Raw genomic sequence first — 144,179 nt, 5'->3', positions numbered from 1 at the left:
AGATCTTGACTCTGAGTTTTTGTATGAATATCTAAACAGCTTAAACATATGCATTGATGATGAGAATGGTTTTGGCACACAATTACAGATCATTCATTTGTTTTTGTTTGTTTCTAATAATGGATCTTGAGGACCTTCCAAAGTTAGCTATAATGCGATAGTTAAATTTTTCTGTATGTTTTGTGCGGTGCTAGTTATGTGGCCTTTATGGTGATTAAGCTCAATGCCTTCTAGTTGCTAAAAGGGGGAACTACATACATACAGGTGGGAGATGAGAAAAAAAATTACTAACACATGGGGGCTACAAATATGTCTGTGGGTGGGGGGTGCAAATGAAAGGTTGTGAGAATCCAAGTATCACTTGTACTGCTCCATGCATTGGTAATTTTTTCTCTGAACTCCGACCTGCATGTAGTTTCCCTTGCTAAAATTTGAGCAAATATTTCATTTGTTCTTACTGACATTGTTAATTCTTACATCCACCCATGTGTTTATACCATAATTTTTAAATTTTTATTTTGGTTTTTGTTATATTGGATTGGATCCTTAACACTTTCTAGAACGGAAAAGGTAGCACAATAAGTTCTTTTATATGGAACCACAGTATTGGTTCAATGAAATATTTCCCTCAATTTGGTTTCGTTTTCAAAATCAATTTTTTGAATCTTTTTTTGAAAATAAACATTATCAAAAAAGATATTCTCACCCGGAAAAAAGTGAAAACCATATGCAAATGATGATTTCTTTTATTTTTTTCATTTTTATCTGTTTGAAAAAGGAATGCAGTAACTGAATTGATTTCAATTCCCTTCCCTGCAGATTCGACACAGTTGCTTATCTCCAGCAAATCTGGTGGTTTGAAGTCGATGGAGAGGTGGAGTTCCCATTTCCACCTGGGACCTATAGCCTATTCTTCAGGCTGCATTTGGGCCGGGCCTCAAAGAGGTTTGGCCGTCGGGTCTGCAACTCTGAGCACATCCACGGTTGGGATAAAAAGCCTGTGCGGTTCCAGCTTTCGACTTCAGATGGGCAGGAAGCCATATCTCAGTGCTTCTTGAACGAGCCCGGAAAATGGATGCACTGCCACGTTGGAGATTTTGTTGTTGGGAAGAATCCCAGTGTGCCAACAAAAGTCAAATTCTCGATGACACAGATTGATTGTACTCACACCAAAGGTGGTTTGTGTGTAGACTCTGTAGTAGTATACCCAAGTGAGTTTAGGGAAGGGTTAAAGCGTTTTTGAATTGCTTTCAAACCTTTTCTAGATAGAGTTATGTACTAGTAGTAGATGGGGAGAGAGAGAGAGAGAGAGAGAGAGAGAGGGGGGAGAGAGAGAGAGAGAGAGAGAGGGAGGGGGGAGAGAGAGAGAGAGAGAGGGGGGTGAGTTAATGTCTATTCAGTCGGTATGAGTTATAGGATTTTGATCCTTTGCATTTCATATTTATATATACTAGCGTATGTCCGTACCTAAAGGCACGGTGTAAATAATATTAAGATTAAAATACAGTTATAAAAATATATTTAACAGACTGTATTTTACAATTCCAAACAAATCAAATATAAAAAAAATTAAATATCAAATAATACATACCAGCCAGTGCTCTGCAATTTAAAAAAAAAAATAAAATTAAAATGCACACCACTTAGTGCTACTGTTGCCAATCAAATTATAACTACATAAGAAAATTTATTTTAACTGTTCATAATTTTTTAGTTTGCTAATTGACTGTCAACTGCTTATAATTTTTTGATGATACATTTTCCTTTTTATTCCATTATGATGATACATTTTCCTTTTTATTTTCAACATGTGTACATGTAGAATAACCTTTAAAAAGGAAAATCACTTTATAACTATTATTACATTCTTAGGAATCACCAAGTTGATGGTCCTCCAAAGTGATCATGAGGCCAAATATGATGTTTTCATACTCCTGTTTCACGTGTCATGCTGATTCAACATTACAGTTTCATATATATATACAATCACGAAAAATGCTTGGGAGCACTAATTAGTGCTCCCACTAATTAGGTGACAGTGGGTCCTGTTATTAATGATGTGATATTTTGGTCTTGGAGTTGTATTTTTTTTTTTTTTTTTTTACCTTTTTAATGCATTAGTGCTATTAGTGGTAATGTTTTTAGTGGGATGAATCATTGTTGATACAAACACACACACACACACAAGTCACTGTTGGAAACCTTATTCATATCCAAATGCATGTAATGTGAACCACATAATGATTTAGTCGAAGATTCAAATGACTCTCTCTAAAAGATATGGATGCTAACATCCATCACAACTTCTTGCATAAAAAAATTTATGCAGTAGACAACAACAAAGTAAGATGGGAAGCAAAAATGCAACTCCTCAAAACAACTCCTCTTCATACATTCCTTTTAAATCCATAGTTTCATACATCTTTCTTAATATCATAACTGAAAAGAGACATGTAGTTAAAGTATAAAGCCAAAAATTTCAAAAGAGAAAAAAGAAAGTTCATAGAGATACACATATAAAGCCCAAAAATCATGGCCTTACTAAATATCGTAAAGACCTTTGGTGAGATTTCTGAAAACAAATGCCAAATCTTCCAAACAGGAAAGACCAATTTGAAAATTTTTTAGATGAAAGACCAATTTAAAAGCAGAAAACACAAACAGGAAAGACCCACCTAATTTGGAGCCAAGAGTCTTTACCTTAATGTGAAGAGTCTGTGTGTTAGCAATCAAACATAAGAAATAGAGTGATCTTTACCCTGACCATACATTTCAAGCAGCCAAACTTTATTAATAAATCAAACTCTGCTAATTTGCTGCATAAAACCTTCAACCTTGCTAGCAAAAGAACATTAATCAATTGAAGAGTCCAAGGAGCCTCACTGAAACATAAAATACAAAATGTCATATTAAAGCATTAAATTCGGATGAGATAAATTTGAACATACATATGAATATGTGTATATACATGTGGAAATTGGAAACGTCAAAAAAACAAAGCGCACATTAACTACAATCAGTAATAATACTGAAACAAAACACTCGAGTTGCCTCCACTCCTGTATACTTGATGTAGGCAGCATGAAATCTTTTCCACCCCATTCAACATGCAAAACTATACTCTTCTTAAATCATATCTAACCAAGTTTTTTTCATTACACCTCACTGTATTATCTAAAGCATTTATGTTGGCCTCTTAGCAGCTTCATCTAAAATTAAGTTGACCACCTTGCAATTCCAATACTCAATAAAATGAACAACAATTCCAAACTTCTTCAATTAACACTTGGAATTAAATACAGCATTTGACCATAAATATCCATTCATATTAAAAAGGTTAATACGGTACAAAAATGTAATCACCATTGTCTCATATCATCCATAGCATAAATATCATATAAAAGTTTGTAGTAGTCCAGTTCTAAGAGTAAAGCTAAATCCTAAATAAATGGAACTCACCACAACTTACCAATTACCAATATTGCATAACTAAACAAATTAAAATCACAAATGTAATAAAGAAGCAGTAATAAACACTCTACTCTTATACATCTTCTAACAACACCACACAATGCATCATCAAGATCGTCACGAAACATGATGAACCCAGACATTCTTTCTCACTGGTTTCAACAGACACAGCCACAAACAACATCAATTTAAACCTCTGAGACACAGGATTTGAGAGAGAACTATAACAAAGACATTTTTTTCTCACTGGTTTGAACAAACACAGCCACAAAGAACATCAATTTAAACCTTAGAGACACAGGGTTTGAGAGAGAGAGAGAGAGGTACCGGAGGGGGTTTGAAGCAAAGACGATGACGGTGGCTGTGGTGGTGGTGATATCCAGATAATACCTAATTAACAAATCAATTTTACTCTGTTATATGATGGAGGAGGAGGTAGAAATCAAACATGATAAAATGAAGTCCATAGTCACCACATTTAATCAGAAAGCAAACTACTTAGAATGAAGTCCAAGTGTATGATAACATATTTAAACATTCAATTTAAAAATCTATAAACAAATAAAGAATGTTGATCGGATCCAAACCCACCAATTTTTTTTTTTTTAAAAAAATGGAACCCAGTTTGGTATATAAGCCTACCAAACTTTAAATAATATTAAGATTAAAATGCACGAATCCCATTTTTTTTAATATAAAAAATAAAAAATAAAAATTGAAATAAAAGAAGAAGAAGAATTCCAATAAAAATAAAAACCTTTAAGTAAAGAGATGATAAAAGGTAAAAGGAAATACATAACCTGGAATATGATAAAAACTGCAACCTTATTCCAACATACAAAGATTGTTTGAACAGATAGGAACATCTCAAATGTGGGCGCACGCACGCACACACACACAAATCACATTTTTTACAGTAGAAATTACAACAAACAATCTGGTAATTCCCGATCATGGCATCATCAACTTTTCCATCTTCTCATAAAAAACTACAGGCTAATAATATGAAAAAGGAAAAAGAAGAAAAAAAGAAAAAAGTTCCACAACAATAGAAGCGTGTTTGAACAGATTAGAACATCTCAAATTATTCAATTTTATTTTTTGGGGTAGTGTAGTGTAGCGTAGCATAGCTCTCATGTTGGGAAAATTACAGTGATACTCTGAAAAATATTCGAAACCTTTAGAAAAGTATCCACAATTCTTCACATAATGATATAAATAGGATATGTATCAAATTTCAAAAATTGTGTTTATCATTCACATTTTTTTTAAAAATAAGGAAATTATTCTTCTTTATCTGGCAAAATTCGATTTCTGTGATGGGAACATGGGACAATTTTTTAAATGCAATGCATCAGATTTGAATGTTCATCCATTCTATGTTATTCGTCAACTATTTGTTTTTCATTGCACGCAAATACATGAATTTTTTATGTTAGCTTAGAATATGCCAATTTTAATTCAATAATGTACTAATTTTCCAATCAACGGTAAGAGATTTAATTAGCTAAATTAATCTCCATCATAAAAAATTCTCTCTTACGTCTAGAATTTCCAAATCATTCAAACATGTACAAATTGCAAGTACCTACTTTCCTGTTCTCCCAAGTGATATAAATCAGAATTTTTGCAAATCCATCAGTTTCTCTATGGAATTCTAACTCCTCTCAATAATTTCTCAAATATCTTGCAGATTATAAATTACTGTGATGTCAGATCAACAAACTAAATGATTACTCACCTTCCTAAATTCAATTTTCCACCCATAAATCACAATACCGGCCCCTCATCAATTTAAAAATAAACAAACAAATAAAGAATGCATCTAATTTCGTACCTATCCCAATTTAAAACAAATGAATTAATATGTTTACACTTTAACAGTATAGTAAGGATTTTCAAAGTTGTCCATCTATTAAATGCATTCAAACTAAACAAAATGATGGTAACAGTATTAGTTTCTTGGCTCTTCAAGATGGTACACTATTTTGGGACATCCCTAACAACAATGGAAGGTGGGTGTGCATACTTTGTTAGTAAGTGTAAATATCATCAATATCAATTTCACCAATAATTTCCCAATTTTAATATAATTCTTCTTGTTTTCCAAATCAAACAAACACATAAATATCCCACAAACACATAAGTAACTTGACTTTCAATATATTAAGAATTTTCAACGTTCAATATATTAAGAAGTTTCAACGTTGTCCCTCTGTTAAATGCATTCACACAAACCTAACTATCTTGGCTTTGTTAAGCATTTTAGGACATAAAAATAACAATGGGAAGAGTCTAAATAACATCAGTATCAATACAATCAATAATTTCCGAATTGTAACATAATTCTTCTTGTTACCCAAATAAAAAAATAATAAATAAAAAAAAGCATCCCATATATGTGAAAAAAAACTGTAGAACCTAATCGCTATTAGAAATCAATAATGAACAATATTGTTTTCTCAACCACAAATTAATGCACAAATAAGTTTCAAAACCACAATACAGTCAAAATCAATAAACCCTAATCACCAAGTCCTTAGGCAATCAAAAGGATAAAATCTCAATCATCAATGAGATCAAAAAGGGAGGAGAGCAGAAATAACCTGTTAACAGCGCGTTAGAGAGAATTCTGGAAAACTCAAACCTAACAATATAAAATGAAAATAAATCATGACTAGTGAAACTGGAACCCTTGGTTACATGGCTCCTAAGGTATGCACTTGATTTACCAAGTATTGATCTCTCTCTCTCTCTCTCTCTCTCTCTCTCTCTCTCTCTCTCCTGTTTGTGCCAGCTAATAATTGATTTTGTGGTGCTGAGGGGTTTTGTTGATTAGGCCCTGGAAGGAAGCACATGCTACTGTTGGGTAGTTATTGACTGTGGCATGTATTGGAATTTGGTGTAAAACCAATTGACAATTGCTTTGTGCTCTTAATAGAACTCTAGTAGCTTTACTTTTGACAAACTCCATTTGGTCGATGGAAGTGGTTTTTTACCAAATTGTCTTCGAGTTAGACACATTATTAAACAAATGTTGGATTATGTCAAGTTATACAATAATTTGGAATGGAAGCTTTTCCGTGAAGAAGATTATTTCTGCTTTAACCCTGGGGTAGCTAATGATGTGTAGTTTATATGCAGTTCCCTCTCAACTCTTCCCTACCATTTATCTAATCAATAATCTTGAATCGGAAAATGGTGCAGGTTTGGTTATGTAGATTTAAATCTATGGATCTCATCTTTTAGGATGAAATGATCTATTTGTAAGTTGAAGCAACATTACAATCAATTTGCCCAGTAAACCAAAAACTATGTTATGTACTCCCGAAAACTTAGTATGCAGAATATATGCAAGAAGAATTAGTGAAAATCGAATGAATTGGAAAAGTGAGTGACAATTTTTCTATAATAGCAACCGAAATTTGGCAATTGAATGTTATAACCTTGCATTAACATATATGCACATACAAATTTGATTGCAGTCGACTCGCAAATGCAAATTCAGAAACTCCAGAAGTTTGTTTTTAAACTACCATTAAAATCCAGAGCCAATAAAAAAAAAAATTGAAAAGGGAAAAAAATCTACCTTCTAAATGATCCAAAGAGAGGTTGCAACTCTTTAAAACTGGCAAAGGTTTGTGATTGTCTAGAGGAATCGGAGGCCCTTGTTTGAATATTACAGAAAAATTCTTTTAATTTTATTTGAACTCTTTTGGATTTAATTTTTTTCTTTTCAACAGAGAGAGGGAATAGAGACAGAAATATTACCTTGCACAGATAGAAGCCTCAGGTTTAGTGTAGCTCTGAAGTAGCTCTACTGGAGAGCTCCAATCGGGGTTCGAAGCAGATTCTGCACACCATACCAAACAATACAACAATTTAAAAAATAGTAATCGAAATTTGGCAATTGAATGTTATAACCTTGCATGACAATTGAATGTTATAAACAAAATTAACATATATGCACATACAAATTTGATCGCAGTCGACTCGCAAATGCAAATTCAGAAACACCAGAAGTTTGTTTTTAAACTACCTAGTGTATGCCCGTGCCTAAAGGCACAGTATAAATATTGTTAAGATCAAAATGAGTGTAACATTTATGGAATCTGTAATTTATTTAATAATTTATGGAATCTGTAACATTTTTTGATAAAAATACTGAAAAATATAAAGAATTATTATTCTTCTTATGGATTAAAATATAATTTATTTAATTTGTTGCAAAAAAAAAAAGGGAGCTTTTTTGATAAATCCATTTTCTAAGAGTTTTATTCCATCCAACCCATATTCTTTTTGACTATTCCATTAGGTCCAATTTGAGATAGGAAGACCAAAATACCCTTTTCATCTACTTATGTTCCATTTAGTTCACATTATTTTCTTATATTTCAATAAGTCCTATGGGTGACATAATTACCAAAATACCCTTAATGTGAATGTTCACACCGTCAACGTAAATGTTCATATCGTCAATGTGTAGGGGCCCGGCTCATGTCGATCCTCGTAGGTGCCCGGAAAAATTCGAGTCGGGCCGGGCCGACCCACAGGCCAAAAAAATAGGCCCGGCTCGGCCTGTTGATAATATGAATATTCACATTGACAAGTTAACATTCACATTGATAGAAGTATAAAATTGGCCTGCGGCCCGTGGGCGGCCCGAAACCAGCCCGCCGCCCGGGGCGGGCCCAGACCGGCCCGTTCACAATGTGAATATTCACATTGACATATTAACATTAACAATAACATTGACAAGAGTGTAAAATTGACCCATGACCCGTGGGTAGCCCGAAGCCCGGGCCCGGGTCGGGGCGGGCCCGGCCCGGCCCGTTGACAATGTGAATATTCACATTGATATGTTAACATTCACATTGATAGGAGCGTAAAATTAGCCCGCGGCCTGTGGCCGGCCCGAAACCCGCCCGCGACTCGTGGCCTGCCCTGGGCGGGCCCAGCCCGACCCGTTGATAATGTGAATATTCACATTGACATGTTAACATTCACATTGATAAGAGTATAAAATTAACCCACGCCCCGTGGCTACTCGAAACTAGCCCACGGCCCGTGGGCGGCCCGGGGTGGGCCCGGCCCGGCCTGTTGACAATGTGAATATTCACATTGACATGTTAACATTCACATTGATAAGAGTGTAAAATTGACTCGCGTCCCATGGGCGGCACGAAGCCCGTGGGCGGCGCGGGGCGAGCCCGGTCCGGCCCGTTGACAATGTGAATATTCACATTGACATATTAACATTCACATTGATAAGAGTGTAAAATTGGCCCGTGGCCCGTGGGCGGCCCGAAACCCGCCCGCTGCCCAGGGCGGGCCCGGCCCGGCTCGTTGACAATGTGAATATTCACATTGACATATTAACATTAACATTGATAAGAGTGTAAAATTACCCGTGACCCGTGAGCAGCCCGAAGCCCGGCCCCGGGCCGGGGCGGGCCCAGCCCGTTGACAACGTGAATATTCACATTGACATATTAACATTCACATTGATAAGAGTGTAACATTAGCCCGTGCCCCGTGGCTGCCCGAAATACGCCCACGGCCCGTGGGCGGCCCGAGGCGGGCCCGGCCCGGCCTGTTGACAATGTGAATATTCACATTGACATGTTAACATTCACATTGATAAGAGTGTAAAATTGTCTCGCGTCCCATCGGCAGCCTGAAGCCCGTGGGCGGCCGGGGTTTGGGTCCGGGCCTACCCCGGGCCGCGGGCGAGCTTCAGGCAGCGGGCAAATTTTATACTCCTATCAATGTTAATGTTAACATGTCAATGTGAATATTCACATTGTCACGGGTCGGGCCAAGCCCGCCTCGGGCTGCGATCAGGCTTCGAGCCGCCCACGGACTGCGGGCCAATTTTACACTCCTATCAATGTGAATGTTAACATGTCAATGTAAATATTCACATTGCCAACGAGCCGGGCTCGCCCCGGCCTGAGGTCAGGCTTCGGGCTGCACACGGGTCACGGGCCAATTGTACACACTTATCAATGTGAATGTTAACATGTCAATGTGAATATTCATATTGTCAACAGGTCGGGCCGGGCCCGCCCCAGGCCACCCACGGGTGGGCGGGTTTCGGGCAGCCACGGGGCGCGGGCTAATTTTACACTCCTATCAATGTGCATGTTAACATGTCAATATGAATATTCACATTGTCACGAGTCGGGCTAAGCCCGCCTCAGGCTGTGGTCAGGCTTCGGGCCGCCCACGGGCTGCGGGCCAATTTTACACTCTTATCAATGTGAATGTTAACATGTCAATGTGAATATTCACATTGTCAACAGGCCGGGCCGGGCCCGCTCCGGGCAGCGGGCGGGCTTTTGGCCGTCCATGGGCCGCGGGCCAATTTTATACTCTTATCAATGTGAATGTTAACATGTCAATGTGAATATTCACATTGTCAACGGGCCGGACCGGGCCTGCCCCGGGTCGCCCATGGACCGCGGGCGGGTTTTGCGCCACCACGGGACAGGGGCCAATTTTACACTCCTATTAATGTGAATGTTAACATGTCAATGTGAATATTCACATTGTCAACGGGCTGGGTCGGCCCGCCCTAGACTGCTGTCCAGTTTTATACTCTTATCAATGTGAATGTTAGCATGTCAATGTGAACATTCACATTGTCAACAGGCAGGGCCGGGCCCGCCCACGGCCCGTGGGCGGGTTTCGGGCAGCCATGAGGTGCGGGCTAATTTTACACTCCTATCAATGTGAATGTTAACATGTCAATGTGAATATTTACATTGTCAACGGGCCGGACCGGATCCGCCCCGGGCCGCGGGCTGACTTTTGGCTGCCCATGGGCCGCGGCCCAATTTTATGCTCTAATCAATGTGAATGTTAACATGTCAATGTTAATATTCACATTGTCAATGGGCCGGACCGAGCCCGCCCCAGGCCGCCCATGGGCCGCGGGTGAGTTTCGCGCCGTCACGGGACGGGGGTCAATTTTACACTCCTATTAATATGAATGTTAACATGTCAATGTGAATATTCACATTGTCAACGGGCCGGGCCGGGTCGGGCCCGCCTTGGGCTGCTGTCCAGTTTTATACTCTTATCAATGTGAATGCTAACATGTCAATGTGAACATTCACATTGTCAACAGGCCGGGCCGGGCCCGCCTACGGGCCGTGGGCGGGTTTTGGGCAGCCACGAGGCGCGAGCTAATTTTATACTCCTATCAATGTGAATGTTAACATGTCAATGTGAATGTTAACATGTCAATGTGAATATTCACATTGTTAACGAGCCGGGCCGGGCCTGCCTCGGGCAAACTTTTGGCCGCCCATGGGCCGCGGCCCAATTTATGCTCTTATCAATGTGAATGTTAACATGTCAATATGAATATTCACATTGTCGACGGGCCGGACCGGGACCGCCTCGGGCCGGCCATGGGTCGCAGGCGGGTTTCGCGTCGCCACGGGACGGGGGTCAATTTTACACTTCTATTAATGTGAATGTTAATATGTCAATATGAATATTCACATTGTCAACGGGCCGGGCCCGCCCCAGTTCGCGGCCGGATTTCGGGCCGCCCACGGGCCAATTTTACATTCCTACCAATGTGAATTTTAAAATATGAATGTTCACATCATTAAATTGCTAATCGTTCAAAAAATATTTATAAGGGTATCAAAATTAAACATAAGGGCATAAGTGTCCAAGAAAATAGTGTAAATCAAGAAAATGGACTTTATGGAATAAAACTATACATACGTGAGACTAAATGGGTTAAAAAATTCCTTCATGGACTTCTTGGGTTAAAACACTTCTAAATTGGACTTATCAATAAAAATCCTAAAAAAAAAATTTGAGGTCAAATTATACATGCGCCGAAGAGCCCCACACATAAAATAAAATAAAAAAATAAGCCTAAAACTCTGCACCGCCCACCCACGGTCCTTTCTCGCTCTCTCATTTCTCAAATTTCAAATTTTAAAACACACTCATTCTCTCTCTCTCTCTCTCCTCAAAACACACTTTGCTACTGCAAGAAGAGGAGGGAAAATCTATAAAGACCAACAAAATAAAATAAAATAAAGAATTATTACAGATCGTTCAGTTTAATTTATAACAGAATTTTGGTATTACATTTTGGATGTTAAAACTTACAACATTATAATTTGGATTTATATAGGTAGGTTTTACTTGACTATTATTTAGTCCTTTTTAATTATGCAAGTGGTGGAGATTTTCTTAAGTTCATCTTAATAATATTATGTATTTTAAATTAAATTGATTAAATTATTAAATTGCATTCATTTTAAACTCAAACACCTCTCATATTCACACATGCTTTCCAAGTTCAAAACATGCCTAAGTTTTTGAAGAATTTATGGGGTGAATAAATGTCAATCTACAGAGGCAAACATAAAGGCTAGGCTGGGCGAACATTATGCTCACATGAACTTGTGCAGTTTAATCCATGATTATTTAGATTGGCATGGGACCATTTTGCAGGCTCAGATGCGTTGGCATAGCCTAAAAGGCCTATCAATGCACACCAAGCTATAGATACTTAAATAGATTCCTAACTCGTAACTGTGATCGACAGTAAAAATAAATAAATTGCATGATCACAGAGGTTATTCTCAAAACAAAGTTCTTGCCCCTGAAGCTTAAATTTTGAAATGCATTAACCTACACATGATATTTAATGACTGATAAACCTTGGCCAACCTAAATCCTGTACTACACACACCCTGACCATGATGTAGTTTAAGGGAGTGGGCACCAAAGAAAAAATGAAAATGTAAGTGCCGCCAAAGCTATGTATTCAAGAACAAATGTCCAGCAAACATTCCACACTGTAACAATTATAGCGGATCACATATTTCCACGATAATTTATTAAGGTTGCGTTGCGTTCGCTGGAATGATTTTAGGCAAGAATGGAATGGCTATTCTCCTAAATTGGTGAATGGTGATTTCATTTCCCATGTAAATTCCTTTTTTTTTTACTTAACCAAACATGAGAACGGATATTCCGATGGAATGAACCAAACTAAACAGGTACACAAAAGACCATCCAGAACTTTCATGCCATGTGCCAATTGAACCGTTACATCAATTGAACCATATCCTTATTCAAGCCATAACCAAGAGTTGAATAGGTCAATAAAGTTCAAACCCATCTCCCATAACTCAAAAAATCACAAACTTTAATACACCAAAAAAATAATAATAATAAAAATAAAATCTTGCATCTAACAAATAAGTACGGCATACAATTACATAAAATCATATTCATGCCCTTACCTTTTGTTTGAGTCTCAGATTTCTCTTTGCAAGAACTGAATGCTCCAAAACAACTCATCTCTTTCATTCACAAACACTTCTGATAGGGACTGAAAAAGCTTAGCTTGCAATCACATCTTCTCTTCAATCCAACACCTACCCAATTTTGCAACCACACAAACACTTACCTAATTAGTCACCAAAAAACACATCATTGACAATAACACCAAAACCCACATCGATCAAATCAAATCAAATCAAGACCAAACCTGTGTTTTTCGAAGCGATTTCAATCGAATCGCGTTACGCAAAAGAATTGGGAACGACCCATTGGGTGGCTCATCACCATCTTCTGAACATCCTCCCTCTTAATTGGGTTTCTAACCCACCTCTTGGGCTTGTGGCATGTATGATTTGGTTTAGTTTTTTCTACTGTGCTATTTTTGTATTGACCTCTGTTAAAAAAAAAAAAAATTGACACAGCTTTTTTTTTTTTTAATTTTATCATCTGATATGAAACCAAATAAAGAAAAAAATAACTAAAAACTTGAGCTTTATTGAAGAAAGATTTTCATTTTATGTATGGCAAAGGATCAAAGATTTTCATTTTATATATTTTTTAATTGAATTTTTTTATAGCTATGTTGCAATTATTGGGAGGGAGAATAGGAGAGTTTCAGACAGTTTGAGAGAGGTGGTCAATGATGGATGGGATGGGAGTTTCAGACCCTTGCCCTTGGCTCTTCTGTGAGGGTTGTGTGCAACCACATTCGGTAGGCCATGGTCTAGCAATATGCAAGGTACAGAAAAATATGATGCCTCTCATAACTTAAATAACATTAATAAGATCAATAGGTAACAGATTCATATTGCAACTTCCAAATAAATTGAAATAAAGCTTTAATGGATAGAACATTCTAGCTTATGTGTTAATGACTTTAATAAGGATTTTCTTTTTAACACTAAAGGAGTTAATACTGAATTGAAGAGTTTGAAGTTAATTTCTACTGAAATGAAAATGCCTATGAGAATATAAGTTGAAGAGTTTTCTTTGCAGTTTTCTATGAGAATATAAGTTAATTTCTATCTCACCACATTTGAACACAAATAACAAATAACAATTAGTGATTGTCCTTTCTCAATTTCGCAGTTGAAGTATACCACTCCGGAAACAAAGAAACGACCTTGAAGCCCAACAATTCCAATAATCAAAACATCAATGTACAAAGAAACTCTTCAATCCCAATATAAGGAAATTAAACACAAACAAAAATAAAAGAAAATAGTATGATCCATCAATCTAGATATAAAAACCTAAAATCAACTCAATTTTGCAGTTGAAGTATACCACTCCGGAAACAAAGAAACGACCTTGAAGCCTTAAACACAAACAAAAATAAAATAAAATAGTATGATCCATCGATCCAGATATAAAAACCTAAATCAACCAACAGTGAGAGAGAGAGAGAGAGAGAGAGAGAAATTAAAAGGTAAAGTGAGGCTATTAATTCGAGAGAAGTTTCATGCAATCAAATCAACACAAATTTAAGACATGTATATATGTATATATACAGAAGAGTGACATTTAATTTTTTTATTTTTTATTTTCTGTTGTTTGGTTGGCGTATTTACTAATACTTTGAAAAGGGGTGGGCTTTCCATAAATCCATCAAATGAAGACATGATGTGAATTCAAGGCAAGGGGGGGGGGGATTGATGTAACTTATTGTTAAAATAAAATTTCATTCAAGCATTTCATCATACATTTACAATGCAGAGGGAGAAGAAAGTTCACAAATTCAATTCTAGAACAAACACATTAACACATGAAAACCCAACAAAAAGTATTCTTATCTCAAAATCAAAAGTGAAATAAGCTAAATATTTTACAATTTACAATTACTTATGATGCACAAAGAACAAAGAAAAAAAATTTGAACTCCAAGCATACTTACCTAAACAGAATGAAAAGAACGCTTTAGCTGTGCCCCTCAATGTCCAAAACCAATAAGCCAAAAAAAAATGCAGAAAATGACCTAGATTTTTAGTTTGATGGGGTAGATTTACCTCTTGAATTATATATGCAATGTAAACTTCTGGTTTTTTTTTTTTTTTTTGTAGATCACTGTTCCTAAAAATCTTATTCTTCAACCAAAAAATCTTATTCTTCAACACAAAATGACATGTTTATATAGCAATCAAACATAATAAAATGAAATGTTTACCTTTGGTTTGAGAAGAGTGAGCGAAGTGATCAACTCAAGACAAACTTGAATTGGATGATTTGGGATTTTTGTGCAGTTTCGGGAGCAAGCGAGGAGGGAGGGTAGGGAAGAAGAAGAACAGGGAGGGAGAAGCCATCACATACTGTCAAAGACACACACTCACACACAGCTTCACTATTGATCAAAACTGAATCTAAAACTAAATCACATACAGCCATCACATACTGTCAAAGACACACACTCAGACAGCACTCACACACAGCTATCACATACAGCCATCACATACTGTCATGAATTTTAGTTCCAAAACTGAATCTAAATGTATTTCGAACCTTTTACCTCATGTATTTCGAACCTTCTTGTCGGCGACGGCGGGGTAGGGCGTTGGCGTCGGCGGGGCGGGACGACGATGCCCTCCTCTTTCTCTCCTCTCACTGAATCGAAGAAGGTATGGGTCTGGGTCTCCGGCGAGGGAGAGGGCTCGGGATGGGGAAGGGGGATGAGGGAGCGGGAGATGAAGGGAGGAACATAGGAATAGAGGGGTCGGGTTTGGGTCTCCGGCGAGGGAGAGGAGAGGTGGTCGGCGGTCATCGCAAGAGAAGAGAGAGCAGCGTATGAAAGAGATAGGAGGAAGAGAGAGATGTACCTGTGAAAGAACAGAGAGGGAGAGAGAGATAGAGAGGGAGGCGGGGAGGCAGACGTGGGTAGGTGGAAAAGCTTAGGAGGAGAAGTGATTGGACGGGAGATCTGGACCATTGATATAAACTTGGAATTAATCTCAGCCATTGGATCAAAATATATTTCACATATATTTTTGACATAAATTCAAAAACCTTTGTGACTTATTATATAGATAATAGAAGATTTTTATTATATATTTGATGACTATAAAATAAGAATATAAATTTATAATTATTTTAGATTAAAAACATTATTGTGTTTATTATTGAATGATATAATAAAGCTTTTTTATATAAATATACAATGGAAACGATCAAAATTCTGAACGGTATATAGAATAGAATCATTTGTATTTAAGCTAGGAAATTCTAAAAGCTTTCAAGCCATTTCATACGCAATAATGCTAGGTATTATGAAAAACTTTTCATGAAAATAATCATGAAAGTTTTGTGATTTTTGAATTACACATAGAATAAAGCAGCACACACTAATCAAGATAATCCAAAGATCATAAATTTTTCATGATCATTTTCATAAAAAAAAATTTATGATTCCTAACTTTTCTCTTTCACACGTATACATGTACGTTGTTGTTTGATTAGTGTATTAAATGTGTGTCACTGTTTTGCCGACTCTGTTTGTTTAGGTTTTGTATTTTTGGCCCTCTTTACTTTGGCATGTAAGGATTATGCCCGTATGAGAATTTGACTATTTTAATTCATTTATTTATTATTTTAATTTGGTTAAAAAAATTATGTTTAGTATATTTTTTTTAGTTCATTTGATCGTTGTGAGAGAAAAAGTGAAATGATTATTATTTAGATGTAATGTTTTATTTTTATTGACTATTTTAGTTAAAAAACCAAAAAAATCTACATCCCAAACAAGGCTTATAGGGTTGTTTGACATATAATTTAGTAAGTCACAATTTTTTTTTTCAGTAATCTTTTTTGAGATTGTTTCAATTTTTTTTTTTTAAATCCGTTTAGAGAGATGAATTTAAAATTTTAAAATTTTGAAATCAATAAAAAAAAATAAAAAAAATAAGTCTACTATTTTTGTCCTTAATAGATTTTTGTTAATTTTTTAAAAATTTAGAACTTCAATAACGAAAAAAATAGTTGTTTGGTTCATGAATTTATATAGAAAAAAAAAAAAAAACAAACTGTGTAAAATTTAATTATATCTTATTATTCACATTTTACTTATATATATATATATTTTCTTTTCTTTTTCAAATTTCTACTAAAAATTCATAAATCAAACACAATATAAAAACAAACCAAACCTTATGAAGAGCAAAACTTCTATGGATGAGGTAGTATTTTATATAAGGCCAGGCTTCTCTCGAGTCAGATATTTGAATTGAGCATGCTATTGGTGAATTGAGCATGCTATTGGACCTGTGGAGGTCATCATAGATTTTGTTTTGATAATTCAAACCGTTCAATATGTAAAACTCGTTAAATATTTTATCTTTATAAAAAATCACATTGATCAGATATTGATAACTACTTGATTAAATTAAATTTCTGTCAGCAGTAAATATAATTTTCAAAATAAACTATTGACAAAAATCTGATTTGATCAAGTAACTATCGATATCCGATTAATATAACTTTTTGCAAGAATAAAATACTAGACAAACTCTACACATTGAACAGTTAGGATTATCAAAGTAGGACCTTTGGTGAATTCCACAAGCCTAACAACACCATCTAATCTACAAAGTAGGTGTTTGGAAAGTAGGTTTTTATGTAAATTTTTTTAGTTGTAGGATATTATTGAAGAATTTTTTTTTTGTATTTGGAAAGATAGTTGAGTTTTTTTGTGATTTGATGTGATATTTGTGAGAGAAAAAATGAAATGATTATGGGATTGAACGTAATATTTTGTTTGGATTTATTTTTTTTTTTTGATTTTGTAAAAACTTTGGCTCCATTTGGTAAGACTTTCTAACTATGATTTGAGAATATGAGTTGTATTTTGAGTTTGTGTGTTTTGAAATTATGATTTGAGTGTAAAAAATTTGTTTGGTTATGATTTTTGAATAGAGTGTTGAATTGAGTGTGAAATTGAGTTTTGAAAGTTTGATTTGAGAAAATTTGTTTGGTTATGAGTTTTGGAAAGAATTTTCAAAACTTAATTCAAATTGTTATAACTCATAACAAAGCACACTACTTTCACACTATTGAAAATTATGATCAACACTCATAACCAAATTTTTTTAAAATTCAATTAAAAAAATTTATTATTAACAAAAAATAAATTAATCAATTTTTCAATTGAAAATACTACAAAGGAAATAATTTTTTTTCAAAATAAATATTCAAAAAATTTAAATCATAAATATTTAAATAATTTAAATAATCTAAAAAATTTAATAAGTAAAAAATTAAAATAAATATTCAAAAAATTTAAATAATTTTAAATTTTAATATTTTAAATTTAAAAGCAACTCTACACTCAAATCGTAATTGAACACATAAAACAAAACTCAATTAAAAAATTATTTTTAAAACTCATAACCAAACACATAACTCAAAACTCCATACTACTTTCACTACTCTACACTTAAATCGTAACCAAATACATAACAAAAAAATTAAAATATTTAAAAATATTTTTATAAAATAGAGTTTGAATTTATTGTTATAAAATATTTTAAAATTTTAAAAATTAAAAAGGTAATGTTTAAAAATATTCAAAAAATTCAAAAAATCGTAACATATTTAAATATTAAAATATTTAATTATTTGGCTCACGCGATCCTGATTTTAATTGTTTTCTTGATTTTACACTTAGCTTACGCGATCCACATATTCTCGAAGCATTAACATTAAACATTCAATTACATGGTTCATTCACTGAAATGTTGGAAAAAGTTCATAATATTACTTTAATTTACCGTGTTCATTATAAATGCATGCAAACTAATTTAAATGTCCATGCTTTACACAAAAGCCCCAAAGATAAAACTTTATTAATTCAAAGCAGTAGTAATAATGAATCCAATATTAATGTTCCTCAAATGATTAAATGGAAGAATATAGATTTACCTGATCAATGGGTTACTGTCATGAAAATTACAAACAAAATCAACAACAATCCTCCTGTCACGACCCAAACTCGGCCCTATGGGTTTAGCACCGTAACCGGCCAGTAATCCGAGATTACCGAAGGCCTGCAGGATAGTAGAACAGTAAAACAGAGTACAGGGCCTGGCGGAAGCCAAAACAGTAAATAAACAATGTCCAATGAGCTGTGACGGTCTGTATGCAAAAAGACTTTTCATACGTATATACATAATCAGTACAGAACAGTATGCACAAAATGTACAATCATTCAGACTAGGGACTCAACCCTTTACATCATAGTACAGTAAGCATTCGGTCTATACAAAACAGTAAGACAGTACAGAAAGGGGGAATTGCAAAACACCCCTAAGCCTTAACATGATAGGCTCGGAACCTCGCAGTGAGGCACATAGGCTGGCTTGACAAAACTGGAGTAACCCCGACGCCTCTAGCCGCGGTCTGGTGCCTGTACACCTACATATATATATGAGCAGTGAGCTAAAGCCCAGTGAATAACATAATGCGTAAAGGGGTTAAGAATGAATGTCCATACAGTAATGAAAACAGTTCATTAAATCAGTATTTCAGTCATTCAGTCAGTACAGTCATATGTGGTACATCCATTAGCATAACAGTACAGTAAACAGTAGGTCTTAAAAGACCGAGCAGTAATGATGGACATCAATCAGTAAACAGTAGTGGTTCCAACAAGGGAACCGACAGAGAATTCTGTCACAGTAACAGTAAACAGTAGGTACTAAGGATGCCACAATACAGTTCAGAATATAGGACATACATTCATTCAGTTAACAGTAAATCAGTTCAAAAAATAGTACAGTTCAGTTGTTCAGAAGATAATCATTTGTGAACATATCTTTACACAATCGTTACTCACAGAGTTTGGGCTACGGTATGCTAGAGCGTGCCTCCCCAGTCGCCAACCCTACACAGTTAACAGATTGAACACACTAAGCTACACAGCTGGGAAAGATAGTAACTTAATCCCTAATTTGCCTCGGTGTGTTCTACATCTATATCCTCAACAAGATGTCTTAAACTAGGTCTAAGAATGCCTAGAATGGGATGAGGATGCAAAGATATGACCAGAAAACAGTTTCAGAATTTTCAGAAAAACAGAGTCTCGCTCGAGCGCAGGTTTACCCGCTCGAGCGGACATGCAACAAAGGTACACGCTCGAGCGTCAACTTTCCCGCTCGAGCGTACTGTAAAAGTACTGGATGGGTAAAATCTCCGCTCGACGGACGCTCGACGCCCGCTCGATCGTGAGACACATGCCTCCGTTCGAGCGCCCAATCCTCCGCTCGAGCGGACTGTAAAACAGTGCAGAGAAATACTGGATGCTCGGATTCCACGCTCGAGTGTCACTAGTCCCCGCTCGAGCGGAAGTGCAAAATCTGGAAAACCCAGATTGCACCTCCAAGCCAAAAACCAAGTTTTAACAACTCAAAACTCGACCTCTTGGGCTGAATTTCCAGAAAACATTTGTAAACATATGGAATAACATGGTTCAAAGCTCAATTTGAGAAATCAAAGCCCAAGGGTGTTTAATTCAAACTCAATTTCAAACCATTTTTCAAGAACAAGATGAACATGCAAACATGCATGAGTTCAAATCAATTCAAAGCTTCAATTTCATGCTCTAGTGAGCCAAATCTTTCAAAAACATGATGAGTTCATGGTCTCTTGTAAAAATATGAGCATGCATGTACAATTTGATGATAGATAACTTCAAAACTTCAAAATAAAGGCATGCATGCATGAGCTAGGCTCCAATTCAACATATATGGACCAATTCAAGGCTCAAATCACTAGAGGCTCAAGAACTAAGCATGAACAAGTTCAAATACATTATTAGAAGGTTAAGTTCTCTTACCTAAGTCTTGAATTATAGGCAAGGAAGCTCAATTATGCAAATTTATACTTCAATCCTCTTAATTTCCAAGCAAGACCAAGCAAAGTGAGATGAAATCTAACTCTCTCCCTTATCTCTCTCTCTCTGGTCGGCAAAGGCAAGGAATAAGCTGAGTAAATGTTTTGTAATGCATAAGAATGAGTCCTCAAAGTATTAAGTAAGTGACCCACTAGAATGGCAATTTAGTAATTAAGCCTAACTCTTTAATTGGCTCATTTTAATCTAATTTAATCATACCAGATCAGTTTTCGGATAATTATACCATAAAATCACATAAATTACAATGATCATAAAACATCAATCAATTCCCGGCTCGGCCGCCGATAAGGCCTCCAATTAGCAGTTTGAACATAAAATATGAACAGATCAAGTAAACAATCAAACAGATAGAATACAGATTAACACACATACTCAGTCGATTCAGTTCCAGTTTTCAGTCAGTCAGTTCAGTACTTTATTCAGTTCACTTATCAGTCATAATCAGTTCAGTTATTAGTCATAATCAGTTCAGTTTAACGGTAATCAGTGGTCATTCGGTAAACAGTGACGAGGGTTATTACACCTCCATACAAGATATTCAAGATATTCAACAATACAATGATGGTTCTGTCCGAATTAAATTTAATCGAAGTCAATCCTCTAGACATAGTACATCTAGTGTCCCTACTGAAATTACAAATGAAGATGAAATATTTAACACTCCTTTATTTCGGAAAAATAGTCAAATACATCTTAATCAAACTAACCAAACTTCTCAAAATAAATTAAAAGGAATTGATAATTCTACCACTTCCCAGATTAGTAAACCTGTTTATACTACTCCCACACATTTACCAGAAGAAGACATTGCTTCAAATACTTCTCAAACTGATTTCGAAGAATTTATACCTCCGGTAAATCCTCAACTAATGACAATCAAAAAGGATTTTACTCATGATTTAGATAAATTACTTATTGACTTTAGATCCAAAGAAAATAAGACTAAAAGACATGCTTATCGTGCTAAATATGATTCTGCTCAACAATCCAAAATAACTAGAAAATGGTATCATTTTATGGTTGAATATGGTTTTGAATTACCTTTCTTTGAATATATGGAAACATATTACAAAAAGGTTAACACGATCACTAAACATAAATGGAAAACTTCTCCTAATACTTCTGTTAGTTCTAATCATCCTCCATTAGAAAATATAATTATTGATCATCAAGGTTCTGAAGTTCCAGCCTCTCCTTTTAAATTGCCTGGCACTGACCCTGAAATTAAAAAAGTTATTGAACAAAATAATTACACTAATCAATTTCTAAAAACCATTGGTAAACAATTAGATAAAATAGAAACTAATTTAGATGAACAATCCGCAAAATCCACTAAACCCTTAGACCAACCTTTACTTAATCTCCCTAGTCATCGTTCTAAACGAACTAGCCTCATTACTAATGATCAATCTACTGTCAAAGCTATTGAACACTTATTTACTAAGTTAACCCCCAATGATACTTCTACATCCAAAGATAAAGGTCTTACTGTTTTAAATCAACAACCTATTACCAACACTGTTTTCGATCAATCTGAAACTGACACTACTGATAATGAAATAAATCAATTAACCCAACAATTTCAATCTTCTAATCTTAATAAAATTCATTGGTATTCTCGGCCTACTCCACCTGATCTCCAATTTGAAGAAACTAATCTTAATAATCAATTTTCTGTTTCTGCTAAAAAATTATACGAATGGAATATTGATGGTCTCAGTGAAGATCAGATCCTTAAAAAATTAAATCATTTATCTATGGTTACAAATAGTTATCTCAGTAATTATCTCCAATATTCTCAACTTGAAATTGTTTCCTTAATTACCTCTGGTTTCACTGGTATGCTCAAATCTTGGTGGGAAAAATACCTTACTGAAGAACAATGTGACTCAATCATATATGCCAATCAAACTGATGAAAATGGTCTACCTATCTTTGATGAATCTATAGGATGTTGTCACCTTGACGGAATTAATCAATTAATCTATACGATAGTCCGACATTTCATTGGTACACTGTAACAACCCTCATACTGTTTACTGATTAATGACTGACCGATTACTGTTAAACGAAACTGATAATGACTGATAACTGACCGATAATCGAACTGAATGAAATACTGAACTGACTGACTGAAATTGAAACTGAATTGACTGAGTATATGTTAGTTAATTGCATTCCATCTGTTTGATTGTCTGATTATCTGTTCATGCTTATATGTTTAAACTGCTAATTGAAGGCCTTATCGGCGACCGAATCCGAAACTGATTAGTGTTCTATGACCCTCATAATTTATGCGATTTTATGGTATAATTATCTGAAACTTGATTAGGTATGATTAAATTAGATTAAAATAAGCTAATTAAAGAATTCGACGTAATTACAATTTTGCCATTGTTAGTGGGCCCTTATTATAACATGTTAGAGCCTTGAAATGCTTGAATCAAACATTTTGCTCAGCTCATTCTTGCTTTTGCTGACTAGAGGGAGAGAGTTAAGGGAGAGAGTTAGATTTCACCTCTTTTGGCTCGGTTTTGCTTGGAAATTGAAGAAATTGTTGAGGTTGATTGTTAATTTGAGCTCCCTTCTTGAACTACAAGACTAAAGGTAGCTCCATTGTCTTCTTGTTCATGTTTTAAGTTGACTCTTGCATGGTTCATGTCATATTGATGGAGTGTAGAGCCAAAACATGGTTTAGATGTTGAATTGAAGCTTAATTGTTGCATGCATGTACACATATTGAAGTTTTGAGGTTGTAGTCCATGTTTCCTCACATGCATGTCCATCCTTTGGTTATACTCCATGAGTTCGTCTTGTTTTTGAAGGTTTGAGCTCTTTTGAAACAGCATTAAAGCTTTGAAAATGATTTAAGATCATGCATGTCATGTTTGAGGATTGTTCTTGGAAAATGGTTTGAAATTGGGTTTGAATTAAACACCCTTGGGCTTTGATTTCTCAAATTGAGCTTTGAATCATGTTATTCCATGTGTTTATAAGTGTTTTCCAGAAAATGAGCCCAAGAGGATCGGCTTTGATGCATTTAAACTTGAGTTTGAGCTTGGAGGTGCAATCTGGGTTTTCCAGATTTCGCACTCCCGCTCGAGCGGGGAAAGTTACGCTCGAGCGTGGAATCCGAGCAACCAGCATCTCTCTGCACTGTTTTACAGTCCGCTCGAGCGGAGTATTGGGCGCTCGAGCGGAGTCATGTCTCAAGCTCGAGCGGGCGTCGAGCGGAGATTTTACCCATCCAGTACTTTTACAGTACGCTCGAGCGGAAAAGTTTACGCTCGAGCGTGTACCTTTGTTGCATGACCGCTCGAGCGGGGAAACCTACGCTCGAGCGGAACTCTGTTTTTCTGAAAATGCTTTTAAATGTACATCTTTGCATCCTCATCCCATTCTAGGCATTCTTAGGCCTAGTTTAAGACATCTTGTTGAGGATATAGATGTAGAACACACCGTGGCATTAGGAATTAAGTTATTACCGTTCCCAATTGGGTAGCTTAGTGTGTGTTCAATCTGTTAACTGTGTAGGGTTGGCGACTGGGGAGACACGCTCTAGCATACTGTGGCCCAAACTCTGTGAGTAACAATTGTGTAAAGATATGTTCAACTGATATCTTTTGAATACTGAACTGAACTGTTTACTGAACTGGTATTACTGAATGAATGTATGTCCTTTATTTCTGAACTGTACTGTGGCATCCTTAGTACCTACTGTTTACTGTTACTGTTACTGTTACAGAGATCTCTGTCGGTTCCCTCGTGGAACCACTACTGTTTACTGACTGATGGCCATCATTACTGTTCGGTCTTTTAAGACCTACTGTTACTGTTATGCTAATGGATGTACCACATATGACTGTTTACTGTACTGAACAACTGAAATACTGATTGAATTGAACTGTTTTCATTACTGTAAGGACATTCATTCTAAACCCCTTTACGCTTTATGTTATTCACTGGGCTTTAGCTCACTGCTCATATATATATGTAGGTGTACAGGCACCAGATCGGAGCTAGGAGCGTCAGGGTAACTCCAGTTTTGTCAAGCCAGCCTTTGTGCCTCACTGCGAGGTTCCGAGTTGCCATGCTATGGCTTTGGGGTGTTTGTTTGTTTTCCCCCACCTGTCATCATACTGTCTAACTGTTCTGTATAGACTGAATGTTTACCGTACTGTTATCAAGGGATTAGGTCCCTGTTCTGTGTGACTGTAAATTTTGTATAGACCGTACTGTTTTGTACAGACGGAATGTTTTCTGTACTGTTATCTAGGGTTGAGTCCCTAGTTTGAATGGATGTAAGTATTGTACATACTGTTCTGTACTGTTTATGTATGAATGCATGGAAAACCTTTTGCATACAGACTGTCACAGCTCATTGGACATTGTTTAATTACTGTATTGGCTTTCGCCAGGCCCTGTACTCTGTTTTACTGTATTACTGTTAAGCAGGCCTTCGGTAATCTCGGATTACTGGCCGGTTACGGTGCTAAACCCATAGGGCCAGGTTTGGGTCGTGACAGAGTGGTATCAGAGCGATACTTACCACGAGTTATACCGCACACACGTGTCCAAATGAGCTATAGGGTGTCCTAGAAAAGTTATTAGGGCATCTCATGAGCATGTTAAGTGTGTGGTTATATTATGACTGAATATCTGCTAATGTGTTAAACTGGTAAACAAATGACTGCTTATGTTTAAAACTGTTATAACTGCTTATAGTGAAATGGATAATGCAAATGAACCTGAGTCCTCATCTACTGAGGCAAGAATGGAGAGAATGATGGAACTGATAACTGCTAGACTGGAACAACAACAGAACCAACCGCCCCCACCTCCTCCTCCTCCGGTACAGCCGGAACCTAATGTGAATGTGGATGATGGGGATATTATTGCTCTCACCCATAAATTCAGTAAGATGAAACCGCCATCCTTTCAGGGAGGCCTCGAACCGTTAAAGGCTGAAGCTTGGGTGCTTGAAACAGAAAAATTATTCGAAGTGTTTCCGTGCTCAGAAGCGAACAAAGTACTGTTAGCTACCTTCACCCTACAAGAAGAGGCTAGAAGGTGGTGGATGTTAATCCGTGATACAAATACTGTTATGACTTGGGCTCAGTTCAAGGAGTCCTTCTTTGAAAAATATTTCCCTCAGTGTGTTAGGGATAGGAAAGTGACTGAATTTGAACAGCTGAAGCAGGGCACAATGTCCGTTGCAGAATATGAAACGAAATTCACCGAACTTGCCCGTTATGCACCGCACATGGTGGATACGGAATATAAGAAGGCCAGAAAATTTGAAGGTGGCCTTAATGTTGCGATCCTTGATCGAATAAATGTCTTGAAACTACCGACTTTTGTGGGTGTTCTCGATCGGGCATTGATGGCCGAGTCGAACATTGCAACAGTGAAACAATCTGAAACACCAATAACTGAATGGCATGGAAAAAGGCAGGGTTTCAAATTCAAGAAAGGCAAGCACAACCCAGCCAATAAGAAACAGAATACGGGGACGACAACTAGCCCCAGTCAAGGGAGTGGATTCATACCACCCTGTCCTGAGTGTGGCAAGAAGCACAAGGGAGTCTGTTACAGAATATCTGGAGCATGTTACAGGTGTGGCAAGGTGGGCCACATGGTTAAAGACTGCCCCTCTGCTCCACAAGCCAGTGGTAAGGCTGCACCAAGCGCAGCAGCATCAAATGCTCCACCAAAGCCTAACCCTAAAGCTACCGGGAAAGAGCCTGTGAGGCAAGGCCGAGTGTTCGCACTAGTACCGGGAGATGTGCAGAATACCGAGACCGTTGTGTCAGGTATTCTCTCTATTTGTGCACAAAATGCATATGTATTAATTGATTCGGGGTCTACGCATTCTTATGTATCGCATGCTTTCTCACGGAAATTGAATAGACCCTTAGAACCCATGAACTATCTGCTAGCCGTATCATCACCCGTAGGGGGATCTATGACATGTGCTTATATGTACCCCGCATGTGAAATCATTGTTGGGGATATGCATCTGTTTATTGATTTACTGCCATTGAACATCGATCATTTTGACGTAATATTGGGGATGGATTGGTTACAAAAATATCACGCCACTATTGACTGTGTGACCAAGCAAGTTGTTTTCCGTCCACCTGGTTTGCCTGAATTTGTGTTTAATGGGAGTGGAGTAGTACCTCCTCCGTATTTGATTTCGTCAGTGAAAGCTGTTAAATTAATTAGAAAGGGGTGTAAAGGATATCTGTGTTCTGTACTGACTGTGTCTACTGATGATAGTGTTAAAACTGATGTGAATTGTATTCCTATAGTCAGAGAATTTCCAGATGTTTTTCCAGATAATCTTCCAGGAGATTTGACTGACAGGGAGATTGAATTTACCGTTGATGTGATTCCCGGAACACAACCAGTTTCTAAAGCTCCTTACCGAATGGCTCCAACTGAACTGAAAGAACTGAAAGTGCAATTGCAAGAACTGTTAGACAAAAAGTTCATCAGACCTAGCACTTCGCCATGGGGTGCTCCTGTTTTGTTTGTCAAGAAGAAAGATGGCTCACTGAGACTATGCATTGACTACCGTGAACTGAATAAGGTAACTGTAAAGAACAAATACCCATTACCGCGTATTGATGACCTGTTTGATCAGTTACAGGGTGCTAAAGTATTTTCCAAGATTGATCTCAGATCCGGATACCATCAGTTGAAGGTTAAGCCGGAAGACATTGATAAAACTGCTTTTAGAACAAGGTATGGACATTATGAATTTCTAGTTATGCCTTTTGGAGTCACGAACGCACCAGCTGCTTTTATGGACCTCATGAACAGAATTTTTAAACCATACCTTGATGACTTTATTGTTGTATTTATCGATGACATATTGATTTACTCCAAAAGTATAGAACATCATGAACATCATCTGAGACTTGCCCTGCAAACCTTAAGAGAATAGAAACTGTCTAAATGTGAATTCTGGCTTGACCATGTGATGTTTTTGGGGCATGTTGTTAGCAAAAATGGAATTTCTGTTGATCCGCAGAAAATTGAAGCTGTAGTGAACTGGCCTAGACCAACAAATGTGACTGAAGTCCGAAGCTTTTTGGGATTGGCTGGATATTACAGAAGATTTGTCAGAGATTTCTCCAAAATTGCCCTACCATTGACACAGTTAACACAAAAGGGGACATCATTTGACTGGACTGACCAAAGAGAATCTGCCTTCCAGGAGTTGAAAACTCGATTAGTGACTGCACCAGTTCTTACCTTACCTTCAGGTACGGATGGTTATACTGTATTTAGTGATGCTTCTCATAAGGGTTTGGGATGTGTTTTAATGCAGAATGGGAGAGTTATTGCTTATGCTTCTCGACAGTTGAGACCACATGAAAAGAACTACCCGACCCATGACCTGGAACTTGCTGCAGTGGTGTTTGCACTGAAAATTTGGCGTCACTATCTGTATGGGGTGACATGTGAAGTATACACCGACCACAAGAGTTTAAAGTATTTCTTCACACAGAAAGAACTGAATATGAGACAGCGGAGATGGCTGGAACTGATTAAAGACTATGACCTACAGATATTGTACCATCCGGGAAAAGCCAATACCGTTGCCGATGCATTGAGCCGGAAATCGATTGGAAACTTAGCCTGTTTGCTCACCGGACAGAAAGAGTTGCTTTGTGACCTTGAAAAATCTGAAATTGAAATTGTTTTACGAGAACAAGGTGGAACCTTAGCTGCTATTTCTGCTCAACCGGCACTGATTGAAGAGATTAAAGAGAAACAGCAACTGGATGATTTCTTGAAGAAGATCATCGAAGAAAGAGAATCTAAACCGAGACCGGGATTCAAATTTGAGAATAATGTACTGAAATTTCAAGAAAGACTGTGTGTACCAAATGATACTGAACTGAAAAGAAGAGTTCTGCAAGAAGGCCACAATTCGAAATTGACTATCCATCCGGGGAATACGAAAATGTACCAAGATCTGAAACAGAATTTCTGGTGGCCGGGAATGAAGAAAGAAATTGCTGATTTTGTATCCAAATGTCTTCATTGCCAACAGGTCAAAGCTGAACATCAGCGACCTGCCGGATTATTGCAACCCCTACCCATACCAGAGTGGAAATGGGAGCATATCACGATGGATTTCATTGTGGGATTACCTCGCTCCAGAAAAGGTATGGATTCAATTTGGGTTATTGTTGATAGACTAACCAAATCTGCTCACTTCCTACCTGTCAAGACAATCTATAATGCGGACAAATTGGCTGTTATCTATATTGATCAAATTGTGAGACTGCATGGAGTGCCTGTGTCTATTGTTTCTGACAGGGATTCGAAGTTTACATCGAGGTTTTGGCAAAGCCTACAAACTGCACTGGGTACTGAACTGAGACTGAGTAGTGCCTATCATCCTCAGACAGATGGCCAATCAGAAAGGACCATCCAAACTCTGGAGGATTTACTGAGAATGTGTGTCCTTGATTTTCAGGGAGACTGGGAAAGTCATCTGCCATTAGTTGAATTCGCCTACAACAATAGCTACCATTCGAGTATTGGTATGACGCCTTTCGAGGCATTGTATGGCAGAAAATGTAGATCTCCGATTTGCTGGGCAGAAGTCGGAGATGGGCCTTTGCTTGGGCCCGAGATTGTGTATGAAACAACTGAAAAAGTGAAACTGATACAACAGAGACTGAAAACTGCACAGAGTAGACAGAAAAACTATGCAGATGTTAGAAGACGAGACAGAGAGTATGAAGTGGGTGATCACGTGTTTGTGAAAGTGACACCAATGAAAGGCCAGACTCGTTTTGGAGTCAAAGGCAAGTTAGCACCAAGATACGTCGGACCGTATGAGATTATTGAGAAAATTAATCCGGTGGCGTATCAAGTTGCGCTCCCTCCAGAAATGGAGCATATGCATAACGTCTTTCACATTTCCATGTTGAGAGACTACCTCCGGGATCCCTTCCATGTGATTGAGCCTACTCGGATAGTGTTGAGTGATGACTACACTTACGAGGAACGGCCTATACAGATTGTAAACCGACGGATCAAGAAACTGAGGAACAAAGAGATCCCGCTAGTAAAAGTTGACTGGCAGAACCACGGTGGCGTGTATGCCACTTGGGAAAGGGAAGATGACATGGCCAAAAGATATCCTGAACTGTTTCCACTGAATCCTGTTTTCTTCCAGAATGAAGGTAACTCGAGTTTAGAGGACTAAACTCTTTATAAGGAGGGGAGACTGTAACAACCCTCATACTGTTTACTGATTAATGACTGACCGATTACTGTTAAACGAAACTGATAATGACTGATAACTGACCGATAATCGAACTGAATGAAATACTGAACTGACTGACTGAAATTGAAACTGAATTGACTGAGTATATGTTAGTTAATTGCATTCCATCTGTTTGATTGTCTGATTATCTGTTCATGCTTATATGTTTAAACTGCTAATTGAAGGCCTTATCGGCGGCCGAATCCGAAACTGATTAGTGTTCTATGACCCTCATAATTTATGCGATTTTATGGTATAATTATCTGAAACTTGATTAGGTATGATTAAATTAGATTAAAATAAGCTAATTAAAGAATTCGACGTAATTACAATTTTGCCATTGTTAGTGGGCCCTTATTATAACATGTTAGAGCCTTGAAATGCTTGAATCAAACATTTTGCTCAGCTCATTCTTGCTTTTGCCGGCTAGAGGGAGAGAGTTAAGGGAGAGAGTTAGATTTCACCTCTTTTGGCTCGGTTTTGCTTGGAAATTGAAGAAATTGTTGAGGTTGATTGTTAATTTGAGCTCCCTTCTTGAACTACAAGACTAAAGGTAGCTCCATTGTCTTCTTGTTCATGTTTTAAGTTGACTCTTGCATGGTTCATGTCATATTGATGGAGTGTAGAGCCAAAACATGGTTTAGATGTTGAATTGAAGCTTAATTGTTGCATGCATGTACACATATTGAAGTTTTGAGGTTGTAGTCCATGTTTCCTCACATGCATGTCCATCCTTTGGTTATACTCCATGAGTTCGTCTTGTTTTTGAAGGTTTGAGCTCTTTTGAAACAGCATTAAAGCTTTGAAAATGATTTAAGATCATGCATGTCATGTTTGAGGATTGTTCTTGGAAAATGGTTTGAAATTGGGTTTGAATTAAACACCCTTGGGCTTTGATTTCTCAAATTGAGCTTTGAATCATGTTATTCCATGTGTTTATAAGTGTTTTCCAGAAAATGAGCCCAAGAGGATCGGCTTTGATGCATTTAAACTTGAGTTTGAGCTTGGAGGTGCAATCTGGGTTTTCCAGATTTCGCACTCCCGCTCGAGCGGGGAAAGTTACGCTCGAGCGTGGAATCCGAGCAACCAGCATCTCTCTGCACTGTTTTACAGTCCGCTCGAGCGGAGTATTGGGCGCTCGAGCGGAGTCATGTCTCAAGCTCGAGCGGGCGTCGAGCGGAGATTTTATCCATCCAGTACTTTTACAGTACGCTCGAGCGGAAAAGTTTACGCTCGAGCGTGTACCTTTGTTGCATGACCGCTCGAGCGGGGAAACCTGCGCTCGAGCGGAACTCTGTTTTTCTGAAAATGCTTTTAAATGTACATCTTTGCATCCTCATCCCATTCTAGGCATTCTTAGGCCTAGTTTAAGACATCTTGTTGAGGATATAGATGTAGAACACACCGAGGCATTAGGAATTAAGTTATTACCGTTCCCAATTGGGTAGCTTAGTGTGTGTTCAATCTGTTAACTGTGTAGGGTTGGCGACTGGGGAGACACGCTCTAGCATACTGTGGCCCAAACTCTGTGAGTAACAATTGTGTAAAGATATGTTCAACTGATATCTTTTGAATACTGAACTGAACTGTTTACTGAACTGGTATTACTGAATGAATGTATGTCCTTTATTTCTGAACTGTACTGTGGCATCCTTAGTACCTACTGTTTACTGTTACTGTTACTGTTACAGAGATCTCTGTCGGTTCCCTCGTGGAACCACTACTGTTTACTGACTGATGGCCATCATTACTGTTCGGTCTTTTAAGACCTACTGTTACTGTTATGCTAATGGATGTACCACATATGACTGTTTACTGTACTGAACAACTGAAATACTGATTGAATTGAACTGTTTTCATTACTGTAAGGACATTCATTCTAAACCCCTTTACGCTTTATGTTATTCACTGGGCTTTAGCTCACTGCTCATATATATATGTAGGTGTACAGGCACCAGATCGGAGCTAGGAGCGTCAGGGTAACTCCAGTTTTGTCAAGCCAGCCTTTGTGCCTCACTGCGAGGTTCCGAGTTGCCATGCTATGGCTTTGGGGTGTTTGTTTGTTTTCCCCCACCTGTCATCATACTGTCTAACTGTTCTGTATAGACTGAATGTTTACCGTACTGTTATCAAGGGATTAGGTCCCTGTTCTGTGTGACTGTAAATTTTGTATAGACCGTACTGTTTTGTACAGACGGAATGTTTTCTGTACTGTTATCTAGGGTTGAGTCCCTAGTTTGAATGGATGTAAGTATTGTACATACTGTTCTGTACTGTTTATGTATGAATGCATGGAAAACCTTTTGCATACAGACTGTCACAGCTCATTGGACATTGTTTAATTACTGTATTGGCTTTCGCCAGGCCCTGTACTCTGTTTTACTGTATTACTGTTAAGCAGGCCTTCGGTAATCTCGGATTACTGGCCGGTTACGGTGCTAAACCCATAGGGCCAGGTTTGGGTCGTGACATACACCTACAAATATATATTCTCGCATCCATGATCAACTGAGTAATCTTACCTGTCCAACCTTAAGTGATTTTAGATGGTATAAAGATGTATTTACCTCTCAAGTTATGTTAAGAGAAGACTGTACTAAACCATTTTGGAAAGAAAAATTTATTAATGGCTTACCTAGCTTATTTGCTCACAAAATTAGAGATGTTCTTAGTCAACCTGCTGGCGTTATTGAATATGATAATTTAACATATGGTGATATAATTAGCACTATTCAAAAAGAATGTTTAAAAATGTGTATTGATCTTAAACTTACTCAAAAAGCTAATAAAGATAAACATAAAGCTAAATATGAATTAGGCAATTTTTGTGAACAATATGGTTTATCTCCTGTTGCACCCTCTCGTAGGAAATCCCACAAATATTCCAAAAATAAACATAAATCATCATACAAATATTCTACTAACTACAAAAAGAATTATTCACCTTCCAAATCAAATGATAAATTCTATACTAAACCTAAAAAGAAATATTATAAATCCAAATCACATCCGAAATCTAAATCTACCAAAGATATTACTTGTTATAATTATGGTCAAAAAGGTCATTATTCAAATAAATGTAAAGAAAAACAAAAACTAAAAGATAAAGTTAATCAACTTCAAATTGATGATAACTCCAAAAATCAATTATATGAAATCTTTCAATTAAATGAATCTCGTAGTAGTTCCTCTTCTTCTGATCATCCCGATACTTCGTCCGATTACCAATCACCTAGTGATGATTCTGATAACCCTATTAATATAGGATGTAATGATATTTGTTGTAAACCCGTTAAACAAATTACTGTTCTTACCAAAAACACTCAAGAAGAATCTGTTCTTATTGCCCTAATTAGTAAATTAGATGATCCAAAATTAAAACAAAAATATATTGATAAATTAAAATCTTTGTTAATCCATCCAGACACTAAACCCAAGTTTGATAAACCAATAATTAGTTTATCTAAAACTTTAGACAGATTTAAAAATAAACAAAAAAAAGTTACATTACAAGATTTACAACAAGAAATCAATCAGATTAAACAAACTCTCAAAGAATTACAACTTAAAGATAGAAAATTAGAAGACGACATTATTACTTTAAAACTTAATAAAAGTCAAGATAATTTCCAACATAATGATCAAGAATCCACACATGAATCTGAACATGATTCTGATCCCACTAATCCTGATAACTTGATATTTGATAATCGGTCACACCAATCTCCATCTAACAATCCTGACGAAAAACGGTTAAGTCTAATTAATAAGCTTTATATTCAAAAATGGTATTCTAACATCAAAATAATTATCAATAACTTTGAATTAGAATTAATTGCTTTAATTGATACTGGTGCTGATTTAAATTGTATACAAGAAGGTTTACTTTTTACTACTTATTATGAAAAATGTCAAGAAAAATTAACTTCTGCTAATGGTAGTAAAATGCATATCCAATATAAATTACCTAAAGTTCATGTTTGCCAAGATAATGTATGTTTTAAAATCTCTTTTGTTTTAGTTACAAATATGACTGATAAAATTATTCTAGGTTCCCCATTTATATATTTATTATATCCATTTACTACATCTAGTACGGGAATAACTACACATGTTTTAGGTCAACCTGTTACATTTAAATTTTTATCTCCTCCTGAAATATTAAAATTAAATCAATTAAAAGATTGTTCTATTTCTCATACAATTAATCGTTTAACTCGACATTTAAATTTTCTTAAAGAAGAAATTAATTATAAACACATTGACCAACAATTAACTGATCTAGTCCTTATTTCTCAAATCAATGATTTCAAATTAAAACTTGAATCAACTGTTTGTTCCACCTTACCTATTGCATTTTGGCATAGGAAAAAGCATGTCGTTACTTTACCTTATATTAAGAATTTTGATGAACGACAAATTCCTACTAAATCTCGACCAATTCAAATGAATCATGAATTACTTGAAATGTGTAAAAAAAAATTAATGAATTATTACACAATTGAATAATTAGTCCAAGTAAATCACCATGGTCTTGCCCTGCTTTTTATGTTAATAAAAATGCTGAATTAGAACGAGGTGTCCCTCGCCTAGTCATTAATTACAAACCATTAAATACTGTCTTAGAATGGATCCGCTATCCTATTCCTAATAAAAAAGATTTAATTAAAAGACTTAATCAAGCCGTTATTTTTAGTAAATTTGATTTGAAAAGTGGTTTTTGGCAAATTCAAATTCATCCGAAAGATAGATATAAAACTGCATTTAATACACCCTTTGGCCAATATGAATGGAATGTCATGCCATTTGGTTTAAAAAATGCTCCTAGTGAATTTCAAAATATCATGAATGACATATTCAACCCGTTTAGTCATTTCTCAATTGTTTACATTGATGACATATTAATTTTTTCCAAATCAATTAGTGAACATTGGAAACATTTAACTGCATTCTTTTACACAATTAAAAGTCATGGTCTTGTTATTTCTGCTCCTAAAATTAAATTATTTCAAACTAAAGTTAGATTCTTAGGCTATGATATTCATCATAATACTATTTTACCCATTAGTCGATCCATTGAATTTGCATCCAAATTTCCTGATGAAATTCTTGATAAAACCCAATTACAAAGGTTCTTAGGATCCCTCAATTACATTGCTGAATTTTATAAAGACCTTAGGAAAATTTGTCAACCGCTGTTGATCGGTTAAAGGATCATCCTCCTCATTGGTCTTCTGTTCATACTTCTATTGTTCAACAAGTCAAACAATATGTTAAAACTCTTCCTTGTCTTGGTATCCCCACTGAGAATTCATTCAAAATTATTCAAACTGATGCCTCCGACATTGGTTATGGTGGCATTCTTCTTCAGAAAATCACTCTTCAATCCTCTAAACAAATTGTTCGCTATCATTCTGGTGTCTGGAATAAAGCACAATTAAATTATAGTACTATTAAAAAAGAAATTTTATCCACTGTCTTATGTATTCAAAAATTTCAAGATGATATTTTAAATCTAAAATTTTTACTTCGCGTTGATTGCAAATCTGCTAAATTTATTTTGGAAAAAGATGTTCAAAATCTTGCTAGTAAGCAAATTTTTGCCCCCTGGCAATCCATTTTAAGCATTTTTTATTTTGATATTACTTTTATACCTGGTTGTCAAAATTCCCTGCCTGATTTTCTTACCCGGGAATTTTTACAGGGGGGTAAGGGATGATACCATAAAGGCGGAAGCAGCACATAGAGAATGAAGGAGATGGATTACGAAATCAAAAGGATAATAATTTGATTTGATTATTAAACAACACACAAAACTAGAATGCACATTTCAACAAAACATTTAATTAAAAACATTTAATTAACTTACAATAGCAGAATTACAGCACAAGGTGCTGGTTTTCACTCAGAGCTCTTGGATTTTTTCAGAATTTTCCAAGTCTACATTTTCCAAGTCTACCGAATGAGTTCAACTTGATTACATTATATACAAAAACAAAGAAGAGAAAAGCAGCATTTGACTGATGAAAGCAGCTGGCAGCGCATGGGGCAAAGCAGATGCTGTCGGTTGCTTTCGGCTGATTGATTGAATAGTTGGGCATCTTTAATCAAAAGTTGACTGGGTAAATAGTGACGGTGAACAGTAAAAGTGTGAACAGTAACTTTTACTATTCATCACTTTCGGTGGAACATGTGAATAATGAAATCAATATAAATATAAATTGGCAGTTTTTCTCAAAAGAGTATTGATTGAAGCTAATTTGTATCTATATGGAATCCAATGTTGATTATGCAAACGGATCCTGGGCATCTTGAAACTCGGGTCCTGAACATTGATTAGTTGATTCTTCAGAGAAGTGGGCACGTTCTGAACCTTCTTCTGAACTGTCTGCATCGGTGGATTGAGTTTTAGCTTGATTCAAAAGTTGGTGAGCTAACTGGATCATATCTTCTTTGGATGACTTGGATTTATTCTTGGACTTGACTTTGGGCTGAGCAGGAGGTGAAATGGGCTTTGCCTTTAATTTGGACTTTGATTTGGGCTTTGATTGGGCTACAACAGCTTTAGACTTTGATTTGGATGATTTGGGCTTGGAACCACTGGATGAGGGGCTTCCAAGGTTGACCGGAGGAAGACGGAGCTGACTTCCTTGAGTAATTGCAGCAGTTGGATTCTGCTGGGCTTTAGCAGGAGTTGGAGCACACTGATCAGGTGGGAATTCCTCTTGAACAATCTCAAGAATTCGGGGTACATTGAACTTGACCCACCATTTGACTGTGTGTTGGCGAATGATGATGTTATCATCAATCCAATATTGCCATTTAAATATCCATGAAATTTTGTATTTGGATACAAAAATTAGTAATAAGGGAAATTGTCGTTGATGAGCAGTAAATGGATAAACAGTGGCAAAATAATTAACTATTTCTCGGAGATCATCAGGGAGGATATCTGAAATGGCGCCATAGTGAGTCCACCATCTCAGAAACCAGGTAGGTATTTTAGATTTGAATTTTTGATCAAATGAGATGAACCAAGAATGACTGAAAGTTTCATTTTGGTACAAGAAAATCTTGAACCAAGCATCAACGTAATCATGGTAATTATATTGAATGGGATAACCAAGTAAATCACGAAGCTAGTTAGGATTACCCCATTCAGCCATGGAAACAATGTTGTGAATATAAATTGAATGATACAGGATCTTGTAAGCATAGGTTCGATCCTGGATTGGTTTGATCAAAATTAAATGGTGATGGAGTAGAATGTCTTTGTAATAGGAGAGAGTTTTCTCTGGATGTGAAAGGGTGAAATGGCATCCAGAGCCAAAATGGAATTTAGCAATTTCATTGATGGTTTGGGTTTTTGGGTGACTGGGTTCTTTGTAGAACAAGTTAGTAACATGTGAATTGGTGTACTCAGATCTGGATGGTTTAATGGGGTTAACTGGGAATGGAGTAACTGAAACTGAATGGTTGGATGCAAAGGGATCGGCAGCCAATGTAGATGAGTAATCAGGACGATAGATGTTACCAAGAGTTTGGTAACGGTTAATCATTTCAAGTGAATGAGATTGAGTGGCTGACTCCAAAGGATGAGGGACAATAAGTTGATTAGGTTTACTGGAGGATGAGACCAAAGCCTTGGAGGAAGGCCTTGGACGAGACATTTGTTGAGAAAGAAACAATGGTTAGCAGCCAGAAAGAAGATCTAAATAATCTTGATGGCGATGTAAACAGTTGTAGTTGTGAGCAAGTAAATTGCGACGAGCTTGAATCTGATGGTAATTGATATATTGTGCTCTTTTGGTAGTTGGTCTGGCTATTTTGAGACGGTGAATACGATGGGTAAGTTGTTTAATTTGGGTTTTGAAATAGGTAATTCGGGATTTATGGTAAGAAGTAAATGGTGCAGTCATCCCTTACCCCCCTGTAAAAATTCCCGGGTAAGAAAATCAGGCAGGGAATTTTGACAACCAGGTATAAAAGTAATATCAAAATAAAAAATGCTTAAAATGGATTGCCAACGGGCAAAAATTTGCTTACTAGCAAGATTTTGAACATCTTTTTCCAAAATAAATTTAGCAGATTTGCAATCAACGCGAAGTAAAAATTTTTGATTTAAAATGTCATCTTGAAATTTTTGAATACATAAGACAGTGGATAAAATTTCTTTTTTAATAGTACTATAATTTAATTGTGCTTTATTCCAGACACCAGAATGATAGCGAACAATTTGTTCAGAGGATTGAGGAGTGATTTTCTGAAGAAGAATGCCACCATAACCAATGTCGGAGGGATCAGTTTGAATAATTTTGAATGAATTCTCAGTGGGGATACAAAGACAAGGAAGAGTTTTAACATATTGTTTGACTTGTTGAACAACAGAAGTATGAACAGAAGACCAAGGAGGAGGATGATCCTTTAACCGATCAACAGTGGTTGACAAATTTTCCTAAGGTCTTTATAAAATTCAGCAATGTAATTGAGGGATCCTAAGAACCTTTGTAATTGGGTTTTATCAAGAATTTCATCAGGAAATTTGGATGCAAATTTAATGGATCGACTAATGGGTAAAATAGTATTATGATGAATATCATAGCCTAAGAATCTAACTTTAGTTTGAAATAATTTAATTTTAGGAGCAGAAATGACAAGACCATGACTTTTAATTGTGTAAAAGAATGCAGTTAAATGTTTCCAATGTTCACTAATTGATTTGGAAAAAATTAATATGTCATCAATGTAAACAATTGAGAAATGACTAAACGGGTTGAATATGTCATTCATGATATTTTGAAATTCACTAGGAGTATTTTTTAAACCAAATGGCATGACATTCCATTCATATTGGCCAAAGGGTGTATTAAATGCAGTTTTATATCTATCTTTCGGATGAATTTGAATTTGCCAAAAACCACTTTTCAAATCAAATTTACTAAAAATAACAGCTTGATTAAGTCTTTTAATTAAATCTTTTTTATTAGGAATAGGATAGCGGATCCATTCTAAGACAGCATTTAATGGTTTGCAATTAATGACTAGGCGAGGGACACCTCATTCTAATTCAGTATTTTTATTAACATAAAAAGCAGGGCAAGACCATGGTGATTTACTTGAACTAATTATTCGATTGTGTAATAATTCATTAATTTCTTTTTTACACATTTCAAGTAATTCATGATTCATTTGAATTGGTCGAGATTTAGTAGGAATTTGTCGTTCATCAAAATTCTTAATATAAGGTAAAGTAACGACATGCTTTTTCCTATGCCAAAATGCAGTAGGTAAGGTGGAACAAACAGTTGATTCAAGTTTTAATTTGAAATCATTGATTTGAGAAATAAGGACTGGATCAGTTAATTGTTGGTCAATGTGTTTATAATTAATTTCTTCTTTAAGAAAATTTAAATGTCGAGTTAAACGATTAATTGTATGAGAAATAGAACAATCTTTTAATTGATTTAATTTTAATACTTCAGGAGGAGATAAAAATTTAAATGTAACAGGTTGACCTAAAACATGTGTAGTTATTCCCGTACTAGATGTAGTAAATGGATATAATAAATATATAAATGTGGAACATAGAATAATTTTATCAGTCATATTTGTAACTAAAACAAAAGAGATTTTAAAACATACATTATCTTGGCAAACATGAACTTTAGGTAATTTATATTGGATATGCATTTTACTACCATTAGCAGAAGTTAATTTTTCTTGACATTTTTCATAATAAGTAGTAAAAAGTAAACCTTCTTGTATACAATTTAAATCAGCACCAGTATCAATTAAAGCAATTAATTCTAATTCAAAGTTATTGATAATTATTTTGATTTTAGAATACCATTTTTGAATATAAAGCTTATTAATTAGACTTAACCGTTTTTCGTCAGGATTGTTAGATGGAGATTGGTGTGACCGATTATCAAATATCAAGTTATCAGGATTAGTGGGATCAGAATCATGTTCAGATTCATGTGGGGATTCTTGATCATTATGTTGGAAATTATCTAGACTTTTATTAAGTTTTAAAGCAATAATGTCGTCTTCTAATTTTCTATCTTTAAGTTGTAATTCTTTGAGAGTTTGTTTAATCTGATTGATTTCTTGTTGTAAATCTTGTAATGTAACTTTTTTTTGTTTATTTTTAAATCTGTCTAAAGTTTTAGATAAACTAATTATTGGTTTATCAAACTTGGGTTTAGTGTCTGAATGGATTAACAAAGATTTTAATTTATCAATATATTTTTGTTTTAATTTTGGATCATCTAATTTACTAATTAGGGCAATAAGAGCAGATTCTTCTTGAGTGTTTTTGGTAAGAACAGTAATTTGTTTAACGGGTTTACAACAAACATCATTACATCCTATATTAATAGGGTTATCATAATCATCACTAGGTGATTGGTAATCGGACGAAGTATCGGGATGATCAGAAGAAGAGGAACTACTAAGAGATTGATTTAATTGAAAGATTTCATATAATTGATTTTTGGAGTTATCATCAATTTGAAGTTGATTAACTTTATCTTTTAGTTTTTGTTTTTCTTTACATTTATTTGAATAATGACCTTTTTAACCACAATTATAACAAGTAATATCTTTGGTAGATTTAGATTTCAGATGTGATTTGGATCTATAATATTTCTTTTTAGGTTTAGTATAGAATTTATCATTTGATTTGGAAGGTGAATAATTCTTTTTGTAGTTAGTAGAATATTTGTATGATGATTTATGTTTATTTTTGGAATATTTGTGGGATTTCCTACGAGAGGGTGCAACAGGAGGTAAACCATATTGTTCACAAAAATTGCCTAATTCATATTTAGCTTTATGTTTATCTTTATTAGCTTTTTGAGTAAGTTCAAGATCAATACACATTTTTAAACCTTCTTTTTGAATAGTGCTAATTATATCACCATATGTTAAATTATCATATTCAATAACGCAAGTAGGTTGACTAAGAACATCTCTAATTTTGTGAGCAAATAAGCTAGGTAAGCCATTAATAAATTTTTCTTTCCAAAATGGTTTAGTACAGTCTTCTCTTAACATAACTCGAGAGGTAAATACATTTTTATACCATCTAAAATCACTTAAGGTTGGACAAGTAAGATTACTCAGTTGATCATGGATGCAAGAATATATATTTGTAGGTGTACCAATGAAATGTCGGACTATTGTATAGATTAATTGATTAATTCCGTCAGGGTGACAACATCCTATAGATTCATAAAAGATAGGTAGACCATTTTCATCAGTTTGATTGGCATATATGATTGAGTCACGTTGTTCTTCAGTAAGGTATTTTTCCCACCAAGATTTGAGCATACTAGTGAAACCAGAGGTAATTAAGGAAACAATTTCAGGTTGAGAATATTGGGGATAATTACTGAGATAACTATTTGCAACCATAGATAAATGATTTAATTTTTGAAGGATCTGATCTTCACTGAGACCATCAATTTTCCATTCGTATAATTTTTTAGCAGAAACAGAAAATTGATTATTAAGATTAGTTTCTTCAAATTGGAGATAAGGTGGAGTAGGCCGAGAATACCAGTTTTTGGTAGTTTGAGGATTAACTTTGGGATAATGAATTTTATTAAGATTAGATGATTGAAATTGTTGGGTTAATTGATTTATTTCATTATCAGTAGTGTCAGTTTCAGATTGATCGAAAACAGTGTTGGTAATAGGTTGTTGATTTAAAACAGTAAGACCTTTATCTTTGGATGTAGAAGTATCATTGGGGGTTAACTTAGTAAATAAATGTTCAATAGCTTTGACAATAGATTGATCATTAGTAATGAGGCTAGTTCGTTTAGAACGATGACTAGGGAGATTAAGTAAAGGTTGGTCTAAGGGTTTAGTGGATTTTGCGGATTGTTCATCTAAATTAGTTTCTAGTTTATCTAATTGTTTACCAATGGTTTTTAGAAATTGATTAGTATAATTATTTTGTTCAATAACTTTTTTAATTTCAGGGTCAGTGCCAGGCAATTTAAAAGGAGAGGCTGGAACTTCAGAACCTTGATGATCAATAATTATATTTTCTAATGGAGGATGATTAGAACTAACAGAAGTATTAGGAGAAGTTTTCCATTTATGTTTAGTGACCGTGTTAACCTTTTTGTAATATGTTTCCATATATTCAAAGAAAGGTAATTCAAAACCATATTCAACCATAAAATCATACCATTTTCTAGTTATTTTGGATTGTTGAGCAGAATCATATTTAGCACGATAAGCATGTCTTTTAGTCTTATTTTCTTTGGATCTAAAGTCAATAAGTAATTTATTTAAATCAGGAGTAAAATCCTTTTTGATTGTCATTAGTTAAGGATTTACCGGAGGTATAAATTCTTCGAAATCAGTTTGAGAAGTATTTGAAGCAATGTCTTCTTCTGGTAAATGTGTGGGAGTAGTATAAACAGGTTTACTAATCTGGGAACTGGTAGAATTATCAATTCCTTTTAATTTATTTTGGGAAGTTTGGTTAGTTTGACTAAGATGTATTTGACTATTTTTTCGAAATAAAGGAGTGTTAAATATTTCATCTTCATTTGTAATTTCAGTAGGGACACTAGATGTACTATGTCTAGAGGATTGACTTCGATTAAATTTAATTCGGACAGAACTATCATTGTATTGTTGAATATCTTGTATGGAGGATTGTTATTGATTGTGTTTGTAATTTTCATTGACAGTAACCCATTGATCAGGTAAATCTATATTCTTCCATTCAATCATTTGAGGAACATTAATATTGGATTCATTACTACTACTGCTTTGAATTAATAAAGTTTTATCTTTGGGGCTTTTGTGTAAAGCATGAACATTTAAATTAGTTTGCATGCATTTATAATGAACACGGTAAATTAAAGCAATATTATGAACTTTTTCCAACATTTTAGTAAATGATCCATGTAATTGAATGTTTAATGTTAATGCTTCGAGAATATGTGGATCGCGTAAGCTAAGTGTAAAATCAGGAAAACAATTAAAATGTACTGGACCTTTATGAAGACCAGTTTCCATCATACCCATTAAACTATCATTGTAATTAAGAAAGCGAGCATCTCTTAAACATAATAAAACAGAAGTGTTTTTGCCGACCATTGTTAATGGATTTACACCAACTTGAATTAAGCCAACATGCATAAAATTATAACCATTATTTAAATGTCTTTTGATTAATTTTTTATCAAATAATTGGCAGGTTTCCCTAGGTTTTTCTAAAGCATAAACTTGTTCAATAGTTTTAACATGGAGAGCTACTTTAAAAACATTCTGTAAAAAAGTAGTTTTATAAATCTCTTTAATTGGCAGTTTGGGTATATTCCATCTAGCATCAAATTTATCATTTTATATTTCAACATCTTCTTCATTAATGACTAATCCTTGATTAGGTATTGAGGGCAAAGTTGTTGACCTAGAACTTACTGATGAGTTACTTCTAAATAATCGACTCATTGCTTTGTTTAATTAATCAGTTTTACAGATATCTTAATACATACCCTATTCTTGTCAGTTTCATCACATACCTAGTATACATACATACCCTATTCGGAAGACCCCTAAGTCCAACACGGCCTAACACTAAGGACTTACTTAGGACAAGGACGAAAGTGGGTGACTTAAACTAGGTGGATAGAACAGACTGATCTTGTGGGTGATTAAGATGAACTGAAAACAAGATTAATCAAATAAACAATAAAGAAGATTGAGTAGAAGTAGCAAAACAGTTAGAAACAGGATACAACATCACTTGGCTCTGATACCATAAAGGCGGAAGCAGCACATAGAGAATGAAGGAGATGGATTACGAAATCAAAAGGATAATAATTTGATTTGATTATTAAACAACACACAAAACTGGAATGCACATTTCAACAAAACATTTAATTAAAAACATTATTGAAATATTTAAATATTTAAACATTATTGAAATATTTGATTATTAAAAACATTATTTAAAATATTTAAAAAATTAATTTGAATTGAGTTTTGAATTATGTGTTTGGTTATGAGTTTGAAAAGTAATGATTATGTTCTGAATTGAGTTTTAAAAAATGAGTGTAGAATTATGATTTGAAAACTCAAAACAAACACCACACTCAAATCAATGGTGAAACTATAATTTGAGAGGTTTACCAAACGGAACCTAACTTTTTACCAACTTTCCAGAACACCACTCAATATTTGTTCATTTCACATGTAGATGGGATTGCAAAACAAAATAAATTATTCAAATTCAATCCGTGTTTGACTTATTAAAAATTTATTCAAGATCAAATTTTTATATGAATGAGTCAAACTTAAACACTTTTTAAAATATGTTTAATTTTTAAAACCAAGCTTAAATAAATTAATATTTAACTCGATAAACATATATGCATTATAAAAATCAAATTATTCAAGTTTGGCTCATTAAAAAACTTATTTGAGATTTATTCATCATATAAATAAGTTAAGTTTAAATATATTTTAAAGTTGATTAATTTTCAAACAAAACTTAACCAACTTACTGTTTGTAACATTGATGAATAAGTTTATAAATAAATGAAGAATCTAAACTACTAATTCACAAGAAAAAGTGCCAACGTGGCAAACGTTGGCTATTCGGACTGAATGTCCAGGTCCGACCTGTCGAGGAGCTCAGCTATTAAAATAAATACAAAAGGATTGTTTAACAAAATATTTACTATACAAAGGCTTAAATAACAAAATTAACATGCACCATTCACACATCTTTGTTTCTTGCCAAATATAGCTTCTCTAGTCACAAGCTCAATCCCCCTTACCCACAACTTAGACATTTCAATCCCACCATCACAAACAAAATGTACCTCCTTGTTCTTGGTAGTAACCACCCGAAACACTCCCGGTTCGCCACCGTCAAACTTCTTGCGGCGATTCCACCAAAATGTCGAACTGGGACCCACCTCAGCCCCCTTACATATCACATTTCTCTTGCTTGATTTCCCCCAACTCAAAAACCCAGAAACCCTTACCATCTTCAACACTTTCCTATGGGGACATCCTTTCCCTTCCTTTGTGTGCTTCTTAACAAATGCCCTGTCCAACACAAGCTTTCGCGCAAGTTCGTCCAATATCACACGTTCTGCTTCATTTCCCACACCGTTTTTCCTTGCTAGTGCAAGCGCAGTCTCAAGTCTTGCATTCTCAATGTCACACTTTGCCCCATTTAAGATTAGAAGTTCACAAACATTCCCATGACCTCCCTTCGCTGCTAACATGAGCGGAGTGTACCCATCAACGTCAACAACATTAACATCATAACCCGCCCTTGTTAACATATGAACAGACTCAATATCACCACAACATGCTGCACGATTCAGAGCATGAAATCCAGCAGAGTTGTAGCTTCCCTTGATGAGTGCATATTCAAGAATAACTTTTTCGAAAACATCACTGTTCTTGTTTGATTCTGAAAGGGTAATCACAGTCTCACCATGTTTGTTGTGCAGGTTTAAGTTAGCACCAGCATACACAAGCAAACGAAAAGCCTCAACGTGGCCAGATGCTGCAGCAATCATGGCTGCTGAGAACCCATTTCCATCCTGCTCATCAAGATCAATTTCTGACTTCTCAATAAGTTTTTTCAAGGCTTCAATGTCATTGGCTCGTGTGACAAACAATAAAGATGAAAAATTCGAGGCATTGCTAGAGTATGTGAATTTCCCACCTCGAATTAGTTCTAGAACTGCTTGTTCGAATACATGAGTCCACTGTGTGAATCCAGCAATTGATAAGGCACATTGACCCACTGAATCAACCAACCCAAAATCAGCACCGGCTGATGCCAGAAGTTTAAGACAATCTTCGTGCTTATATCTCACAGAAATCATTAGTGCAGTCTCACCAGATTCTGTTTTGGAATTAAGATTACAACCACCGATGATTAAGTGTTGGAGAACTTTAGCTGAGCCAAGTCGCGCAGCCAAATGAATAGCCCGAAACTCTGTTTTCTCTGTCATTTGAACTGGAAATTCTATATCAGCGCCGCAAGTCAAAAGAACATCCATTGCCCTTGCATTGTTACATAAGATGGCGTGGTGGATGACGGTTCTCCCAAGATGTGGGAGGTTAGGGGAGAGGTGTTGGAGGAGTGTGCGTAAGATAGAACCACTAGCTTCAAAGTACTCCACAGCACACCAAGTAACACAGTAAGGCTCAGCTAACCCTGCTCCTACCTTAAATTCTTCTCCTGTAGCCATGTCCCATGACCAAGCTCCGAGCCTCACTTTGATGTTCATACTAACACCAGACTTCTTTTAATTTTCAGAAAGTAAACATGTTAGATTAAAGTCGTGTGATTAGGATAAACTAAGAATAGTTCTATTAAATAAATGAACAACAGCGACAATTAATCCAAAATGATTACCTGTGGCAGCAGTCTGACAATAGAGATCTGCCTACCGACAATGGCAGCAACAAGTGCATTACAGTCAACATTGGTATGTAGAGATGGTTTGGAAGACCTAAGTAGCACCCGAGCATTTGCATTGGGATCCACTCCACACTACCACATTTAAAAGCATACATGTCATTTGATCGATCAATTTGAAGAACAATGCTTATTAAAGGTAATATTGTGACCCAGTAATCGATTCTAGTACAATGGTTCAGGGGTCCACGGGTTTACTTGTCAATGTGAGACTAAATTTTCACAAGTGCAGTAGAAATAGAAGTCCAATTGGTAGGCACTCAAGTCGAAAAGGTAATGAAGTACTTACAAAAATTAATTGGCCAATTTGGATTGTAACAGGAGGCTAATTTTTTATTGTTGGAACTTTTGGACAAATATGGCATATGTTGCTCAAAATCAGACCTATTTGGAGCAATAGTCAAGAATTTCAATTATTTTGTACACTCTATGCATACTATCCACAATTGGCAAATAATACCAAGGGGGCAATAAAATATAGTAAACAGGAAAGAAAGAATACAAAGAATTCCTAAAGAAAAAGAAAAAAAGTGTAATTTTCAAAAATAACAAAATAAAATTCAACTTTAAAAGAACTTCAGTATGACGTCCAATTGCAAAACCATGTGGGTTGGGACCTGAGGGCCTTTTTTTTCTCAAGAGGTGATTTCAATAATCAACCAACCAACAAATTCGTAGCCCAGGTGACACACAGCCTCCCTCTTGCCCAAATGAAATGGGATAAAACAAATCAATAAGCTTTTTGATTGATTCAAGGTGCAGCGAAGGCAAATTCAATTAAGGCAAGGGGCGCTTACTTTTCCTAACGCTGAGTCATCCTATTCAAATTTAGCTATGCTAATGAAACAGGAAAAGTTTTCAGAGGATATCTACCCCACAGAGGACTGCTAGCCACTCCCAATTCCTTAGGCACGTGACACCCAATTTGCTTTGATTTGTTACTAAGCTTAAGGGTTGACTATGCAGATTAGCTTACAGCTTACACTGACCCATTTGATCACCATTACTTACAAACATCACGGTTACACAGTTCGACAAACCTTACCTCTAATAATTTCAGTCGTATAACAACTTGGTTCATCATTTCCACAATTTACATCCATGGTTGCAAAAAAATTGAACTATTCAATTCAATCATATGAGCTCCAAAATCATTCATTATTGCAATTTGTAGGGTTGTGTCATGTCACAGCAAACCACATGCATGAAAGAAAATATAACAATTACAGAAAAACATGAAGTACCTTGATGAGTGTGTCGACCACATCAACAAAGCCTCTACATGATGCTGTGACAAAAGCGTGAACAGCTACATGAGAGCAAATCATGCTGGGGCCCATGAGAAGCTCAGCAGGCCTGCCTTGCCCCACATAGCTTGCTTCCAAAAGAGCTTCCTCACACGCTGGCTGAGTTGCCCCACCATTCACGAGTATCTCCAATATCTCAATATGGCTCTCCCTTACTGCTGCTGTCGTCGCATAGCCCCGGAACAGTTTCTGGTTCACATTAGCTCCAACACTGTCATCATAAAAATGTATAGCCTCAAAAAAATTGTTTGGAATGGGCATTTTTTTTCATAAGATAATTTCAAGTTAATACATTGATCGCCAATTGACAGAACAGTATGACAACAAAACATTAATTATGAGTGGAAATTCCCAACATAACATACTTTTAACATCAAGCTGAGAGAAAATTGGGAACTAATTTTTGAAATCCAACTTAAAGTTAAAAGGAGCTAAAATTCAACAAATTAAAGTGTCAAATCATTTTTTTTTTGTTGGGGGGGGGGGGGGGGGGGGGGTGCTAGTCAATTCCGTTAAGCAAATGTAAAGTTTAGTGCAGTTATCTCACAAGGAAAATGAAAATAATAATGATAATGGAAAATATACTTACTATTATTATAGTTATGAGTATAATTATTACCAGTATTATTAGAATCCCTATTATTATGACAACAATCACTCCTAATTTGAAATTTCAACAAAGGCATTCATGTTGCAGTTAACAATTAATGACCATATACTGAAAAATCAAGGCTGAAATTGTAAATAGATTTTTCCAATCAATAACTGATTTTTCAAATTTCAAATTACTACCAATGAAAACCAACGGCTAATTAAGCTCCTAAAAAAAATTTGTGAAATAAATTTAGATTGAAAAAAGAAAAAAAGAAAAAAATAAGTTTCAGATTATAAACCAATAAATCCACAAACACAATCAAAGTGAAGATAAGAACTAATTTTGATTTTTCTCAAAGAATTTGAACTTAGCTTATCAAATGACTCCAGAGCCAAAACCATCTTCCTTCAGAGTATGCTTCTAGCGAAACAGAGTGATAATTCACTGGATTACTCACAATTGGATCTCAAAGAGAAAATTCATAAAGAAATTTGAATAGTAGAGAGAGAGATGAAAATACAAGAAATTTGAAGAACTGATAAAATAATCACAGGAAAAAAAGCCAGAAAAGCTCTCATTTGGGCATCTCAGAGTATCAAATCGATGACAATATTTGAACAAAATGGGAAACAAACACAAAATTCAAACTCTATACCTTCTAAACAAACATAGATTACACACACACATATTGTCAAAACTACATAACGAGCTTTGTCTTCATAAAAACAAAAATTATACAAAAAAAAGAAAAAGAAATGCCAATTGATGACAATCTTCAAGCAAAATGCGAAAAAACACAAAATTCAAAGTCTATATGTCGTAAGGGCATCTCCAATCCTTCATCCTCTCTTTCATCAAATTTAAATTTAAATTTAATAAAAAAAATTCTCAAAAAAATCTCCAATTTTCATTAAATGCTTATCAAATCAAGGAAGAGTCATTTTTCATCAAATTAAGAACCCATCAAATTTGAATATCATGAAAATTTAAAAAGCATTGGAGATGATTTTCTTTTCTTCAAATTTTATCAATATATATATATATATTTTAAATTTCCTCCTATCATAAATTTCATATGGGAATAGTACATATCAAATGAAAAAAATTGGTGAAGAATTAGAGATGTTCTAATTCCACACACAAACGCACAAAAATGAGACAGATTATATATATAAACACACATATTGTCAAAATTATATAACGAGCTTCGTATTCATCAAAAACAAAACAAAAACAATACCAGTACCAATACCAATCGATGACAATTTTCGAACAAAATGAGAAACAAACACAAAATTTGAATTCTATACCTTCTAATTCAAAATAATAATAATAATAATAATAATAATAATAATAAATGACAGATTACATATCCATAATGAGCTTCGTCTTCATCAAAGAGAAAAAATTAAACAAAAACAATACCAGTAATTTCCTGAGGAGCGTCACATTTCCGGCATGTGCAGCGAGGAAGAGAGCGGTGACCTCAGTCCTAAACTCTTCAAACTCGAATTGAACTTCACTAGCGGACTCATCGCGTAACACGATCTCTGTTTTTCGAGTCTTCAAGCTCACGGTTCCGATGAAGTTGACCAAGTGCATCACTCTTCTAGACCCAGGTTCAGGCACACTCTCTCTTGCTTCTTCCAACAATTTCTCTCTCCTTCTCTTGATATTCGAACTACCCATTTCAGATGACAAAAGCCCACTCGTGCGACTAACTGTTTGACTGGATACATTCAACAACTTCCGATGTTGTTGCTCACCACTTTCAGATCTAATCGTGCTTGCTGATTGCTCTCAACTTCGTTAATTGCTGCAGGAATCGAATTGAAGTTATTTAATCTATTTATAGCACATTTGACCTAGGAAATTAATAACAGTAAATGAAATGAAAATTACAGGTAAATATTAGAGGAGAACCAGAAAGTCAAAAGTTATCGCAAAAAAAGAACCAAGAAAAATATCATCATCTGAAGAAATGTCGAAAAAAGTTCTTAAGGAACATCAAAACACCGCAAATAAAAAGCAAGAAGATCATCTTCAGCAATAAGAAATTTTCTATAGCGTATGAATACTGTACGGTATGCGAGTATATAAATTTTACTGAAAACTGTACGTATATACATTTAGATATATATATATATATAGAGAGAGAGGGACATTGCAGAGAGGAATTTCGAATTTCAGGATTAATGAATAAGGAATGAGTTAATTTTTTTAGTATTTGATTTTAAATTAAGGAATTACCTATCATCTAAAAAAAAATTAAGGAATTACCGAATTTCAAGATCAATGAATAAGGAATGAGTTAAATTTTTCGAATTTTTGGTGAAAAGTCCTTCTCATGGGACTTATTTTGTGTGAAGTTCACAGAATTAAATAATAACACCAAAAGCCTCTCAATTAAAAAAATGTCATGAATTGACTGAAATGTCCTTCTATATAAGTGAGGAATTATGAAACAATTAACAGTAAAAATTTACTATCAATCAAAATAAAATTTTGTTGTCACTATCAAAGTAAAATTTTACTGATACCACAAGTCCAAAAGTTAATTTGTGTTGATAAAATTTTACTATGGTTTAGTGTAACATTATATTATATTTTAGAGTTAATTTTTACTATTAGGTTTGCCAAAAATTGACAACTCATACAGTGTGTCACCAACACAACTTGAGACATGAATGTAAAAATAAAATTTTACTCTGAAATAAGAATAAAATGTTACACTCTAAATCTAAGAGTAAAATGTTACACCATGAATTTAAAAGTAAAATTTTACTCTATATAAAAGTAAAATTTTACTCTGAATAAGAGTAAAATATTACACTCTGAAACTAAAAGTAAAATTTTACTCTGTATAAAAGTAAAATTTTACTCTGAAAAACTAGTAAAATGTTGGACTCTGCACAAAAGTAAAATTAAAATTTGACTCTGAAAAACAAGTAAAATGTTAGACTCTGAATCTAAAAGTAAAATGTTACTCTGCACAAAAGTAAAAAAGCGGAGGCAGTGTTTGTGGCGGCTGAAATGTTTGGTAATAACCACCTCTTGACAGTAAAATTTTATTGTCATTCTAACACCAAAGTAAAATTTTACTCTAATTTTCTCAAACAAAAAACAAAGCAATAGAACCAGAGTAAAATTTTACTCTCATTATCTGAAACAAAAAACAAAGCAATAGAACCAGAGTAAAATTTTACTCTGGTTCTGTTAAATGAAATCAGATAAAAAACAACAAAAATGAATCAAAAAAAAAAAAAAAACCAAGCAAAAACAAAACAAATTAATCAACGAATCAACATATTTAATTGAGAAGAAAAACTTCTAAAACACGATCAACAATCACAAATCTCAATGAAACTCTCGTTTAATTAAGAGTGTTGATCGTCGGCGGCGAGATCGTCTATTGTTGACCAGGTGAGAGATCTTTGGCTGCGATTAGATTTGGAGATCGTCTTCATCGATTTCGTTCCTGATTTCGTTCATGCGAGATCTTCAGCTCAAATTTCAAATATTTCAAATATATGATACGTATATATAGAATGGCAATATTGTGATAAAAAAAAATAGAAATTATAAAATGTCCTTATTAAGGTAAGCATTTCCTACTCAGGGGCTTTTTGAAAATTGATTGGGTTATCCTTTACCCTGATAAAGAGGCCCAAAAGGGGGTTTTAACCAAAAATCCCTATTTAATTCAAAAACTTACAACTCATAACCAAACACATAACCCAAAATCCTATTCAAAGCTCATAAAAAAATTAAAAAATTCTAGAAATATTTTTTATTTAAAATCTAAAAATAACAGGTGCAAAAAAAAAAAATAAACTGAACACTGTTCCGATCAATCGGCTAGACATCCGGGTTAGCCAAATTTTCCCGCCTAGAAAGGAGTTTTCAAAAGTGGGTGTGGAATTTATAATTTGAAAACTCAAAACAAATACCATACTGAAATCAATGAGTGAAAATGTGTTCAGAGAGCTTCTCCAAACACAGCCACTTTTTTTGTCAAATTAAGGATGAACCAAATTAATTGTTTGGGATGGACTATATAAGTGCACTTTTTGACTTTTTAGATAAAAAATTAGAGAAAAAAATATGGTTGTTTGAGATAACTTTTTGATTTTTTACGAAAAAATGTGTATTAAAATATTGTATAAAATAGCAAAATTACCGTAGAACTCCTATGGCCTATGCGTACTGACATTGATGCTCTAAGGAACAAGTACGGATTGCTTTGAAATGAGATGATGCGTTTAGAAGATATATATATATATATATATATATAAGATGAGGCTTCCCTATATATATTCATTAAACTGGAAGGTAATCACGGGTCTTGTTTCGATAATTCGAACCGATCAATGTGTAGAACTTGTCGAGTACTATATGGCTGTAAAAAATCATGTTGATCGGATATCGATAGCTATGTGATCAAATCAATTTTGTAAAAAAATGGACGATAAAAAATAAACGGCTGACAAAAATCTAATTTGATGACATAGCTATCGATATCCGATCAACGTAATTTTTTACAGACATATATTACTCGACGAATTCTACACATTGAACGGTTCGAATTATCGAAACGGGACCCGTGGTGGCCCCTCACGGGCCCAACAGTACCCTCAAGTTCGATAAATATATATATCTAAGTTTTTTCATAAGATATATGAAAAAGTATCCCACAGCCCCCACATGTGAGCTTGTACCATCACTGAAGGGTACAATTTTGGCTTGTATTTTTTTTTTTTTGGATATTTTTTTAGTAATTTTTTGGCCTTTTGTTTTTTATAGACGATCCCAAACATACACTAAATTTTCAATAAGTTTTTTCCTTTTAATTTGATTCCGTCCCAAAATAATAGTCTATTTGGAGAATTTAATTTTTTTTAGTAATAAAACTATTACATTAAAAAAAATTAATTTTTCAAAATTACTCTTTGATAGTACAATACATTTTTTAGGAAATATCAATTATCATAATTACACTTTTATGTTGTTAATAAATTTAAAAAAAAAAAGATAAAATAAGATATTTATATTATTTTACTCCTTAATTTTTTTTTAAAAAAGACGTGTATTTTGAGTGGGATGGAGAGAATAATAAAATTTAAGATGAACAAGTAATTTTTTAAAAACTTTTGATGAAATTTAATGAAAGATTGGAATAACCCATATCAAAACAAATTTTTACTCATTTAAAATTAAATAGTAAAAAATTTAATAAATTTAAAATCAAATTGTAAAAAATTTAACTAACTCCTTAATTAAATAGTAAAAAATTCCTTAATCAAATAGTAACTAATAGTGTTTACCAAAAAAAAAAATAGTAACTAATAGTAGAACATTCCTTAATTAACTAATTCTTTAATCAAATAGTAACTAATTCCTTAATTTAAAATCAAATACTAAAAAATTTAGGGATTTTTGGTGAAACCCCCCTTTTGGGCCTTTTTATTAGGGTAAAGGATAACTCAATCAATTTTCTTTCAAAAAGCCCCTGAGTAGGAAATGCCTACCTTAATAAGGACATTTTATAATTTCTATTTTTTTTATCACAATATTGCCCTTCTATATATACGTATCATACATTTGAAATATTTGAAATCTGAGCTGAAGATCTCGCATGAACGAAATCAAGAATGAAATCGATAAAGACGATCTCCAAATCTAAAGATCTCGCAGCCAAAGATCTCTCACTTGGTCAACAATAGACGATCTCGCCGCCGACGATCAACACTCTCAATTAAACGAGGGTTTCATTGAGATTTGTGATTGTTGATCGAGTTTTAGAAGTTTTTCTTCTCAATTAGATATGTTGATTTGTTGATTAATTTGTTTTGATTTTTTTTTTTTTTGGATTTATTTTTGTTGTTTTTGATCTGATTTCTTTTGCTCTATTTTTTGTTTCAGATAATAAGAGGAAAATTTTACGCTGGTTCTATTGCTCTGTTTTTTGTTTCAGATAATAAGAGTAAAATTTTACTCTGATTCTATTGCTCTGTTTTTTGTTTGAGAGAATTAGAGTAAAATTTTACTTTGGTGTTAGAATGATAGTAAAATTTTACTGTCAAGAGGTGGTCATTGCCAAACACTTCAGCTGCGACACACACTGCCTCCGCTTTTTTACTTTTGTGCAGAGTAACATTTTACTTTTAGATTCAGAGTCTAACATTTTACTCGTTTTTCAGAGTAAAATTTTACTTTTATATAGAGTAAAATTTTACTTTTGTGCAGAGTCTAGCATTTTACTAGTTTTTCAAAGTAAAATTTTACTTTTATATAGAGTAAAATTTTACTTTTGTGCAGAGTCTAGCATTTTACTAGTTTTTCAGAGTAAAATTTTACTTTTATACAGAGTAAAATTTTACTTTTAGTTTCAAAGTGTAACATTTTACTCTTATTCAGAGTAAAATTTTACTTTTATACAGAGTAAAATTTTACTTTTAAATTCAAGGTGTAACATTTTACTCTTAGATTCAGAGTGTAACATTTTATTCTTATTTCAGAGTAAAATTTTACTTTTATGTAGAGTAAAATTTTACTTTTACATTCATGTCTCAAGCTGTGTTGGTGACACACTGTATGAGTTGTCAATCTTTGGCAAACCTAATAGTAAAAATTAACTCTAAAATATAGTACAATGTTACACTAAACCACAGTAAAATTTTATCAACACAAATTGACTTTTGGACTTGTGGTGTCAGTAAAATTTTACTTTGATAGTAATAGTAAAATTTTACTTTGATTTATAGTAAATTTTTACTATTAATTGTTTCATATTTCCCCACTTATATGGAATGACATTTCAGTCAATTCATGACATTTTTTTTTAATTGAGGGGTTTTTAGTGTCATTGTTTAATTCCGTGGGCTTCACACAAAATAGGCCCAATGGGAGGGGCTTTTCACCAAAAATCCCAATTAAATATCACATATCACATTATTCATTTCAAACTCAATTCAAAACTCATAACCAAATAAATTTTTCACACTCAAATTATAATTCAAAAACTCACAAACTCAAAATACAACTCTATTCTCAAATCATATTTAGAAAATTCTACCAAACACTACCATAATTTTTTTCCCTTTTTTTTTGACAAAATAAATTATTTTATTTAGAAAAAGCACAAAATCGAGAGAGTAATTCCCTTCAAAACTCCATCTCCACCATAATTTTTTAAAAATTGACTGTTGTGGCTCCTTACAACAGTGACTATAGGAGTGTAAAAATGGTCAGCGGCCCGAAGCTCGCCCACGGCCCGAGATGGGCCCGGCCCGTTTAGGCCCTCTTGGGCCCAGGCCTAAGCCTAGCCCGAGCCCCTAGGCTAGGGCCTGGACCATCATTTTGAAGCCCAACCCCGCCCGTGGCCCAGCTCATCAGCCCACTTAAGGCCTGGCTCGAAGCCCAGCCCGCCCAAGGTCCAGTGTATTTTTTAGTGGAAAATAATAAACGTTTGGTAAAAAAAAATTTAAAATTTTTTAAAAAAAGACCAGGCCCACCCAACCTCCTTTTGAGGCCACCTAACATTGCTCGAGGCTCGACCCATTGGCCCGTCCAAGGCCCGAATGCCCCTGGGCCTGGGCTTATTTTTTGGCTCATGGCCCGGCCCGAATTTTGGCAGGAGCCTTCGAGGCTCGACATGGGCCGGGCCGGGCCAGATTTACACCCCTAAGTGACTATTGTGCTTTGTGACTATTATGCAGCTATAAGAACTTATTTTGTGACTCGTTTTAATAACTTGAATCATTTTTTTTAAATACAAATAATAGAATATATTTGTAAAAAATTAAGTTAATTGGATATTATTAACTCTTTCACCCACTCACATTTGTATTGAGTTTTATAATTCAAATCACATTTGTCATTTATTGTTTAGATGCAAATGCAATTCGATGAAATAATTAACGATATCTAATCAATATGATTGTTTGCAAATATGTTCTAGTCAATATATTTTAAAAAATGAACGGTTTAGATGATCAAAATGGGTCCTAAAATGAGTCCATATATCTCCACAATAGTTATTGTTGTGCCTCCCGCACAGCAGTCACCTCCTCTCCTAATTTTCAAGACTATATTTTGTAAGTCTTGTGGGACCTTATGATGGTGATTTGAATGGTTTATATGGTAGGTTTTGAAGAGAAAATCATATGTGCAAAAAAAATCAATTTGATCGAAAATCAATTGACACACTAATCAATCTTGTTTTGTTTTATAAAATTGATAGTAAATATAATTTTATTTAGGGTGATCTAAATAAGTATACTTTTTAATTTTTTATGAAAAGATGTGTAGAAAAATAGAGAGGTGATATAATTCAAATAAGTGTACTTATGTGAATAAGTGCACTTATATTGTAGATGCCAAACAATTCATTTTATAAAATAAAATACAATAAATTAATATATTTATTGTTGTCTGATTAAACTATTCTTTTATATATATGAGCAATGTTAGCTAGCCCGAAAAAGAGGTTGGCTCAAATGGCTCGAATTTTATCTTGCCGATCGTCCGGTGACGAAGCTGACAACCGCAGTCGACAAAGGTGAAAACCGCGGTAGAACAGCTTTCATCCAGTCGTCCAGGCGGACGACCGGCCAACACCCATTTGGGCTATTTGAGCCGCTCCTTTTCAAGCCACCAAGCATTTTTGTATATATATATATATATATATTAAACTTATAAAATAAAGTATTCAAATCATTCTGATGAGACCACAAAACTGTCTTAACAGTTACGAAAGAAATTGAGCATGGAGAAAAACGGGCACCCTAAAGTCAAAACACCAAATTTTGTGTGTTTGGAACCGTGAGTTTAATTAAAAAAATTTAAAACTTATAATTAAATATACAATTCAAAAGTTAATTTAAAAATTATTTTTAAAATTCATAATTAAACACACAATTTAAAATTCAATTCAAAATTATTTTCAAAACTCATAAATAAACAGTTTTCAAAACTCTTTTTAAAATTCTATTTATAAAAAAAAAATCTTTTTTTTTAATTTTGTTCTTTAAAATTATTTTTTATTTTAGAAGATAAATATTTTTTATTTTTAGTTTTTCAAAAAAAATATTTTGTTATTAGCTAAATAATTTGTTATGATTTAGATATATATGGGCAGTTCAAAAAAATTTTAAATTAAAAAATATATATATATATTTTTAAAAAAGTAAAAATATTTAAAAAATTAAAATAGTTAAAAAATAAAATAAAAAATAAAAATTATATATTTAAAATAAAAATAAAATTTTCTTAAACATTTTTAAATATTTAAAAATAAATAAATCTAAAAAATTTCAAAATACAACTCAAAACTTAAAATACAATTTAAATTTTTTTTTAAAACTCAAAATTCTTTTCAAAATTCATAATCAAACAAATTTTTTCTTTTTAAAACTCAAAATATAACTTAAAATTCAAAACATAACTATATAATCAAATTATGATTCTAAAATTAAATCAAATGAAACCGAGCTCTAATTCCCGAATTCTCTATATATGAGGGTTCTATGAGTATAATCATGTGTTTTTCCCAGAAGAGATGAAAGGTTACAGTCAAATCAAAATTCATTCTGGAGCACTAAAAAAGGTAGTGAAATCAAAAAAATATATATATATATATATATATATATTTTAGATTCAGTTTATAGATGTGTCAAGAAAATTATTAATTGATATTTAGAAAATATTTAATTATCAACCAATTATATTTTTGACATATCACTAAGTTTATAAAGTAAATTTAATTTTTGAACCTGAATAACAATGTTAATTAAAATAATATACTCTCTTCATCCCAAAATAATAGTCTCAAAAAATTTAACTTTTTTGATACTATAATTATTGCACTTTAAAAGTATTAATTTTTCAAAATTACGCTATGCTAGTATATTTTTTTAAGAATATTAATTGTCATAATTGTACTTTTTATATTGTTAATGAATTTAAAAGAACATCAAAATAGGAAATTCATATTATTTTAGTTCTTGATTTTTGAAAAGGAACTAATATTTTAGAATAATAAAAAATAAAATAAGTAACTAATATTTTGGGACGAAAAGAGTATTAATCTTTGAATTTATGCTTTTAGATGAACCTAAAAGATCATATTTAAGACACAATTCCCAATTATTAAAACAATCATTCACTACTATTACAATACAAAAATGCTTGGGACCATATGACTCCCAAAATGATGTGAACCAATCATGTATTTTTGTTTTTTATATATTTTTTTTCTTACTAAACCAATCACAAGTAAATGGGGATTGTGAAATTGTGTTTTTTTAGGATCTGTAACATTACTGATTATAATATTCAAAGACAAATGTTAAAGAATGTTCTTTTTTTAATATTATGATGGTGACACTTTGTTGAACATAATTAATGAGATATATACAACATTAGTAAAATATCACTCTTAAAATGTTAGTTCAAATATGAATTAAAACAAAAACAAAAAGAAAGTTTCATAGCAAAATTCTCTTTTATCCTATGCATGGTCATGCCAAAGTTTCACTACATAACCTTCCACTTGCTATCATGGACTCAAAAATTGAACAAGGATCAGCAAATACAAAAATCAAAAGACCTCAATGCCAACTTCATAAAAGGAATATACAATCTCATGTCACAAGATTTGTACAAAGATTACCAATGCCTTAGTAAATTTTGCCCAGCCCTTCCAGAGAGAAGGCGAAACTCCTGGAGGCTGTACAACTGGTTCATGCATGTACTTGGTGTACTAAATAGAAATTGAGCATGGTAAACACAAAAAGAAAAATACAAGCCATATAAAGATAGGATAAGAGAAAAAAAACAAAAAACTACACAAGAATAAAGCGAGGTAATGGAAATTCTCTCTCCCACCCGCATAATGTGATTGCTCACTTATCAGAGGCTGTCCAGTTAGAAGAAACTTGTTCAAGATCATCAAAAATTTGTTCAAGATCATCAAATTCTATCATGCTCAACTTCATAATGGTCATGATGATTGGGACAGCAAGTGGAGCTTATAGGGGGCATGTTGCGGATGTTGATGTCAAGGGAAAGCAAGCGGTATTCCATATCAAGTTCTTTGAAAATTTTAATCATCTCTTCTATCACGAAGGCTCTCCTTAACCACTTCTCACTCATGTCTTGGTGGTTCATACGATGCCTCAGCCACACTGATAGTTTCAGATCGTTTAACCCCACCAGGTCCATCGGTACCACCAACGGCGAAGGATACCAGTGGTCCTTCTTGCTTTCAACATAACTGCATAAGCAACCACGAGGATTAATCAATCAAATTCATATTTATCAGAATTATTACATTCTCAATCTCATCGCGTTGTCACTGCAATTTCATTAACGTTCTAACAGTTGCCAAGACTATGGCGCTGTCAATCGAAGAAATGTTCATGAAACTCAAAATATCAGTAATTGCTCTTCATTTCTAAAGTTTTTGGTCTTTATTTTATTTTGGCTCAGGAATTCATCGAAGTGACCTGACTCTGACCTTAAGCTTGAGAAACCAACGGGGCAAAATTTTTACCTTTTAGATCCATCTAAACTAAGGCCTCGTTTGGGAACATACTATTTTAGTAATTTTTTGATTTTTTGGCTAAAATATGAGATAAAAAAATTAGTATGTTTAGAATGACTTTTTGATTTTTTACCAAAAGATGTGCAAAAATTAGAGAGAAAATGGAATCATTGACTTTTTTATATAGGTTATAGGCTTTTTGATTTTCAATAATGATTTAGAGCTCCAAATAATGAGCTCTAAATCCACCACTAGTGAGGTGGAAATGAAAAAAAAAAAAACAAAAACAAGGCACAGCACACACTGTGCCACATCATTAGTGGTAACTCTAATTAGTGGTTTAAAGCATTATTGTTTGATTTTTTTTAGTAATTTTTTGACTTTTAGGCTAAAAGTGTTGCATGTCAAACGAGGCCTAAGTCTAGTCTAAACAGAGCGAAAAAGTAAAATAGTTGGACAACTTCGTTTGGGAACAGGCTATTTTAGTAACTTTTTAGCTTTTTGGCTAAAGTATGAGGTAAAAAAATTAGTATGTTTGGAATAAATTTTTGATTTTTTATGAAAAGATGTGCAAAAAGTAAAGAGAAAAAGAAATCTTTGACTTTTTGGTATAAGTTATAGACTTTTTGATTTTTTAGACACTTTTTGACTTTTAGGCTAAAACTGCTGCATTGAAAAAACTTTGCTAAAGATCAAAATCAGCCTAAAAATACAAAATTTATAAGCTGCAACCAAAAGAGATCTTACTCTTACTATTCATATTATGTGATCAAAACCGCACTTGCACTAGTAAAAAGAATAATACTAAAAGGAAGAAGAAAAAGAGAGCATGCTGAAAGAGGGGGGGAGATTGCCTTTCTATACCTTATTATTCTTTGCCTAATGATAGCAATCTTCTCTATTGGAGTTGCAATATAGACACATAAATCAATTGAATCGCCCATGTCTGGACTACGATAGTAGTTACTGATAGGCTTTGTAGAAAGAATGCTATTCGGATATATAATCTTTTGGTTGTCTAATCTCAGAAAAACGGTAGTCAAGATATTCATCACTTCAACTACCATCTGAAAGTCAAGGCATAGTACATACCAAAAGTCGAAATTGAATAAAGGGAAATGTAAAAGAAGGGGCACAAGCACGATTTCAAACAAAATATGATTATCATACCTAAACTCCATCAATCTCACACTGATCACCTACATCATATGGGTGCATCACAAACAAAAAGACAATGGCTTCAAATACAGTCTTGCAAAAGTTTCCAAATATGAATGCCACAACGACGATCTAAGAGCTTATGAGGAATAGAAATCTGCTGGTTGCAATTCCTAGTGTCAAGAGAGAAACAACCGCTATAACGATGACAACTAGTACATTCACCATATGATGAAGTTTGTTGACAGCAGTTTTTGCATCATCGAGTGTCAAGGCAAGCGCTCTTCGTTCTCTAAAAGCATTAACCTAAAAGAATCAGGCATAACACATTATCATATTTGCATGATAGTTTTAAAAGCAAACAATATGTAAACTGATGACAATACCCCATGTTAAAATAAATAAATGAAACACTTTTACACAATTAATTAATCACAACAGTAAAACTATAAATAAAGAAGAAAATAATTTTACACAAATAAATGCACCATCTATTGCCAAGTTCTTACCACCCAGTTCTTCAGAGAAGACTGGCTTATTTTTTCACTTTCAGGTGAGCCTCCCAAAAGACTCATGGTCTTCAAAGCCTCATCTTCTAACATGAAACGCAACACATCTTCTAGGTAGATGAACCTGCCAGAAAAAAAATATTCAAGATCCTCCATGATGTGGAACTAAATCTTCACTCAACAAAAGGACTTTGTCATACTAAAATTCACATCATCGGATAAGTTTTGCCAACATTAACAATTAATATTCTTCCAAAATTGCTCTCAGAATTTGAACTTCTTCGTAACTCTAATTATGTGGCCCTTCTTATCATCCTTTATTGTCATTGGTTCATTCTTCAAAGTGGTCATTACTCTGAGAAAGCTCACCCCTGCCTTTAGTCAAGAAAACCCTTTTTTACATCTTTCAACAAATCAATTGTTAATACTATAACCTTCGGTGTTCTTTTGACAACGAACCGCTCCATTACAAATGAACCAGAATCAATTTTAATCGGGATGGTCCTGATCGTGGCTATGAGATATATTAGTAGTGCAAAAACATAATTGAAGAACTGATCGCAATGGTCTAGACCATGAATCATTGAATTATGGAGCTTTATAGCGTGTCAAGAATTATGTGCCATGGAGTAACCAAAAGAAAAGAAAAGAAAAGAAAGGTCAAGGGCAAGAAAACAAAAGAAACCCTAAAATCTCTTATCTCAATAGCATAGTCTGCGAAACCATTACATAAAAGGCCTATTTATAGGCATCCACGGAAATTCTTATTAAAAGTTGCAAAAAGTAAAACTACAATTTTTAAAACATAATAAAACAATCAAACTTAATAAATATAAAGTAATGCAACCCCACTTGAATGGGAGCCTCGTGCATTGGGTCACACTTTTTTATCCAAGTCCCTCATCCATCACTAACTAGAGAAAGGGACAGAAAACAAAAAAAGTTGCTATTCTTTCCATGAACATTCTTCGTAAGTTTGAGGAAATCATCAAACAAGAGTACCACTGTGGGCGACAGAGAGAGAAAAATAATATAGAGCATCACTCAGCTCTTTAAATGATGCAATCACCTTTATTTTATATACTGTGATGTTTGCAGGGTGCATTTCATACCTTCAACCATCAGCATGGTGTCTATAAAAAACTGACGGTATGCATCTCGATCTCCCGTACGGAGCAAGGATAAAAGGGATCCAACTGTTTCAAAAATCACTCCATGCCGAGAGCTGAAATATATTATGTCAATTTTCCAACAACCAGTGATAAAAAAATAAAAAGACGCTGAAACATGTACTCAACAGAAAATGAAGAAAGAAATATGAAAAACAAGCAAGAATAGTATCAAAAACATTGTTTGTTTTGTAATAAAAAATTCAAACCACATATCTTTTTTTTATTTAAACACAGGCTAAAGATTTACAACTAATAGTCATTTGATAGTTGCTATTCACATAGCATTTTGTAACCATAAATTAACATCCAGCCATCCACAATTAAAATATTGTTGAGAATATGTACAGAGGCCAACACACCCAACCACAGTGCCAAAAATGTAATAAATGCTGCTCGGAAGATATCAAAACTATCTCAGGTGTAATGCATCATTTGTTCATTCTTTTTTCTTATTGAGGAGGTTGAAACCTTAATTGCAAGAACTGGGTGCAGGGACGAGTGTGGGATGGCGAGGGCACATAGGAAACATATAAGGTTGGAAGCAACTTGGGGAGTGTTTATGTAGTTTATATATAAATATACTGTAAGAATTTCTTGTCTTAGTTGGGGCATAATGTGCTGTCACCCTATAAAATATACAAAATCCATAACTTAAAAGTGGATACCTTAGGCCATCTGCAGTCCTTACTCAAATTTGAATAAAACATTGAGTTTCTTTTATATGAACCACTCCCAATGGGCAAACTTAGATTTAAGCATAAATTTGAGTAAAAACTTCACTAATAGCAGATTGATTAATTTAAAACTCACAAAATAGCGTAGCAATTTTTGAGTAAAGATTTGAGTCTCCCTTGATTTGGGTAAAAATTTGAGAAAACTCAATTTGTTATAAATTTGGGTCAAGCAATGGAGGATGTTTTAAGTGACTTTTACCAAAATTTGAGTCAAGCATTGGAGATGCCCTTACAACTCCAAACATTACACAAAAGTCAAATAACATAAAACTCCATAAAGAAACATAAAAGACAAACATTCTTTCATTAATAACCAAAGAAGCATCAAACTTGCAGACAATACACTAGAAAATTACACAATTTCATGACAGCACACTAAAAAGAATACTTGTTAACCACACTCACCGAAATGTGGGCTCGGCGAAGAATGGCAGTATGCGACCAATAAGAGGTAGGACTGCGGCAGCCCTGCCATGGAAGAAAACTCAGGGGAAATTCTTTGTTGTGTGAGTCAATAGCTTCAATACCGCGATGACCTCTCTCTCATTGGCTACACACCAAGAAAAGCAACGATGAATCCGAGAATTTATTGAACAGAGGGGTTTTAGAGAGAGAGAGAGACCTGAAGAAGAGGGGACGACATAGGCGTGAAGGAGATTGGGAAGAACAGCGCGAAATCTGATCTCGAGAGCGTCATCGTCTCCGATGTTGGGAGGTGTTGATGATGAAGCTGCTATGCGTTCGCGATGATCGTGAACTAGGCTTGAGAGGTTTGCCATGACCGACCTCTGTCTCTCTCTCTCTCTCTCTCTCACACTTCCGTCCTTTTTCGAATTTTACTTCACACAATCACTTACTTAACTGCAATTGATGAGTCACCACCGCTTGTTCTCCTCTCGGATCCAACTCGGACAATTTCCCTTATTTTATTTTGGACCCCATAAATTGAGATTTCCTTCTCCTTATACCCTAACAGTGGGAACAAAATTTATTTATTTATCAATAAGATGTGCACATCATATACACATTTATTTTAAGCCATTAGATTTTTACAAATTAATTTCAACCACTGAATAATTTGATTAGAAATCTTGAGTACCTTTTCAACCGGTTACGATTTTTACAAATTTCTTCACTGATTGTTTTCTTTCAGCTGAGCTCTTCACGTTGTTTTCCCAAAGCCCCCTTTGTTTTTGGGACCCCACTCCGACACTCTTCTTTGCCCTCGAAGACCATCCCGCGAACACGACCTGCCCTCGACTTCGCCTCAAGGTATGTCTCTCTCTCTCTCTATGCAACTTTTTTCTCTCCTCCTTTCTTCATCTCCATTCTATGAAACCCTAGACCGCAATCCCCTTCTTTGAAACTGCCCCTTTCACGTTTGTGAACTCACTGGGTTGGTTTATAAAATTAGGAAAATATTAGGTTTAGGTTTTTTTATGTTTGTTTGCTTTGGTAGTTGTTTTGATTCCCTTCTTCGAAATCCCCTTTTGTTAACCCCTATTTCCTGTATCGATTCTTGTTTCCCATTCTTCAAAATGTCCCTTTCACATTTGTGAACTCACTTGGAGTGGTTGGATTCTAAATTTAGAAAAATATGATATGAATAGCTTTTGTTTGTAATGTTTGTTTGATTTGGTAGTTGTTTTGACTCCATATATATAGATATATCTTGAAATTTTGGTTGAGTTTGTGAAATCTGATGTGTGGGTAATTGAATTTTGTACTCATGTAATTGATACGGGACTGTAATTATTTATTTATTGAAATCTGTTTATGTTTCTAATTCTTCGTTTCTTCTTATGTTATACTTCTGGTAATGGTACTTTTGGGTTATCATTGAATGTAATATTCCCCTTCTGGATTAGTAGTTGCATATTTTACCTATATATTTGAGGATTCTTATTGATTGATATACAATTCTTCTCATGATTGGATGTTGTTGGTGCATTATCTATGCACATATTATTTTAATATTAATTTTATATTTGTTTGGAATTCCATCAGATTGAGTAGGTTCTTATTAACATTCAACTCAATGTAATACATAATGAATGGCAAAACCAATGATTTTCTGTAAAAGTTAGGGGGAAAAAATTCATTCTTTATTATACCAACAGATGCCCAGCATAACCAATGTATAATATTAAAAAATCCAACGGCTTTATGTTGTCTAAGAGGAAGAGTAAGAGTAAGAGATAAAGGATTTATAGAATAGTGATACACGTCAAATCACATTACTAGAGAAAAGAAAGTTGAACAGACAACAAAATAAAATCAAACCAATTGATGGATTTCTTTAAGTGTTCAAACTGAGAAGCTTGAAGGAAAAGAGAATTTACTGAGGGCTTGAATAACTTGATCTCAATCAAAATTTCAAAATAATCTCTAAAATAAGAGCTTGAAGTTGTATCTTAGTGAGCCTTGATCCGTAGAGCCTATGAAGCACCGATACGTCTCTAGGCCTCACGTATGAGTGTCGAACACGTGTCGGACACGGACACGCGTCGGACACGCAGTAGACACGTGTCCGACACTCTCTCTAACGTATCCCTTTTTTTTTTTGAAATTTTCCAGTCGGACACGCCGGGACACTCTCCAGACACGCGTGAGTGGATCGAAGAAGCCTTAACTGTTGCAGAGGAGACAGAGGAAGAGAGAAGGAGATCGATGGAGACAAAGAAAGAGAGAAACCCTAACTGTTGCAGAGGAGACAGAGAAAGAGATCGAAGGAGACAGAGAGAGAGAGAAAGAGATCGAGGGAGGAGATGAGACAGAGAAAGAGGAAAAGAGAGAAAGAGATTGAGGGAGAAAGAAACCTAACCTGTCAATCGAAGAAGCTGAAATGATATTCTCCTTCTTCTTTTCTTCGTCTTCCTCTCTTTCGTCTCTGCTTTTCTTCTCCTCCCTTTCGTCTCTGCTTTTCTGACTCTCTCTTCCGCTCTCGTCTTTGCTGATCCCTCTCTCTCTCTCTCTGTCACTTTTTTTTTTTCTATTTTCTCTTCCCTCTTATTACCATGTCTGTCTCTCCCCCTTTATTCTTTTTATTCTTTTTTTCTTTTTTATGTCTTTCTTTTGTAAATAAATAATATAAATAAATACAAATAATATATTTATTTTTTAATTTTACATATAATAAATAAAATAAATAAATAAAATTAGTATATATTTTTTAATTTTACATATAATATATAAAATATATATATATATATATTAAACGTGTCCCCAGCGTGTCGTGTCCCCTATTTTTTAAAAATTTGCGTTTTTGTGTGTCCGTATCGTGTCCGTGTCGTGTCGCGTGCCCGTGTCCGTGCTACATAGCGTAGAGCGTACTTGATGTGAGATAATGTGGAGGGATCAACACGTGGTTGAAATGCTTGATGATTCAAAGTATTGAGAGTTTTTGGCAATAATTAAATTAGTATTTACTTAATTTACATTTCTAGAAAAAATAATTGTCCAATTCTGAAACTACACTAATTCTAAATATTCCCCCTAGTGATATATTTACCTGCCTCTCTAGCATACACTTTATTTTGATTGGTTGCTTATCTAGCATACACTTGAAGTCATGTCTAGGATGACTCTTGTCCATTCTTCATTTACAAAAGTGTTCCAATTCTTTGTATACACTACTTTTATTGGGGGCTTCCTACATTTATGAAATTATATTATTTGCAATAATCTTTTGATACTGGAATTTACAGTAATGATGTTTGTATTGCATATGCTTTTTAATAATGGATGCATAAGAAGGCAATTTAAATGTTTTACCTGGAAAATTAGTTTTCCATACAAGCTGTTGGATCCTTGACTAGGATCTGTTTCAGAACCTATTTTGCAAAATATTAGAGTTTAACGATTTTATTAGCTGTCATTATTGTCATCATGAATGATCTTGATAATAAAATTTTGGAATTTTATTAGAGTATGATTTTTATGATGCTCAAATGAAAACATCAGATTTTCAAAAAGGCTTTATCAATATCAGAAAACCCAATAACAAGAATCAAATAGTCAGCCTAGTTAAAAGCAACTCATCTTCCTTTTTGACAGAGAAAAGTACTAGGAATTAAACTAAGTTCTGATTTTTAAGTAAATAGCAATTCTACATAATCAGGAAAAATACTCAGAAAATTGTCTACAATGTTAAATGGTTGGATCAAATTGATATAGGGTGTGGTCCACATCGCATGAAGTTAAATTTATATCAGACTTTCAAATTGTAGGCACTTTTCTACATACATATCATTTATGTTAAGCAAGAATTATAACCAAAGCCATAATTGCTGCCATTTATAGTTACTTACTGTATGATGTATAACTTAATGTGACTATGATATATAGACTGATGTTGGCTTAAATAATTTGGAAAATACACCCACAATTTTATTTTATTTCAAATTTGTTTGGAAAATAATACACTGGCACAAACTTGAAAGAAAGAAATACAATTGTTGACATAAACAGCTATTAAAATACAACTTTTTCATAGATATGCTTATACAATCTAAACTACAACTTGTACTATTAAATAAGACAAAAAAGAAAAAAAGAGAGAAAGAAATAAAGAAATGTGCTTTGCTTTTATGACGCTGAAAACAACATATTTCCTTAATGTTATGTTTGGATCATGGATTTAGTTAAGGATTTGGAAAGGGAAAGGGAATAAGTGGTGAAATGCAATCATATTTAATTCACATTTCATCTACATTTTTCTTTTTTCTTTTAAATCTCTACTCAAATCCATGATCCAAACACAGCATAATGGTCCTATGAAGATAAGAAAACCCAATAACAATAATCCAAATCCAATAGTCAAATAGATAAATAGGCCAGATACCGAGTTAACAAAAAAATAATCGAATAGTCCATCCAATTAAAAGCTAAACTACTACGAAATTAACGAAGTTATGATATGTCAAATAATCCAATAGTCCATCCAATCAAATAATCTTTTTTTTTTCTTTCTTTCTAGATCTTTTATTTTTTATCTTTTAAGTGGCCAATCGGTTGGTGTTGGTATGTTTGTTTAACTGTTTATGTAATGGTTATTGATACTTTGAACAAAGGTAGTACAGTTTCATCTCTGTTATTGGTTATGCAGTTTGTTAATGTGAAAAAATGTGCAAAATAATATTTTTCATACATAGATTCTTTCTTTTCTCCCCATAATCATAAATCTCCTTAAGTATTGTCTTCTTTGCTAACTCTGTTTTGATGTTCTGTTGTTGTTTGTCATAGGTCCTCAATTTCTACATCTTAACGTAGAAGTGAAGCTATACCTCCCCTCTCCATCCCTCCTTAGCAGTTGCATTGGCAGGTGTGCTTTTTAATTTATTTACTTTTAATTAATAACAAGGCATAACCAGGTGTGCTTTTTATTTATTTGTTTAATTTAATTGACAATAGGATACTTGCAAGTGTGCTTCATTTATTTATTTTCTTTCAATTAATAGCAGAGCACTAGTGGGTGTGCTTATTCACTCATTTGATTTTGATAATTAATATTTGATAGCAGGGCACTAGCGAGTGTGCTTATTTATTTGTTTGATATTAATTTATAGCAAAGCACTGGTGGGTGTACTTTTTTGTTAATTTGTTTCATTTTAATTGACAGTAGAGTACTTGCAGGTATGTTTTTTTATTATTTGCGTTCAATTGATAGCAAAGCACTAGTGGGTGTATTTATTTGTTCATTTTCTTTTAAGAATTGATAATTTATAGCAGAGCACTGGCGGGTGTGCTTTTTCTATTTTCTTTTAACAATTAATAATTGAAAGCAGAGCACTGGCGGGTATGCTTATTTGTTCATTTTGTTTTAATAATTGATAATTGAAAGTAGAGCATTGGCATGTGTGTTTTTTTATATTTTAATTTATAGTAAGGTACTTGCAGGTGTGTTTTTAAATTTGTTTGCTTTGAATTGATAGCAGAGCACTGACGGGTGTGCTTATTTATTTGTTTGATTTTAATTTATAGCAGGGCACTGATGGGTGTGTTTTTTATTTGTTTTTTTTCATTTTAATTGATAGTAGAGTACTTACAGGTGTGTTTTCTTATTATTTGCATTTAATTGACGACAAAGCACTGGCGGGTGTGCTTATTTGTTCGTTTTCTTTTAAGAATTGATAATTGAAAGTAGAGCACTGGCGGGTGTGCTTTTTATATTTTAATTTATAGTAGGGTACTTGCTGGTGTGTTTTTGAATTTATTTGTTTTGAATTGATAGCAGGGCACTGGCAAGTGTGCTTATTTATTTGTTTGATTTAAATTTATAGCAGGGCACTGGCGGGTGTGCTTTTTTGTTGATTTGTTTGATTTTAATTTATCTTATGATATTTACGAGTTTACTTTTTTATTATTTTGCATTTAACTGATGCCAAATCTACACATCTGTTGTCTACGTGCACATCTATTGTCTATGTGATTTGTTATGTAGATATGATGGATGAACCTAAAAGTAGTAGGCAGAAAGAGGATGATGTTATTGATGGGAAAGAAGAAGGGTTAGCTTCCCAAACCTATGATACTTTACGAATGCTTACTAAGGTTGATGTTTTGCAAATGAAATTCAATTCAGAGGAGGATGCTTATTCTTTCTATAATGCATACGCTAAGGTCATTGGTTTTAGCGTACGAAGAAGTAGGAAACGAATTTGTGGAGACAACAAATTCGCTTATCCGGTCGACCGGCTGGTTGTCCCACCAAACGTCTATTGTCTTTTGATGAAAATCGTTGGAGCTGCTCGTATCAGATCGAGGAACTTGCCTTTTTTTTTTTTAATTCAGATTTGGTGAAAAAATAGCTGAATCGTTGGAGATGCTCTTAGGAACCACAACCTTATCTTTTTTTTTTTCTTTTTTTTTTTGAACTTAACCACAACCTTATCTCATCAAACTAAAAACTAGAGATGGGAGCAGGTCGGTTGCTGTCATGGAACCTCTAATCCGTCATTCGTCCGTCAAATTGGCGAATTGAAAAAAATTAATCTGCATCCGTTCGCCAATCCGGCGAATGTGGATTAAGCGGATTGGCAGATGGATACGAATTGGTTTAACGGTTTAAAATTTTATAAATTTTCAATATAATTTAAGTTGTGCACTTCCTAAAAAAATATATTTACAGTTAATGACTTAAAAAAAGTATTACAATCACTTTATGTCTCATCCAAAAAAATAAAATTTGAAATTTTAAAATATTACAATCACTGCATGCCTCATCCACGTATTACAATCGCAACATACCTCATCCACATAAAGTATTATAATATGTGGTTCTTAAAATACAAAGACAATTCAAACCACCCAAACTATAAATATAGCAGTAGTAGAGATTGTATGCATCTGTATTGTTACATTTATATCTTTTTTTGAAAACAAAAATCAATTAGCATATATCATCTTATTTATTTATTATTTTTAGAGTTATATTTAAAAACCAAAAAATATAGATAAATAATATATATATATATATTTTTTCAATTCAAAAAATATATTCAAGTTGAAAACTCTTTTTCAATAGAATATATTCAACAAAATATTTAGATTTTTTTTTTCAATTGAAAACACAAACAGAATATCTAAATAAATTGAAAACATAAAATCTTACAAATTACTAGGGGTGCTCGTGGTTTGACGATTCGGTTACGGTCAAAGAAATCTCAAATCCGCCATTCGTCCAAAACTAGGCGGATTAAAAAAAATCAATCCACAACGATCCGCTGGTCATCACGCATCTGTTTAAACTACGACGGATCAATTTAGTTCAATCGATTTGAATAAATTAATATATTCGCTGCTCACCCATACTAAAACCCTTTTGATTCCTCCATAACCAACATTATCTCATGGGTAACCCTGATACAACGTTATCAATGAGGAATCTCAAATTGTACTGGTAAGATTATAGTTAAGTTGAGTTAGTAAGAGATAAAGACTGTTTATGTGATCTCATTTTTCTTTTTTCAACAATGATTCATCCCACTAAAAATATCACCATTAATAGCACTAATGCATTAAAAAAGTAAAAAAAAAAAAAAAAAAAAACACAACTCCAAGACCAAGACATCACATCATTAATGGCGGGACCCACTGCCACTTAATTAGTGGGAGCACTAATTAGTGCTCCCAAGCATTTTTCTTCTTTTTTTATTGATCTGTGAGACGCGGGTGTTTTGCGAACTTTTTAAAAAAGTCACGCTTCATTTGGTAAGTCTTTTAAATTATAGTTTCACTTATTGATTTGAGTGTGGTGTTTGTTTTAAGTTTTCAAATTATAATTCTACACCTATTTCACAAAACTCAATTCAAAATATAATCATTACTTTTCAAAACTCATAATTAAACACATAATTCAAAACGCTTTTCAAAACTCAATTCAAATCAATATTTTAATATTTTAAATGTTTAAATATTTTAAAAATATTTTAATTTTGCTAAGATTTTAAATATTTTAATATTTGAATATGTTACGATTTTTTTAATTTTTTAAATATTTTTAAATATTTTAATTTTTAAATATTACGATTTTAATTTTTTAATTTTTAAAATATTTTACAAAAATAAATTCAAACTCTATTTTATAAAAATATTTTTAAATATTTTAATTTTTTTATTATATATTTGATTACGATTTGAGTGTAGAGTTGTGAGAGTAGTATGGAGTTTCGAGTTATGTGTTTGATTATGAGTTTTAAAAATAATTTCTTAATTGAGTTTTGTTTTATGTGTTTGGTTACGATTTGAGTGTACAGTTGTTTTTAAATTTAAAATTTAAAATTATTTAAATTTTTTGAATATTTAAATTATTTAAATTTTTACGATTTAAATTTTTTGAATATTTATTTTAATTTTTTACTTATTAAATTTCTTAGATTATTTAAATTATTTAAATATTTATGATTTAAATTTTTTGAATATTTATTTTGAAAAAAAATTATTTCTTTTTTAGTATTTTCAATTAAAAAATTGATTAATGTTATTTTCTGTTAATAATAAAAAAAATTAATTGAATTTTAAAAAGAGTTTGGTTATGAGTGTTGATCAGAATTTTCAATAGTGTGAAAGTAGTGTATTTTATTATGAGTTATAACAATTTGAATTAAGTTTTGAAAACTCTTTCCAAAACTCATAGCAAACAAATTTTTTTACTTCACATATCAAATCAAATAAACAAAACTCAATTTCACACTCAATTCAAAACTCAATTCAACACTCTATTCAAAAATCATAACCAAACAAATTTTCTACACTCAAATCATAATTTCAAAACATACAAACTCAAAATACAATTCATATTCTCAAATCATAGTTAGAAAGTCTTATCAAACGGAGCGTCAGTTTTTTCTTTTACTTTTAACCTTTTTACATAAAAAAAATTCACAAAAAAACCCATAAAAGCTAGCTTTTTTAATATAAAAAGTCAAAAAATTCATATAAAAAACTAAAAAACTAAGGCTCCATTTGGTAAGACTTTCTAACTATGATTTGAGAATACGAATTGTATTTTAAATTTGTGTGTTTTGAAATTATGATTTGAGTATAGAAAATTTGTTTGGTTATGATTTTTGAATATAGTGTTGAATTGAATTTTAAATTGAGTGTGGAATTGAGTTTTGAAAGTTTGATTTGAGAAAAATTGTTTGGTTATGAGTTTTGGAAAGAATTTTCAAAACTTAATTTAAATTGTTATAACTCATAACAAAGCACACTACTTTCACACTATTGAAAATTATGATCAACACTCATAACCAATTTTTTTTTTTAAATTCAATTAAAAAAATTTATTATTAACAGAAAATAAATTAATCACTTTCTTAATTGAAAATATTACAAAGGAAAATAATTTTTTTTCAAAATAAATATTCAAAAAATTTAAATCATAAATATTTAAATAATCTAAAAAATTTAATAAGTAAAAAATTAAAATAAATATTCAAAAAAATTAAATAATTTAAAATTTTAATATTTTAAATTTAAAAACAACTCTACACTCAAATCGTAACTAAACACATAAAACAAAACTCAATTAAAAAATTATTTTTAAAACTCATAATCAAACACATAACTCAAAACTCCATACTACTTTCACAACTCTATACTCAAATCGTAACCAAATACATAACAAAAAAATTAAAATATTTAAAAATATTTTTATAAAATAGAGTTTGAATTTATTGTTATAAAATATTTTAAAATTTAAAAAATAAAAATGGTAATATTTAAAAATATTCAAAAAATTCAAAAAATCATAACATATTTAAATATTAAAATATTTAAAATCTTAACAAAAATAAAATATTTAAATATTTAAAAAATTGATTTGAATTGAATTTTGAATTATGTATTTAGTTATAAATTTTGAAAAGTAATGATTATGTTTTGAATTAAGTTTTAAGAAATAGGTGTAGAATTATAATTTGCAAACTCAAAACAAACACCACACTCAAATCAATGGTGAAACTATAATTTGAGAGGCTTACCAAACGAAACCTTTGTCTTTTAGTGAAAAAAAATATAAAAAAAAAAAACCCAACAAAAATTTTCCCCAAACACCGCCTAATAGACTGGAGATAAGCCCAACCCCTTATATAATGTATTCAAATCCTTTCCAGCACTTTTTTCATCCTGAGAATTAAAACAAAACCAAATGATAGCTTGATGGAAAAAGTACTGAAGATCTTTCTTGTACAACACAGGTGCAGTAATCTGCGGGTTTCACAATATGTATCTCTCAGAACACGCTGCACCAGCACCTTTTTTTTTTTTTTTTTTTTTTTTGAGCTTATACAGCGGGACTCACAAAGGAGAGAATCTGATTATACTTTCAAATGCAGGGAAAAATTCAAAAAAGGTGGCTACATTTTAGAAACCATACTGTATTTATGTATATGTACTAGATATATATAGCTAAACTTTGTAAACTGCGATAATCGATTACTTCTGATGATACGCTCCAGCTCTGTAAGTATACTTGCTTTGGCATCACCTTCCACATGATCCCGATGACTAACATAAAGATTGCATCAAGCTACTGTACAAACCATAGGATGGATTACATCTCCTAATATTCCCCAAAAGACCCCGAAAATCAAACCAAATGAGTTATGCTTTCCAGCCCATTTCGTTCCAGTCATCGTTTAAAACTCCATTTCTAAAGAACTCGAGATCCATCTCCTGAACTGCTTCAGGCAAACAAAACTTCTCAGGAATATCCGGTTCTCTCCTGGCAAAAGTGTTGTTGCCATATAATATACTGGAAGAGTTGCTGCTACAGGTACCTTTAGAGCTGTCTCTCCGGGCTAGAACACCGCCTGACAACACATTTGCTGCTGCTGCTGCAGCACCGCTGCTACTCGTGCCCCTAGATCTTGATGAGAATTTGCTTATGGCACTTTGATTGAACTCTTGGAGGACTTCTTCCTTGACTTTCCTATTTGCATGCTGCACATCTTTCGCTCTGCTGTTCGACACCATCTCCTGCAGTAATTTATGAATCATGCGCTGTTCACTGACTTCAGAGTTCTGGGAAGTCGGCAAGTCGCTGATTGGTGAGGATTGAGGGCGTAGAAATGGTGAAGAGATTGCACTCTGGCTAGAACAGTCGATTGAACAAAGTGGCTCTCGCTTTACGGTGCTCAAATTAGAATTCAGCTTCATCAATTTCTGGTAAGAGTTCATTCCTGCCAGTGTCGCCTTCTCTAAGCCAGTTGCAATTCTGTCTTTAGGCATGCAAGAGTTCTCATTCATGTCGGTGCTCAGACTGGGACACACCACTATCGATTTATTCTTGTCAGTCAGCAGACCCTCGGTGGTTGCTAGCCACTCGATTTCATGCATTTGCTTTGTCTGGTTATCGGTTGTGGTTTCTTTCTGAGGATATTTCCTCAAGCTCTCTACAAATCAACGTTTGCATTAGATTATAGCATTAGATATGTGGCCAACTGCTAGAATAATTATTTTGCCCAATTGAATAAAGAGATACAAATTTGTTACACAACCAAAGAGAACATAAAAAGGTGAAAAAAACAAAGAATAGGTAACAAAAAGGGCACACAGAGCCACGTATGAATCAGTTGGCGATGCATTTCTAAAGAGAACATGAGAAGGTAAAAAGAAACAAAGGTAAAAAGAGATTTAGCTCCTCGTATGAAAAGGAGTTGAGAAACTTACAAATGATTGGTTGAGCTTTTAAAATCTGTTCTTACGAAAAAAAGAAATTAAAAAACTAGTTTGGTGAAAAAATTGAAAAAAATAAAGAATTCTCATTATTTCATATGATTTTGTCAAGTGAACCAATGCAAAAATATCAAACTCAACCAAACATAAGAACAGGATCCAAGCAATCATCGAACATAGAAGCAAAATATGAAACGTGGTGAACTAAAGACATGCTAAATGATTGTTGTTTGCTTCATTGTTAGAATTTCCCATCTTTACCTTCACCTACTCCACTACACACTCCACTTCACCTACCTCTACTCCACTACACACTCCACTTCACCTAACCCACTATCACCTCCACTACACCTACTACCACATTACCTTCACCTACTCCACTACACACTCCACTTCACCTACCTCTACTCCACTACACACTCCACTTCACCTAACCCACTATCACCTCCACTACACCTACTACCACATTTTCTTCTATATATAGATTGTATAGGAATTGTAATTAATGCATCTTGTAATCTATCAATCAAGACATCAATCAATAATACATAATTTTTTACATGGTATCAGAGCAAGGTTAAGAATTTAATATTTTTTCGCTTCACCGGCGGGCGGCAACCTCGCCTTGGCCGCCCGCCGGACCTCAACCTAGTCCGCTAGAATTGTCTACTACATACCTACCTCCTCATCATATCTTCATAACATCTCATTCTCTCTCGGCATCATAGTAGCCGTGATACTGCTCATACTTCTGGACAGCGGAGAGAACATCGTCTTTCTCGATCTTTCCGCCGACGCCGGTGGCGAGATCCAAGGCTCCGGCTTTCGACATCACTCTCCCCAAATAGTCCATAGCAGCTTCTCCACCGGAAAGATACTCCTAACAGCAGCGGAAAAAAGGTGTTTCCCTCAGCCAAACAAGGCTCAATAGCTGTGGTCCTCATCAAAATACGTGTAATTGCTACTCCTGAACTTGGTTTCCCTATCCTTGCTAACAAGCTTCTCAAATGCTTCCGGGCCATGTTCTTCTATGTACTTCTCAGCAGCAGTTAGAATGTCATCTGGCTTACTGAAGATGTCCTTCTTCCTTGGGACATACTAGACGTTAACAGTCTGCTGTGGGTTAAGAACGAAAGGCCTCAAATAATGCTCATAAACATATGCAGCACCACTGATACTCTTTATGATGGTGGATATTTCAATGCCATTACAACACAGCACCTTGAAATTTATTTTATTTTATTTTCTTATCTCTCTTTCTGACCATTACAACACAGCACCAGCACACTTGTTCCCACCTTTCATCATGGTCTCCACTTTCTTTTTCTTTTTTTATATTTATTTTAATCCATCTTTTTTGAAAACAAAACCAATATCACTTTTTTTAATTCCTTAATTTATTTTAATAACATGAGTGGCCTCTCTTTTCCACCATCTCCCTCTTTTTCTACACAATATTTTTGTACCACCGCCCACTCCATGATTTCCATATTAATATTATTATTATTATTATTATTATTATTATTATTATTATTTTCACAAAAAAAAAAAAAAAAAAAAAAAAAAAAATTCATTCCAGTTGATTTTTCTGCCTTACCACACCTACCATTCGAGTTTGCCAAACACACTTATTTTATTCATGTCAAGATCAACCCCGATCATAATTTTACACGAAAAAAAAAAAAAAAAAAAAAAAACCACCATAACACACCCGACACCCACAGTGGGATTTTTCTTCTCTACTCTGCTGCAGATCTCTTCTTCTTTCCTCCGTCCTGGGCGGCCCTTGACGGTGCTGCCTCCGTGTTTCCTACGCCGCCGAGCACGTTCACTCCTCCATACTCCTCCACTGCAGCATACGGCGGACCTCCAAATCGGAACATCACGGTGGCCTTCCGCTTCAGCTCCTTATTTTCTGCTTTCAGCACACTTATCTCTGCTCGCGCATCCTTATACATGCGTTGGAGCAGAGCCAGCTGGGAATTTAAATGCTGCACCTCATTTGTCCTACTCTGCAGCCGGTTCGACAAATTTGTGACCGCCGTCATGGTTTCCACGCATGACTTCAGAGTATACTGATTAGCCTCAATATCAGTTTGCACCGCCATTTTTTGCTCCACCGACCGCATCGGAAAGTTCAATGGAGCAAAACCAGAGGTGTTTGGTTGAGGTTCACTGGCCACCGCACCAGTTATTTCTCTTGTGGGCTCGTTCAGTTCTGGAAAGAGCGTGAGCATGTTCTGGGTAGCTGGACGAGAAGAAGAGGCCATGTTTTTGGGTTGCTAAGTGTTTCAGCGAAATAGCAATTTCAGACTGGTAATGTTCGGAAGGGTTGGTGACAGAATGGCAACAAAATGTTCCACAGTTTCTCTCTCCGCAGAGGCAGAGTTTTTTCAGCGAAGGGTTGGTTTCAGAGGTTTCAGAATGGTATGCCTCAGCCTCAGCCTTCGTCTTGGTTAAATAGCCGAGGCAGCCACGCGTATCGCGCGCCTCTTGCCGCCCGACAAACTGGCACGCCTTTTCATGGCACATCTTTTGACAAAGTGGACACGCCTTTTGATGGCACGCCTTTTGATGAATTGGGCACGCCTTTTGATGGCACGCCTTTTGACAAAATTGGGCACACCTTTTGAGGGTGCAACTTTTTAAGAGTCCGACAAGACTCTGTAAACTGTCCCGACATTGATTCCGGTTAGTTTTTACAAGTGTCCGACAAGACTCTGTAAACTGTCCCGACATTGATTCCGGTTAGCTCCTTTATAGGTCCGACAAGACTCTGTAAACTGTCCCGACATTGATTCCGGTTAGCTCCTTTATGGGTCCGACAAGACTCTGTAAACTGTCCCGACATTGATTCCGGTTAGTTTCTACAAGGGTCCAGCAAGACTCCGTAAACTGTCACAACATTGTCTTCTACAACGGTCCGACATGACCCCATAAACTGTCTTCTACATCGGTCTGACACCACCATACAGTGTCCTCTACAACGTTATGACACCCCATACAGTGTCTTCACCAACGGTCTGACACGACCATACAGTGTCTCCTATCCTTTTTTATTTTTATGTATTTTCTTGTTTTGTTACTCTCTCCAAACTCAAGTTGGTTAGTTTCTCTCCTCCTTGAGTTTGCGGGGGGCTGTTAGAATTTCCCATCTTTACCTTCACCTACTCCACTACACACTCCACTTCACCTACCTCTACTCCACTACACACTCCACTTCACCTAACCCACTATCACCTCCACTACACCTACTACCACATTACCTTCACCTACTCCACTACACACTCCACTTCACCTACCTCTACTCCACTACACACTCCACTTCACCTAACCCACTATCACCTCCACTACACCTACTACCACATTTTCTTCTATATATAGATTGTATAGGAATTGTAATTAATGCATCTTGTAATCTATCAATCAAGACATCAATCAATAATACATAATTTTTTACATTCATAGAAGTGAATTTAGCCATGCTAAAGGATACGTAGATCCAAAAGGTCACATGAGACGAAGAAAGAAAGAACACACACACACTGCTTGTTTAGACATACCCATTGGTCCAATGTCGTTGTCACAACCAAAAGTCATCAAGTCTGTCATGCTATTGACAACTTCAGCTATCTGTCAATACAATAGTAAACTCAACATATGAGATCGCGGAGAGAATCTTAGAAGGAAAACATTGATTTAAAGAAAAATTAATCTCACTGATGTACCTGCAAGCACCTGACATGTCTCTTGGAAAATCCCAAATCATTTACCAATAATAACTCCAAATTCCCTGTGAGCTGACGGCCTGCTGTTAAAAACCTATACCAAGAAGAATGATCAAGAACCCAAGCATTGTACTTTAATTTGCATGACTATGACCGTTTGTCTTCTTCTACAGGTCAGTTTCCAGTCCAGCTTAAGCTTGCAAATATAACTTGGAAACGTCAAACTACAACGGACACATGGTGTTTGGTGGGGTACTTTTTTAAACAGATTGTTGTCACCCCTGATACACCATGATCATAAATAATTTTCTATTAGTGTAGAAATAGATATTTACTTATGGCCGTGTCCATGTCCTAAACTTTTTTGGAAATTGCCACTTTGGCGTGTCAATCCTATGTTGTATACCTATCTTGTGCCATTTCAGTGCTTCTTAGGATTCTTCTAAAACCCTCCTCTTTTTGCTGTGTTTTCATCAAAGACCTGCTTAGTGTTTGCTAGAACAATGAAATGAATTTACTTCACATTAGGTATGAAAATTAGAAAATTTTGAATTACTGACATCATGCTTGAGTAGAAAATTATACTTGAGATATGACGAGGAAAAAGAAAACTTTGACTCGTGTAAGAAAAAAAACCATTCATGTTCTTGACTTACATATTGCAGTTTAATTGTAAATCTTGTGGTGAAACTCCATCTGATCCACCATCTTTAATGGAATTTTGATAGTTTTTTGCAGCCTGAACCAACTGATTCACCTGCCAATACAAACACATTTTCCAAGAAAATACAGACGTGACCTGAGTTAGATATGCACTATTATGAAGCATATCTATCGAACAAAGCGTATTTATGTGACAAAAACTTTGCAATTGAAAACAAAAATGGCAGTTGTAAAATCTCAGTTCGAAATTGTCACATTCTGGCAGATTCTCCCAGTCAACAGTCGACATGTTAGAACAGCTTTACATGTTTATAAATAAAATAATATAAAATGTTGTACAACTCATTTGAATCATGTCCAAAAGCTTTGGGACAGTTCAAAGTCGAGCATTAGTTTCTTACAAAATTTGTATAAGAAAATAATATGTAACTACTTCAAAGTGTCCCCACCAATTCATGACATCCATACAACCCCACATATCATAATTTAGGGGAGACAGACTTCATGAACACAAGGTACTTTGGTTAAAGGGTAAAAACAAATAGTCTCATAAAAGGGTAACACAAAAGGAAACTTAAAACTAAAGACATGAATCACAAAAATCAGAAACAGAAATAAATACCAACAAATAAAATGAAGATCAGTTTACAAATAAGTTAGCAGTACCACGAGAGCATCTAATCACAGCTGCTTGTGGAACAAAACACATGACTGGAGGTGAAAATTGCTACCTGCGGTGCAACCAATCTACGAGGTATAAGTTCGTCGTGACTTCGTGCACAGAATTCCCAAGACAGTATCTAAAGAATACAAGTCATGTAATTTCATGTGGTTAAAAGTAATATAATGTCTCAATAAAATCAGTAACATTAAAAATTTCACAATGTGAACCAAATAACCTCACATGTAATGGAAATTCAACTCACCTTCAAGTCAGGGCTGAAAATTATACGAAGTTGACCCTCACGTACAACACGAAATTGCTCATAGACACTTTCTTGGACTGCCTTTTCATAGCTTAACATCATTAATCCAGAAGGGATTCTACATTCTTTTGGAAAATCTAGGAATAGAAGTTCATCGATAACCCCACTTTCAAATTTTATTTTACTAAGCCTAGGAAGTATTTCAAAAATTGCCTCTGCCAAGAGAAGAAAAAGTGCAGAGAAAGACATCAGGTGCTAGCAATGATATTAGACAATTGAAAGAAATAAAAACAAGGATTCAACACATTATGAGACTGAAATAAAAGATTAAGTTTGTTCAACACATGAGGCATAACTTCATGACTAATACCAGTGATTTGTAAGTGTAAAACCAGAATTCAATAATGTCAGGCTGAAGATGCAAAATATAAATAATAATACTGACTTTTCTGGCAGAAATGAAGAAAGAAAAGAAAATGAGCATAATTGATGCACAAAATTGATTATACAATAGAGTTTGAAGCACTTCGTTCCTTTTAAAGGATACGGCACAGCTTCTAGAACCATGGTAGCACTTCACCCAAACAAGCCCAAAAGAGCATAAATGAGAAGAGCATATTCCCATATACTCGCAAGTTCTCCAGTATGTGGTTAAACCACTTCTCCCAAAATTAGCGAATAAGGTGACCTGGAGGGAGGACTAATTCAGCCAAAATATATTCGGACAACTCGAAAAGTTCACAGCTTCAGGATGATAAAATTGCAAATTTCATATTTGAATGCAGTACATTCATTCAACCTTATAAGATATAGAATTCAGTTACGTTGTCTGCAACATAGGATTTCAATAAGTGAAAACAGCTGACAGCACAAACAAGGAAAATATTCAGTAATTCAGTATCAGAAGGGGGTTACGAAACAAGAAATCTGTTCTTGACATCAACAAAGGAAACCCTTGTGCAGAATGAGTGTATAGAACTACGGGTAAAATGAAAATAAGTCTACATTTAAGAAACATAAACCAATGATCTGCTCACCAAATCCCTTCCCTGACTTGCAACCACAGATGTCACAGTGCCATGTCTCCTGAGATAAACCAAAGAAGAAAAATGATGAAAGCAAAGAAGGGTAGGAGGAAGAAGGTGCACATATAGAAAACATGTAGGATAAAAAACATAGCATTATAGTGTAGAAAGCCTGTATGACAATGCAAAAACTGACCATAGCTGCCTGAGAGAAAACCCCGAGGGCATGTTCTCCTATACTATCATATAAAGACAGACACCACCTTTTCTTAGCACCAGGAGCATAATACTCTGACACAAATTTCCTCCAATAGGCAATGCTATTGTCCTGTAGAAAGAATAAAGAAATGAATTTTGACCACCATTAAGCAGTACATATTAACACAACTTAAACATGATAAGAAACTGTATGACGTAAGAGGAGGAAAACTAAGCCAGCCATATCATTCTAAATTAACCAACTCACAGATGGTCGATGCCGCAGATGGTATATATACTGCATCAACCGTCGAGAACAGATACCAGCATCATGGGGGTGGATCGGAGAAACTTGATGATTGGCCTGCTGTTGCAAATGATGCCTCATTAGCTGCTGCTGTGCAGGAACCCCTAGAAACTGCGGAATTGACTGCAAAACCTGTCGCTGCTGCTGATTTCGTAGTTTTTGTTGCAGCATAAATGCCTGCAGCTGCTGATTATGATCTTGTAACTGCATAGGATCCTGTTTCTGCCATGGTTGTTGAATAACCTGCTGGTTCATAATATTCTCCGGGTTCATATCTAACCTGGGTTTCTTATACATTTGAGTTATAGCAGGCTCTTGTTTTTTTCCAGTAGGAAGTGAAACTCGATGAGTTTGTGATGTCTGGGATGTGGTAGTACCACTCACCAGATGCTGTGGTAGCAGTCTTTTCTGTCCTTGTTGGCTGTTTTGGTCTTTTTGGGAGGATGTTGTCTGTGCTATGGAGGAAGCATCAATCACTGAAGCTGTGAAATTGGACGAGAATGACAAAGGTGACGAGGGTAAGTTAAGGAAAGAGTCCATACTGGCACTGCCTCTTCTCTTCAAATGAGCAGTTCCTGCTAGTGGTGAGTCGGCATCCGTTACTACTGAGCTTGATCCAACACTTGGTCCTGAATTCGCATTCAGGTGTGACATTCTAGCCACAGAAGCTGACAAGTTTCCAGATGACACATCCAAGTGGGATGCTGACAGGCCATCATTTTGGAGTGATATACTAGAGCCTAAGGACTCAAATAAACTTCCAGTCCTGTGAGTTGGTGCCACTAGCAATGGCAATTGGCCATTCAAATCCATGTAGGTCTCCAGAGGCATCCCTAACAGATGATGAAAAATAACCTCGATGAAATTCAAAGAACCATCATAGAAGAAACCTACAGACAGCATGAAAAACCAACAAACCCATGAATTCAACCAACCAAATTTAAAATATCTTGAATTGAAGGACATCCTACTATCTGTATAGGTCAGCATAGATAAGTGAAATTGCATTTGAACAGTTGCAGCAGTAAATTGACTGAGATGAAACCAAAAACCAAAAAATGACCAGTGATAATTTTCATGCCAACATATCACAGTACTAAACATGGAAAATGGGAAGAACAACAATTGGGGGGGTTTGTGTTTGAGTGTGTAAACCCTATCACCACATACAAAGAGACAATCTAGCTTTTCTTTTTCCTACCCATAGTTTTGAGTTATATGACGATCAAATCAAAAAATTATATCGATAAACCTGAAATTCATCTATTAAAACTTAATTTAAACACCACAAAACTCATGCTCGAAACCACAAACAACACATGCAAAATCGAACATTATACCACAACAATCTCCACGATTAATGACCAAATAAATTCCCAACATAACCTAGAACCCCCGTTTGGCTGCCTAGAAAACTCAGGAAAATAAAATGTTAAAGCCCTACGCTCTTCCCACCACATTGAAGCCAAATTAGGCGTGTTAATTTCGTTTCCTTTTCTCTTTTCACACACATTCTCGGAAACCAAACAGCATAAAAAAAACAAGGATGCGAAGTAAAGGAAAAAAACGCAGTTGATGTTCATTTTCCGAGAAAATTAGTTCAAAAGAAAGAGAGAGAGAAAAAAATTCAAAAAACTACGGAAGAGACAAGTAGAGAGGGAAGAGAAAGGAATGCAAACCCTAGAAATCGAAGCTCCGAAAAAGCTCTGCGAATCTGTACAGTACCGCCGGCCGAGTGGGCTTGGTTGTTCGTCGCTGGGATTATATCTACTTCGCGGGAAGTAGAGAGTGTGGAGTGTGCAGGAGTGACCGGCTGTGCCGGTTGTCGGGCCTACCTTAACCTGATAGTACGGTGTCCGGTTAGACATACACGTATCATATTTTAAACTCCACACAGCTTGTCTCTTTGTCCACGTATTAATTCGGTTTTGTTTCTATAATTTAATTTATTTATTATGTAAATTTTAAAGGTCCAGCTTGTCTCAAGTTGAAATCAAGATTGGATCCGTTCAGTTCGGTTTATAGGGTCTATTTTCTAGGTCTGTTTTGATAATCTGAATCGTTCAATGTGTAGAATTCATCGAGTACTACATGTCTCTAAAAAATCACGTTGATCGGATATCAATAGTTATGTGATCAAATCAGTTTTGTATAAAAAAAAATAGACGGCGAAACAATTAACAGTTGATAAAAAAACTGTTTTGTTCACATAGCTATCGATATCCGATCAACGTGATTTTTTACAGGCGTATAGTACTCGACGATTTCTACACATTGAACGGTTCGGATTATCAAAACGAGACCCGTGATGGGCCCCCACGGGCCCAACAACACGGTCCAGTTTGATTTTGGACTGAACCAAAGCCACTGCCATTTTAAATGTAAAATTGTTCTTAAAAAAGTTAACACATTTTTTGTGCCTTAAGAAAAAGCAAATTAAAATGAATATGGTTACTTTTTCATTCATGCTCGTACATTGGATAATTTAATTTAGTTAGTTAATTTGACTATTAATTGCACGCCAATAAGTTGTATTTATGTATGAATAATTCAAGTATTTGTTTTTATTTTATTTTTGGCATACCAGATATGTGTCTAAGAGATAAATATGCAAATGAGAAAGGGCAGGGTTATAATTTTATATTGAATTTAATGATGGAGCAATTGAATTCGTAAGTTTTATGATAAAAAATTGAATTGTTTGGGGTATTCTAAATAAGTACATTTTTTTGACTTTTTGGACTAAAAAGTTGAGGAAAAAAATATGATTGTTTGGGTTAACTTTTTGACTTTTTATGAAAAAATGTGTGTTAAAAAATTGTATAAATTAGTATGTAGGAGAATATTTGTTTTTTGGGTTGTGCGGCTGTCCTTTATGCGCAGGTTGAATAGATGGTAAGAAGTAATTGTCTACTTTTCAGACATTTCACTGGACGGTGTTTTTCGGTTGGTGGGGGCCATCACGGGTCCCGTTTTGATAATCTAAATCGTTCAATGTGTGGCACTCGTCAAGTACTATATGCCTGTAAAAAATCACGTTGATTGGATATCGATAGCTATCTAATCAGGTTTGTTTTTGTTCAACCATTAACTATAGCACCATCATTTTTTTAATACAAAACTAATTTGATCGTGTAGTTATCGATATCTGATCAACGTGATTGTTTATAAACATATAGTACTTAACGAGTTCTACACATTTAACGGTTCATATTATCAAAATGGGACCCGTGATAGACCCCCACGGGCCGAATAGCAGTGTGTTAAAATTACACTCCAACTGTGCAATTTTCCTTTTGACCCGCATCACAGACCTGACTTATTGTGATTGATGAGTTGCATTTTTGTGTGTAAAATTAATTTTTTAATATTTTTTTTGGTGAATAGTGATAACTTTTTAACTTTTTGAGTAATTTTTTTTTTATTTTTTTGTCTTTTTGAGAGATGGCAAACTTGGCTAGGAATGGTAATGGGGCGAGGCGAGGCCGGGGATCCCTCTCCCCGTCCCCGATCCCCGATGCTCGAATTTTTCCCGGCCTCGGCCCCAATCCCAGACGGGGAATCTGTCACTACTCCCACCCCCGCCCCCAACGAGGATCGGGTTTCCCCGACTCCGAGCATTCCCCGGCTAAAAAAAAATTTCAGAAAATTTCATCATCAACAACAAGAAGTTCATCATCTAAAAAAAGTTTCAGAAAATACAACTCATCATCAACAACAACAACAACAACAAGTTCATCATCTAAAAACAGATCTGAAAAAAGAAAAAAATTCAGAAAAGTTTTAGAAATTTTCAACAAATTTCATCATCAACAACAAGTAGTTCATCATCTGAAAAAAGTTTCAGAAAATACAACTCATCATCAACAACAACAAGTTCATCATCTAAAAACATATCTGAAACAAAAAAAAATTCAGAAACGTTTCAGAAATTTTCAGAAATTTTCATCATCAACAAGTTCATCATCTAAAAATATATATATATATATATAGAGAGAGAGAGAGCGCTTCACGGTTCACTCCATGAATCATGATCTAAGGGCTGATTAACGATCTGATTCCGAGAGTGATTCACGATCTGTTGGCGATCGGTGATGTGGTGATTCAAGATCTGTTGGTGATTCACGGGGTGTGATCAAATCTGAGAGAGAAAGCGTGAGACCGAGAGGGACAGAGGAGAAAAGAGAAGAGAGTGGCTCTTCGTGTTGAAGTTTCTAGGGCTTTGAACTGAGATCTGCTAGGGTTTTGAGAAGATGGCGACCATGGTGAGCTTGATCGGTTTGGTGAATCGCATCCAGAGGGCTTGTACTGCTCTCGGAGGGAGACCACGGTGGTGGCGACAGAGAGGGTTTTGTTTTAGGGTTTTGACTCGATGAGAGAGAGAAGAGATCGGCGGAGAGCGTCTTAGAGAGAGACAGAGAGAGACGACAGAGTCGGTGATGAGAGAAGTGGTGCTGCTGCTGTGTTGTGTTTGGGGAAAAGGGTTGATTTATATATATATATATATATATATAAGGGGGTAAAATGGTAATTTTACTTCGGGGAAAATTCGGGGCCGGGGATGGGGACGGCGACGGCGACGGGCCGGGGCTTGAACACTGATCCCCGTCCCCGGCCCGAAACTGAACGGGGATTTAATTTCGAATACCATCCCCGTCCCCGCGGGGGTATTTTTCAGAGAAAAACCATTCAAATCGGGGTCGGGGGATCGGGTCCCCGTCCGGCCGGGTTCAAATTGCCATCCCTAAACTTGGCCTTATAATTATAATAACATAAATTGTAATTTTTTTATGATATATGTAATAATTTGATAATAGTAATGTTATGATTTTATATATTTTAGAAGTTACTTGTCAATCATTTTTCGAAAACAAAAACAGATGTAATTATAATTATCAATCAATTTGATTTGTTTTTATACATAATCCTCACATAAAATTTGATCAGTTAACTGTTTTAAATCACCAAAATGAGACTCATCATCATAATCCTACTACTACGAGCCCAATTACACTGTGTAATCTATTTGTGGGCTACAAACATATCAAATCAATTTATATTCTAGTGGGATGTAATGAAATCAAATTAACATGGATTGTTAGTGAATGCCATTAAGAAACAGATCCACCTTTTTTTAAACTATAGTCTATAATCCGAAAATTATGAGTAATTGTGTGAAAGAGTTCAGATTTCACCTCTTAAATGATATGAAAAACTCATTGAATAGCATTTGGATCACTGACATTATTTTCTCCTTGCAACAGAAAAATGTTGTTTTACATTGACTTTAAACTAAACCATTAAATTATCACAACATCATTACATAGAAAAATATTTATTGAATGTATTTAGAAATCGGTAAAAGTCACTGGTTTTGTTGCTCAACATTGATACGGCATGTATTTATGGTTCTTTGCAGCATTCTTCCTACTCCTTTTCTCAATATAAGATTCTAGCTTCCTAAATGCCTGACAAACGATACAAGGAAATTCATTAGTTTCGAGCCCAAATCATTGGATTTATAAATTAATTACAAATTTTCATTTTTGTCGTGTTAACAAAGGTCTATATATATATACCTTGAGCTCCTTGTATTTCTCAATAAGCCTTTTTGTTTTTGAATTTCGGCTGCAAAATACAGAAATGTAAATATCGTCTCTAATGCTTGTGTGTTTAGTGAGCCATCACTAAAACAGCGTCAAACTCGTTAAATAAATAAATAAATAGAATGTGAAATTAGGAAAGAAAGCATAAGAGTAACATTTTAGAAGCATGGACGGAAACATGACACCAAAACATGCTTTTCTGCAAGAGATAAACGAGGAAATTGTAAGCATGTTTATTCCAATACTTTCACTTCCCAATAAAATAAATATGTTTGCGTATTATTTTAGCGTATGCTTTCTAATTTTTGCTTGGCAATATAGATTAATATCACATGAAACTGTTTATCATTGAAAAGTGAGTGGTTAAGGGGCTGACATAATGCTTTCCGCCATTTCCAACTAAGATATTGCTAAATTCTTATTGTATACACAGAACAAAGACTAATAATCATTTAAAATTGGGGGAAGATGACCAAATTGTCTTTCCCTTGCATATCTAAGGTAAGGTACATTACAGAAACATGTTCAAATGGAGGGAGAGAGACTTAGCAAGTATTATATTTCTTCAAATAAAATAGTCTTTTCCCTTGCTTTGCCGCATCTTTCTTTTTTCTTGTGCTTGGCCAGAATGTCCTTATCAGTGTGCCTTGACGTACTTGAGTTGTTTTGTCCTGATAAGATATGTTGCAAGAAGGGTAGGAATTTAATAAATGTAAAACAAACTCTGATATTTCTCGAGGAATTAAATGAATGCACAGATTTAAAAAATAAATTAAAAAAAAAAAACAGCATGATAAATACTTTCAGTTATGCAAGGAATTTTTGGAACTCTTCATTCATCACAACAAAGAAAAGCCTTTGAATAAATTCTAAATAGCTAAGAAATTTGCATAACAACGAAGCATGTCAATTGAATCCTGCTTTCATCTAGGGTGGGTGATCATGGACAAATGGGAGAGTTTTCCCTCGAGTAACTCATCACAAACAACAACTAAAGAACAACTTCAAACAAGGGCTATCAAATTACATGTGCCCCTAGATAGGATTCTAAAACCCGATCTATCTCCCCACTCAAATAATTGAACAATCAACAACTTAATAGAAAATGAGTCAACCATTAACTATGATATGTAAGTTGAATAAAAATGGGTTAATGCTGTGTTTGGTTGGGAGATTTGAAGAGGGATTTGGAAAGAAAAAGGGAAAAGGAAAAGGTGTGTGAAACTAGGTGAAATGTGAAGGCTTGGAGCCACTAGATGAGGGGCTTCCAAGATTGACTGGAGAAAGACTAGGCTAACTTCCTCGAGTAACTACAGCAGTTGGGTTCTGCTGGGCTTTAGCAAGAGCAGGAGTTGTAGCACATTGATCAGGTGGGAATTCTTCTTGAACAATTTCAAGAATTCTGGAAACATTGAACTTAACCCACCTGCATTTCACCTAACTTTTCTCTTTCCCTTTCCAAATCCCTTCTCAAATCCTCTTACCAAACACAGCGTAAATGAAATTGAGGATCGAACTGTTGGAACAATCTTCTGTGTAAATAAAATAACTAGAAATAAATTCAAACAAAATAAATAAATAACATACCGGATTTATTTTGTCGAACCAAATAAAATTACAAGACCAAGTCGAGTGTGTGACACTCTGTCCTTAAGACAGATTCGCCCCGCTATGGTACTTACGGATGTGTGGCGTCTATCTCCCAGGATACAATGATCTTCACAAATTGTAGTAGTACTCCAAACAATTTGTTCGGCGAACCAAACCTGTGTTCTAACTCTCTGAAATATAATCTAAAAATGAAGAATAATGTAAATGTTGTAAATTCTGGACAGCAAATGCAAATGAAAAAGACTGAATTTTCGGATAGCAAATAGGATTACCAACACTCAATTTTTTCCAGGGTCTAAATTGCTGGATATAAGGCTGTATATATAGGCACCCAAGAGTTGTTCCGAACAGGTGCAAAGCATTTGTTGAGAACAGGTGCAAACCCCTTTTCAAACATGTTCTGCCCATATCACATGGAACCGTTATTCCTTCCAAACAGTTTTGGAAAATAGCCGTTAGTGAAAGGAACACTAACAACCTGTTGAACAAAGTTTAAAAGTTCCCTTGCTACATTATTTATTTAGACTATTTGAAATAAGTAAATATATATATATATATATATATTAAACTAATGAAATAGCTTAATAAATATAAGGAGAGGTACAAACTTTAGGAAACCAGTTAGGAACCCAAAATTTGAAATTAGAATTAAATTAAATTCCCACAATAATTTTTTATTGAAAAAATTCAAAAGAATTTTATCTAAAAAATTAATGTTAAACCCGAAAACGACGTCATCTTTCCATTCACTCATAAATGGTTTTGACGTTCCGTTTTCACCACTTCACCTCTTCGGACCCACCCCAAAAGACGTTTGGGGTCCACCCAAATTGGGTTAAAAAAATATGCCTATGTAAAACCATTTTTTCCAACAATCCCCCACATGAATGGAATTTGACGGAGAGAAAATGCAACAACATGATCTAATCAGAGAGTACAGAAATTAGAAATATTCTGCAAAGGATAGGTAGCTTTTGGCTTTGAACCTTCCCTTGTGAGATACTATCGGATTTACTAGCTAACCAGTGAACATGATGTCTTGAACTGTTCAGCCGTTTGTGTAAACCAAGACAATAGAACTCACACAGTATATCTCCAGACACAGTTTAGTTCTCACTATTGTGTTCATTTTGGCCCTGAACAACCTGGTCTTCATGAGTGCTTTAGAGAATTGTAGCCTTTCACAAATCTCATAGAACCGGCCCAGTTCATACTCATATAGGTAATTCTTATGAAGAGTATCCTGCCATACTCCACTAGGTTTACGTAGATATAAGAATTATTAAAAGTATTACTTATCCTAAATCGCTGCAGACATCACTTTTTCATCATAGAAATGGGTAGGAGTTGGACTCCACAGTGATCCTTCTGAGTCAATCACAACTCGGTTGTCCCTTTGAACCTAGATCTTGGGATCTCCAGTCAACTAGGTTGGGTTGCCGTTGTGGTAACTCTTATTAAATAGGCTTTAGTCCCATTCCCCTCGATGAATTCTCAACTAACTCTCTTGCTAACCCTTTGGTTAGTGGATCCGCTATGTTGTCTTTAGACTTAACATATTCTATGGAAATAATTCCATTAGAGAGTAGTTGTCTTACGGTATTATGTCGACGACGAATGTGTCGAGACTTACCGTTATACATATGACTCTGTGCTCTACCTATTGCTGATTGACTATCGCAATGTATGCATATAGCAGGCACCGGTTTTGGCCAAATTGGAATATCTTCAAGGAAGTGGCGAAGCCATTCTGCCTCTTCCCCTGCTTTGTCTAAAGCTATGAATTCAGATTCCATAGTAGACCTAGCAATACAAGTCTGTTTGGAAGATTTCCAAGATACAGCCGCCCCACCAAGAGTAAAGACATACCCACTGGTGGACTTCGAGTCTCTAGTATCTGATATCCAATTTGCATCACAGTATCCTTCAAGTACTGCTGGATATCTAGTATAGTTAAGCCCAATGTTACGAGTAAATCGAAGATATCTTAGAACCCTTATCATTGCTTTCCAGTGTTCTACTCCCGGATCACTCGTATATCTACTTAATTTACTTACTGCATAAGCTATATCTGGGCGAGTGCAGTTCATCAAGTACATTAAGCTTCCAATAATTTGGGCATACTCTAATTGAGAAATACTTTCCTGTATATTTTTAGAAAGATACAAATTAACATCTACAGGAGTTCTTGCAAGATGATCATCATCTTTGCTGAATTTGTCAAGTATTTTCTCAATGTAATGAGATTGTGACAAAGCATATCCTTCTGATGTTTTGGTAATTTTCATACCAAGTATTACATCAGCAATGCCCATGTCCTTCATGTCAAAATGTTTATTCAACATTTTCTTGGTAGTTTTAATCATGTCATTATTACTACCAATGATGAGCATATCATCTACATATAGACATACAATGACATAACCTTTATCTGTGTTTTTAATATAAACACATTTGTCACACTCATTAATTTTAAATCCATTTGACATCATTGCCTTGTCAAATTTCTCATGCCATTGCTTTGGCGCTTGTTTTAAACCATATAATGATTTAACCAATTTACACACTTTCTTTTCTTTCCCTGGAACAGAAAACCCTTCTGGTTGTTCCATGTAAATTTCTTCATTTAACTCACCATTTAAGAAAGCGGTTTTAACATCCATTTGATGAATTTCTAGATTGTACAGAGATGCAATGGCAATTAGCATTCTAATGGATGTGATTCTAGTAACCGGTGAGTATGTGTCAAAGTAATCTAGACCTTCTTTCTGTCTAAATCCTTTGACTACAAGTCTTGCCTTGTATTTGTCAATTGATCCATCCGCTTTCATTTTCCTTTTGAAAATCCATTTATATCCAAGAGGTTTACAACCTGGAGGTAAATCCACTAATTCCCAAGTGTGATTTTGTAAGATGGATTCAACTTCACTGTTGACAGCTTCTTTCCATAAAGGAGCTTCAGGACTGGACATAGCCTCTTTAAAAGTTAAAGGCTCATTTTCTACCATATATGTTAGAAAATCTGGACCAAAAGATTTTGAGGTTCTAGCACGTTTACTACGCCTAGGTTCTTCTTCCTTATTTTGATCTAACTCTTGTTCTTGATCATGTTCTTGATCATTACTAGTAATAGCATCAAAAGATCTTTTCTTATTACTAGTCTCTTGTCCAATCTTATTCGGAAATACATGTTCAAAGAACGATGCATTCCGAGATTCAATAATAGTATTTACATGCATTTCGGAATGTTCTGATTTATGAACCAAAAACCGATACGCACTACTATTCTTGGCATAACCAATGAAAATGCAATCAATGGTCTTAGGACCTATCTTAGTTTTTTTAGGACTAGGAATAGCCACTTTAGCCAAACACCCCCACACTTTTAAGTATTTGTAGGATGGTACTCTTCCATGCCATAATTCATAAGGTGTTTGATTTATTTTCTTTTGGGGTACTTTATTTAAAATATAATTAGCAGAAAGTATTGCTTCCCCCCACAAGTTCTGAGGTAATCCAGAACTAATTAACATGGCATTCATCATTTCTTTTAAAGTCCTATTTTTCCTTTCAGCAATTCCATTTTGCTGAGGTGAGTAAGGAGCAGTGGTTTGATGAATTATTCTATGTTCTTTACAAAACTCACCAAAAGGTGATTCATATTCACCACCTCTATCACTTCTAAGTTTCTTGATTTTCTTACCAAGTTGATTTTCTACTTCATTCTTATATTGAATGAAAGTTTCCAAAGCTTCATCCTTGGTTCGAATTAAATAAATATAACTATATCTAGTATAGTCATCTATAAAAGTGATTACATACTTTTTTCCACCTCTGGTTTGAATTGATTTAAAATCACAAATGTCACTATGAATTAATTCAAGTGGTTCCGTACTTCTCTCAATTGAATGAAAAGGAGTTCTAGATAATTTTGCCTCAACACAAATTTCACATTTATGATTTGAATCAATGTCAAATTTAGGTAAACATTCCATATTAATTAATCTACGCAAAGATCCATAATTAACATGTCCTAGTCTACCATGCCATAAATTTGAAGACTCAAGCAAGTAAGAAGAAGATGTAGTATTATTAATAACTGAGGGTACAACGGTCATTACATTTAACTTGAAAAGGCCATCAGACATGCAACCTTTTCCTACATACATCCCATTCTTAGTAAGTACAAATTTATCACTCTCAAATACTAGCCTAAACCCATTCTTACTCAACAAAGATCCGGAAACAAGATTCTTACGAATGTCCGGTACATGCAGCACATTGTTGAGAGTGAGTTCCTTTCCAGATGTCATCTTGAGTACAATCTTTCCTTGTCCTTCAACTTTGGAAGTTGAGGAGTTGCCCATAAAGAGTTGTTCACCATAATCCACTGAAGAATAAGATGTGAACATCTTTTTGTCGGCACAGATATGGCGAGTAGCACCAGTGTCCACCCACCATTCTTTAGGATTTCCAACAAGATTTGCCTCGGAAACAACTGCAGAAAGATTTATGACACCTACACCATTGGAAATTATATCCATTTCGGTTATATCGGCTTTAGTAATCTTCTTACTTGTTCTTCCTTTGCCTTTGCAAAAATTAGTTCTTAAGAACTTCTCTGCCTTTTCACTATTATTCACTGGCACAGTCCCAACAAAAGGAGAAATTGGCGTAATGGCAATTACCATACCAGTACTGGTTTGAACATAAGTTTGACCAGTTTTAGTAGCCATCAATTCTAATAGATAAAACAAAAGTATAATTAGAATTTACACTACACAGAAAATTAAACCAAATTCACAGAATTAAATTCTGTAAAAATAAAAGAAACAAGAATGTAACTTTTATTTTCCAATTAATTTGAAAATAAAATTAAATTTTATTTAAACAAATTAATTCCACACAGAAAATTAAATTCTGTAAAAATAAAAGAAATAAAAAACTATAACTTTTATTTTCCAAATAATTTGGAAATAAAATAAAATTTTATTTAACCAAATTAATTCCACAAAAGAAAATAAATTCTGTAAAAATAAAAGAAATAAAAAACTATAACTTTTATTTTTCAATTAATTTGGAAATAAAATAAAATTTTATTTAACCAAATTAATTCCACACAGAAAATTAAATTTCTGTAACACTTCAATAATTAAAATACTGAAACAGAATTTTAATTAAAGAAAACTCAGAAAATAATTTCTAAAAACCAAAATTAGTTTTCTGACAAAATTCCACAAAAATATATTCTGAATTGTTAATGACACCAGTATCGTACTACTAGTTGTTGTCAAAGAAAAGAGACAGTATATTACTACTATCTGTCAAATAGCATATAATCACTATTTGTTTTTCCAACCAGAATATTATTTTGTAAATTCACAGAAAATAATTTTTCTTCCGAAATTATTTACGAAGAATGAAAACGGAAAACAAACGAAAAATTCTGTAAACAGAATAATTCGAATCTGTCTTAAGATTGTTGGAACAATCTTCTGTGTAAATAAAATAACTAGAAATAAATTCAAACAAAATAAATAAATAACATACCGGATTTATTTTGTCGAACCAAATAAAATTACAAGACCAAGTCGAGTGTGTGACACTCTGTCCTTAAGACAGATTCGCCCTGCTATGGTACTTACGGATGTGTGGCGTCTATCTCCCAGGATACAATGATCTTCACAAATTGTAGTAGTACTCCAAACAATTTGTTCGGCGAACCAAACCTGTGTTCTAACTCTCTGAAATATAATCTAAAAATGAAGAATAATGTAAATGTTGTAAATTCTGGACAGCAAATGCAAATGAAAAAGACTGAATTTTCGGATAGCAAATAGGATTACCAACACTCAATTTTTTCCAGGGTCTAAAATGCTGGATATAAGGCTGTATATATAGGCACCCAAGAGTTGTTCCGAACAGGTGCAAAGCATTTGTTGAGAACAGTTGCAAACCCCTTTTCAAACATGTTCTGCCCATATCACATGGAACCGTTATTCCTTCCAAACAGTTTTGGAAAATAGCCGTTAGTGAAAGGAACACTAACAACCTGTTGAACAAAGTTTAAAAGTTCCCTTGCTACATTATTTATTTAGACTATTTGAAATAAGTAAATATATATATATATATATATATTAAACTAATGAAATAGCTTAATAAATTAAAGGAGAGGTACAAACTTTAGGAAACCAGTTAGGAACCCAAAATTTGAAATTAGAATTAAATTAAATTCCCACAATAATTTTTTATTGAAAAAATTCAAAAGAATTTTATCTAAAAAATTAATGTTAAACCCGAAAACGACGTCATCTTTCCATTCACTCATAAATGGTTTTGACGTTCCGTTTTCACCACTTCACTTCTTCGGACCCACCCCAAAAGACGTTTGGGGTCCACCCAAATTGGGTTAAAAAAATATGCCTATGTAAAACCATTTTTTCCAACACGAACAAATAATAGAGGTATGTATGGGAATATATATAAAGAGGTGTTGCAACCACAGAACAATGAATTGAAAACCAAAGAATCTATCATACTTCTTCTCCTAAGAGACTTACAATATGATTCAAAGCGGGGTCATGTACTACCTGAATCAAACAAATGTATCACCAGGTATACTACAATTGAACAAAACTTACAATACACTGAATAACTAATATGACTAAACAAGTTTAATAATGATACTTGGTAGTTGATATGTGAAAAATAAATAAATAAAATCCAAATTTATGTTAAAAAGAAAAATTATCTTTGATAATTTGATTCAGTCCTGTATTTCAATAAAACAGAGTTCGAACTTAGGATTTTCAATCAAATCAACAGGAAAATGACTCAGAATGACACACTGCTTTACAAAATGCAACATCTACAAACATAGATGAACCTTTAACCACTACAAACATGATATTAAATCTTTCTTCATATTTCTTATAATTATATTGGTTAAAAAAAGACATGTTGAACATAAGACATACCTTATCATAAAAACTAGTGTAACTCTGCCAAATATATCAAATTAAATATATATATATATATATATATATAAATAAAACAAGTAAAATTAAAAATAAAAATAAAGAGATAACAAGATAATGATCTATTTGACAGCCAAGAAGGCATGGAAAAAATAAGTGAGAATATAGAATCAAATTCAGAATAAGGTTTTCAACAACTTCCTGGTGAATCAAACCCATCACAACAGAATCAGAACGTATGCCAAAAATTCAAAGTTTAATCATTGGCCATTCAGCAATATACAAATAACAGGCAAGATTACTCTCTCTGTGGTTCATCATTGCTACAAAAAATTATCTGAAGTATAACAAGCACAAGCAGACTAGCCTGTTCGCCTTCTTGGGAACTTGAATGACCTCTCTTAATCTCCTAACTGGTTTCTTGGCACTAACCTCCATTGGCCTTTAAAAATTCCATAATAAGCTATTAAACAATACAATATAATCACAAAAATCAACAAATAAATACAACACCTGTTCATGTTTGCCCGGCTACCCTTTTTCTGCTGCTGGAACACCGCGTGTGACCCATTAGAGCGTGGTTTTGGCATCTCCTCAAATGTAACATCTGCAAGCCCTCACTCTATTTCCCCTCCTAACCAAATAGGACACATCATAATTATTTGTATAAGCACATATACATGTTTATATATACTAGTCGTGTATGCAAACACATTTCACATCTAAATTTTGGGCAATTTAATGAATGAGAAAGATGTGTTGAATTTGAAAATGTTTAGCAATTACTTACCGCATGTGGAGTTTTAAAATAACAGAATTATGGTTTTTGAATTAAAAAAAAAAAGTGCTAGCCATTAACAATTTTATGGACATTCTTGGAAAAACAAAAGAATGCAGTGACGTTTTAGAAAACGTACAACCCATTTGGAGTGAAGGTTTTCTAAAGTTTTGTCACTTTTTTATTTTTATTTTTTTTAAATTTGCCCATAAAATTGTTAACTACTCACGTTTTGTTTTTCAAAACTACAATTCCATTAGGGAAGGATTTGGAAAGGGAAAAGGAAAAGGTATGTGAAATTATGTGAAATATAAGTATATTTTATTCATATTTCACCTAACTTTTTCTTTTTCTTTTTTAAATCCCTCCTCAAATCCCTAACTAAACACAGCGTAAATAACTGCTAAAAAACTTCCAAATTCAACCTATTCTCCTTGTTCATCAAACCGATGGATTCACACGCAATCCATAAACTGGAGGCTCAAAGGGTTAGGTCAAACCACTTGACCAAAGGTTTAGATATAAAATTGCAAACGCAAGCGTCTGCACCAACCATAACAAGTATAACAGATGTATTGCAGTTCTTATCTACTATATTACATAAATGGTATACACTATTTTGTTGCGAATCCTATTAAAAATAAGATATAGTAAACTTATTGTTAAAAATAATTTTTTGGCAATATTTTTATATATGTCGCTAAAAATTAATAATTAATGACTTTTTTATCAAGATTTTTATAAATTATTGTTAAAATTTACAATTACTGACTTTTTCTATAACGAATTTTTCAAATTATCCCTAAAAGTTAAAAACTAATAACTTTTTTTGTAACGATTTTTTTAACTATCGCTAAAACTTATAATTAATAACATTTTTTATGACAAAATTTTCCAATTGTCACTAAAATTAAAAATTAGTGGCATTTTTTAATAGTGCTTGATGAAAAATATCATTAATTATTATGAGACCTATTGGATAATAAATTTACATATTAGAAACTACACGTAAGTTTTCTTTTTATTTTTAAAATAAAAACAAAATCGTACAAATTGGACCCTAATGGAAGGGGTCTATCATAAAAAAATCCAAAGAAAAAAATAGAATTTTTAAAGTGAAACATGTAAATAGTTTAAAGGATTCATTTGTACGTCTTTATAATTTAAAAAGTAAAATGATGCTTCTCAATAGTTTAAGAGATTCATTTCTATGCTTTTATAGTTAAAATGATATTTTTCAATAGTTTAGAAGTATTCGTGTAAATAACCCTTATTTCAATTTAAACTAAGGCCTGTTTGGGAATTGATAATTATAGTTTGATTTTTTATAAAAAAAAATATGTAAAAAATAAAGAAAATAATGTGATAACTTACAATGACATTTTTAAAATTTTTTTGGCTAAAAATCACACTTTCCAAAGGGGCCTAACAATTTCTAAAATGACATCAAATCTTACCATACCCTAATTAACAAAGGTAATTTAGACAATTAAATCATTTTTTTGGTAGTGGTGCTAGACAAATGCAATAGCTATAGATTGGAAATGGAAGAAGAGTAGTATTAAACATTGTGATTGGGAAATTTTTAATCTATTATCTATTCGTCGAATGGATAAATTGGAAAAAATTAATTCGTATCCGTTCGCTGAATTGACGGATGTGAATTGAGGGGATTGACGGATAGATATAAATCAGTTTGGCGGTTTAAACTTTTAAAAATTTTGAACATAATGCAACAGCTTGTCAATAGATTTTTTTTATAACAATCCAACTTAATATAATCAAAAGATTATCAAGTATATTGTCAAATATCAATAATAATTACATATAAGAAAATCATGCATTATCAAAATAATTTTATTACTTTTTTTTATTCAAAAACTATTTAATTTGATTTTTTTTAAATGATAAAATTAAGCCTTATATTTTTCACACAAAAATACCAAATATCAACCCTTAGCATTTGATAAAAGGATTTTCAAATCAAAAATAAATTGAAAACACAACAGAATATCTAAATTCTTTTTTCAATTGAAAATACAAACAACCAATAGCGTAGCCAGGAATTCAGTGGAGATGGGGCACAAATTAATGATACCATTACTTTTTTTTTTTCATAATAAACAATAATGGGATATTACTAAACTTAAATATTAAGAGTTCAAATGGATAAATGTGAATTTTAAATTAAAGGATTTGAGATTAAATTTTATACAAATATTGGGGAGTAACTATTTTATAGGTGGATTGAAAAATTAAAAAAGAAGATAAGTTGAGATAGAAGATATATTTTATAGTAGAGAAATTCTATAAAACATACTGCAAAAAAAATGTCTATCATATGTCACAATTATGATCTTCATGGCATTGTTTGGGAAGGGCTAAAGTGGCTATTTTAGCCAGAAAAGACAAAATAGGCTATTTTAGCCACAAAAAACAAAACATCACATCCAACCCATAATCATTACACCATTCTCTCACAAAAAAAGCCAAAAAACTAAAAAGCCTTTCCCAAACTAAACTTTTTAGCCCATGCTAAAATAGTTTAAAAAGTCAAAAAATCAAAAAGTCAACCCACTTCCCAAACGGAGGCATAATTTAGTTATAACTTCTTGTAGTTGTTATTTTGATTATGATTATATATCAAATAATAGTTAGTTATGATGTATTGTAATTTTTTTTATTATTTTTATTTTTTATAATTGAAAATGTATTGCTTGATTATAATTTATATAGTGACCATTTTAGTTATGAATGGAAAGAAACACATGGAGGATAAATTTTACATGTCAAATGTAACTAACAATTCAATAAATTTCATATCTTTATTTAAATTAATTATGTTTATATGTCAATAATAATGGACATAACCATTATATTGAAATTTTCATAGATAATAATATGACTTATCATAGTCTCTTTATTTTCAATCAAAATAATCATTATTGTTCTCATAATTTAAAAAAATATCATTGACATTTCACTTTAAATAATATTTTTATAATTTTTTTTGTTTGAAATATTTTCTTTTTGTTAAAAAAAAAAAAATCCCACAACCCAGGGGGGCATGTGACCTCTCTGGTCCCTACATAGTTACATCCCTACAAACAACATATCTAAACAAATTGAAAATATGAAATCTTACAAATTATAAGGGGTGCTTGTGGTTTGACGGTTCGGTTGCGACTAAAGGAATCTCAAATTTACCATCCATCTAAAACTAAACGGATTAAAAAAAATCAATCTACAACTGTCTACTCGTTATCACACATCCATAAAAAATGCAACAAATCTATTCAACTCGATCAGGATAAGCAAATCGAAATATTCGCTCTTCATCCCTAATATTGAACATGCAAAAGGGACTAAGTAACCGCAGTGAATTGGGAAAGAAAAAGGACAATTTTGGATGACGGTTAGGATGAGACACGATTGTCAATAACAATGAATTGAAAAAAATAAATAAATAAATAAATAAAATTGTGAAATTATCTAAATTGCCACTAAGGATGGTTAAAATTGAAAATAATTTAAAAGAGACCATTTTAAATTCAAATAATTAAAAGTTAGAGTATAATTGTTACCAAAATCAAACCTTCAAGTAATTTATTGTTACTCTGAAAAATACTTAAAACTCTTAAAATATCACCTTCAAATTTATTCCTATGATGTGAAGTCAATTGTTAATTTATTGAAAAATTAATCAAATAAGACCTTGCTTTTTGTCACGTCAATTTAAATAATTTCATGAGTAATTAAAACAATTTATAACATTAATATTGTGGCTCTATACGAATTACCCATTCATGTTTCTAGATAAAATATAAAAAAATTATGAATATATAGTAATGCTCTGAAATAATAGGAGCCAGAAAGGCAACTCTTAAAACTAAAAAGCCATACGTGTTGCAACTTTTACTTATAATTGATGAGAAAAAATATTTAAATATGTTTGCAAAATAATTATTAAAAATGAAGAGATATTATATTTACATTATGACAAATGTTAAAAGTGTCTCTACAACATTTTTTAAATATTAAATTTAGTGTAAAAAATATTTTGAACATAATGAAAGGGGTGAAAAGGTGTTTTAAAATCAATAAAAATATTTATAGAAATTAGTAAAAAAAATCCTAAAATTAGTTAAAAGCATTTTGGATATTTTTTTGAATGTTTTATTGTGCTTACCGATACTTATTAACAAGATCTTTAAAATAAATTTTAACTTGGAAAATAGTTCACGAATTGGATTCATTTCTCTCTATGCAACTTGTATTTGAACTAGTCACACTAATCATAAAATTTTGTAATAAAAACTAATTGTTCTAAATTTGAACTAGTCACACTAATCATAAACTTGGATTCATCTAATGATTATTCTAGTTTTGGAGTAGGGGCTACATTAATATTGGTTAAGAGGAGTTACGATTTGTCCACTTGATTTATTTTAATTTTTTTTTAACATATGGATAAATTATGTAAATAGTCTCTGTAATTTACATAATGTGTCAATTTAGTCTTTATAGTTTTAATTTGTTCGATCTTGCCCTTTTAATTTAACGGATTATATAATTTTAGTCCAATAAATAACGATTGTTAAATTAATTTAACGGAATGCCAAACAATTTGTCAATTTGGTCCATGTACTTTACACGATGTGTCAATTTGGTCCATGTAGTTTCAATTTTCTCGATTTTGACAAGAACTAAATTGACACATTGTGAAAAATACAAGAACCAAATTGACACATTTTTTAACTTTTTGTTAAATTAACTTAATAACCGTTATTTATTTGACTAAAATTACATAATCCGTTAAATTAAGGGGCAAAATCAAACAATTAAAACTATAAAGACTAAATTGACACATCGTATAAACTATAGGGACTATTTGTATAATTTTCCCTTAACATTTTTATAGATTCTTACCATTAAAATAATAATAAATAAAATAAATTGACATCTCTCTTTTGTTATGTCAGAATTGGCACAAGTTGACAATTCAAATGAAGGGCGAAGATGCTCTTAATATTTTTGTGAAGCATTGACATTTTATTTAACTTTTTATGAGAGAAGATATGTTTAAGTTGGTGTTAAACTTCAAAGGGTTGGTGTTGGACAATTAAAGATATTTTAATTTTTAAAAAAAAGTTATAAAGTTATTATAAGTTGTTATATTATTTTTTTATTTTTCATATATTTTTTTATAAAAAATTAAAAAATTATTAAAATAATCTGTTTTTAAACTAGATTGTGGGTAAAACTTGAGACCTATGTGTGCCCCTTCCAGGTATTAAGTTCAATATCCACTAACAATAATAAATTTTCTTAAGATCATGTTCTTACAGAACATTCGTTCTAATTTTAAATGCAATAGCGATTGGTAGCTCGAATGGTCTGAATTTTTTGTGTTGGAATAATTTTCTGTGTAAAATAAATAACTTGAAATAAATCAAACAAATAAAAATAAATTACTTACAGAATTTTATTTTATCAAAATGAATAAGAACAAAAATAGATCAAGTCGAGTGTGTGACACTCTGTCCTTAAGACAGATTCGCCCCGCTACGGTGCTTACGGATAAGTGGCGTCTATCTCCCAAAATACAATGATCTACACAAATTATAGTAGCACTCTAAACAATTTGTACAGCGAACAAAACCTGTGTTCTATACTTTCAAAAAATTTCCTAAAAATTAATGAGAAGAATAATGCAAAGAGATAGCAAAATGAGAAGGGAACATATTTTTTCTAGATGTTTTTAGGATTCAAAATCTACTGGAATGTTGTAGTATTTATAGGTAGATTGATGACTTTCAGATCTGTCCGAACAGGTGCAAAAAGAACTAAACATATCTGATATTTGAATTGAACAGATACAAACTATTTTTGAACAGATAACTGCTGCAGTTTTGAATCTATGTAACTGCTGGCAGTTTTGAGCAGTTTCAAACAGTTAATTTGTTGGAAATTTCGAACTGGAGGAGGCATACATTTGGACAGAAAAATTGAATTCAAATTTGGCACAAAATTTGAATTAATTTCACTCAGAAAAAATTAATTTTTCTGTAAGAATTTTTGAAAAAATTCAAAATAAATTTTGTCCAAAAATTAATATCAGAACCGACTCGACCCACAACCCACACCCGCGCCCAGCACAGCTCGGCTCGGCTCGGCTCAGATCGACTCGGCCTGTCAGCGGCGACGGCCCGTGTTGTGGTTTGAGTCAAGGTTTAATTTGTCTATAACTCCTCCCTTCTACAAACTTGGGGTGCCACCTAGAACTTATGTAAACACATAAGTTCTCTTAAGTTTCCAATATGGGATAACCATGTCAAGGAAACCCACATTTTACTTCTTGAATTGTCCATTCCACGAACTCGAAAATGACGTCAACTTCTCATTCACTCATAAATGGTTTTGACAAACTGTCTTCACCGTGTGACTTGCCATGCGACAAGGAACACGTCACCTCTTTGGACTCACCCCAAAAGACGTGTGGGACCCACTCAATTTTGGACTCAAAGTTAGCCCAAAATAAGCCTATAAAAAACCAAAATTCTAACAATTCCCCACATGAATAGAATTTGACGGAGAGAAAATGCAACCACGTGATCTAATTATAGAGAGTACAAATATTGGAAATATTCTGCGAGGGTAGGTAGCTTTTGGCTTTGAACCTTCCCTTGTGAGACACTATCGGATTTACTAGCTAACCAGTGAACATGATGTCTTGAACTGTTCAGCTGTTTGTGTAAATCAAGACAATAGAACTCACACAGTATATTACCAGATACAGTTTAGTTCTCACTTGTGTTCATTTTGGCCCTGAACAACCTGGTCTTTCATGATTGCTCTAAAGAATTGTAACGCTTCTCAAATCTCATAGAACCGGCCTAATTCATACTCATATAGGTGATTCTTATTACGAGTATCGTGCAATACTCCACTAGATATACCTAGCTATAAGAATTATTAAAAGTATTACTTAACCTAAAACGTTGCAGACATCACTATTTCATCATAGAAATGGGTAGGAGTTTGATTCCCCAGTGATCCTTATGAGTCATACACAACTCGGTTGTCCCTTTGAACCTTGATCTTGGGATCTCCAGTCAATTAGGTTGAGTTACCGTTGTGGTAACTCTTATTTAATAGTCTTATTCCACTCGATGAATTCTCAACTAACTTTCGTGCTAACCCCCTTTGGTTAGTGGATTCGTTATGTTGTCTTTAGATTTCACATATTCAATGGAAATAATTCTATTAGAGAGTAGTTGTCTCACGGTGTTATGTCAACGATGAATATGCCGTGACTTACCGTTATACATATGACTCTGTGCTCTACCAATTGCTGATTGACTATCGTAATGTATGTATATAGCAGGTACCGATTTTGGCCACATTGGAATATCTTCAAAAAGTGACAATGCCATTCTGCTTCTTCCCCAGCTTTATCTAAAGTTATGAATTCTGATTCCATAGTAGACCTAGCAATGCAAGTTTGTTTGGAAGATTTCCAAGATACAGCCGCCCTACCAAGAATAAAGACATACCTACTAGTGGATTTTGAATCTCTAGTATTCGATATCCAGTTTGCATCACAGTATCCTTCAAGTACTACTGGATATCTAGTATAATTTAACCCAATGTTACGAGTAAATCAGAGATATCTTAGAACCCTTATAATAGCTTTCCAGTGTTCTGCTCTTGTATTATTCATATATCTACTTAATTTACTTATTGCATAAGCTATATCTGGGCGAGTGCAGTTCATCAACTACATTAAGCTTCCAATAATTTGGGCATACTCTAATTGAGAAATACTTTCCTATACATTATTAGAAACAAAGAAATTAACATCCACAGGTGTTCTAGCAAGATGATCATCATCATTGCTAAGGCTTGGTTTGGCATACACTATAAAAGCTAAAAAGTCAAAAAGTTACTCAAAAAGCCAAAAAGTTAACACTATTCACTAAAAAAAATATTAAAAAAATAATATCCACATAATGATATAAATAAATAAAAAATACAATTAACAAGGTATGACGTGATGGGCTTGCCAGTGACTGGGGGAAAAAAGGGAGTAAAATATTCATTAAATTGGATGGTAGAGCTAGGCCCGTGGGGGCCCACCATGGGTCCCTTTTTGGTAATCTGAACCGTTCAATATGTAGAACTCGTCTAGTACTATATGCCTATAAAAAATCATGTCTATCGGATATTGCTAAATATATGATCAAATCAGTTTTGTTTAAAAATGGATGGTGTTATAGTTAACAGTTAACAAAAAAAACTAACACGATTAGATAGCTATTGATATCCAATCAACATGATTTTTTACAAGTATATAGTACTCGACGAGTTCTACATATTGAACGGTTCCGATTAGTAAAACGGGACCCGTGGTGGGCCCCCATGGGCCGAACAGAACCGACCAATTTATGCCTGAAAAGTAGAGAATCAATCTCCTACACGCCCTCTGTAGTGCTGCTTCGAACCGTACGGCCTACACCATTACTTTATTCCCCTATACACTTATTTATACAATTTTTTAATACACATTTTTTCATAAAAAGTCAAAAAGTTAACCCAAACATCCATATTTTTTTTCTCAACTTTTTAGTCCAAAAAGACAAAAAGTGCACTTATTTAGGACACCCCAAACAACCCTTAAATTTGTCAAGTATTTTATCAATGTAATGTGAATGTGACAAAGCATAACCTTCTGATGTTTTGGTAATTTTCATACCAAGAATTACATCAGCAATCCCCATGTCCTTCATGTCAAAATGTTTATTCAACATTTTCTTGGTATTTTTAATCATGCCATTATTACTATCTATGACGAACATATCATCCACATAAAGACATACTATAACATAGCCTTTGTTTGTGTTTATAATATTAACACATTTGTCATATTCATTAATTTTGAATCAATTTGACATCATTTATTTGTTAAATTTCTCATGCCATTGCTTTGGCGCTTGTTTTAAATCATACAATAATTTGACCAATTTACACACTTTCTTTTTTTTTTCCTAGAACAAAAAATCTTTCTAGTTGTTCTATGTAAATTTCTTTATCTAACTCACCATTTAAGAAAGCGGTTTTCACATCCATTTGATGAATTTCTAGATTGTATAACGATGCAATAGCATTCTAATGGATGTTATTTTAGTAACCGGTGAGTTTGTGTCAAAGTAATCAAGACTTTCTTTTTGTCTAAAACCTTTGACCACAAGTCTTGCTTTGTATTTGTTAATTGATCCATCCACTTTCATTTTTTTTTTTTGAAAATCCACTTGTACCCAAGAGGTTTACAACCTGAAGGCAAATCCACCAATTCCCAAGTGTGATTTTGTAGGATGGATTCAACTTCACTATTGACAGCCTCTTTCCATAAATGAGCTTTAGGATTAGACATAGCTTCTTTAAAAGTTAAGGGATCATTTTCTAACAAAAATGTTAGAAAATTTGGACCAAAAGATTTTGAGGTTCTAACACGTTTACTACGCCTAAGTTCGTCTTCCTCATTTTGATCTATCTCTTGCTTTTGTTCTTCATCATGTTTTTTATCCTAACTAGTAATAGTATCATGAGATTTTTTGTTAGTACTAGTCTCTTGTCCGGTTTTATTTGGAAACACATGTTTAAAGAAAGACGCATTCTAGAATTCAATAATAGTATTTACATGTATTTCGGAATGTTTTGACTTATGAATCAAAAATCGATATGCACTAATATTCTTGGCATAACCAGTGAAAATGAAATCAATGGTTTTAGGACCTATCTTAGTCTTTTTAGGATTAGGAATAGCCACTTTAGCCAAACACCCCCACACTTTTAAGTATTTGTAGGATGGTACTCTCTCATGCCACAATTCATAAGGTGTTTGATTCATTTTCTTTCGAGGTACTTTATTAAGTATATAATTAGCAAAAAGTATTGCTTCCCCCCACAAGTTCTGAGGTAATCCAGAATTGATTAACATGACATTCATCATTTCTTTTAAAGTCCTATTTTTCCTTTCAGTAATTCCATTTTGCTGAGGTGAGTAAGGAACGGTAGTTTGATAAATTATTCTATACTCTTTACAAAACTCACCAAAAGGTGATTCATATTCACCACCTCTATCACTTCTTAGTTTTTTAATTTTCTTACTAAATTAATTTTCAACTTCATTCTTATATTGAATGAAAGTTTCCAAAGTTTCATCCTTGGTTCGAATTAAATAAATATAACCATATCTAATATAGTCATTTATGAAAGTGATAAAATATTTTTTCACACCTCTAGTTTGAATTGATTTAAAATTACAAATGTCACCATGAATTAATTCAAGTGGTTCCGTACTTCTTTCAATTGAATGAATAGGAGTTTTAGTTAATTTTACCTCAACGCAAATTTCATATTTATGATTTAAATCAATGTCAAATTTAGGTAAACATTTCATATTAATTAATCTATGCAAAGATCCATAATTAACATGTCCTAGTCTACCATGTCATAAATTTGAAGACTCAAGAAAGTAAGAAGAAGATGTATTTTTATTAATAACAGAGGGTACAACGGTCATTACATTCATCTTGAAAAGACTATCAGACATGTAACATTTTCTTACATACATCCCGTTTTTGGTAAGTACAAATTTGTCACTTTCAAAAACTACCCCAAAACCTATTTTTACTCAACAGAGATCCAAAGACTAGATTTTTGCGAATGTCCGGGACATGCAACACATTATTGAGAGTGAGTTCCTTTCCAGATATCATCTTCAGAATAATCTTTCATTGTCCTTCAACTTTAGAAGTCGAGGAGTTGCCCATGAAAAGTTGTTCACCGTTGTCCACCATAGAATAAGATGTAAACATCTTTTTGTCAGCACAGATATAGCGAGTAGCACCAATGTCCACCCACCATTCTTTAGGATTTCTGACAAGGTTTACCTCGGAAACAAATTTAGAAAGATTTATGTCATCTAAACCATTGGAAATTTTATCCACTTCGGTCATATTTAGGAATGGCAACGGGCCAGGTCGGGGCCGGGGATTACACTCCTCGTCCCCGATCCTCGAAGGTAAAAAAATCCTCGTCCCCGCCTCCGATCCCCGGCGAGGATGCCACCACCTCCCATCTTGGCTCCCTAATGGGGATCGGGTTTCCCCGACGCCGGAAAAACCCTGACTCTTTTCTTTTTTTTTAATTTTTTTTTTCAACACAAGAACAAAAAAAAAAAAATCTATTTTCAATATGTTTCAATTCATCGTCAACAATCATCATCAACTTAAAAAAAAAAAAAAAAAAAAAAAAAAACTGAGAAAGGAAAAAAGATTTGAAAAAATCATCAACAACAGATCTGAAAAAATCATTAACAAATCTGAAAAAAATCATCAACAAACAACAACCATGGATTCTGCCTCTATAACTCTATTTTGATTTGGATCTAGATCTCATAGTTGGTGGTAGCGAATATGACGGAGGAGGCGACGGGGGAGGTCATGGAGCAGAGGATTGGTGACGGAGAAGGGAGAGTGAGACAGTGAGTGTGAGAGAGTTGAGCCATCGAGATCGTAAGAGAGTTGAATGAGAGAGTTGAAAGAGTTGAGACAGTGAGAGAGTTGATAGAAAGAGAAAGTGTGATATATATATATATATATATATAATAATAATAACCCTAAACATACATATATATATATATGTAAAAAGACGGGATGTTTCGGGGAAATGTAGGGTCGGGCCGGGGTCGGAGAACCTATCACCGTCCCCGGCCCGAAAATCATCAGGGATGTATTTTTTAATACCAGCCTCGACCCTATGGGGAATAATTTTCAGGGAAAACCCTATTTATCAGGATTGGGCGGTCCGGGTCCCCGTCGGGCCGAGTTCATATTGCCATCCTTAGTCATATTAGCTTGAGCACGCTTTTTTCTTGATCTTTCTTTGCCTTTGCGCTTGCTACGACAATCTTTGGCCCGATGTTCCTTTTTTGTCGCAGATGTAACATTTTCCATTGAACTTGTACTTTTTAGTTTCCCCTCCTTTAGAGCCTTGTGCAGAACTTTCTCCAAAAAACTTTCGTTTATTTGCTTTTGGAGCATGTTCCACCACATTTGCCTTAGACTCCATAGGATGCTTACCAACCCGCTTCTCATAATTGCGGTTGTCTTCCTCAATTCTCAAACTGTAACAACCCTCATACTGTTTACCGACTTATGACTGATTGATTACCGATAACCATCGATTACCATTAAACTGAATTGATTATGACTGATAATTGAACTGATTAAAGTACTGAACTGACTGACTGAAATTGGAAACCGAATTGACTGAGTACATGTTAGTTAATTGCATTTTATCTGTTGACAGTATGGTTATCTGTTCATGTTCATATGTTTAAACTGCTAATTGAAGGCCTTATCGGCGGCCGAATCCGAAACCGATTAGTGTTCTATGATCCTTAGAATTAATGTGATTTTATAGTATAATTATCTGAAAATTGATTAGGTATGATTAAATTAGATTAAATATCGATTAATCGCATAGCTTGAGTTAATTACCGTTCCGCCACTTAGTGGACCACTATCTCTTGAACCTTGTATACACTCCACGTATTGATCAAACAAACATTTTCTTCTCCTCTTCTTGCCTCAACCGACCCAAGTTAGAGAGTGAGAGAGAGTTGAGTTGTTCTTGAGAGATTTGCTTGATCTTGCTTGGAATTGAAGTGTTGGTTGCTACTTTGAGCTCCTAGACCTCGAACACAAGACTAAGGTAGGACATCATCTTCTTGTTGTTGTCTTAGAATCCATTCTTGCACAATTCATGCTTTAATTGTAGAGTTAAGCCATGTTTTGGTGCATACATGTTGAATTGAAGCTTGATTGTTGCATGCATGTACATATATTGAAGTTTTGAGGTTGTAGTTCATAATTCCTCACATGCATGTTCATAATTTTGTAATGGTCCATGTTTTCAACTTGTTTTTGGATCAATTGGCTCCCTAGAGCATCAAATTGAAGCTTTAAAATGATTTAAAGATCATGCATGTCATGTTTGAGGATTGTCCTTGGAAAATGGTTTGAAATTGGGTTTGAATAAAACACCCTTGGGCTTTGATTTCTCAAATTGAGTTTTGAATCATGTTTAACTATGAGTTTACATGTGTTTTCTGGAAATTTAGCTCAAGAGGTCGAGTTTTGATGCTTTTGGACTTGGTTTTGAGCTTGGAGGTGCAATCTGGGTTTTCCAGATTTCGCACTTCCGCTCGAGCGGGGGAAGTGCCGCTCGAGCGTGGAATCCGAGCATCCAGCATCTCTCTGCACTGTTTTACAGTCCGCTCGAGTGGAGGATTGGGCGCTCGAGCGGAGTCATGTCTCAAGCTCGAACGGGCGTCGAGCGGAGATTTCACCCATCCAGTACTTTTACAATACGCTCGAGCGGGGAAGTTTACGCTCGAGCATGTACCTTTGTTGCATGACCGCTCGAGCGGGGAAACGTGCGCTCGAGTGGGACTCTGTTTTTCTGAAAATGCTTTTAAATGTGCATCTTTATATCCTCATCCCGTTCTAGGCATTCTTAGGCCTAGTTTAAGGCATCTTGTTGAGGATATAGATGTAGAACACACCGAGGCATTAGGGATTAAGTTGTTATCTTTCCCAACTGTGTAGCTTAGTGTGTGTTCAACCTGTGAACTGTGTAGGGTTGGCAACTGGGGAGACACGCTCTAGCATACTGTAGCCCAGAACTCTGTGAGTAACAATTGTGTAAAGATATGTTCAACTGATTATCTTTTGGATACTGAACTGCACTGTTTACTGAACTGGTATTATTTACTGAATGAATGTATGTCCTTTATTTCTGAACTGTACTGTGGCATCCTTAGTACTCACTGTTTACTGTTACTGTTACTGCGACAGAATTCTCTGTCGGTTCCCTCGTGGAGCCACTACTGTTTACTGACTGATGGCTATCATTACTGTTCGGTCTTTTAAGACCTACTGTCACTGTTATGCTAATGGATGTACCACATATGACTGTTTACTGTACTGAACAACTGAAATACTGATTGAATTGAACTGTTTTCATTACTGTAAGGACATTCATTCTAAACCCCTTTACGCTTTATGTTATTCACTGGGCTTTAGCTCACTGCTTATATATATATGTAGGTGTACAGGCACCAGATCGGAGCTAGGAGCGTCGTGGTAACTCCAGTTTTGTCAAGCCAGCCTTTGTGCCTCACTGCGAGGTTCCGAGTTGCCATGCTATGGCTTTGGGGTGTTTTGTTTGTTTCCCCCGTCTGTCTCCATACTGTTTGGATTGCTGTATAGACTGTCTGTTGCTAACTGTACTGTTATCAAGGGATTAGGTCCCTGTACTGTGTGACTGCAAATTTTGTATAGACTGTACTGTTTGTGTATGTATGAATGCATGAAAAATCTTTTTGGCATACAGACTGTCACAGCTCAATGGACACTATTTACTTACTGTATTGGCTTCCGCCAGGCCCTGTACTCTGTTTTACTGTATTACTGTTAAGCAGGCCTTCGGTAATCTCGGATTACTGGCCGGTTACGGTGCTAAACCCATAGGGCCGGGTTTAGGTCGTGACACAAACGCACAATCATTTCCTCCAAAGTCATTTCTTTGCACTTGTGTTTGAGGTAGTTCTTGAATTCCTTCCAACCTTGTTGTAATTTTTCAATTAAGGCAGCAATTTGAAAGGATCCACCGAGAGACATGCCTTCTGCATGAATGTCATGCAGAATGAGTTAGAGATCTTAAACTTGGCTGTCCACAGTCTTAGAATCAACCATCACAAAGTCTAGGAATTTGCCAACCACAAATTTCTTTTTTCCAAAGACTTCCAAAGTTCCTTTGCTGTTTTGATAGGACTATAGATGTTGTATAATGTGTTTTCAAGTCCGTTCAAGATGTAGTTTCAGCAAAGGAAATCAGCATGTTTTCAAGCATCGACCACAGTAACCACTTGCCGGTCGGTTTCATCCTTTTTCAGAGTAGGAGCATCCTTACGGAGAAAACGTTCCAGGTTGAGAGTAGTAAGATAGAACAACATTTTCTGCTACCATATTTTAAAATTAGTTCCTGAGAACTTCTCTGGCTTTTCACCGTGATTAACTGGCACAGTCACAATAGAAGAGGGGGTTGGAGAAATTACAGTCACCATACTAGTACTTGTTTGAGCATTAGTTTGACTAGTTTCAGTAGCCATAAATTCTAAATTATAAAACAAAATTATAATTAGAATTTTATACTATACAGAAAATTTACCAAAATCACAAAATTAAATTCTGTAAAAATAAAATAAACAAGAATTGTAACTTTTATTTCCAATTAATTTGAAAATAAAATAAAATTTTATTTAAACAAATTAATTCCACACAGAAAATATTTCTGTAATACTTCAAAAATTAAAATACTGAAAACAGAATTTTAATTAATGAAAACTCAGAAATTATTTTTGAAAATCAAAATTAATTTCTGACCAACTTCATAAATAAATATTCTGAATTGTTAATGATACCAGTATATTATTACTAGTTGTCAAAGAAAATAAACAGTATATTACTACTACTTGTCAAACAGTATATTACTACTATTTATTTTTTCAACCAGAATATTATTTTGTAAAACCACAGAAAATAATTTTTGTAAGAAGAAGAAAGAGAAAATAAAACAAACGAAAAATTCTGTATAAACAGAATAATTCAAATATATCTTAAGATTGTTTAAACAATTTTCTGTGTAAAATAAATAACTTGAAACAAATCAAACAAATAAAAATAAATTACTTGCATAATTTTATTTTACCGAAATGAATAAGAACAAAAATCAATCAAGTTGAGTGTGTGATATCTTAAGACAGATTCGTTCCGCTACGATGCTTACGGATAAATGGCGTCTATCTCCCAAGATACAATGATCTACACAAATTATAGTAACACTCTAAACAATTTGTACGGCGAACAAAACCTGTGTTTTATATTCTCAAAAATTCCTTAAAAATTAATGAGAAGAATAATGCAAAGAGAGAGCAAAATGGGAAGGGAACAAATTTTTTTTGGATGTTTTCAGGATTCAAAATCTACCGAAATGTTGTAGTATTTATAGGCAGATTGGTGACTTTCAGATTTGTCCGAATAGGTGCAAAAAGAACTGAATATATTTGATATTTGAATTGAACAGATACAAATTGTTTTTGAATAGATAACTGCTGCAGTTGAATCTGTGTAACTGCTGGCAGTTTTGAGCAGTTTCAAACAGTTAATCTGTTAGAAATTTCGGACTGGAGGAGGCACATATTTGGACAGAAAATTTGAATTCAAATTTGGCACAAAATTTGAATTAATTTCACTTGAAAAATATTAATTTTCCTGCAAGATTTTTTGAAAAAATTCAAAATAAATTTTGTCCGAAAATTAATATTAGAACCATCTCGACCCACAACTCACACTTGCACCCAGCACGGCTTGGCTCGGTCGGCCGGCGACGGCAGCGCGTGTGGTGGTTAGCCAAGGTTCAATTTGTCCATAACTCCTCTATTCTACAAACTTAAGATGCCCATTGGGGCCCAACCCAAGTGTTGCCACCTAGAACTTATATACACACAGAAGTTCTCTTAAGTTTTCAATGTGGGATAACTATTTTAAGGAAACCCACATTTTACTTCTTGAATTGTTTATTCCATGAACCCGAAAATGACGTCAACTTCCCATTTACTCATAAATGGTTTTGACGAATAGTTTTTACCGTGTGACTTGCCATGTAGTAAGGAACACGTCACCTATGGCGATCCTGATTTTTCATAAGTCTTTATTTATTAATTATTACTTGACTTTATTTTTGGCTTTATTAATTGTGTAGTTATATAAGAATTTAATATGTTATTTAATTAATTTAATGTGATATTAATTATATATATTTAATATGAATATTTATATATATTTTATATATCTATATATAAAAGATGTTATATATATGTATATATATATGTTAATCATATATAATATATTTATATATATTGTATTTGTATAATATAATATTATATAATATATCAATTAGGTTAGTATAGGATTTGGTAATCAATCAAAAGAAAAGGAAAGAAAGCAAGAAGCAGCCGCTACGGCGGAGAGAGAGAGAGAGAGAGAGGGAGAGAGCAAAGGAAAAACAAAGAGAGCTCTCAGCAAGCAAGCAAGCTGAGAGAGAAAGAGGAGAGGAGGAAAAAAAAAAAGGTTTGAGTTTTGTTTTGGTGGTTTTATTAGTTTTTTAAATATTTTTTTGATTTTTAAAAAATATTATGAGTATAAAATTTATTTTTCTTGATTTATGTTTAATTTATTGTTTTTATTTATTTGATGTTGAATTGATTTCATATTTGAATATAGATGATTGATCGATTTTAATTATTTTGATTAGTTGTGTATATAAGGTTTAGGGTTTTTAGATCATTGATTGATTTTAATTATTTTGATTAGTTAGGTATGCCATGTTTAGGGTTTTTATATGGATTTATTTTATGGTTGTAATCACACTCATAGATATATGAAATTAAAATTAATTAGAAACTCATAGATAAATTCCTTATACTCCACCATGAGTCTATGGATTGTTGTTTTATTTGAGTGTTGGTGAAGAAGAGTGTATAAAAAAAGTGAGGATTATGAGATTTATTTAAATGCCTTAGGCTTGGCATTATTATATTTGTTCTCCTGAGTAGATGAGAGATTGTGTGTATATATATATATATATATATTATTGTCTCGTTCTCATGAGGAGACGAGTGGTTTGATTTACGCACGTACGTATATGCTTAATCATCCGGGGAATGTGGGTCAAACTCGGGACGATATCCCCGTGCAAGTTTGGCTTCGGAGCGGTGTTAGGTGTACGGGAGGCACATGAGATATATGTGTAGGCCGGAAATGGAGGCCGGAAATGGAGGCCGAAGTGGTGGAGTTAAGGTATAAAGAATTTAATTATGAGTTTATTAGTATAGTGTGAATTGTATTGATTTGTACATCTTGAAAAATAGTAAACGACCTCGATAAATTATGAAATTTGAGCAGAGACATGTATATGTGATTCTAGACAATTTTTGTGTTTTAACTTTTTATTAAAAAGATCGTTTAGAACTTGTAATCGGATGATCTTGGTTACAATAATTTTTATTCATTTTAGCAGTGCAAACTTTAGATACTGGGGATGTTTGGGAAGTTGTTATTTTAGTAGATTTTTTTAGTTTTTGATTATTTTAGGAGGTTAAAATTTTTGCTTGGGAAGATATATCTATATACTTGGGTTTTTTTTGTAGTTGAATGTGATATTTGTGAGAGAAAAAATGAAATGATTATGAGTTTGATTTGACATTTTGTCTGGATTTGTTTTTTTGGTTTTTTAACAAATTTTGTCTTTTAGTGTTTTTTTAGCAAAAAAAGACAAAAAAAAATGAACACTTCCCAAACACCCCCCACTATTTTAACCCACAACACGAGCTCATTTTTATTGATTTCACATAAACTCAAGTAAAATATTGTTCTGCACATTTTTTGTGTTTTGAACTTTTCTGAAAAAAATCATCTTAAGATAGTTTCCGTTCGTTTTCAGTTTCAAATTTTTCGATTGAATTCCGTTTAGGATTTTCTATTAAGTTTTTCTCTCAACCTGTTCAGTTTCTACTAAATTCGTCCCCCTAACCTCTTAGAAAATTTGATTCTGTATAACTTTTGTTCTTTGAGTTTTGGTCAATTCGAATTATTTAAGTATGAAACGGTGCATTTTTATACTTCTTTAGCAAGTTACTTATGAATAAATTATACTAAATTTATTTTTTTGCAGGATGATGGGTCTTATTAACTTTTTATGCAAGGCTAACCCACTATATTTTTATTTCTATTTTGTTTATTTCATACTTAATTTATATTTCGTTGTGTATAGGTAAGAAACTAAATGCCACCGTATCTCGAGAAACTACCCATTCGTCTTAGTGCAGATGGAACTGCTTGTCTTGTCCCGTAACAATAATTAAATATATTTTTGTTTGTGTCTGGTGGACACATGGGTGTTAAATCTTGTAGTCATATCAGTATACCTGTATACTGACTCGTTTTGTCTCTTGGCAAGGCGGGTGTGTTCTGTTTGAGCTCAACCGAGCTTCCTTTGCAGTATTAGCTGGGATTATGGTGGTGAGAAGAAATAACTATGATCGTAAGACATGTCTTTTGGACTTCTTTTGGTTTTCTTAAGCTTAGGGTTGATATTAATTTATGTATTTATTATTTTTTTTATGACCTTAGTATTTTGATAATTTGGCATGGTTTGTAACATTACATTATTTAAGTTGTTTTGACTAGTTGTTGCTACTTTAATGTTGGAGGTATTGGATAGTTATAATCTATAATAAATAGTTTGGTTGGCGTTTATTAATTATTATTATTATTTTTTAATCCCTTGTTATCTTTTGAGTATGAAAATTTATTTAAAACTTTTGGAGATGAGAACGTTTAGTTTTTTTGTTTCACCCCTAAGATTTGGATGATGGAATATTGATTGGGGTTTAGTTCTAATTTAATATTTAATTGTCCAAATTTTGGGGCGTGACATCATCCCTTTGGACCCACTCCAAAAGACGTGTGAGACCCACTTAATTTTGGACTCAAAGTTAATCCAAAATAAGCATATAAAAAACCAAAATTCCAACACTTTGTACACCCCTATTTCTTTGTACAACTCATCTCTGTTTTCACTCTCACATTTCATTTCAAACAAAAAAAACAAACAAACAAGAGAACAGAGTAGAGAGAGTGAGAGAGAGGAGATCCATTAGCGATTGGTAGCTCTGTTCAGAGAGTAGAGAGAGGAGTCGACCTGTGTGCTATCGACGAGGCTGCTGCTGCTTCTGTGTGCGCCGACGGGTCATCTCTCTCATTCCCTACATCTGTGTTCCCTCATCCCTCTCATTTCCCCCGATCTCTTCCATCTCTCTCATCTCTATGAAACCTTCCGATCGGTTGCTGATCGCAGGAAAGAGGACGAACGACGACGAAAGAGGACGAACGACAGCATGAGACAGTGATTTACAAATTTCAACAACTCCTCACCCAAAATAATTTCATGAAATGAGATCCAAATTATTTACATTATTGGTCTTCTGGCAATGTGTAAGTATAGCATGAGAAACATAATACAACTCATGAATTTTTTTTTTTCCTTGTTTGAATAGAACAAGTGTCCCTGGTAAAGACGAGTAGAAAAGAAGTAGACTACACATGAAACTACATCACTGGAAAATAGCATACAAAGGAAAAGTTAAACCTGGACAGTTGATTAATTAAATTATATTGCAATCCAACCGAAAAAAAAAATTCATGTCCTCATTCTGCAAATTAATATTGTGCGTAATATTTATTAGTGTGTTTAATTTTAGTTTTCTGAATTTAATTTTCTGAAAACTGAGTTCTTTTGTTTTTAGTGAATATTTTTAAAATTTTACGTAATTTTTTTACTTTTTTAGATGTACCTTACTTAGATGTATCTAAAATAGTAAAATATTTGTGAAAAATATTTTAAAAAATTAATAAATACACAAAAATACGAAAATATATTGAATTTTTGTATTTTTTGATATTTAGTGTATTTTTTTAAAAAAATTCACAAATATTATACTTTTTAAGTATATTTATGTTAAGTGTGTCTAAAAATTTAAAAAAAATGCTTAAAATATTAAAAAAATTTATTGAAAATATTAAAATATGAAAAATAAAAATATAAAATTTTCTAAAAACTAATTTATGAAAACTGGAACCAAACAAACTGAATATATTTATCTTATTAACTTCAGTGTCTTGCAATACATATCATATATAAGATTCCTAGTAATCACTTGGATTCACCTTGAATGGCATAGGAGAGCCATTCAAGCTTTGGTTTTTATCCTCAACATGAAGTAAGAGGGTTCCAACTGAGGCTGCAGTTAACTCAAAGCTGAGATAGCCAACAAAAACATGAGAGAGTGTTTTTTTTGTATCGCTCATAGGCAGTAGAAGAGAGACGAGGAAAGGATAGCAATGCAAAAAGATAGAGAAGATAGAGAAAAAAAATATTTTTTGAACTATTTTCGGGCCATCTTTTCGAGTTAGGAAACAATTTTGTTTTAAATACAACCTCTACAATTGAACGGCACAAGTGATTGACAGGCACATAAATGATTGGTTTTAATATCTACCTAGAAAGTTGGTTGACCGAAAACCAATGGACAGAAAATTAATGCAAGTGTTTTAGGTGTCGTTTGGAGACTGATTATTTTAGTTAAAAAATCAAAAAATTAATTAAAACTAGTCACATCATCTCTCTACTTTTCTACAGATCTTTTCATAAAAAATTAAAAAGTTATTAAAATAACCTATTCCCAAACGAAGCTTAATATCCAACGTTTCGTCATGCAATTTATAGTAGAGGGAAATTTATTTATTTATTTATTTTTCGAATGCGGTAAATATTTTAAAAAATTGGGACCTTAATTATTGCAAGAATTATAAAAAATATATTGCTGGTAATTATTTTCATTTTTTTTCTTGAATAATATTATATAAATAAAAAAGAATTCATATATAATAACATGATTTGTTGTGAATCTTTCACTTTAAAATAAAATATTATTTAAAATAAATTTATTTATAATTTATAATAATGACATTGTCACATATTTTCGTCTAGTATTTTGTATGAATTTTATATATGAATAAAATTTTATTTTTTTTATTTTTACTCCACTCTTTATATATATATATATATATATATTTTATTACAATTGTACTTGTAACATAAGTTTCTAATTTTATCCTCACACAACTTCAAAGCTGAAAAACACTTTTAATATTTTTTTTTATAGTTAATTAACACAACTTTAATTCTAAATTCATATTCTTAATACACAATTTCATAAAATTATTTGATATTAAAAAATAAGTTTAAAACGTGGTAATTCTATTTTGAAATATCTCATATTTGGAATAAAAAATAAGTTAAATACATGCGCAATAATTCTCATTAAGGATGCACAAGCTTGAAGATAAATTTAAGATGTTTTAAGCTTCTTGAGCATATTCCTTAGTTAAAAATAAAAAATTTTAGAGTTTATTTAAAATATGATTTGTCTCTTATAATTTTATAAATTACATCTCACTCTCTTAAAATTTTTACTATCATAACAAATGATCCATTTTATTATTAAATTATAAAGTCAATTAATAATTTTATAAATAAATTTTAATTAATAATTTAGATAATTTTATAAAATAGAAGTTAAAATTTTTATTTTTTAAATTAATTCTGTTGAACAAAAAATTATAATAAATAAATATTTATAATTTTTTAAAGAGTAAATTACAAATACACCTCATGGGGTTTGATTAAAATACGAATCACCTCTTGTGGTTTTGGAAATTACATTTCACCCCCTGAGATTTCTAATTTCATAACAAATCACCAATTTTATTAATAAATCATCAAGTTAATTAATAATTTTTAATGATATTAGAAATATGTTTCAATTAATAATTTAGGTAATTTTATTATTATATAGGAGAACAATTATAAGTTTTATTTTTTTAATTAATTCTGTTAAATAAAAAATATTAAAGAGAAGGTATTTATAATTTTTCAATCTATAAAAAATAATTTATATTTTAAACAAACTTTAAGAAGTATATTTATAATTTACATTTTCTTAAATCATCAAATAATTCATATTTTAAAAAAATCTCAACAGTTATTTGTAATTTTTTTTTTTTTTTTTTTTTACAGGAAACTCCTCCCTACCCTCCCGCAGGTCCAAGGCCGCTTTGCAGAGATCACTGGGATGTCCTGTTAGCCGTTCAAAACGAGGAGACTATAACTTGAGAACTTGTCCCGACCTTCTAAGACAAGTTCCGCTTAAGTCAGGACTCGCACAGTGAGGGAGCATTGAACTCACACCAAGTATTAATTAGACAATTTGAGGTTTAACCCCTCCTAATCAACTGTGCTTCGCCTAGAAAATTAGCATAGAAAAAAAAAAATTAAACTCATAACCTTAAGACTTAAATCCCAAACCTTAACCACAATGTCACGCACCCTTACTTATTATTTGTAATTTACCTAAAACAATCCTGAAAAAACTGTGGTCCGTGAGCTCAACTGTCCTTTCCCATCACAAGCTGCAAAAAACGGGCTTTATATGAAAAATGCTTGGGAGCACTAGTTAGTGCTCCCACTAATTAGGTGGCAGTGGGTCCCGTCATGAATGATGTGGTATTTTGATCTTAGAGTTGTAATTTTTTTTTATTTTTTTTATTTTTTTAATGCATTAGTGCTATTAGTGGTGATGTTTTTAGTGGGATGAATCATTGTTGGGCTTTATATACGGACAAGTTATTTGTTGGTCGGGACACAGTCACGTATGCCTTGTTTGGTTTGTTTTTAAGAAATAAATTTTAATTTTTTTTTAATATTTTGCTTAGTATAGTAATTTAAAAAAAAATTTTAAAATTATTTTTTCTCTCCTACACATCAATTAATTATTTTTTTTTCTTTTCTTTATCATTTTTAATCACTTTTTCTTTTACACGCATTTACTCAATTACAATAAAATATCAAATTATCCCAAACTCTTATAATCCAATATTATTTTCAAAATAAACAACTAAATAAACCAATTTTTTTTTAAAATTCTTTCTCCAAAATCTTTTTTTAAAAATTTATCTCTAAAAATCAAACTAAATACACCCATAGTGTCTTAGGTATATTTTGAATGGCAAAGAAAATAGTGTTCACGATTTTATTTTAAATAATTGAAGAATTCAAAGATATAGAGATTTGTAATGAACACTTTAATATAGAAACATCAGGTAATTATATTTTTTATCAATTATAACTTAGGCTAAGTTTGGCATCCTTAAAACAATCAATCTTTTTATCTTTTTTTCATCACATCACCTCTCTATTTTTCTGCACATCTTTTCATAAAAAGATAAAAAATACACTTATTTAACTCATCCCAAACAACCCCTTAACATAACTTTCATATTTCTTAATTGCTTAACAATTTTTTTTTTTTTTTTTTTTAACAAATCACAATGCCGTTGGACGGCACAATGCACACGACCAATAACCCCGGACAATCAATAAATTTTCCTATATACTTCTCTATATATATATATATATATGTACACACACGCCATGTCCATACACACGACTCGCATATGATTCTCCTTCGGATCTTCAAACGAATCCGAATTAAACCTCATTGATTTCTCATACAAATACAGAGACAAAACAGAAACAAATCGATTCATACCCGTACCCACTCCAACCCAAACCCGAGAACCCGACTCAAGCCGAGCCACCGCGACTATGGGGCTGGAGATGGGAGCCATGGCGTCGGCGATCGGCGTCTCGGTGCCGGTGCTCCGGTTCCTGATGTGCTTCTTGGCAACCCTACCGGTCAGCTTCGTCTGGCGCAACATCCCCGGCCCCGCCGCCGTCAAACACCTCTTCGCTGCCGTGTCCGGCATCGTTCTCTCTTACCTCTCCTTCGGTTTCTCCTCCAACCTCCACTTCATCGTCCCCATGCTCCTCGGCTACGCTGCCATGGTCCTCTATCGTCCTCGATGTGGCATCATCACTTTCTTCTTGGGATTCGCCTACCTCATTGGCTGGTACGTTACTTGATCTTTCGATTTTTTGATCTGTAATTGCTTTGTTGATTTATTACTATTTTTATGAGCAAATTGTTGTGTGTTTTGGTCTGTTTGGTTCCTGAGAAAAGTAAGAAAAGGGAAGTGGTGAAAATTTGGGAATTTTAAGCATTTTGGTGTTTGGGTGGGTGCTGAGTAAACAGTAAATTTCATTCATAAGTTGATCACAATCAAATTGTTGTGTGTTTTGGTCTGTTTGATTGCTGAGAAAAATGAGGAAAAGGGAAGTGGTGAAAAAATTGGGAATTTTGAACATTTTGGTGTTTGGGTGCTGAGTAAACAGTAGATTATTCACAAGTTGATCACGATGAAAGGGAAAGAAAAGTGGTCGAAAATTGGGAATTTTAAACATTTTGGTGTTTGGGTTCCGAGTAAACAGTAGATTATTCATAAGTTTGATCACAATCAAATTGTTGTGTGTTTTCGTCTGTTTGATTGTTGAGTGTAAGGAAAGGGACGTGGTAAAAAATTGGGAATTTTAAGCATTTTGGTGTTTGGGTTCTGAGTAAACAGCAGATTTCATTCATAAGTGGATCACAATTAAATTATGGAAAATTCTATACAAATTACAAATTAACAAATTTGTATGGCAAATTTTACACTATTTGGTTCTTGAAACAAGATCCACTATAATAATACGATGAATGCCACATTAGTGAGTAAGAAAAGCTTGTTAGGTTTGTTAGTCAATATAACATTACTCTTCAATTACTGGCTTAATGGATGCTAGTGATTCTGTTTATGTTGGGATTTGAAAACTTGATACATGTCTCAGTTATCTCAGGAACTAAGCCAAGCTATGGAAGTTCTTGCCTTTTTTTCTTATTCATATTTTCTGAAATTTGATTGAACTGAGTGTCATTGTCATTTTCTATAATTTGAAGAATGGGCTTTGCTCAGTATAGTGCATACCACTCAGAAGTCTGATTCCTTGTCTTAGCGAGGAAATATACATAGGCCCAACTATAGGAAAGCTCTAATAGTTATTGTATGAGGTCTTTGGTCATAAGTCATTATTGGAAAAGCTAGTTCTCTTGAAAGAAAACCAATGAATATATTAGGTCAGTGGAACTTCTTAATGCGAAAGAAAATGGTTAATAATAACACCCACCAAATCATAACTTAAACTTCTTAATGCGAAAGAAAAAGGTTAATAATAACACCCACCAAATCATAACTTAAACTAAATAGTTGAGTTGGGTGCAAAACCTCAGTCCCAAAATCCCCAGTTGCTGCATCTTTCTTCCGCAAATCCTTCTTGGAACCTTAAAAATGGGTAAACAAATTAAAATAAGGAAACAAAGTTACTGGTAAATCTTCTTACATGGATTCCTGAAGAATATAATCATGGAAGAAGTCCATATGTCTTGTTCTTTATGTTAATTGTATTCTCATCTGTATGAAACTAGAGATCCAAGTTTTGAATAATATTATAACCTTGTCAATTAAATAATGGCATGGCTGTTGGCATAGATAGGTGAAGACATGTTTGAGTCACAGAAATTAGGCTCTCCACAAAAAAGTGGGGGGAAGGTTGTCTACCTGCTAGATCTCTCATAACTTGTTGTTGTACTCTTTTTCCAATGAACAATATGCAATCATAGGGCTTTTGTTTAATATCCATATACATGTTTTCTCATAGGTTGATTACTTTCTTTGTCATTTGCTAAAGACTATTTGAGAATCTCTATTTTATATATACAGATATGAACTTCTTGAAGACCATCAATTTTAATTGAAGATAATAAAAAATCTTGACTGTTTGTATGTGTAGCCATGTATACTACATGAGTGGGGATGCTTGGAAGGAAGGAGGTATTGATGCTACTGGTAAGTACCTTCTTAGACTTTCTACGTGGCTTATTTTCCATCTTTCTAGATGTTAATTGAATCTCTAGATTTTTTGTAGATTATCCTGGTTGACCAACTTTTGAGATCTTGTTCCTTAATGAATTTAATATTATGGGATATAGGAAAAACTTAAAAAGCACATTTTTGCCAGTGTTCCAACTTTTTAAGCTATGCTAGATCTCTCACATGTAGAACTGTGTGGTTGTTTTATTTTATTTATTTATTGTTTTGTTGATTTACTATACTCAGTGACGGTTATAGCTTTGGGCCATTCTATTTGAGATGATGTTTGTCAGATCGATTTAGTGGAGAGACTGAAATATGGGCAGACAGTTGAGAGCATGGTGTTATTAATATCTTCATCTTGCCTAATAACATTCTTGTTTGCTTGTTTGTAAACTATGGAAGACATTCTTAACACCATCCAAGATTGCTATGAATCTTTGAAGAACACAAGGTGATTGAGAAATTAATAGCCTTTTAACTGGTTAATTGTCATCCATGAATACTTGTTGACTTTAGATGGAATCCTGAAACTTCAGGATACAAATTACCCAATAACCACTAACAGGTATATCCCTCAAGTATTACTTTTTCTTTGCCATGTTGGATATTTTGCGCCCTATTACCCATAGGCCATGCTGCAACTCATGTTGTTCAGGACGCTATGTTGAATACATTGTATCCTTGTTGGACATTCTAATCTACTTTGGTGTCCGTAACTCCATAAAAGATTATTTATGGCGAAAGTCTAACAAGGTGTGCATGTGCCACTTTGAGCATTTGTGTAACTTTCTAAAATCTCTATTGCAGTTTGTTTTATTGCCAAAACATCCATCTTGCATAGAGTCTTCTCCATGTGGACCAAAGAGCTATATCACTGTATAACTATTCCATAGAATGTTTATTTGCTATGTTTTCATTTTATTTTCTTGTTAAAGTAAAGCAATTGGAGAAAAAGAAGATGCCAAAGGAGATATCACCCACACATGTACATAGGATGCATCGTGCATACAAAATAATACCTATGTGTTGCTTCAAAACTCTGAAGTATCAACATAATTCTGAAGATTATCCCTCAAGTGGTTGACCCTTTCCGTCACCCAACTGTTTAATGAACTAAAAAACTTGTTTTTGACATAAACTTTTGATTTTGCCTTTTCTCTCTGTTTCCTTTGTGGTTGCTGTGCCAAATTTACCTAATAACTTTGTGACATCAATTTACATATAGGTGCCTTAATGGTGTTGGTACTGAAAGTCATTTCATGTGCTATGAATTACAATGATGGGTTACTGAAAGAGGAAGACTTGCGTGAGCCACAAAAGAAAAATCGGTTGCTTAAGTTGCCCTCGTTAATTGAATACATCGGTTATTGCCTCTTCTGTGGAAGTCACTTTGCTGGACCTGTTTACGAAATGAAGGATTATCTTGAGTGTACAGAAAGGAAGGGGGTAAGTTTCTAGACTTCTGTGTGTTGTGTACCTCTGTCCTGGCAAGATTAACTAGTGCTCAGCTTTGATTATTATCTTTCTTAGATTTGGGCACCTTCTGAGAAGGGATGGTCACCATCACCTTTTGGGGCTACTGTCAGAGCTATTCTCCAAGCTGCTACTTGTTTGGGGTTGTACTTGTACTTGTCACCACAATTTCCATTGTCCCGGTTTACAGAACCTGTATACCATGAATGGGGTTTCTGGAAACGGTTGGGTTACCAGTACATGTCTGGCTTTACAGCACGTTGGAAGTACTATTTCATCTGGTCAATTTCAGAAGCTGCTATCATTATTTCTGGCCTGGGTTTCAGTGGTTGGACTGATTCTTCTCCACCAAAACCACGATGGGACCGTGCAAAGAATGTTGATATTTTGCGTGTTGAGTTGGCAGAAACTGCAGCTCAGTTACCACTTGCGTGGAACATACAAGTCAGCACCTGGCTACGTCATTGTAAGTTTTCATTGTTTCTAAGGGTCACCCCTACCTTTCTATTCTCTCCCTCTCTGCTTTCATTTCCTATCTCACTAGTGCATCAATATTTGTTAGTAGAAAATTTGAATTTCCATATGCACAGAAAGAAAATCCATAGTTTTATTTATTTAATTTGTGTGTATGGCTTTGACCACAATCAAGGTACTGCTGAGTTTGACCTGATTGGAGAAAAAGAACCATAATTTGTTTCACCATTTTTATTGCTTTGATGAAATTATTAGTATTCTCATTACCTCTACTTGACCTTGTTATAGATATAACATTACTTGGTCTGATTGGATCATGATTCAATTCATTTCCACCTTTAAACCCTGACTACCCATGCACTCTTCATTTTTATTGTTCATTTATGAAAAATTATTCTCATGTATTCCATACTCGTTTGATATAGCAAAATATTGGCCTTAACCAACTTCCATTTATGATGTATGATAAATAAAGAACACAATTTCGTTTTTTGAACTTTTTTTGTTCACTGGTTAGTGTGACATTAAGAATACCCCTGAAAGATGAAAAGGATAGAAGACTCTGAGACGTCTTTGTTTGGCGGATTGGAGGGTGGATTGAGATTGATACATGTTTTTTCTTGTTCCCTAATATTGCACTTGATTTGGTAAAGTGGGTGGGATTGGGTTGAACATCCAAGGGTGTTGCATTAAACATGTTGACACAATAGACCTGTCAGAGCATTAGTGCCACCTGAAATCTTGATATGACGCTTTAAAGTGATAAATTGCATGCTTTATCTAATAATTCTGTTTTCCTAGTTTAATGTTACGTATATATCTGTTGTATAATATATTGCTGTTCTTCCAGATGTTTATGATAGGCTCATTCAGAAGGGAAAGAAACCTGGTTTCTTTCAGTTGCTGGCTACCCAGACCGTCAGCGCTGTTTGGCATGTGAGTAAATACTTTAGTTTATGCTATTCAGTGAATGCTTCACTTATCCATTAATGAATTAAGACTTTTTAGTTGCTTTATACCTCGGTTGGTGGGCATATGGCTAGCTGGAGTTGTATCTCCCGTACCCTAGAAAACAGGTTGAAGGTTTTGACTTGGACATGAGTATTTGTGTTTTGCACTCTGTTAAAAAAACAAAATTAAAAAGAAAAAGTTCTATAGCAATTGTATCCATCATTATTTTGACATGATTCACTAAGCACTGCTTTTTTAGAATCTTCCCTCTGTTAATATTTATTTCATCTTGGTTATACATTTGGGCATTTGAATATTTTCTTATTTATTTATTTATTGTTATTATTATTTTAAAGTTTAGTTCTCTAACAACTTGACTTCTTGTTCAAATGGTTTCATCATGCTACAGGGTTTATATCCCGGATACATCATATTCTTTGTGCAGTCGGCATTGATGATTGCTGGTTCAAGAGGTAAGAATCAGGCTTCTCTTGTCTAATAGTTCTGCTACGAACACAGAGGCCAGTCACAAAATACATGACCGGTCAAGATTTATAAGATTGGGCACACTTATAAATTTTTTTACCTGTCCATGTACGAAGATCTGTTTCTGTGTTCTTAGACTTGTTCTTTGTCTGATAGTGCTTTATTCAGATGGTTAAACTTTTCTTTGATTGCCTTAATTTTTTGTTGGTCTATGAACAGCTATTTATAGGTGGCAACAAGCTATTCCTCCCAATATGGCTCCACTGAAGCAACTATTAGTACTTTTGAACCTTGCATACACGGTTCTGGTGTTGAACTACTCATGCGTTGGTTTCATGGTACCATCATTTTCTTTTTGTTTCCTTCTCTCTTTCTAAAATCTTGCTAAAACAGACGTTTAGGGCTGCAAAACGAACCAAACTCCTCGAGCTCAACTTATGTTTGGCTCATTAAAAGCTCGTTCTTGAATATATTTTTAAGTTTGTTAAAGTTTTCGAGTGAAGTTTCAATGACTTACTACTTTACTCGATAAACATATATGTATTAGCTACTTGAGCTTGACTCGTGTTCGGGCCATTAAAACCTCGTTCAAAATTTGGTCGTTATGTAAACAAGCCAATCTTAAACACGTTTTGAAGCTTATTAAGATTTCAAGCCAAGCTTGAGCAACATATCACTTCGTTTACTGTTTTTGCTTGTATTTCACAGGTATTAAGCCTGCGCGAAACAGTTGTTGCCTACGGGAGCGTGTATTACATTGGAACCATTGTTCCTATAGTCTTTATCCTCCTTGGTTATATCATTAAACCGGCACGACCTTCAAGATCTAGAGCTCGGAAAGATCAGTGAGAGGAAGAAACTGCATTTTCAGAAATTTATGGAGGGCTCTGCTATGTATCAACCTTGTGTTCTTGATAAATTGCATCTCCAGAAGTTGTTGAGTTGAGCCTTAAACACATTTAAACTTTGCTTCAAAGCATTGGCATAACTTAATTTCAATCAGCATGATGAACTCAGCTAATCTTTCAGAAACTACACAGTTATATTGAATCATTTTCATTTTGTTTTTGTTTGTCATTGGCCCCTCTTTTGTTTTGTTTGTTTTTCACTGTTTTAGATAGACATTAGTGCTGACCATCTCTCAGTGTCTTGCTCATGTTGAGTGACAATTTCTTTTAGTTTCAGCTTATAAATTGTGTTGTTTTTAGATTTATTTTTGTCTTTACTGATTTTCTTTTAATAAAATTTGTGAATCAAAGTAGTTACTTTTTAGGTGGTTTAGATTAGGCGACTTCAAATTTTTTTATTTTATTTTATTTTTTAAATAATAGTTTACTTTTTGGTCCGTTTTGACTATAAATCTTAAAGTTTTTGATAAAGTTTAGTAAAGATAAAAACAAGCTAATTTTTACCAGGGTTTTTAATAAATTTTGATTTATTTTTATCTTTAGTGTATTTTATTATTTTTTTAAAAGTCAGAATATTTTGCAATTGGCTAGTCTACACGGGCTGAGGAACTAAGCTGTGTTTGGTTAGATTTTCAAATTATAATTCTGGCACTACATTCCAATGTCATGTTTGGATATCTTTCAAATTATATTTTCACAACAAAAAGAAAATTGTCAGGTGGAATTTTTTTTTTTTGAAATTTGACTTAATTGGTCGTCTGGCAAGTCGTCCGAGTGGTTAACCGGAACACGGCAATTTTATTTTATTTTTATTATTATTATTATTTTTTACAATTGGCACTTTTTTTTTTTAATAAAACAATATTTTCAGGAATTTTAAATTTTTTTTATAAGCTTTTAATAGATTTTTGAGTTGTATGTTTTGTTATGAGTTATAAGTTTTTGTATTAAATATCATGTCACATAAAAAATTCCTCACTCAATTCAAAAATTCTTTTCAAACTCGTAATCAAACAAATTTTTTATACTTAAATCATAATTTCAAAACATATAAATTTAAAATATAACTTTATTCTCAAATTATATTTCTAAACACTACCTAAATTATTTTTGCATCATTTTTAAAAAATTTCACTATCAACAAAAATTAAGTCAAAGAAGAAAAAAAGAAAAAAATGGTCAGTTTACAAAGCCCACGTGGCTGTAAAAACAACCCCCAGGCCCAGTCCATATAGGTATAAGGGTGTGTTTGATTGGGAATAAATTTTTTATCAAGCGTTTATTTATTTTTTATTCCGTCGGACATGGAGTCCGGCCGAATTTCTTATCCCTCGTATAGAGGATTATACTATCTTGAGTTGGGGGGGGGGGGTTATGGGACAATTTTTATTGGACTATTTATCGTTGGGATTAGAATGTGAAATGACCATTTTGACCCTCTACTATTTGATTATATATTATATTTAGTAAAATTCAATAAAATTTAAATGTCTCAATGTAAAAATAAAATAATTTTGTTTAACTTTTTATTGATGTTTTATTTATTTAATTTTTTAAAATAATTTTTTATAAATATTTTATTGATGTTTTATTTTAAAATTTTGTTTATATTTTATTTAATTTCATTATTTAAATTTTAATAGATGTTTTACTTAATTTCATTGTTTTATTAATAATATTTTTTAAAATAAATTTATTTAAAATTTTAATTAAAAAAATAATGTATATTTTTATTGATATTTTATTTATTTAATTTTTTTAAAATAAATTTATTTAATTGTGTAAAAAATAAAATAAAATAAAATATATTTAATCTAGCAAAAAAATAATTAAAATATTAAAGATATGTTTAATATTGCTATTAATTAGTAAACAATTGAAAAATGATAAAATAGTTTTTTGTTCATTTATCCTATCAAGTCCGTCTAATCAAATATTGGATTCATTAAAAATAGTCATTTCCAGACATCTAATCCCATGAAAAAACAAACACGGATATACATCCAATCCAACGAAATAGTCCGAGGGATTCACAGACCCATAATTCAATTCGATAGATTCTAATCCCCCTTATCTAGTCCGATGGATTTGAATTCTGGGACTGTGAATCCCTCGGACTATTTGATTTGATTGGATTTGATTGGATTGGATGTGTATCCCGTGTTTGTTTTTTCATGGGATTAGATGTCTGAAAAAGACTATTTTTAGTGAATCCAATGTTTGGTTGGACAGACTGGATAGAATAAATGAACAAAAGACTATTTTACCCTTTTAATTGTTTATTAAGTAATAACAATATTAAACATATCTTTAATATTTTAATTATTTTTAGATAGATTAAATAAAATTTTATTTTATTTTATTTTTTACAAAATTAAAAAAATTTATTTTTTAAAAATTAAATAAATAAAATATCAATAAAAATATATGTTATTTTTTTAATTAAAATTTTTAATAAATTTATTTTTTAAAATAATAATAATTAAACAATGAAACTAAATAAAACATCTATTAAAATTTAAATAATGAAATTAAATAAAATATAAACAAAATTTTAAAATAAAACATCAATAAAAAGTTAAATAAAATTATTTTATTTTTAAATTGAGGCATTGAATTTTACTAAATATAATACAAAATTAAATAATAGATAGTCAAAATAGTCATTTCACCACCTAATCCCAACAATGGATAGTCCTCCGAAAATTGTCCCCCCCTCCAGGATACAATAGTCCCTCATATGGGGGATAAGGAGTCTGGCCGGACTTCATGTCCGGCAGACTAAAAAAAAAAAAAACGCCGGGTCGAATGCTTCCCCCAGATTACAATCCGCACAGTAAATAATCCCCCGTATCCCTCCAATCAAACACATCCTAAAAGTATATTGTAATCCAACATAGTGTAGAACTTGTCTTATATAAAAGGATTGTGTCTGGTGGACTTTTATATTTTTAACCCTTTTATTAGGCGTTTATTAAAATACAAATTTTCTTTCATTTTCTACTTGTATATAACTCAGCAGTTTCTTCAACCAACTTTCCTAATAACTTTAGAAAGTACAATATTAAAAAAAAAAAAAATACAGTTGCAGAAGAAGAAAAATAATAATAATAAAAATATTACATTTTTGCCTTAAGAATAGTTGATGTGAGGTTCACATGATAATTTTTATTATCAAATTTAACATAAAAAATATAACGAGTTAACTAGGAAACCAAAGTGAAATTTAATGTAAATTAAAAGAGAGTAAAGTGTAATTTATGTGTAATATATTAAATGCAAATCAATCTTCTTTTCTTGATCCATAAGATCAGACAACTACATTGGAGATGTTAGTAGAAACCACAAATCACATTATCCTTTTAGATTTAAGTATAAATTTGTAAAAGGAAAAAAGAAGAAAAATGTGAGTGAAATATGAGTTAAATTTGTTAAATATTTTTCATTCCTTTCTATTTTTTCTCCACATATTCCTATGCAATTCCAAGATTCAAACATAACCTAGAAATTACCCAAAGACCAAAATGCTATCTTGTTATCCAAAAATCCCAATATTTCATTAGGAGATCATAAATTTTTTATCTATTTGTAAGTCTTTCCTCATTGTATTTGTTTGAGATTTTTTTTTTACTTTTTTCTTTTCTCTATTTGTTGTTAGTTTGTGGCTTTGTGTTAGACTTCTTTTAATAAAATTTTTCATGTCACTTGTAATTTATTTCCTATTAATCAATTTATAAAAAACAGAAAACAAAAAAAACAAAGGCACAATGACAAGCACTTTTCATGTCCCAACCAAACACAATAAAACATATAAGTGGCATCTCGATCGATTAAGGATTCCATGAAAAGAAAATGACTCAATGATCACATGCATATATATATATATATATATGTATGAAAATGTATGTGAGAGAGATGCATGAATCAAACAAGCTCCATATCCATGGTGGGGCTTTGTTGCTATTCATACCCAAAATGACAGCTTGTTGGCTTAATCTCATCCATAAGATCATCACCCACCTATCCTAAAACATAATTATAAACCATATCTGAACAAACAATCTTTTAGTGTTGGCATGGAGTTGCCTCCTTTTTCATCATTAAACAAAACAAAAAGAAAAAACCAAAAAAGAAAAGACATGTGCAAAGCAAAATCTCAACATGTGGTCTATATATAGCTTATCTATGGTAGGGACTACGAGACTGTTCTATCCCATCCCATCCCATCCACTTTGGTACATTGGATGACTGCAACAATATTGGGAATTAGAAAAAGTATATAGAAAAGTATATTTATGGATTATAATCATTCTAAATGTAATTTGCATCTCATAAATTTTAAATTTACACTATTCCTCTCATTTTTTAGATAAAATCGAAAATCAGTTTCATAGTCCATTGCATTTTCCGGATACTTGTGAGTTTATTATGGTACACATTTGATAATTTATTTTTGTTATTTATGTTTTTATATGTAAATCATCCATAAAATCAGTTAGATTGATTTTTATAACCGTAATTATATATTTTTATTATTTTCAAAAAATAAATGACAAATAAAATTTTAAGATAGATAGTCCATTTTTTTATTTATTAAATAAAAGACTAGAATAACGAAATTATATAATTATAATTATCATATCAGTTTAATTTAATTTTGAATAAATTATAAATACACCCCCTGAGATTTGCTTAAGGTACATATTGCCTCATGTGATTTAAAAAATTAAAAATACCCCCTTGTTATAATTTTTTTATTTAACAAAATTAACTAAAAAAATGAAATTCATAATTGCTCTCCTATACAATAACAAAATTACTTAAATTATTAATTGAAATATATTTCTAATATCATTAAAAATTGTTAATTGACTTGATAATTTATTAATAAAATGGACGATTTGTTATAAAATTAGAAACCTTAAGGGGTGAAATGTAATTTTCAAAACCATAGGGGGCGATTTGTATCTTAATCAAACCTCATGAGGTTTATTTTTAAATTACCCTTTAATTTTTTTTAAATAAATAATTTAGGCTAGAAGAATAGTACTTTAATTGAAGGTTAGTATCTCTGCGATGGCATTGATTGGACCATATCTACCCTAATTCATTGTCAATGCCAATGCTCCTAAGTTTAGTTAGATAGACTAATCAACTTATAAAAATATGTTTATTAGTCATATTAAATGATCAATCCATCAAATTAAATACAATGGATGGTGAGTTTGAAGGCTAACACTTTCATATTTTTTATTCTGTATCTTCTTGACAACCAAACAAAAATTTGAAGAATTATTTGAGCTTGACGCATTAGAGGGATAGCATGTGAAATTTGAAGTATGAACTGTCAAATCAATTACATTATCTAAAGTTAAAGCATGGTTCTAATCTCTATCCTCCAAGGTAATATTTAGTTTAAGGGTAAGAAAATTTACTGTCCCAAACACAAAACACCAAGGTTGGCTTTGATTTTTTGAAGGGGAAATTATCTATCAGAAAATTATTACTGAACTATGGAAATTATTAATATGTATAAAAATTTATCACTTATCTGTAATTTCTTTTCGAGATTTACATTGAATTGATTCCCCCTTTTTTTGAATGCCCAATTCCCTTACTGTAGCAGTCAATTTTTTCATTGTTCAATTCAAATTGCATGCCTAAATAAATAAAAATCAAATTCAAATTCCATGCCTAAATGAGAGTACTAGTAAATTAGTAATAGAATATGAGAAGTCAACTTAACTATGGTCAAATCTATACATCTCTTTTCTTCTCTCTTTCTCTCTTAATTTTTTTTTATTACAATATATCTCAATTATAGTGAAATAGAATGGACAATCAATTACCAACAAATCACAAATTACATATAATATAAACTCCCCAATTAAATTAGGGAACAAACTCACACACAAATGGAAAGAATCAAATTTCTAACCTTCTAATGAAGTGGGTTCTAGTCATCATCCTAAATTATCAAATAATGTTATGATAAGCTTCCAAAACTAGTGAATAATTCTAATTTTCATAGGAACTTGGTTTTGTTTAGACAAAATAATATTCCTATTACAAGTTTACAAGAAGCTATTTTTCATGCCCAAGGCATGGCCATATCTAGGTGGTGTCTCAAATACATTGTAATTGATGGGGATAATAAAATTAACAATTTTATGTTGAACATTAGAAGAATAGTAAGAGACATAACATCTAGGCCTTGTTTGGGAAAGTAAATTTTTAGTCAGAAAGTCCTTACAAACTGTTACATCATTCTTTTTATTTTTCTGCATATCTTTTATTAAAAATAAAAAAAATAACTAAAATAATTAATTTTCAAACAAGTCCTCAATAAGTGATTTGTGACATATACCAAGTGGGTTTTATGGACACCAAATAATTTTTTCCATGTTTAACACATTTTTGGGTATATATTATGATTGTAGTACATGACTACATATCACTCTCAGTGGCAAAAACTAAGAGAAGTTGATAGGACTATGAAACTAGACACTTGTAGTACAATACAATATAATATAATATAATATGATAACAGCTAATTGCTAGCATGTACCACTTCCAAAAAATTTGCGTGTGCTCTCATTATCATACACCCTCTCAAAAACCCTAATAGTACTAAACCCCCCCAGAAAAGGCCACGATTAATCCCCCGAATTCCCCACGCTTCACTTTTTTCATACTTACATATAAATATACCAAACATGTATCCTCTCAATATCCTTCACCACCCCACCCATATTATATATATACCATCCATAGAGAAAAATATTATTTTTAAAAAAAAATTATAATGATTCATTTGCTAGAATAATATATGATGAGTGTCAATTTCAGTACCAGTGTTAGTATCAGTTTTGATATTAAAAAAATATTTTAAAGAGTTTAATTTTGTTTTGATAGGGTTATAAATTTGTGACTATAGATTTTCTATATATATAATTTTTATTTATATATTCTTATTTATTATATATATGGCTGACCCTCCACCCCATACTAACTTGCGCCAGGTAGACCAACTATCATACCTTGACCCTCCTCCTCCGGCACATTCTGTATCTATCACCACGTGTGAAAATATATTCTCTCCTTATCATCACCACCGCCCAAACGCCGCCATGAGTTCCACCTCCTCCGGCGGCTCACCCAGCCGCCCACCTCCCGGAAAACATCCAATCTACCGGGGAATACGGAGCCGGAGCGGAAAATGGGTGTCGGAGATTCGAGAGCCCCGGAAAACTACCCGTATATGGCTGGGCACCTACCCGACGCCGGAGATGGCGGCCGCCGCCTATGACGTGGCTGCCCTAGCTCTCAAGGGCAATAATGTAATTCTCAACTTTCCAGAATATCTTCATGGGTATCCGGTCCCGGCTTCTTCGGCGGCGGCGGATATACGCAGTGCAGCTGCCTCCGCCGCTTTGTTAATGAAACCGGAATCTGGTGTGAATCCGATGGCGGCGCTGCCGGGTGGTGATGGTGGTGGTGGGGTGGCCCCTGCAGCTGGACATGAATTTGTCGATGAGGAGGCATTGTTTGGCATGCCGAATTTGCTGGTGGATATGGCGGAGGGAATGCTGATGAGTCCGCCGAGGATGAACTCGTCGCCATCTGACGATTCGCCGGGAAATTCTGACGGAGAAAGTCTATGGAGCTATTATTAACAAGGGTTTTTGAGCATACGATTCCAAATTAGGGTTTTAAATATCGGCTGTATCACGATTGTGGAGTCTTCGGATGCCATTATCTATCCATATATCAGGTGATATAGTGTCTGATATTGAATCATGAAAGAAAAAATTAAACCCAAATAAGCCAAAAGTTTGATAGCATCAGGGAATGAAGAACTGGTGGTTGTCGAGAGTTTTTCTTTTTTTTTTTTTTTTTTTTGGTTAAAGAGGTTATGACAAAAAGATGATCACATAGTTATAGATAGTACAGTGAATTTGAAGTGAACGATGGTGTTTTTAAAAAAAATAGGAGGGAGGACAGGGACGGATTTAGGATTATTATTATGGAGGTGCGAAAGTATGTTTGGAATACAAATTTTTATAATTTTAAATTTTCTAAAATAATGTATGATATTTTTCAAATTTTTAGATGTAGTCCTGAGGGAGGTCATAAGTAAACGTAGTGTAGAAGACTGTTTGCTCATGAGTAAGTGAGTGAGTGAGAGAGAGTGCATGTAATATATAAAATTGGTAGTGTTAGTGGTGCCATTTTAGTACAGTGATTTTCCAACACTGGACTGGGCTACCCTTGTTATCTGCATCTTTTATTTTTATTTTTATTTTTTATGAAGGAATGCCAAATGTTTCTGTGTGCTGTTTTTCCTTTGAAAGACTGGGTTATCGGAGTAAATATTGATTATAACAATGCTATTACTATGATGTGTTGATATCATCATTCATTAAGTAATCTCACTTTACAGTAAGAATTATAACATGTTACCATCATTATACTATTTTTTTGTTTTTGTTATTTTAATTTTTTTTGGGTGCTTATGAGGAGCTTAGATAAAAGACAGCTCTCGCATACGTAAGTGAATTTTTTTTTAAATTTTATAGTAATAGGAAAAAATTGCACACTAAATTTTATTTTAAAAATGTCTTTCAAAATAGAGGTATGTAATATAAATTTAAATTTAAATTTAAATTTAATATATTATGAGTCGCGCTTAAAATGAATATTACTTGCTCATTTTATCTGTTAAACCTATGTATGCATGTTAATATGCTAAGGTATCATTTTCAATCCCATATTCATAACACCATTTTTGAGCTATATAAAACTCAGTGACTCTGTGTATATCTCTTGAGTTGTGCCTAAGTGCTTGATACCAAGATTGAGACTCATTACTCATTACGGTGGTCACTGATTTAATGATATTTTAATAGGGTTAATGATTCGACTTTGAATTTAATAGGTTTAATAATTCAAAATTTCATCAATAATATAAGACCATTATACCAATGAGAAACAAAATGTGACTTTGAGAATGATTAGGGTTTCCTGTCTGGTGGTCACCTTCTGTTACTTCTTTTTGTCCATTTCACAATTTTTAATTTTAAGTGGCGACTAAAAGGAAAAAAACATAATTGACATTCCTACAAGGTTGTAATTAAATTTCTACTTGTTTAGGTGGGATTTGACAAAATTTGACTTATGAGACACATATTATATGAGTTTTATCTAAAAATTTAAAATGCCAAAACTAAAAATTATAATAAAATAATAAATTTGTGACGTGAACTTTAAATTGCTTGTTTATACTTTGTTAGTTGTTTGTCACATCAACACCAATTAAAAAAGACAAACAAATGGGAGAATCAGAAAAATTACATGTAAATCTTAATAAGTGTAGTTATTATTTAATAAGTCTTATAATAATTAATAGTATTTTTCATCAAACACTACTAAAAAAATATCATTAATTATTAATTTTCAGCGATAGTTTGAAAAATTTTTCACAAAAAATATTACTAATTATAAGTGTTAGTAACAGTTTAAAAAAATTATCATAAAAAAGTAACTAATTTTTAACTTTCAATGACGGTTTGAAAAATTCGTTATAAAAAAATATCATTAATTATAAGTCTTAGCGACAATTTATAAAAATCGTGACAAAAAAAACTTATAATTGTCAATTTTTAGCAACATATGCAAAAAATCATCACAAAATTATTTTTAACGACTAGTTTATTAGGACTTACTTTCAATAGAATTTGATGAGAATTAAGTCTAACTATTAGAATATATATGTAGTTTACCCAAAAATTAATTACAAAAAAGTAATGAACATTATAAATATATATTTTTTTTATTGGCAAAACAAAATTTTTATTGATGGGAACATACGAAGTATGAAAGAGTACATCAATAAAGAGGAGTTTGGATCTAGCAAAAGTTTAGTTCCAGTTGGTGAGAGACCAACAACAAGCAAAGAAAGAAAAACCAGAAAAGCAAAAGGCTTCCATATGAGCCACCAGCAATAGAACAAAATGGCTGCCACATGATCCTCCAACATAACAAAATTAGCAGAACAACAACCTCTAGTAGCAGAACAACCAGCAGACTACCAACAGATAACAAAGAAAAAAACCAACACATACCATCAACCTTGAAACAACATTGCCTTGAAACTATACTGCCTTGAAATTTCCATGAACTACATTGCAGCCCTTCAATCATTCTACATAACCATGAACTACTACCAACAAAGCAAACGGAGAAAAGGCAGAGAGAAACCAGAGAAAAACCAGCACAAACAAGAGAAAAACCAGTAGAAAATCACCAAAAATAGTGCTGAAGCATACTAACAGGTATTCAACCAAACACACCCACTAAGAGGCACTAGACTCCATATACTTTGTTGCCTTCAAACTAGGCCAAATCTGATATTCATGGGAATCTAGACATAACCTGAGGTACATCAGCTCCTGCACTTTTGTAACTGATGGTATATGCATTACCCTTAACCTCTATGACTTTTGAATCTGCACATCACCAGTCAAAAACAAAGTGGCTCCTTCACTTCTGTAACTACCTAACTCAGTACAACAGAGCTTCTTCAAAGCACAACCTGATCTGCCCTAAATTACAGATGAAATAATTGGTTGAAAAATGAAACTCTTTCAGATATGGATTCAACCACAAAGCAATCCTAGTCTTAATCAATTCACACAACTTAACCAAATTTGGGTTAGCTGCCTGAAACACACATTTATTTATAAGTTTCCAAATTGACCACAGCACAACCAATGGGATAGCACTCCAAATCTTTCTTTCCAGCCTCTTCATCCTGTCTCCAGCCCACCATAACAGCAGCTGATCTACCGAGCCTGGAAATGCCCCTTGAGTCCCCCACCAATTCAATATATTAGTCCATACACTCCATACAAAAGGACAACAGATTAAAACATGGTTCACAAACTCACAATCAGTCTTGCAAAACACACATAGACCATCTCCATTCCCAGTTAGAACACCAATTCTTTGTAAAAACTCAACAGTCTTGATTTTGTTTTTCCAAGCTAACCACCCAAATACTTGAACTTTAGGGAGGACAAAATTAAGCCACACCAACTTAGTGATTAGAAGAGTTAGGCCAATATTACAGGCAGCAAACCTATACAGTGATGCTACAGAAAGCTGACCTGAAGTTGATGCTGTGTAGACAGGCCTATCCACCTGGTTAGACCTCACTGTAGGTCCTGCTCCTAATTAATTCAGGAGGTTTTGGAGCTCCACCTCCTCCTATACATACAACACTCTTCTGAATGATAGATTCCATCATTCTAGTGAATCTTTCCTATCATAGATATCCTTCAAAGTATCACTTTTCTCTAGGGACAATCTATATAGACTTGGGAACTCATCTTTCAGACAAAGATGCTGACACCATCTGTCAGCCCAGAAGCTAATCCTTCTGCCATCCCCAACTTTCAACTGAAAATTGTTCACAAAGACTTCTTGAAGATTGTTTCTATGTTCATCAAAAATTGTAATGCCTTTCCACACAGTTGACTGGTTAGTTCCAGGAATAGAGAAAGGCAGCCAGCTTGCAATTTTCAGCTTATACCTGTTGCATATAACTCTCTTTTACAAAGCTTCACTCTCATATCCAAACCTCCACCACCATTTTAGTAATAAGCAAAAGTTGACCTCTTTCACCCTCCTAATGCCTAACCCTCATTGTTTCACACTTTTGCACAGCTTCCCCTATCTAACCATATGGATTTTCCTCTTAAGTTCTGATCCACCCCACAGAAATATAGCTTGAAGCCTCTCAACTTCTTTAGCAACCCCATCAGGCATTCTGAAAAGTGATAGATAGTATACTGGTAATGAAGATAGGACAGCTTTAACAAGTGTTAATCTCCTAGCAAAAGACAACAACTTCCTTTTCCACCCAGCCAGCCTACATCTAATTTTATCCAAGATAGGTTTCTATGTAGCTTTCTTCTTTGGATTAGCCCCTAGGGGTAACCCAAGGTAGCTGATTGGTAGTGCCTTCACTTTGCAGTTAAAGATTGAGGCAAAAACAGCCATATTTTCATCTGGAACCTCCACACCACACACAACACTCTTATGATAGTTAATTCGCAGCCCATATAGTACCTCAAAGCATCTTAGCACCTTTTTCAAGTTCCTCACATCATTAACCTCTGCTGCACAGAATAGTAAAGAGTCATCCGCAAACTGAAGATGAGATAATATAACACCATTTGAGCCAACCTTCACTCCTTGGACCAAACCTAAAGCTTAAGCTCTGGATAATAAGATATGTAGCCCTTCTGCAACTAAATTAAACAGGAAATGGGATAAAGGGTCTCCTTGTCTTAAACCCTTTTGCGGACTGAACTCTTCAGTTGGTGACCCATTAACATGCACTGACATCCTAGCAGATGTTACACATTCCTTGATCTAACTAATTCATTTATTTCCAAACCCATATTAAGATATCATATAGAATAAGAAACCCCAATTAATGGAATCGTATGCCTTTTCAAAGTCCAGCTTAATAATTAGCCCCTTCTTCTTTGTCTTCTTCCACCTATCTGCCACCTCATTTGCAATTAACACACCATCTAAAATGTTCCTCACACTTAGAAATGTTGTCCGGGTTTCACTAATTATGTGGGCATCACTTCTTTCAATCTATGAGATAGCAACTTTGCTAAGTTCTTATATTGACCCTACCAAGCTTGTAGGCCTATAATCAGTTAACCCTTTAAGATTCTCTTTCTTTGGTATAAGGGTTATAAAGGAGTTATTGATACCCTTGACCAACCTTTCATTCTTATGGAATTCATTCAAAAAGCTTATCACATCACACTTCATCACTTTCCAAAATTTTTGAAAACATCCCATATTAAAACCATCTGGCCCTGGTGCTTTGTTCCCATAACAAGCCATCACTGCACCTTTGATCTCAGCCTCTGAAAACATTGCTTCCAGTTTGTCAAAACCACAACTTCCTTGTACTGAGTTGAAAGTCCCTCATAATTGTGGCCTTCCTCCCCAGCCTTCAGTAAAATGACTCTTGAAATGTTCAAACACTTTACTCTTCACTTGAATATGTCAAAAATCTTATTCCTTACTTGTCTACACTTAGTCATAACATGAAAGAATCTAGTGTTCTTGTCACCCTTCAAAGCCCAATTCATCCTTGACTTTTGGATCCACTTTCTCTCCACCATCTTGCTTAACCTCCACACTTCTTCTCTAACCTCCATTCTTCTTGCTTTTTCTGAATTATCAAGCTCTCTATCCTCAGCAACAAGATCAAACTTATGCAGGTTAGCTTCTGCTGCTTCCAGGTTTGTGATTATATTCCCAAACACCTCCACATTCCATTTCTTAAGACCAACTTTCAGAGTTTTTAGCTTTTATAGAAGAATAAAGCCAGCTCATCCCACTATATGAGCCTTTTTCCAGTTGTTCTCCCAAAAAGCTTTGAAGGTTTTATGAAGGAACCATGCATTTTGTATCCTGAAAGGTTTGGGCCCCCAGTCTTGGCCATCCTCCATCACTAGGAGAGGACTATGATCAGAGAGTAGCCTAGGCAGACCCCACATCTTCAAGTTAAAAACCTTGTGCCATTTTGGATCTACTGATACTCTATCAATTTGACTCCACTTTTCACCTTCTCTTGAGTTACACAATATAAACTTTTTACCACACAATGGCAGGTCAGACACTTCACAGCTTTCAATGAACTCATTAAACTCCCTCATCCCCTTGTCTCTTCTAGAGCACCCTTTCCTTTCACCAATGTTCCTCATTTTGTTAAAATCTCCACCCAAACACCAAGGTTTAGGAAAATCCTTCTTTAATTTGACTAAGCTATTCCAGAGCTTCCTTCTAAACCCCACTTCATTAGGTGTATAAACATTCACAATAGCACACTCAAAAGAATTAAAAAAGGTACCTGAAAACAATATGAACCTCCTGCTGCTACAGCATTCTTCTATCTGAAACACATCTAGGTCCCACACACAAAGTAATCTTCCAACTGCACCCTCAGAGTCCACAGCCATAAATTCCATGTTACCCCTAGGCCACAATGATCTTACTTCAGCCTTAGAGATCTCGGATTTTTTGGTTTCTTGGAACAACACCATATCCACCTTTCTTTCCTTCAAGAGCTTCCTAATCTTTCCTTTCTTTCCCTTCTTGCTTAGCCCTCTCACATTCCATGTTAATAACTGCATAACTGCTACATTCCATGTTATAATTATAATTTTTTTCATTAATATATAATTATTTTGGTCAGACACTACACTGTAATTGCGCCTTTAAAAAAACCATTAGCACCTACCCACCTTGGAACTATCTAGGGCAACTTATGAGGGCTATTTATAAATTATTATTATTTTTTTAGTATTTATTTTGAAAATTTATGTCAAAATGTTTGATGTAATTTATTTTTTTTTGTATTTGTTAAAGTAGAAACAACTTAAATAAGTTACAAAAATTAATTATTTTTAAAAATTGAGAAAATATTATTTTTAACTTCTATTTTTTAGTTTGAAAAAGGTTACACCAAATATTGTATTGGTAAAACAAAAGTCAGATGAGAAATGTGTTTGAATATAAATTAATGAGGGTCAAACAAGTTGTCAAGTGTGAGCTCAAATTCAAATATAACAGAGATAAAATAATAATAATAATAATAATAGAAAGAAGTGATAGAAAAGCATCTTCTACGTACATAAACAAAGCCTAAAGAGCATGAATTTCCCAGGAAAATTCATAGGGAGTGAATACATTTTCCTGCTGGCAGAAACCTCTTAGAGTTCATTTATGATGTGAGTTGACTTTTTGACTTTTTTATTATTTTAGTCTGGGGTTAAAAAGTCTTATTTGTGATAAATTTTTTAGTTTTTTTGACTTCTATAAAAAAAAAAATAGAATGATTATGGGTTGGATGTTGCATTTTGTCCTATTTGACTAAAATAGCTAATTTTGTCATATATGACTATTTTAGTCCAAATGTGTATCCCAAACGGAGCCTTAGAAACCTTGGTTATGCTTAAATATTTTTTGCTCAAGGCAAAGAAATACAAACACTTTTAAAGAGATAACGTGTTCATGTCGGACATATGACGGACACAGGCACTCATCAAATATTTTTGACACGTGAAAAGCTTATTTTAATTATTAGGTTAAAAGTTTAAGTTATTTTAATTATCAAGCAATCGGTGAAATTTAAATAGACGATTTATTACATATTTTGATACTATATTGAATTGTTAACCACTAATTCAAAGTGGTTAGAGAAAGAATCATTTTTATTATTTATATTATGTCAAACATCCAAAAAAGAACTATTTTTTCTTTAAAAAAATTTAGATATACATATTTACACGTTTTACACACATTACAAGTATGAATAAATTAATAATAATTTAAAATTACATCTATTAATTTTTAATAGACTATTTAAACTCTTGCCTTGCCATTAGGACCATAACGACAAATATTTAACTTTGCATTCAGCTCATCTAATTATTTAATTTTAAAAGTTTGTCAATTATAAAATGACTATGAGACAACCAAAAACATGCATACATACATATAAATATATATATATATATTCTTTACAATTTGTTTGGATGTTGAGAAAGTAGAAATGGAGGAGGTGTAGGTAGCTAGATCAGAAGAAGTCGGCCAGGGAGGGAGCATTGTATCAGTGTCAAAAAGGATGTTGACATCAGTCTTTTTTTTGTCTTTTTTTTTTTGGGATAAATTACACTGGTAGCTTTTGCATTT

The 144,179-nt window shown here is 33.5% G+C and overlaps 5 protein-coding genes and 3 long non-coding RNA genes across 10 annotated transcripts in view; 3 read left to right on the top strand and 5 right to left on the bottom strand.

Moving 5' to 3' along the window:
- LOC114273065 (F-box protein PP2-A13) overlaps positions 1-1,527 on the top strand; it is a 2,944-nt gene extending 1,417 nt beyond the window's left edge. Inside the window, exon 3 of the mRNA XM_028214832.2 lies at positions 820-1,527. Coding sequence (XP_028070633.2) covers positions 820-1,243 — 424 coding nt within the window. The 3' untranslated portion in view covers positions 1,244-1,527. The remainder of the gene's footprint in view (positions 1-819) is intronic.
- Positions 1,528-2,807: 1,280 nt separating this feature from the next.
- LOC145803342 (uncharacterized) lies at positions 2,808-7,311 on the bottom strand. Its single transcript, XR_014345450.1, has 3 exons — positions 7,243-7,311; positions 3,799-3,861; positions 2,808-2,882 (listed from the first exon to the last, which is right to left on the bottom strand). It is a non-coding gene; the product is annotated as an uncharacterized LOC145803342 (long non-coding RNA).
- A 37,298-nt stretch (positions 7,312-44,609) lies between these two features.
- LOC114310391 (uncharacterized) lies at positions 44,610-50,451 on the bottom strand. Of its 2 annotated transcripts, XM_082896065.1 has the most exons (4): positions 49,789-50,451; positions 47,706-48,002; positions 46,399-46,536; positions 44,610-46,282 (listed from the first exon to the last, which is right to left on the bottom strand). In XM_082896065.1, the coding sequence occupies exons 1-4, from the start codon at positions 50,050-50,052 to the stop codon at positions 44,720-44,722; spliced, it is 2,262 nt and encodes a 753-aa protein (XP_082752191.1). In that variant the 5' UTR covers positions 50,053-50,451; the 3' UTR covers positions 44,610-44,719. The 2 variants fall into 2 exon arrangements, with proteins under 2 accessions (XP_082752191.1, XP_082752190.1); XM_082896064.1 differs by lacking the exon at positions 49,789-50,451 and having other exon boundaries at positions 44,610-46,285; positions 47,706-48,734.
- Positions 50,452-58,978: 8,527 nt separating this feature from the next.
- On the bottom strand, positions 58,979-64,296 carry LOC114283119 (uncharacterized). Its single transcript, XR_014345449.1, has 6 exons — positions 64,104-64,296; positions 63,887-64,031; positions 62,688-62,800; positions 61,576-61,699; positions 60,773-61,372; positions 58,979-59,638 (listed from the first exon to the last, which is right to left on the bottom strand). It is a non-coding gene; the product is annotated as an uncharacterized LOC114283119 (long non-coding RNA).
- Positions 64,297-74,117: 9,821 nt separating this feature from the next.
- Positions 74,118-84,362, bottom strand: LOC114273064 (putative transcriptional regulator SLK3). Of its 2 annotated transcripts, none has more exons than XM_082896063.1 (10): positions 84,188-84,362; positions 82,470-83,398; positions 82,200-82,331; positions 82,016-82,064; positions 80,979-81,193; positions 80,784-80,852; positions 80,046-80,146; positions 79,390-79,483; positions 79,225-79,294; positions 74,118-75,378 (listed from the first exon to the last, which is right to left on the bottom strand). In XM_082896063.1, the coding sequence occupies exons 2-10, from the start codon at positions 83,337-83,339 to the stop codon at positions 74,588-74,590; spliced, it is 2,391 nt and encodes a 796-aa protein (XP_082752189.1). In that variant the 5' UTR covers positions 83,340-83,398; positions 84,188-84,362; the 3' UTR covers positions 74,118-74,587. The 2 variants fall into 2 exon arrangements, with proteins under 2 accessions (XP_082752189.1, XP_028070631.1); XM_028214830.2 differs by having other exon boundaries at positions 82,470-83,341; positions 84,188-84,314.
- Positions 84,363-87,733: 3,371 nt separating this feature from the next.
- Positions 87,734-89,215, bottom strand: LOC114273074 (uncharacterized). The gene is made up of 3 exons (XR_003632931.2): positions 88,660-89,215; positions 88,088-88,136; positions 87,734-87,976 (listed from the first exon to the last, which is right to left on the bottom strand). It is a non-coding gene; the product is annotated as an uncharacterized LOC114273074 (long non-coding RNA).
- A 32,387-nt stretch (positions 89,216-121,602) lies between these two features.
- LOC114273063 (lysophospholipid acyltransferase 1) lies at positions 121,603-128,695 on the top strand. The gene is made up of 8 exons (XM_028214829.2): positions 121,603-122,202; positions 124,016-124,071; positions 125,324-125,544; positions 125,629-126,037; positions 126,896-126,981; positions 127,406-127,469; positions 127,702-127,820; positions 128,191-128,695. The coding sequence occupies exons 1-8, from the start codon at positions 121,898-121,900 to the stop codon at positions 128,329-128,331; spliced, it is 1,401 nt and encodes a 466-aa protein (XP_028070630.1). The 5' UTR covers positions 121,603-121,897; the 3' UTR covers positions 128,332-128,695.
- A 6,432-nt stretch (positions 128,696-135,127) lies between these two features.
- LOC114273073 (ethylene-responsive transcription factor ERF027) lies at positions 135,128-136,720 on the top strand. Its single transcript, XM_028214840.2, has one exon. The coding sequence runs from the start codon at positions 135,377-135,379 to the stop codon at positions 136,064-136,066; it is 690 nt and encodes a 229-aa protein (XP_028070641.2). The 5' UTR covers positions 135,128-135,376; the 3' UTR covers positions 136,067-136,720.
- The last annotated feature ends 7,459 nt before the right edge of the window (positions 136,721-144,179 follow it).

Source organism: Camellia sinensis, chromosome 11 (assembly GCF_055761805.1).
Source record: "Camellia sinensis isolate YWXY chromosome 11, ASM5576180v1, whole genome shotgun sequence".
In the NCBI taxonomy this organism is placed as follows: domain Eukaryota; kingdom Viridiplantae; phylum Streptophyta; class Magnoliopsida; order Ericales; family Theaceae; genus Camellia; species Camellia sinensis.
Note: the sequence above shows the minus strand (reverse complement) of the source record. Positions and strands in the feature narration are given on the sequence as shown.

Bases quoted from the DNA above. Each gene is read 5' to 3' on its own strand.
- LOC114310391 (XM_082896065.1), bottom strand. From the start codon at position 50,052: ATGGGTAGTTCGAATATCAAGAGAAGGAGAGAGAAATTGTTGGAAGAA. The intron at 48,003-49,788 runs GTATTGTTTTTG...AATTTTTTTGAG, and splicing joins CGCTCCTCAGGAAATTACTG to GCTATACATTTTTATGATGA. The intron at 46,537-47,705 runs GTACTTCATGTT...TAAATGTGGTAG, and splicing joins TGGTCGACACACTCATCAAG to TGTGGAGTGGATCCCAATGC.
- LOC114273064 (XM_082896063.1), bottom strand. From the start codon at position 83,339: ATGCCTCTGGAGACCTACATGGATTTGAATGGCCAATTGCCATTGCTA. The intron at 80,147-80,783 runs GTAGCAATTTTC...TTGTATTGGCAG, and splicing joins GTAGATTGGTTGCACCGCAG to GTGAATCAGTTGGTTCAGGC. The intron at 75,379-79,224 runs GTATGTCTAAAC...GTTGATTTGTAG, and splicing joins CAACGACATTGGACCAATGG to AGAGCTTGAGGAAATATCCT.
- LOC114273063 (XM_028214829.2), top strand. From the start codon at position 121,898: ATGGGGCTGGAGATGGGAGCCATGGCGTCGGCGATCGGCGTCTCGGTG. The intron at 124,072-125,323 runs GTAAGTACCTTC...ATTTACATATAG, and splicing joins AGGAGGTATTGATGCTACTG to GTGCCTTAATGGTGTTGGTA. The intron at 125,545-125,628 runs GTAAGTTTCTAG...TATCTTTCTTAG, and splicing joins AGTGTACAGAAAGGAAGGGG to ATTTGGGCACCTTCTGAGAA.
- LOC114273073 (XM_028214840.2), top strand. From the start codon at position 135,377: ATGGCTGACCCTCCACCCCATACTAACTTGCGCCAGGTAGACCAACTA.